The sequence below is a fragment of the Zalophus californianus genome, chromosome 17, assembly GCF_009762305.2.
Source record: "Zalophus californianus isolate mZalCal1 chromosome 17, mZalCal1.pri.v2, whole genome shotgun sequence".
Lineage (NCBI taxonomy): Eukaryota > Metazoa > Chordata > Mammalia > Carnivora > Otariidae > Zalophus > Zalophus californianus.
The window spans coordinates 34,506,579-34,650,757 of NC_045611.1; positions in this window are offsets into that span (position 1 = coordinate 34,506,579).

Sequence of the window (144,179 nt, forward strand, 5' to 3'; positions counted from 1 at the left end):
ATGTTGGACATTGATGAGTGCTATGAAGAAAATAAAACAGTGATATCACACAGAGTGACTAGGTAGAGGGGATTAGGAATGCAGAGTCTTCCTGGGGAAGCATTATTTGAGTGGAATTCTGAGTCAAGAGGGTGAGCCAAACAAGGCTCTAGGGAAATAGCATTTCAGTAGGGAGAACAGTGGCTCTCCGTCTCCTCTGTTGTGGACGCCACCAATCAAGCTGGTCAAGTTTCTGCCATTATAGATTGTGTGACAGGAAGACTAGCTCTTCCCATGGCCAGAGAAGAGAGGAAAGATCTACAAAAGAAGATCCTGGGGTGTGGGCTCTGTTGTCTCTGCAGTAAGCATCAAGGGTACTAACAACAGGGAACACTCTGCCTTGTTTACTATTACATTCCTGGAACTTGGTATATGGCACAAAGTAGCTACAAAGTATAGTTGGTTGAATAAGAAAATGAATGGTAAATGGGAGGAAAGGGGCTTAGAAGAAAACAACTAGCTAACCAAAAGGTCATAATTAATGATCCTTAGTATGCAGGGCAGAGGGACATCTTGTTATACCTTGCTTCTTGATAATAATTATTAACTATCATTCATTAAGCACTTATGATACTCAATGCATTCATTGAGCACTATGATAAGCAATTTATATGTTTTAACTCTTTTAATCCTCCCCAGACTCTTTGCGAAACGTATTGTTTCCTTGTTACACACAAAGACATTGAATCACACTGATCCACCACAAATCCACTTCACTTGTAAGTAGATATGGGAAATGATAGAGGATGAAAGCTGGGAAATCTCATGACAATCCTGTATCCCACTTGTACGTGACTCCATCATACCAGTAGAGAACACTTAGGAGAACTTGCTTCCAATGGCTTCTGATATTTATAGCCCTGGGTGATGATTCCGTGACTTTTTCAGGTTCTTCACCCTTCCTTTATTTATCCATTCATTCAAATATGTTTTTTGAGTGTCTACTATGGGCCAAGCACTGTACTGGAGATATATATCAGTAAACAAAGCAGATAAAAGACTCTAGAACTGTTGGCCTCCCACCAAGAGGTCGTCCTTGGCATGTGGGACAAGAAGAATATAGCAGAGAGACTAGCAAAACAATAATTCATGTCTGTTTTCTGCTCACTCCCTACTTCCACAGTCTAGCCATTTCTAGAACATATGGCAATCTGCCAACTAGTAGAACATGGCACAGAGACAAGTGGGTAAGAAGAAATAGCAGTGAGGAGCACTGAAGACAAATATAATACAAAAAGCAAAGTCTTAGCACCAGGGCTGGCCCCCCTTTGTCCATTGGAAGTAGGATGCTAGAGCAGTCAATCTCTGTGGCCAAACTTCATGGCTAGACTCTACAGCTGGTTTTCAGAACAGTTCAGATTCAAAGCACCCCTACCGCCTTCGCAACAATGCCAACCCAAAGCATTCTTTTGTTCCATCCTTCCAGTACTTTCCATCACTTTTGGTTCCAGCGCACTTCCTGGACCACCCATCAGCCTTTCCTCTCCCAACTTGTGTCATCTCCATGTTGCCATCAGATGCCTATCTTTTGGATCATAATAGCAGGAAAAGGAGGGCTTCTTGCCTATAGGGCAGAGGAAGAAAAGTGTTACCTGACAAAGATCAGCTCTTGGAAATAGAGGCAGAGCACACGGGGCTGGAACAAAGTGGCCAGTAGCTTTCTCTTTAGGCATTTCTCCAATTCTTGGGTAAGCTTTTCTTCTTGGAAACCAGGTAAAATTCCTTGCTTTATGCTGAGCCAAAGGCACAGTGTTTATGCTCATTGTGCTAGGTGTGTGCCCTTTCACAGAGGACCTCACACCTACCTCTGGGAAAGAAAAACACTGCCACTTACCAGTTTTTCCCATCAGGTTTTATGCTGTCTCAACTCCCCTGGTCTTTAATCCTCAAACTATTCAAACACCCTGTGTCTAAATACACCCTGCACTTTAGAGTATCTAATCCTATTAACCTGTCAGCACCACCTGTTAGCTGGTTGATCTTGGATAAGTTTCTGAACCCTTCTGGGCATCATTTCTCTGTCTATAAAATGGGAATAATAGAACTTCAAGTTCTTATGAATATGTGCAAATCTCTACATAGAGAGATTTGGAGGCATGCCAGCATGATTCTCAACCCTGGGTGCTCGTTAGAATTACCCAGGGAACATTTAAAAATATTGATGTCTGACCCCCAACTCAGACCCATGAGATTGGAACCTCTCAGGGTGGGAGCCTGGGTATCAGTACTTTTTAAGACTCCCTAGGTGATTCTAATTTGCAGCTAGAAAGACAGCCACTTCACTAGATAAATGGTAGCTATTATGGTTGTTGCTGCTGCTGTTTTTAATTCACATTGTCCAAATGCAAACCTAAAGCTACAAGACCTCTAAGGAAAAAAGCACTCACTTGTATCTGAAAATGGTAGAGTGCTTGTGGTCCTCAGCCAAGCCCCTGTCATCTTTCAGCGGGAACTAGATGAACCTCAGAAGTCCATAGCCCATGGCACAGTGTCTCAGGTAAAAGGCACCTAATCAAAAATTTCAGGGATAATTGGCAAATTGGCTCTTCATAAGAGGGAAGTAATCTGAATTAAGCACCATGAGTTAGCAGGGAGAGGTGCCTGTGGCTCTGTGCTCTGGGCATATGCCACATCTGCATAAATGAGTCAGTGTCAGGGACACAGGCTCCCTCCCCCGTGACCCTGCAGCACTGCTCCACATCTGAGATCAGTGATTGAAGCATTTCAGAGAGGGGAGCCCATTTGGCAAATTTGAATTCCAAAGCCATAGCTGTTTGACCTGGAGTAAGAACCTTGGCACCCACACAAACCCAAGCAGGCAAATGTGAGCGTGAATCCTGGGAAACAAAACAGGCTCATGTTCCATTTGTGGTCAGACTGGAACAAGCTGCCCATTTTGTAACATTGCTGCCTTGTGGTAGAATTTATGACATCAATGTGTTCAAAGGCAATTTTTTTTAAAAAAAAAGGAAAGAAATTTTAAAAAGAAACAATTTCCTTTCCCTGTGTCCCTTTACCTGAATTGGAGTCACAGCTCTCATTATTTCATTAGCGGTCTCATTCCCTCGATGGCAACTGGGTTCATGAGCATTTGATTTAAGCTGCAGTTAAAAGCCCCAATCATAGAAATACATTTTCAGAAGATAATTGGGTGCATCATGCCAGCTTGTTGGCCTGTTAGCCAGCTCTAATTGTTGGCCAGTAAATTAAAAGCAAGTACAAGTAAATAGTTCATCCAAAGACACATCAAAGAGAAGGAAGTCATGTTCCCATTGATCAAGGACTCTGCCCTCTGCCCTGACCAGGACTTTTTCCTTTGCTCAGAACTACAAATCCATCACTCTGGTCTAAGAGATGTGTGGGGGTGGCAGGACATTTTCGCTGCTTTGCATTATATTATAATGGAGAGCTCTTAAGAGAATGATTTCCTGTCTTGCCTTTTTCCTTCAACACCCTGCTTCTTCTTCCTTGCCCCCCAAATGAGTTATAAGTCTTTACTTTTTCATCTTGTTCTCCGCCCTCCTCTTGTATAAGCTCATAGAAGTAGCTTGAGCTGAATAAAGGCTTTTTATTTTTATTTTTTTTCCTGAAGGAATGGCAGAATGTTCAAAATATAGACTAGGTTGCCTCTGCAGGTTAAGAGTTCCCCTTTATTGGGGAGTGGTACCTTGGGTAGTACCTTGGGCAGTAGAGAAATTTTAAGCATTGGATGGGGGTATTATAATATATCAAAGGAAGGTAACTGATCTTTACCATTCTTCTAGAAAATTTGCAACCTGGTTTTCCTTTGGGAAAGCTCCTATTCCCCTCAGCCTATAGAGGGTGGGAGTTATGGTAGATAATACTATTTGCAAGTACTCACTCACCCCTTTCTCCATGGGAAGAGCATACGTCCCAGCCCCTATGATACTATCTTAGCCATGTGACTGACTTTGGCCAATAGAATATAAATGGTCATGACATATCACATCTGAGTGGAAGCTTCAAATTGATCATATGGGTTGGCTTGGTTTCCTGCTCTTCCCCTCTGCCTCAAAAATGATCTTATATACATAGAGGCTGTTCCTGCAGCCTGAGTGAGAAGACGCATTGTGAGGATCCCAGAAGAGCTAAGAAGAATCACAGAGCAGCTGTGGCAAACCCACAGTCACCAACATTTAACAAGAGAGGGAAATACTTAGCAAAGTCAGTGAGGTGTGGTGTATCTTCCGGAGGTCTAGGAGAGAAAGAGGCAAACTTCCCCACAGGGCATGAAGCTGGTTTGGGGAAGATGGAATTGCTGCTCCTTTCTTGTCACAACAAAGCTAGAAAATAAGGCCCAGATGTGTAGGAAAACCAGCCTGAGCTACAGAGAAGCCAGACATTATGGCAGCACTTGAGCTTGGACCAAACCATATTGACAGCGGATCCTCCCCTGAACATTTTAGTTATGAGAGCCAGATCCCTCTTTGCTCAGGTCTGTTTGCATTGGGTTTTCTGTCACTTGCAACAGAAAGAATTCTCACTGAAACAGATTCCAAATCTGAGTTTCTTATTCTCTCCCTATTGCCCCCTCAAGGGATGAAGGAGCCCACACATCGGGAGCAAAGGTGTTTTTTAGACGGAAAAACTCCTGAAGACCTGGAAACTTAAAAGCCTTAGAATAAGTTCTGCCTTGTAGTTGTCTATTAACCAGAATGGATTCCAGAAGACTGAACTGGAGAAAAGACTTTATAAAAGCCCAAGGGGGGCTTGATATTTCATCTGTAGCCTTGGAACTGCAAGCTGAAGCCTTCTCCTCAGACCACATCATAAATCATCATAGCAACCAACATTAGCGAGTAAGAGACTCAGCCAGGCCTATGCTAGACTTTTATTTCTAAAAGCATCGATGACAATTTGATTTAGATGATTAATTTCTTCACCAATAACCATATCTTCCTGATTTAAGTCAGAAACTAAATAATACAAACTGACTAAAATATCATTGCAGAATCAATAAAACATCCTCAACAGATAATTATAGCATTAATGCACTTATTCTCTGGTTGGTGCATCAATCATAGTTAATGGGGATAAGCTGAAATGATTTTAATTAAAGGCATTTGAGTTCTGTTGCCCTGAGTCATAGAATGCTGAAGCATAGGGTCCTAAGAACTAAGAGACCAAGAGTTTGCAGACCCAGGGTTTGCTGAAACTCTGGGATCTTTAGAAGAGCTTCTCAGACCACTATAGAAAGTAGTGGGGGGACAGAGAGCTGAATGTCAGGAACTCCAAGACCTCCAATCTCATTTCAAACAGAATGTCACTGAATATGAATCTATTTGAAAATGGGTTAGGCTACAATAGGAATAAGAAGATAAAGAGAGGAACAAATAAAAGTAAAGAGAAAGAAGATAAGTTAAAAAAAAAACAACACTGATCTAATCCAATCTCCTCATTCTTCCAAAGGGGAAACTGAGACTCAGAAAGTGGGAGAGATTTGCCCCATGTCACACAGATGCCCTACAATAGAGACTGTCCAAACACTCTGACTCCCAAGCTAATGTTTTTTCATTGCATCAGCTTTACATATTTTAGATATCAGAAATAAGGATTTGTTTCACAGTGACAAGGAGAGTTTGGGGCAATCTGTCCCAAAACGTCTTCAGGAAGGACTCCTACTCTTGGTCTCTACTTCTAATGAGCAACACATGCCATTCCTTAACCATGGCCCAGGATTTCAGGCAAAATGTTCCATTCAAGATCTTTCCCATGTGATCTAGAGTCCATACCCAACAATTCTTGGTGGGGGAATTCTGGTCTGAATCGGTGACTGATTTTGCTTTTAGCCATGTTTCATTTGTTGATATACCAATTACTCTCATGAAACACTATGATGTACACACAAAAATTTCAGAAGAATATAGGACAGTGGCCATGCCTTCATAGTATAGAAAATGAGGTAAAATCAATAGACCAATCATCACAACATAGGGTTCAACTTGTATTTCTTACCTGTTAGAATGTAAGCACTACAAGGCAGGGGCGGCACATGTCATTCGCTATGTATCTTCATTGTCTTATCTGATACAAGACACATAGCAGATGCTCAATACTATTTGTTGGGTACTTTAAAATAACAATAGTAAAACATAACATTTACCATGTACCAGAAGCTACTGGAAGTCAACATGTAATGAAGTATTTAATCCTTGCCATAACCTATGAAGTAATTGTATTATTATATCCCATTTTCTAGCTAAGGCACAGAGAGATTAAGAATATTGTCCAAGGTCACACAGCAACTAAGTGATGGAACTGGTGCTTAATTCTAAGCCATTTCCAAAGGCTTGCCCCTTAACTATATTCTTAATACCCCTAAAATGTCTTAGGAGCTCAGAGGAGGAAGTGATCACTTCTAGAAAGAGATCAAGGAAAAGTTCATGGAAGAAGTGGAAACTAACCTATGCTTTAACAAATGAATAGAATATGGACTTAAGGAAATGGAAAGGAAAAGCAGGATAGAGGATAAGGAAGGGAGATAGAATGAGTGAAAGCATGGTGGAGAGAGACCATGGGCACACATGAAAGGCAAGTTTGACTAGGCTGGAGCATGTCATATATAAAGAAAGGATGAGGAAATGTAGCCAGAGAGAAAGATCAGGGCCAGGTATATGGAGGCAACTGAGAGCTGTTGAAATGACATGATTAGAGCTCAGTTGTGGACAAGCTCTCTACAGGCCCAGCTTAGAAGTCAGAAAGTAGGGGTGGTGTGACAGAGGAAGACTAAAAGCTTAAAGACCTAGTGTAGGCCTCCATGACAAATGGACCAGAGTTGGATGCTGGATTCAGATCCTGGACAAAATACCATAGGTGATGCCATTGTTCAGGCAAGTAACTTCATCAGTTTCACTCCTTATTGACCGAGCCTGACTCTCTTGGCTTAAGAATGACCTTAGATTCAGCTCTAATAACAATACATCAGCGTCTGGATTTCCATCATTATGCAGAAAATACCTTCTACTTGCTTAGCCATGAATCCAGATGATGATTCTATTGATAATATCTGTGGCCCCAAAGGATTCACATTTTTCAGGTCTACATATTAACATGTATTCAGACCCCTGGATCTTTTGGAAATCTCCTCAATTGAAAACCCACAAATTCTTTAAATTCCTAGGATCCTACTGGAAAATGCACACAGCCTAAATTTTAACAAATACATTGAGGCTACATATACTGTAAAAACAAAAAAAAACTTTTGACTCTGTGCAAAAGTGTCATTGCCAGTTAATTTTTTTCTTTTTTTTTTTATTTTTTATTGTTATGTTAATCACCATATATTACATCATTTGTTTTGGTGTAGTGTTCCATGATTCATTGTTTGTTCATAACACCCAGTGCTCCATGCAGAATGTGCCCTCTTTAATACCCATCACCAGGCTAACCCATCCCCCTACCCTCCTCCCCTCTAGAAACCTCAGTTTGTTTTTCAGAGTCCATCATCTCTCCTGGTTCGTCTCCCCCTCTGACTTACTCCCCTTCATTCTTCCTCTCCTGCTATCTTCTTCTTTTTCTTTTTTCTTAAAATATGTTGCATTATTTGTTTCAGAAGTACAGATCTGTGATTCAACAGTCTTACACAATTCACAGTGCTCACCGAAGCACATACCCTCCCCAATGACTATCACCCAGCCACCCCATCCCTCCCACCCCCCACCACTCCAGCAACACTCAGTTTGTTACCTAAGATTAAGAATTCCTCATATCAGTGAGGTCATAGGATACATGTCTTTCTCTGATTGACATATTTCAGGCAACATAACACCCTCCAGTTCCATCCACGTTGTTGCAAATGGCAAGATCTCATTCCTTTTGATGGCTGCATAATATTCCATTGTGTATATATACCACCTCTTCTTTATCCACTCATCTGTCGATGGACATCTTGGCTCTTTCCACAGTTTGGCTATGGTGGACATTGCTGCTATAAACTTTGGGGTGCACATACCCCTTCGGATCCCTACGTTTGTATCTTTGGGGTAAATACCCAGTAGTGCAATTGCTGGATCGAACGGTAGCTCTATTTTCAACTGTTTGAGGAACCTCCATACTGTTTTCCAGAGGGGTTGCACCAGCTTGCATTCCCACCAACAGTGTAGGAGGGTTCCCCTTTCTCCGCATTCCCGCCAACATCTGTCGTTTCCTGACTTGTTAATTTTAGCCATTCTGACGGGTGTGAGGAGGTAACTCATTGAGGTTTTGATTTGGATTTCCCTGATGCTGAGCGATGTTGAGCACTTTTTCATGTGTCTGTTGGCCATTTGGATGTCTTCTTTGGAAAAATGTCTGTTCATGTGTTCTGCCCATTTCTTGATTGGATTATTTGTTCTTTGGGTGTTGAGTTTGATAAGTTCTTTATAGATTTTGGATACTAGCCCTTTATCTGATATGTCATTTGCAAATATTTTCTCCCATTCTGTCGGTTATCTTTCGGTTTTGTGGACTGTTTCTTTTGCTGTGCAAAAGTTTTTATCTTGATGAAATCCCAATAGTTCATTTTTGTCCTTGCTTCCTTTGCCTTTGGCGATGTTTCTAGGAAGAAGTTGCTGCGGCTGAGATCGAAGAGGTTGCTGCCTGTGTTCTCCTTTAGGATTTTGATGGACTCCTGTCTCACGTTTAGGTCTTTCAACCATTTGGAGTCTATTTTTGTGTGTGGTGTAAGGAAATGGTCCAGTTTCCTTCTTCTGCATGTGGCTGTCCAATTTTCCCAACACCATTTGTTGAAGAGACTGTCTTTTTTCCATTGGACATTCTTTCCTGCTTTGTCAAAGATGAGTTGACCATAGAGTTGAGGGTCCATTTCTGGGCTCTCGATTCTGTTCCATTGATCGATGTGTCTGTTTTTGTGCCAGTACCATACTGTCTTGATGATGACAGCTTTGTAATAGAGCTGGAAGTCCGGAATTGTGATGCCGCCAGCTTTGCTTTTCTTTTTCAAGATTCCTCTGGCTATTCGGGGTTTCTTCTGGTTCCATACAAATTTTAGGATTATTTGTTCCATTTCTTTGAAAAAGGTGGATGGCATTTTGATGGGGATTGCATTGAATGTGTAGATTGCTCTAGGTAGCATGGACATCTTCACAATGTTTGTTCTTCCAATCCATGAGCACGGAATGTTTTTCCATTTCTTTGTGTCTTCTTCAATTTCTTTCATGAGGATTTTATAGTTTTCTGAGCACAGATCCTTTGCCTCTTTGGTTAAATTTATTCCTAGGTATCTTATGGTTTTGGGTGCAAATGTAAATGGGATCGACTCCTTGATTTGTCTCTCTTCTGTCTTGTTGTTGGTGTATAGGAATGCCACTGATTTCTGTGCTTTGATTTTATAGCCTGCTACTTGACTGAATTCCTGTATGAGTTCTAGCAGTTTTGGGGTGGAGTCTTTCGGGTTTTCCACATACAGTATCATATCATCTGCAAAGAGTGAGAGTTTGACTTCCTCTTTGCTGATTTGGGTGCTTTGATTTCTTTTTGTTGTCTGATTGCTGTGGCTAGGACTTCTAATACTATGTTGAATAGCAGTGGTGATAGTGGACATCCCTGCCGCGTTCCTGACCTTAGGGGAAAAGCTCTCAGCTGTTCCCCATCGTTTTTCAATGATATTGAGGTATGTACCCTCTATCCCTATACTCTGAAGAGTTTTGATCAAGAAAGGATGCTGTACTTTGTCAAATGCTTTTTCTGCATCTATTGAGAGGATCATATGATTCTTGTTTTTTCTTTTATTAATGTATTGTATCACGTTGAATGATTTGCGGATGTTGAACCAAACTTGAAGCCCAAGAATAAATCCCACTTGGTCGTGGTGAATAATCCTTTTAATGTACTGTTGGATCCTATTGGCTAGTATTTTGGTGAGAATTTTTGCATCCATGTTCATCACGATATTGGTCTGTAATTCTCCTTTTTGATGGGGTCTTTGTCTGGTGTGGGGATCAAGGTAATGCTGGCCTCATAAAATGAGTTTGGAAGTTTTCCTTCCATTTCTATTTTTTGGAACAGTTTCAGGAGAATAGGTATTAATTCTTCTTTAAATGTCTGATAGAATTCCCCTGGGAAGCCATCTGGCCCTGGGCTTTTGTTTGTTGGGAGATTTTTGATGACTGCTTCAATTTCCTTAGTGGTTATAGGTCTGTTCAGGTTTTCTGTTTCTTCCTGGTTCAATTTTGGTATTTGATCCATCTCTAGGAATGCACCCATTTCTTCCAGGTTATCTAAGTTGCTGGCATAGAGTTGCTCATAATATGTTCTTATAATTGTTTGTATTTCTTTGGTGTTGGTTGTGATCTCTCCTCTTTCATTCATGATTTTGTTGATTTGGGTCATTTCTCTTTTCTTTTCTTTTTTTTTAAGATTTATATATTTGACAGAGAGAGAGACACAGTGAGAGAGGGAACACAAGCAGGGGTAGTGGGAGAGGGAGAAGCAGGCTCCCCGCTGAGCAGGGAGCCCAATGCGGGGCTCGATCCCAGGACCCCGGGATCATGACCTGAGCCAAAGGCAGATGCTTAATGACTGAGTCACCCAGTCACCCCTTCTCTCTTCTTTTTGATAAGTCTGGCCAGGGGTTTTTCAATCTTGTTAATTCTTTCAAAGAACCAGCTCCTAGTTTCGTTGATCTGTTCTACTGTTCTTTTGATTTCTAGTTCATTGATTTCTGCTCTGATCTTTATTCTTTCTCTTCTCCTGCTGGGTTTAGGCTTTATTTGCTGTTCTTTCCCCAGCTCCTATACGTGTAGGGTTAGGTTGTGTATTTGAGACCTTTCTTGTTTTTGAGAAAGGCTTGTATTGCTATATACTTTCCTCTCAGGACTGCCTTTGCTGTATCCCAAAGATTTTGAACAGTTGTGTTTTCATTTTCATTGGTTTCCATGAAACTAATTCTATCTCTGGCACCCGACCCCGTGTGGAGTCTCCAAACCCAGCAGATCCCTGCCGTGCGCTCCTGCGCTGCTCCTCCCCGGGGAGGAAGGGGAGTCTCCCCAGCTCTGCCGCTTGTTGGGTCCCTGCTGGAGGAGCAGTGGCCCGACTGGGCCGCAGATCACAGTTTATGGCAACCCCGAGCTGAGAGCCCGCGCCTCGGCTCCGTCTCTGTAGCCGGCTTCCCTGCTCCGATACCTGGGAGCTCTGCCACACTCAGGCACCCCCAGTCTTTCTGTGACCCCGAGGGTCCTGAGACCACACTGTCCCGCGAGGGTTCCACCCCCCGCTTAGCCACTGGATCGACGTCCCTCCGCGGAGCCGACTTCTAAAAGTTCCGATTTTGTGCTCCGCGGCTCTATCACTCGCCAGAAGCGGCCGACGGAGGCCCCCTCCCCTGCCGTCTAACCTCCCGAATATCGCCTCCTATTCACTTCTCCACACGTCCTACCTTCCAGTAAGTGGTCACTTCTCTGTTCAGAGAGTTGTTGCTACTCTCCTCTTCGATCTCCTGTTGAGTTCGTAGGTGTTCAGAATTGTTTGATCCCTATTCAGCTGAATTCCTGAGACCAGACGAAATCCAGGTCTCCTACTCCTCCGCCATCTTGCTCTGCCCCCCGGGACAAAAGTCTCTTTGAAAGGACTTTGAGATAAAGGACTATCAGGTTGATGGAAGAAAATCATGAAGTGAAGGGATCTAAACTTTAGTTGGAGTTTATAAAAAACTTATAAACTTTGTTTATAAAAAGTATAAGCAAGCGCAGTTGAGATCAGCTTGGCCCAGCCCAGCTCAGCACAGCTGCCAACAAACTGAAGATCTAGGTTCAACCTGACTATGGAAGGGTCTGAAATATCCTTCTGTCGATTGATTGCATTGAAGGCCTTGCTTCTCTCCTCTCCTTGTATTGATAACCTTTGCAATGTGACTTTACAATTCTTCTCATTAAGAGGTGAAATCTGTTTCTTCAACCCTTAAATCCGGTCTGCCTTGTGACAAAGGGTGAGTCCAGCAAGGTGTCTGAGACTCCAAATTTAAGGAGACACTCCCTATCAGGGTCATTCAAATGTAGGGGTAACACTTAGAGTGAGTGCCTCCTTAAAAGTTATACCCTAGGGGCCTCACTTCCCTCACCCTGGTCCCAGACCTATTTGAGACTTGCTTTGGCCAACAACATGTGGCAGAAGTGACATCATACCATTTCTGAGCCTTGGCCTCAACTTGGAAGCTGCCATTACCACAAAAGTGAGTCTGGGCTAGCCTGCTGGAGGATGAGAGGCCATGTGAAGGAGAGACACACTGTCCCAGCTGAGGTTATCCTGGCCTGGCCAGCCCCTAACTGTCCCACCAGCTGAACATAATGCATAAGCAAGCCCAGTTGAGATCAACTCAGACAAGCCCAGCTTAGCAGAACTGCCAATGAACCTAGACTCATGTAAAATAATAAATCGTCATTGTTTCAAGATATTTTAGGGTGGTTTACTATTCAGTGGTAGATAACTAATATACCTTGTTACCTTTCCATTCATTGCACCATATGTGTTTTCTTCTCCTAAGAAGCTTGTGAAATGTTAATAAGTAAATGACTCAGGATTCAGTGGTATTTTTCAAGACAGATTTAGAAGAGACCGAAATTCCCAGAATGTAAAGTAAGAGAGCTCTTCTGACTCTAACTGCCAGTAATGACAAAGAAAATCTCTTTCCATCTTTGGGACTTGAAACTCTCCTCTTTAAAATGAGCGTTTAGGGGCACCTGGGTGGCTCAGTCGTTAAGCGTCTGCCTTCGGCTCAGGTCATGATCCCAGGGTCCTGGGATCGAGCCCCGCATCGGGCTCCCTGCTCGGCAGGAAGCCTGCTTCTCCCTCTCCCACTCCCCCTGCTTGTGTTCCCTCTCTTGCTCTTTCTCTCTCTCTGTCAAAAAATAAATAAAATCTTTAAAAAAATAAAATAAAATAAAATGAGCGTTTACTCCAGAGCAATGGCAGCTGGGTTTCGTTACTCAAGACACATCCAGTTTCTTGGAGATGGCTGTCCAGCATGCAAAATTGAAGGGGTCTGAGGCTCAACAACAAAGAATACTGTTATTGATTAGTGATGTCTGCCATGTTCAAGGATGGAGAGCAAGAGGGGGGTGAGATGGATGAGCAGCACACACGCCCCACTGTTGTCCAACTAGTCTAGATCCACTCTAAGAATCCCTCAATGCTAGAAGTCCCTCATGCTCCTTGTTTAGAGGGGTTAATCCTGCCAGACCAATCAAGCTCTGAAGACTGCTGAAGACCTTTGAAGACCACAGACAGTCTTCCTTGATTTCCTGCCCTCTACCCTTGAACTTAAATCTAGCAGTTTCTTTAAGTTGTAAAAACAAGGACACAAAGCCTTGTACAGGTATCTTGTTGCTGTCCTGTGACAGTGGACGATATATAAGTTCTGCACAATCTCCACCCAGTTTGAACTTGTCCCACCCAGTGGGCCTGGTTGTGTTATCGGTAGAACTGGAAGGTGTAGTGCTAGGCAGAAAAACAATTCTGATTGCCATGCATTTGAATTTGGGGGGCTTATTTCTACTATCATGATAGAAATTTACTTTCAAGAATACCTCTTCTGTGAAGCACAGAACAGTCACATTAACAAGGTCATAGGAAGAGCTCTTGGAATGAGGGTCCTCTCCAGAATGGACATCTTCACACCAGCTTGGACCACTTCCCTTGCCATCCCCCACCCGATAACATACACATCCACTTGCTTAGCTGGACAGTTAATCTCTGCTTATATAAAGACTCAAGGCTTTAGGTCTTAAGTTCTGGCTGTCCTCATTCACTAGAGAAGCTTAAAAATAGTTCTTTGCTTATGGAAGTCACTTCACAGCTTACAAATTGTGTTCACAACCTTAATTTCATTTGAGCCTCAAAACAGCCCTGTGATGGGAAAGCTGAGGTCCAGACAGGTTAGGTGATAAGCCTAAGGGCAAACAGAGGAAGAGCTAGGACAAGAATGCAGGTCTTCTCATTAAGATCCTATCTCCTGCACAGCACAGAACTGCCTTTACTTATCTATCACCACTCACCATGGACAGATGACCATGGCCAACTACACTGCCATGTTTCTACCTGCTCCACTAACAACCAGAAGAACAAACTTGTCAGCAACCCATAACTTTAGTTCACCCATCTCTACCGCTCGCCAAGCCCCTAAGTTCCCCAAATCTACCAACGGAGCAAGTCTAGCTAAATGTCTTTCCACACAGGGGAGACAATGCAGGGTTGTGGTGTTAAGTATAGGCTTTTGAGCCAGGCAGACTTGAGCACATACCTTGGCTCTGTCACTTCCTGATGGGTAATGTGGGCAAGTCACCTAACTTCTCTGACTCAGTGTTCTTCTCTATAAAATGGGAATACTAATCCCCAAATCATAAGGTTTCTGCAAGAAATAAATAATACATCCATGAATAAAATAATAAGCTTAAAGGGGTCAAACACAGTTACCCGATTCGTAGTGAATTCAACAAATGGTACTAGTAGTTACTAAATAATAACAATAATGACAATAATGCCTGGAAGTTACACCAGAGAAGCCGGGGCAAACCTGTTACCTCAGGAGGCCTGAGCAGCTCTTCCCTGGTGTGTGACCACTATACGAAGGTCTTTCCAATTGTGGGAGGACCAGAGCACACACCCAACAAACATCCCCTGGCACCATTCATCAGGCCTAACAAGAGCTACATCAATGCTGGATTTATTGGGTGTAGGATGCAGAAAATACACTGGGGGAGGAGGGGTGGGTTGTATAATCAGGTGTGTGATTAGTCATGCTAATGGCATTTATTATACTACGAGTAAAACTAATTTACAATAATTTAATCATGAACAAACAACTGTGCAGGAAGAAGAAGCCGAATTGTCAGATTTTCAAATATGGGCTCTTAGCTAACAGTTCCAGTGTGACCCTGACCTTGTGTAATTCTGGAGGGGAATAACTGGGGCCAAGTCTCAGAGTGTGTCCGCAAGAAAGATGACCAGCATTTGCATAGCAGCTCTAGAGTTTACAAAGTACCTACATGAATCTCATTTGACTCCTGAGATAACCTTCCACAGTAATGCATTTTTTTCATTCTATTTAAGATGACAAACTCAGGTTGAGAGGTGAGAAGGGGCACTAGATAACTCAACACCAGGACTTCTGATTCCAAATCTTGTGTCCTTCTTTCTAAACCAGTGGAGATCATTCAGAGGTGTGCATCTGGAGCTCCTGTGAGGTCTTAAAGAAATAGACACAAAGCTGAGCCCCAGAGTATTGTTATTATGATTCAGGACTGCTGGGATGAAGGACAGGAATCTGAATCAGACACATGCTCCAAGATGAAGAGAGAGGGGACAGCCCAGGATGGTGGAGGGCACAGGTTAGATTCTTCTCTGCATGTATTTAAAACTTGACTCCATCCTCTTAACAACTGTGTGACCTGGTAAAGTCACTTATCTTTCTGGGCCTTGGTTTTCTCATCTGCAAATGGGGATGATAATACCTACATCCTGAAAAAATATAACTTATGAGACAATGTAAATGAAAGCAAATGAGAAAACATGACTTAAGCTCTAATAGCGGAGTGCATAAATGTCAGTTACCCTCCGTTCCCTTGGATAGCAGATATTTGAAACAAGGCGAGGATGTGATAGATATTTCTTTTGCTACCAAGAGCTATTGTTTTCCTGAATGAAAACCTATTGTAAAATGTTTTTAATTTAATGCTTAAAAAGAAAAAAATAACTAGAAAACAACCTGCTCCCCAAGAACTGAGCACTCAGGTTTTCCTGCCAAAGGATCAGCCACAGAGCCCAGGTGGTTCTCTTAACACCCAATTACTGCAGCAGCTGCCCCCGCAGCTTGGACAATCCTTCCGGGCACAGACTCCTCCCCAACCAGGAGGAGAGCTCCAGTACTGTTTGCATTTTTGCTATTTGAGAAAAACAAAAGGGTCAAATAAAAAGCATTCTCCTGCTAGGGAGTCCCCAGGAAAAGAGAATCAGTGAGTCCCTTGTAGCTGGAGTAAATGCATTACAGATATTCTGAATCTCTGGTTCTTTGGGGCTCAGGAAAAAGCCCTTGTAATGTTTCCTCAACCTTGATCTAACTTGCTGGCCCTACCCATTTGGTCACACGGCGGAGACTTGCCACCAGAAGGCCTTGGCTGTTCTAACACAGGTGTGGAGCTTTCTCCCCCTTTCTAAGCAAAGCTGATCTGACCTCTTAGCTCAAGTCTCTGTTGTCCTTACCCCTGGTCAGACCAGTTCTCTGGATGGAAGGAGATGCTCTGAGAGAATCAGTCCAGAAACCCCAGAAGCCCATGACTCAGCCCTCTCCTGCCTCCCAGTGCAGGTCAGAGAACCTCGTTACCAAATCTTAGATGTTCTCACTGGGCTCTAGAGGAAAAAAAACTGGCTTCGGCCAGCCTTTGGAATGCTTCAGCTGTCAAAGAAGAAGCTTAATGAGCTGGTGATGGAGAAAAAAGTGCCCCATCTTTTTAAACCTGGGCTTAATCCTGGCTGCCTAATTGTACACAGCTGTTCCATGACTCCATCCCAGCCCAGTCTCAAGTGTCCGGTGAGAGGGCCTGACCGGCTGGCCACACAAACAAAGGGCAGGGAAGGCCTATTACTAACCAAATTAGATCCCAAACTCAACACAGAGAAATCCATGTCAGCTGACTAGGTGGCCCACAGATGCTGGCCCATAATCCAGAAGTCCCACACAGGAAGTACGCCAGCTATGTTGGGTTGGTAGAAATGCATCGCATGAGGGAAAAAAAGAAAATTCTACAGTTGTACCTAACTGTGTAATTCCAGGTAGTTAAAAACATTTCTTTTTTTTTAATTTAATTTTATCATGTTAGTCACCATACAGTACATCATTAGTTTAAAAACATTTCTTTCTGAAGATTTCACCTAAAAAATATTAGATTTCTGGTTTCTTTTACAAAATCTAACTATATTAGACCCCTATTCTATGAGTGTGGCTGGTCAGCTAGAAGTCAGTAGCAGATGCCCCTATGACTGGGGTGTATGAGCACTAGCTCACCACTGTCCCCACCACTCCCTATTGCCCCTTGATATTGCCCCTTGAAAGCCTTTGTGTTTGTCACTCTTGATGACTATTTCCTGACCTGGGCTTGGGTTTCTTCATCTGTACAATGACAGGGTTAGCCAGAATGCACTCTATAGTATTTCAGGAGCACTAGCTGATCCCACAACCCCCCAGAAGGCTGTGAGCTGGGGTCAGAGATGCTGGAGCAGTTAAATAAATCACCAGGTTATTCACTCCAGAGGTGCCTGGGGAGAAGTTCATGCCCTCCTCTCTGGGGCACAAAGCCATCCTCAGAGCCCACCCATCACTGCCCACTGGTGTCCCTCACCCTCCAGCAAGACAGTCGTTGCCATGAACAGCTCCAGCCTGAAGAGCCTGACACATTCAGAGGGGCTGTTACTTCTCCACGTTCTACTCTCTCCAGCAGTACTGCCACTCCAACCCCTTCCCATGGCCAGATTTAATAAAGGACAGGCAAGAAGAAATATGGCAGGACTCCAAAGGGAAAGCGTTTGAGGATGGGCCAGTGGGGTGCTTGCCGGGAGCTCATTAGGGCAAGAATGCCCAGCCAAGACAAGGTGCGTCCCTGCCTGCCTCTAATTGCACACCCCATTTTGCCCCCTCCATTCAGCCAACCCGCAGAGCATCCCGACGTTTAAAGATTACCAAGGCTAGTTTGTAACGAAGCCTCTCCCTCTTTGTCTGTCCTTGCACCAACAGCAGCAGAAGGGATACTAATTAGAGGGTGAATTATTAGCTTCCCATGGTGCACTGCAGGGACATTAAAAATGAGGGGGCTTTGCTGCTTGCCTTTTAGATGGTTAGTCTTGGTTTAATATATTCGTGTTTCTAGGTGAGCAGCAGGGGACAGTTTTTATGATTATAATTGTTGCATAATTACTGGCCTAAGGTTGCCTATTGTTAAATAAAAATGCTGAGATACTAATGTTTTATTGAACAGTACAAGGAGATAAAATTGTAATATCTTTTCCTGAGCAATTGAAGCTGCTCATTTGCAGCCTAGTGACAACTCTTAGTTTTCTTCTGGAAGAGGTGGATGGGTTCTGCCTAGCCTAGAAGTCAAATGTGAAATATTTGCTTGGGGGAAAAAAAGGAGCAGAGAAAGAAAAGAGAAGCCAGGGAGCTCCTGCATGCACCCTCACAATCTCTGCATGTTGCAGGGGGCAAGGGTTTAAGACCTGGGTCAACACACATGCACTGAACATGAGGGCTGACCCTCAGCCAGCTGGTTCTTGGGCAACAAAATGCCACAGTCTTTCCCATGAAGGACATCCCTTCCTGCAAGACAAACACTGAGGCAAAGGGACACTGAGGCAGAAACAGCAAAGGTTGTCTTTGCTTGCCAAGTCAAGGATGTGGCCACCATCAGGTGGACAAATGGGGTCCAACATTCTTCCCTTGGGCAACTCTTAAACTTTCAATCCTTCCAGTCACTAAGAAGTTACCTGGAATCAGCCAGGCAACACATCTCTAATATTTCCCAATTCTACCTCTTTCTCCTCACCCCCTCATTTCACCCTAAGCAGCCAACCCCAAGCCCTTGTATGGTCTCCCTGACTCCGGGTCTCCTAACTGCAACCCATCTTTCCCATTTTGCAGGGATTTCTGCCCCCAGGCAAGGCACAATTCCTACCAGGAACTGACCAGATTGAAAAAAGAAAAAGAGAGAGAGAGAGAGAGAGAATGCATCTGAGTCAGGTCTGCTGCAGAAAGAAAAATATTGACCAGAACAAAGTTAGCAACACTACCTGGACTAGGATCTACCATCCTGGAATAATCACTCCTTAGTCAGTATCCTGGGAAAGATCACACATCTATCTTTTAATAGCTGCTTGGGAAATCACTCCAGAAATGTATAAAATCACTCCAGAAATATATGAAATGTTATTACTGGCTCTCCAAGAAGAAATAACCCAGGGCCCACACATAGAAAAATGAAATTATTTAAATCTCTCAAAGGATGTTATTCTTAGGACACACCTGCCTGTAGGTACTTGAGTTCTGGGTCCCATCAACATAGAAACAAGCAGGCATGAGTGCTGCAAGGTGGGATTCCCCAAGAAGCAGACTCTGATATGGAGTTTGGTATGTAGCATGTTTATGAAGGAACACCCTTGGGACCAGCACCAGTTGAAAGGAGAGGAAGGAAACAGGAGTGGGCAGAGGGAGAAATTGAGCTGTCGTGTAGACCCAACAACAGTATTGGCCAAAACTACGTATCCAGAAGCTTTGGAGCTGAAATGATCTTCAGAGTTATCCTGATTTGGAGCAAGATGATGATGGCTTTACACTCCCACATCAACTAAGTCATTGGATGTAAGTCAACCAGAAAGAGGTGTGACTTTGGGCAGGCAGCTGAGATAGTCCCTGAAAAAGCTGAACTCTGGAGGCCATCTGCTGACTGCATTCCCAGCAGCTAGGCAACAAGTCCTTCCTTGAAGGGGCGTCTGGGCCATGCATCACACTTTCCATTGTTTCAGAAGAATACATTCTCTGTCATCGCTGAACCCTGAGGCATCATAATAGAGAGATCTCGGGATACATAAAACTTCCAGAGTGGAATGTGGGTGGCTACAAAGTATCATGTTTGTTTTTTTATTGAGTGTTTTGTTTATTTGACTGTTACTCATTTAAGATGTTTTCAAGAAACTTGCCATCTTAATTCAGTTTCTTTAAAAAGAAACATCACAAGGAACAAGATAAAAATGTTCACTCTCACCACTTCTATTCCCTGTTACGCTGAAGGGTCTAGCCAAGGCAATTTGGTTACAAAATGGAATAAAATGAATATGGATTAGGAAGAAAGAAGTAAAACTATTTCTATTTCCAGATGACATGATCTTATATAGAGAAAATCTCAAGGAATCCACTTAAAAAACTATTAGAATTAGTAAGTTTGCAGGATACAAGATCAATATACAAAAATCAACTATATTTCCCTATACTTGCAAAGGACAATCTGAAAATGAAATTAGGAAAACAATTTCATTTATGATAGCATTAAAAATAAAATATTTCAGAATAAATTTAATAAAAGCAATACAAAATTTATATGCTGAAAACTACAAAACATTGTTGAAAAAATGTAAAGAAAACCCAAATAAATGGAAAGACATCCTATGCTCATGGATCAGAAGACAATATTAAGATGTTAATATTGTCCAAAGTAATCTACAGATTCAATACAATCTCTATCAAAACTCCAAGGACCTTTTTGGTAGAAATGGAAAAGCTCATTCTCAAATTCATATGGAATTACAAGGGGCTCCAAATAGCCAAAACAGGGTGCCTGGGTGGCTCAGTTGGTTAAGCGACTGCCTTCGGCTCGGGTCATGATCCTGGAGTCCCGGGATCGAGTCCCACATCAGGCTCCCTGCTCGGCGGGGAGTCTGCTTCTCCCTCTGACCCTCTTCCCTCTCGTGCTCTCTATCTCTCATTCTCTCTCTCTCAAATAAATAAATAAAATCTTTAAAAAAAAAATAGCCAAAACAATCTTGAAAAAGAATAAAGTTGGAGGACTCACACTCCTGATTTTAAAACTTACTACAAGGCTACAGTAATCAGAACAGTCTGGTACTAACATAAGGAGAGACATATAGACCAATGGAATAGAATTGAGAGTCCATAATCCCATAGGTCTATGGCCAATTGATTTTTGACAAGGGGGCCAAGACAATTCAATGAGGAAAGAAGAGTCTCTTCAATAGATGATGCCAGGATAACTGGATATCCACATGCAAAAGAATGAGGTTAAACCCTTGGATCACTCCTAATTCAAAAATTAACTTGAAATGGATCAAGACCTAAATAACTAACTATAAAAGTCTTAGAAGAAAGCATAGGTAGGGGCACCTGGGTGACTCAGTCAGTTAAGCGTCTGCCTTCAGCTCAGGTCATGATCTCAGGGTCCAGGATCGAGCCCCACATAGGCTCTCTGCTCAGCAGGGAGCCTGCTTCTCCCTCTCCCTCTGCTGCTCCCCCTGTTTGTGCACTCTCTCTCTTTCTCTCTCTCTCTGCCAAATAAATAAAATCTTTAAAAAAAGAGAGAGAGGAAGAAAGCATAGCTATAAATCGTAGTGACCTCAGAATAGGCATAGGCAATAGGCAATAGGTTTCTTATATGACAATAAAAGTATAAGCAACAGTAACAACAAAATAGATCAGTTGAATTTCTTCAACTTAAAACAAAAGTTAAAAACCTTTGTGCTTTCTAAGAATATGACTAAGAAAGTGGAAGGAACCCACAGAATGAGAAAAAAATATTTCAAAATAATACAGATGATAAGGAATTTGTGCCTAGAATATATAAATAACTATTACAACTTCATAAAAGGACAAACAACCCACTTAAAAATGGACAAACAGGGGCACCTGGGTGGCTCAGTCAGTTAAGCATCCAACACTTGATTTCAGCTCAAGTCTTGATCTCAGGGTCATGAGTTCAAGCCCCGTGTTGGGCCATGCTGGGTGTGGATCCTACTTTAAAAAATGGACAAAGAATCTGAATAGACATTTCTCCAGAGAAAATATGTAAATGACCAAAAGGCACATGACAATATGCTTAACATCGTTAGCCATCGGAGAAATGCAAATCAAAATCACAGTGAGATCCTTCACATTCACTGGAAAAGCCATAATCAAAAAGATAGAAAGTAGCAGGCACCGGTGAGGACGTGGAGAAATTGGAACTCTCACACCCCACTGGTAGAAATGAAAAATGGCAGGGGCCTGGGTGGCTCAGTCGTTAAGCGTCTGCCTTCAGCTCAGGTCATGATCCTAGGGTCCTGGGATCGAGCCCCGCATTGGGCTTCCTGCTCCGCGGGAAGCCTGCTTCTCCCTCTCCCACTTCCCCTGCTTGTGTTCCTGCTCTCACTGTGTCTCTCTCTGTCAAATAAATAAATAAAATCTTAAAAAAAAAAAAAAGAAATGAAAAATGGTGCAGCCACTCTGGAAAATAGTCTGACAATTCCTCAAAAGTTTAAACACAGAGTTACCACAGGACCTCACAGTCCCACCTCTATGTATATATCCAACAGAAATTAAAAAAAAAAGTATGTCCATAAAGAAATGCATATGTGAGTATTCATAGCAACATTGTTTCTAATAGCCAAAAAATAAAACCAACACAAAAGTCCCTCAACTGATGAATGGATAAACTGTAGTCTAGATACACAATGGGCAATTATTTGGCAAAAAGGAAGGAAATATTAATATATGTTACAATGTGGATAAATCTTGAAAACATTATGCTAACTGAAAGCTAGACAGAAAAAGCCACATACTTGGGATTCCATTTATATGAAATATCTAGGATAGGCAAATCTGTAAAGATAGAAAATAAATGAGTGGTTGCCTAGGGCTGTGGGAGGTAGCAGAGAAATGGAAATGACTGCTAATAGATATGGGGTTTCTTTTTGGGGTGATAAAAATGTTCTAAAATTGATCCTGGTGATTGTGTAAATCTGTGAATGTACCAAAAACCATTGAATTATACACTGTGAATGGGTGAATTGAATGGTATATGAATTATATCTTATTTAAGCTGTTACTAAAAAAAAACATTTATTAAGTACCTATACTATTCTAAATCAATTATTCTCTAGACCGGGAGCCACTGAGGTTGTTGAACACCTGGTGGAATGTGATGTACACACACAAGCAAAAAGGCCTGGACAAACCCATATCTTTCATCTCCTATATCTGACCAAACAAATATTTCTCAAATCTGTCCACTTCCACACATAGTCCAAAGCACAATCACTCCAGCCTGGATTCTTGGATTGGTCTCCTACACACTCTGCTGTCTTGTCCCTCCTTTCCTCTCTCCCACTGCAACTAGAGTGATCTTTGTAAAAATGCATCACGTTGGACGCCTGGGTGGCTCAGTCAGTTAAGCATCTGCCTCTGGCTCAGGTCATGATCTCAGGCTCCTGGGATTAAGCCCCGGGTCGGGTTCCCTGTTCAGCGGGGAGTCTGCTTCTCGCTCTCCCTCTGCTCCTCCACCCTGCTCCTGCTCTCTCTCACTCACTCATGCGTGCTGTCTCTCTCTCAGATAAATAAATAAAATTTAAAAAATCCATCATGTCAAAACTTTTCAATGACTTCCTGTTGCCCCAACATAAACCCCACAATCTTTCCAATGGCCTACTCAACCAACTTCTGCAGTCCTGAGCTCTCATCACGCATCAGCCACACGGACCTTCTGTCAGTTCCTCACCCTTCCCACCCCGGGGCTTTGGCCTGCCCTGTTCTCTCTGCCTGCAGAACTCTTGCTACCTCCTACTCCTACTTTCTACTTACCTTTCACTCTCAGTTGGGAAAAAAAAACAAAAAACAAAAACACACTTCTTGGGCAAGTCATCTTTGATCCCCTACCCTCTGGAAGCAATCATATCACCTCATTACATGTTCTTATAATGCCTATAAGTCTCCTTCCAGCACTGATCCCATTGTCCCTACATCCTTCCTACTATAGTTATTTCCTACTGTCCCATAATCCCATAAGCTCCATGGCAGTAGGAGTGATGTCCGTCTTGTTCATCTTTTTTATCCACAAAACCTAACAATGTACCCCTCATAGAGAAAGTAGAGAATAAATATTTGGTGAATGAATGAATAAATAAATGGAGGGTCTGACAGGTGCTGTGTGAGTGGGTCATACAGGAAATACTACCATCATACAGATGAGGAAAGCAGCTATTGGGTTAGACAACTGGGAAGGCTTCCTGGAAGAGAGGGACTTAAAAAACAAGCTTAGGGTCAGGGAGGTAGATGGAACTTTCAAAATCATCTTGTCCACATTCCTACATTTTTGAACTGGATTCTGACAGTCAGCTTGAAAAATTCTATTACCCACCTAACCCCTATTGCTTCAAACAGGATCTGTGGGATAAAACTCCAAATTTCTTGGCATGGCATACAAGATAAATGGCATACCAGATAAATAATCTGGCCACAGCCGGAGTCACCTACCATAATTACCACCACCAAGCACAGCAAATGACATGCCATTTCCCAAATAAGTCAATATATTTCTGTCTCAGGCCTTTGCACACAGCAGGCCCTCTGCCTGGGATGTCTCTCTCCTGCATTCTCACTTCCATGCCTACAAGTCTGACAAACTTCTACTTAGACCCTACAGAAATTTTACATCCTCTGTACAGCTTTCCCCAATGGTTCCTAAAAAGGAAAAGACAGCGTCTGCCTTATCTCAGCACCCCCAGCACAGACACTGCACCTAGCCCAGAGTAGACACTCAGGAAACGATCATCACATGAAGGTCAAAGCAAAAGCTATGGAAATTTCTCTCATATAAATGAAACTGTCTGTGTGTTGTCTTTCCCCTTCCTTTTCTACAGACTTTCTCAATAATTCTCCCCAGGTCCAGGCCGAGGCTGGGACGAGGGTCTGGGAGCAGTTGGAAAGAAGTGTCACAGACTAGGGCGAGGGTACGAGACAACCCTGGATGCAGCTTCCAGCCTGAAGCTCAGTGATGGTGACCCCAGCCAAGCCACTGTGTCCTTCCTTTGACCAGGCTGGCTCAGCAGCCAGATGGTAATGACTTCCCATCCACTCAGCCCAGGCAGGCTGTGAACAGGCACCGTCAAGTATGGTCCTCATCGGCCTGGCCCCAGGGTCCGAAGCTGCCTTGTTCCAACACATGATGACTTTTTAATTTCGAGCCTTTCGGTCCCTGGTGAGAGAGGTGGAGATGGGGCGGAGATGACATCTGGATCCTACAGATTCAGAGAGACCTTGGGCAGGGAGCAACCTTGAGAGGTCATCCACCCTGTGCCCGGCCAGGTTCTCTCCTTTGCCCAGGCCCCAGGCCAGGCCCACTCCTTCAAGAAGCCTGCCTGGACTACCCCTGTCTGAGTGTCTCTCCCTACCCTCCAAACACCTCCAACACCATGTATCATTTACGAAATATCCAGGGGAAGGGGAAGTGCTGATCCTTGGAGGCAGGCACTGGTTGAACTTGGAGCCGGACAAATACATTTGAGTCTTGGCTTCAATTCTCACAGTTGAGTAGGTGACCTTGGAAAGATCAGTTTGGCCTCTCTGACCTTCAGTTCCCTAAAATGGGGATCAATTCCTCCCCTGATGACTCACAGAATTATTGAAAGGTTGAATGAGGTAATGAGGAAAATATACCCTTCGTAAAGTTGGCATAAAAGAAAGGATGTTATCCTACTTTCCTGCTTCCGAACTGCTCCTCCTTTACAGAGTTAGCTCCCAAGAGCAGCCCCCCCCCCACTCCTGACTCCCCAGGAATCTGTGGAACTGGGAGCTCCTTCAAGGCAAAGGTTCCTTTGTCTTAACAACAAGCTGAGGACTCACCCTACAGAAGGTGCCTAGTGGGAGTTGTCTGGGTGAATGCAGGAGTCCAGGGCTGTGACTCAGGCATTGATCCCAGAGCCCATAGGAATCCCATAGACCAGCCTGTGTCTGGGTGAAAAGATCCTGACATCTTAGGGAGTTTCAAATGTGTGGCCACTTCCGTTTGCTCTCTTTTGCTCCATTTTTGCAAAATAAGTATTTGAGGTGAGCGCTCCAGAAGCAAAGATGCTGAGTAGGGGCAGCTAGAAGAAGGCAGGGTGGGCCCCTGGGTTTGAGAGCAAGTTTGGAAGCCCTGAACTCTGCATTCAACACGGCAAAATAAATTGCTAGGTCTCTGGATGTAAGCCAGGAGGAGAAGGGACTGTGTTGCCTAATGAAAAGTCCTGGCTTGACAGGGGCCTTGGCTGGTACCTCAGGAGCTGCTTGGAGCAGCAGATGCAAGCAAAGGCCACAGTAATTGTTCAAAATACATTCCTGGCATCTTTCCAGGGCAGCTTTGGAACCAGCCTCTGGTCTCCAGGATCCTGGCCACTGCTCTACTTGTTCAGTTGAAGTTGATCGCTGCCCTGACCAGGAGGCAGTTTGAGGCCAGGCTCTGATGGCTGAGCCAACCTTTAAGAAGCCCACCTGCCCCCTGGCCCATGACAAGATCCAGGTGTCAGGGAACATCTGCACAGTGCTTGCCAGCCAGGCACCAAGGATCTCATGCCCCTCCTCCACAGTAGGTCCACAATGGGACACAGCCCATGAGCTTTGAATGCAGGCAGTAGGAAGGTCTGAAGGCAGACTGGACAGCGGAAACATAATTTCTGTTCCTGGGGCAGGGGGAGAGGAGAAAAGGAGTCAAGTTTTGAAAGCAGAATCACCATTTTTTTATGCAGTGGATGAGAAGATAAGTTTTAGAGAAGGAAGATTTCAACCATCCACCACTCCTTCTTCAGTCCTGGATTTGGACAAACCCCAGCCTTGGTTGGTGCTCCAGGTCATGATTATGGTGGCCAGCAGTCCCTGGGCTACTAGGAAGATGTTGGGAATATTCTAAATGCCTCAGTAATGTTCCTCACACTGTCAACATTCCTTTGTTACCGGTTTGTCCATGTGTTATCCGGTTTATTTTTCATAATCACCTGGTGAGGGAGGCAGGACCCAGAACATTATACCCATTTCACAGATGAGGGTACTGAGGCCTAGAGAGGGAAGGAGTTAACCAAAACAACTCTGATTCCAGTTTGCTAACAGGAAACAGGGTTTAAATAATCTAAAGAGCACTAGAAGTCAGTTACACTTAGGATCAAACTTCAGCTCAGCCATTTTCTGCACTGCAGACCCTGGGTCCACACTACTGACCATTTCAGAGCCTCATCTGACAAGTAGGGACCATAGTGCCTCTTTCATCGGTCTGTCCATGAGTATCAAATAGATGAAATAATTATGGAAGTGTCGGGCACATTTCTTGGCACACACTGTAAGTACTCGATATTTTTTCTGTGCTAGGTTTATAAATTGTTCACTCCCAACAGAATATGAGGTGATGTATGAAACTTAGCACAAAGAAATCAGAACAGTGCATGTGTCAGGGATGGAGAGAGGGGAAGTCAATTGGTATCAGTTATGTTTTCAGTGCTTTTTTATTAAATTATTTCACATCTTCATTCATATTTTTAAACAAAAGAAAATCACATAAAATGTAAGACAGGGATACAAAAACAATTTAAGGGGAATAGAAAAACGAACATGACCAGACATCGCAGAACAGAAAGCATTTCTGAGTGTGGCACTTAGCTTTGAGTTTACCTGGCAGGGGGCTGAGTTTTAACTTACCAGTAACAGGCAGCAGGCACATTTGTCCACAAAGTCTCCCCATTCCAGTTGCAAGGAGTCACTCTTGCAAGGACCCTTACATAAGCCACACCAGGTCACAAAGTGAACAGTGATTTTGCAAAAGGCAGAACTCTTGTTTAGGAATGTTTCTCATTACAGAGGTCACCCAGGACTCTGGCTGCTTGTCCCCAGGGCATGCTGGCTGAGAGAGCTCCCTCCACCTAGGGAGCAAAGCCAAGCTGTCAGCCCCCTGAGTGTCCCTCCCCCACTGCCTACACCTGGATTCCCACATGGGCTGCTTCCTCCGCAGACCTCACCCCCCCCAGCCCCAGCTCTAGGTCTCTAATTGCTGTGGCATTTAGGAGTCTCTGGGAGGGTCTGGGACTCTCTACCCACCCTATTCTTCCCTTCTTGCCTTGCTTTAGCATCTCCTGCCTCACTAATGATGACATTTTCACCAAGTGGCAATGACAGGAGAAATTAGTTCACAGCCTTTGGCAACTGAACATTGAGCATTCAGATTAAACTTTCAAAGGGAAAATATAATCTGCGCATGCAGAGAAATCATTTGGTATTTGGGAAAGATTTTAGGGTGGAACAGTCAGCACAAGCCACAGACCCTCCAGGGGGGCAGAAGGGGAGGACAGCAGGGGAGCTGGGAGAAACAGGCAGACCTGCACACGCGGAAGCACGCAACTGGACGCATATGTAAGGCGGAGGGTCCGTGTCTGCTCTTGACTACAACCAAAAACTGACAAGGAGCTCTGTGGTTTAATGAGCCCATCAGGCTGGGGCTGCACTGACTGCAACATTTCAGCTAATTGGCCACAGCATTTCTCTTCTACCAGTTCCCCTCTGGCTTCCCCACTCACCATCCCCCTCTTCCCAATCACCGAAAATTATTAAGAAAGCTTGGCATTCAGCAGGACATGAGATTGCTTCTCCTTATGTGCCCCTGGCACTCTTATCATTGTTTTTAAAGTCAGGGAATTAGAACTTATGAAGGTCTCTCCCTGCAAGTGGACTGTACAGACAGATGCCCATGTGATAGAGAAAACTCCTACAGGGCATGGCGTGCTCTCACTTTCTTCTGTATCCCCATACAAGGAGCTGAAAACATTCAGAAATAACTATTTATTGGGCCCCCCCCCAGAGCTGCCATATTGTTGTGCACTGCACAACAGGGTGTCTATTGATCTTCTAGCATTGGGCAGTGTACAACCTGCACAACCCTTTCCAGCAGTTCAGGAATTCCTATACCTGAGTCTGTTTTTGCCCTCACAAGGCCTAGCACAGTGCCTGGCTCCATATGAATGTAAGAGCTACTCAAAATAATAATAATAATAATAATAATAATAATAATAACAACAACACCAGTAAGTTTAGTTTAATTTAAAATCTGAATTTCCACAGTCTGGTTTTTCTCCACCATGGCCATCAGGCTAGACTTCCTGTGCACAAAGGAATTCTCAGGCTGGCTCTGACTCTTTCCAGTTTCCTGGTCTCTAGGCCTTGGTTTCCCCTTTTGTAAAATGACACTTCTAAACTCCCTTCCTGCACTCTCATTCAGGCTAGAAGGAGAATTCTCCAGCTTAAATCCACATCAGGAATGACTGATACTTCTCCCTCTCCATCCCTTGGTCTTCTGTGTTGGATCTATTCTCAGCCTGGCTTTCACTTCATGGTAGCAAAATGGCTGCCAGGAACCCGAGGCCTTCACAGCTCCCAGGGGAGAAGGACACAGAGGAGAGTCTTTCTTAGCAATCTAAAACAAAGCTCTGAAATTCTATCTCAGTGGGAAAATTCAGTCACATGCCCTCCCAAGGGCATTCTGGTTGGCCAACTAGTCCAGACCCACCCCAGCCAGAACTTCCTGGGCTAAGATTTGGGAAAAGGTGGCTTTCCAGCCAAAATACTGGGGGAAGAGGGGAGCTGGGCTTCTCCAAAATAAGGAATGGCTCCCAGGACCCCGGAGAGGCCAGAATAGGTCAGGTTAAGTCCATTTGTGAGAGTTCTGCTATATTGAGCTAAAAGAATAAATGCCAAAAGACAGTTATAAAAATGATGAGATATTCTTCATGTATACTTTCAACAAGCAAATGTTTTCACACAAAGAAACTAATACAGTATAACAATGTTAATCACAAGATAAATACAGTTGATTCAAAACATTAATTCCCAGAGCACTGCCAGCAGTGTGTCCCATTAACGGCGCACACGTTTCGTCCTGAGGGATGAGTGTGCTTTCCCAGTGCGGTGGGTGGGCCCCTGACTGGGAGCCGGGCCACCGAGGACACCATTCTCCTCACAGCCACTGTCGGTTTGTATGGTTTTTGTGACAATTTTCTAACAGCTGAGAGTGAAGTGTCGTGTGGAAGAGAGGCCTTTCTGCAATTCACACTAAGTTGCCACATGAATTTACAGCAGCCTCTATCAGTAGATGATATCAAAAGTCTAAATTTGAGGCTCTTTTGTAAAAGTGAGGCAGAGTCCTTTTTGGCTCACAGCTCCTATCCTCACAGGAACTCCTGAAGCTATAACTAGGGGAGGACATTGGGGAGAGGAAAAGGGTGATGGCCGGGAAGTTCACCTACTGCAGTTCTTACTTGTCACTACGTTTGCTAACCACTAATATTGTGGTTCTGGGGCGCCCGGGTGGCTCAGTCGGTTAAGCTCAGGTCATGATCCCGGGTTCCTGGGATCCAGCCCCACATCAGGCTCCCTGCTCAGCAGGGAAGTCTATTTCTCCCCTTCCCCCTGCTCATGCTCTCTCTCTCACTCTCTCTCTTTCAAATGAATAAAATCGTAAAAAAAATATTGTGGTTCTTTCCCTTTTTCGGCTAATTTTCAACAAAGTCAGAAACAACCTCGAGCAGGGTGAGAATGCTGTGGGCACGGGTGGGCAGAACCCAGGAGAAGACCCTGCAGGTTAATCTGAATCATCCTTCCTACTTATTTGAATCTGAAAGATTTGAAGGTAATGGAGCAGATTGCTGTAAGGCTGGAAGGGTCTGCAGCCACTCCTCTCCTGGAGTAAGAGAAAGGCAGCTTTAGCTTAAAGCTTTCAGTGGACATATTAGGAGCTGGGGACTTAACTTTCTGAATTAATGCAAGGAGAAAACCCCATTGTAACAGACACTTATTTTTCTGATGGGAGCAGACAGAACCCTCCGGAAGATGATAATGCTTAGAAGCTGGTGTGGCTTCTCAGGTGGGAGAGCGAGTAGGCCTATTCTGGTACCCATTCTGCACCTTGGAAGACCTTATTCTATAAGCTTATGAAGAAAGAGAATTGGGGAGTGGGGTAAGACAGCTATGGGGTAATTTGTCAAAGGTTTGGGGGCTCTAAAAACAAACAAACAAACAAAAACAAAAACCTGTCTCCTGTCCTTTGGTTCTTTGCGTTTCTCAGGCTGCCTGCAGAAGGGTGTTGCTGATTTTCTCTGACAAAGACTCATTCAACATGAGCTCAAATGAAACCATTAATAGTGAGCCGAGGGGGTAATTAGAGGGCCTGAGTTTAATTCTGCTGACATTATCCTGATTCTACTTGAAGGGTTGAGAGGGCCTTCCCACCCTCTAGTAAGCAATTACGCAGTGCCTGGGACCTGCACCTGCCTGGGGGGCTGGCTACAGCCTTGGAATCAATCAGGCACTGTTAAAATGAGATGGGGGCGGGGAGGAGATGGGGACCGGCAGAGTAAAGCTCAGAAATGTATTTGCAGGAGAGCCAGCCGATTGTGACAGAGAAACTAGGGGACAGAAGGGAGAGGCCTCCCTGGGTTGTGGAAGGGACAACAACAAGCAAACAGAAAGCAGAGAAAGGAAGGGGAAGGGGCGGGGAAGAGAGTGCGGGCAGGTGGCGGAGAAAAAAAAACAAGGGGAGGGGCTATAAGAGGGATAAGAAGAGGGGAGCGTGCATAAAGAGGAGGAGGGAGAGGTGACATGAAATGTAGGGAAGAGAAAGACGAAGAGAAGTGAGGGACAGAAGTGGCCGGGCCCCGGAGGCGCGAAGAGTAGGGAAAGGAGGGGACGGAGCAGAGACCGTGCGGGCAGCTCCCGGCTGTCGAAGCCCCGTCCTCTGGCCCACCCCTCAGCCCCGCTGCGCGAGGGCTGCTGCAGAGCCCGGCAGAGCTGGCCTGGGAGGAGGGGCACCGCTCGGCCTCTGCCCGACGGGCGCCCCCAGGGAGGCTGCGGGGACCCGCGAGGGCCCGGGTCCCGGCACTGGACACGCATTGACGGTTTGTTGTTTGTTGGGCGCAGCGGCCGCTAGGCGGCAGTGGGATGGGGGAGGGGAGGCGGCCGATTGATCGCGGGCTGGAGCCGGGGGCGGGGGCTCCATCGATCCCGCAGTCACCGCTCCGCTGGATGACGGAGGCCCTTCCTGGCGGCGCGCTCCCCACCGGGCCGGCGATGCCAGGATAAGTGGGAGCAATTGGGCCGGGCGACGCTGAGGCACATCTGCCCCGCGCGGGTGCCGGGGCCGGAGCTCGCGCAATTAGGGCTGAGTGTCTAAATCGGTCAAGTTCACCGCGGAGCATGTCCCGCGCCTTGTTTACCGCAGAGACGTGCTCTACCGGTTTCCCGCAGCCGCCCGCGGGCCCTGTGTCGGCGGGCGCGGACCTCGGGTGTGTACTGGGGACCTCGCGGCGCCGGGCGCTCTCCCCCGCCCAGGTCGGCAGGGAGGAGAGGCGGCAGCACAGCCCGCGCCAGGCCTTCCTGGGCCCGAGCACCTGAACTCTTCAAGGATCTTTCCCCTGGCTCTATGACCCCGAGTGGGAGCTGCGCCAGCGCGAGCCTGTTTCTCTGCACCTCTGGGGGACGATGATGCCGCTAGCCCATCGGTTTTGAAGGACTGAATGGGATCTTGTATGGAGAGGCTTAACGCCCAGGTCACCGGCACTGAGCCCTCCCTGAAGGCAGGACTGGAGTCGAGAAGTTCACCGCTGTATGTCCAGTGTCAAGTAGACCCTCGGACAGCTGGTAGATGCTCCACAAATATGCGTTAAATAATTGAAGAAATAAGAACCACTAATACTAATACAAGATAGCTCTCATTAGTGGGGCAATCCTGTGTGCGAGCACATGGTAGTGTCACGCACCATTTAATACACACTTGGGGACAGGTGGTGTTATGCCCGCTTCACAGTGGAGAAGATTGAGGTCTGGACAGTTAAAGACCTTGCTCCAAGGTCCCCAACTAGTAAGTGAAGAATCAGGGCTTGAACACAGGCCCTCTGGTTTCACTCCCAGTTCCCCCACCCCAACCATAAGGTTCACAGCTGCGTTTACACACCCAACTGCAAGTTACAGTTTAGCCTCTCAAGTGTCTTGGCTAAAGGCTGATTATTTCTTTGTATATTTTACCAAAATCAGTCTTCAGACTGTATTTTCTTTCATTTGTTCAACAATAATCTACAGGGAGGAGTATGTGTGGTGTGCATATATGCATGCATGCACCTGGGAACACCCTAAATGGACTGAATGCGGTCCCTGCTTTCCAGAAGTGGGCGGACTGGGAAAGCAGGTATAGTCTGCTCTGGCTGTCATGACAGAATCCCATAGACTTGGAGGCTTAAACAATAAACATTTATTTTGTCACAGTTCTGGAGAGTGCAAAGGGCCATGCAAGGTTGGTTTCTGGTGAGAGCCCTTTCCTTAGGTTCCGGAGAGAGAGAGCTTTCTCTGCTGTCTCTTCCTCTTTTTATAAAAAGCACCAATCTGGAATTAGTATGGCTATGACCATTTAACTTTAATTACCTCCCTAAAGTCCCTGTCTCTAAATACAGTCACATAGGGAGCTAGGGCATCAACATATGAATTTGTGGGGACACAATTCAGTCTCTAACAGTAGGGCAGGGAGAGACAGAGGGACAATTATTGCTCATGCCCTTAATAAATGTTAGCACAGATGACCAGCAAAGCACTATGGAATCCAGAGAAGGGAGGAGCTGACTTCCTGCAGGGAGGGCTTGGGAGCCAAATCCTAGAATCATAGCAGAGCAGGGTAAAGTCAGAAAAGACAATATAATCCCACCATCTCATTTGTCAGATGGGGAAACTGAGGCCCAGGGAAGGGAAATCATGATTGCAGTATTGAACAGGAAGACAGATGGCCACCATCTTCTTGTACCCTTGGGCATCAGCTGCTATTTCCCTGGGGGGGAGGGGGGCAGGTAGAGCCAAGAGTTGAGGCTCATCCATCCACTGTGTTGGGCTTCTCCAGGGAAGATGACTGAGGAAGGAGGGTTGGTGGGCTGGGCCCTGAGTATGGAGCCTGCTGCAAGCAGGGAGGGGAGGGAATCTGGCCCTGAGGGAAAAGACCGAATTTGCCCCCCACCCTCCCGGGGGCCTCCCTCTCCTTCCTCTTCCACCTTCGCCTGGAAGCAGCAGGCCAGACTGGCTGTGGAAGCCAGAGATGACCATGGAACCCACAAATAGCTTCTCTACCCCATGATAGCCTGTAAAGTAAGATGCCTGGAAGGATTTTAAACAGAGGGAGAGGAGTACAGTTAGAAAGTCATCCTTAGGAGCGCCTGGGTTGCTCAGTCGTTAAGCGGCTGCCTTCGGCTCACGTCATGATCCCGGGGTCCTGGGATCAAGCCCCTGCTCAGAGGGGAGCCTGCTTCTCCCTCTCCCTCTGCCTGATGCTTCCCCTATTTGTGCTCTCTGTCTCTGTCAAATAAATAAATAAATTATTTTAAAAAAATCATTTTTTACCGGGATGCCTGAGCAGCTCAGTTGGTTAAGCATCCAGCTCTTGATTTTGGCTCGGGTCATGATCTCAGGGTCATGAGACTGAGCCCCACATCGGGCTCCATGATTAGCAGAGTCTGCTTCTCTCCCTCTCCCTCTGCCCCTCCGCACACAGTCTCCCCCCACAAATAAATAAATCTTCTAAAAAGTCATCTTTACTTACTAATTCATCAAATTATGATTTATTGATTGCCTACTATGTGCCAGTCAATATATAGTAGCAAGAAAGACTTATGTATTTTGAGTATTACTATATTGTGTTTTATGTGGATTTTCTTATTTCCGCATTTAACAGAAGAGGGAAATGAGGCTCCAGCCAGTGTTAACTTGCCCAAGGTTGCACAGGTATTAAGTGGGCAAACCAGAATTCCAGGTGAGTCTGGCTGCAGGCTCTGCACTCTTCACCATTAACCTGTCCAGCCTCCCAAAGCTCCTGACAGCAACTTCCTCAATGGGGACAAATACAGATGAACTGCAGAGGTGTGAATATATGCGCCTCTTGGTTCAGCACATAAATTAATTCAAGGTGTCATTATTCTGCCCGCTGGTGACAAGCTGGAATGGCTCACTAACCACCCACAATGTAGACTATTTCTGACAGAGTCAGACCAAGTGGGAGCTGATGTCAGCAACCAGCGTCATGTTTATTCTGGATTCTGAGGCCCCTTCTCTCTATCCCCTGCATGTGCTGTGGGTGAATGTTTACATCATTCACTTAGTGGCTTCTGAAGGCATAAATTGCTCTTGGAACTGAGCGGTCTTGATATCACTGGGAGAGAGAAGTGGAAAACTTGCAAATGGACTTGGGGCCTATCTCCCAGTAGCATATGATTCCTGACCATCTCCCAAGGGCCACAATTTATGTGAGGTGGACCTAGTACATAGGCTTAGAGGGAAGAAGGATGAAGGAGCCAGTTCTTGCCTTCAAGTGGCTCCTGGGCCAATGATGGAATTCAGAGCTGTATACAGACATAGTTGTTTATTAAACCAGAGGAGTTGAAAGTGTATGAGCAGAAAGCAACATCATTTCATCTCCCTCAGTCACTTCAGGATCTCTCTATGTACTCTGATTCATTCTCTTACACATCATGATAAAATCTCTAACAGGCCCCATCATTTTCCAGGCTTTTTCAATCACAACATCATTTTGTTTCCATAATTTTAAACCACCATCTAGTACACCTCTTCTGTTGCCAGATAAAATTTTGGGCCTTCCAGAAATATGTCTAAGGGGTTAGGAGGTTATGGAAAAGGGGTACTTTGTATGTCTTACTGTTGTCACTTGAGTTCCGTGCCCTCAGAATGACCAAAGTACAGTTATCAGCCAGTGCTGTCCCCCTCCCCCACCCTTTCTTTCTTTTTCTTTTTTTTTTTTTTAGATTTTATTTATTTATTAGAGAGAGAGAGTGAGAGAGGGGGAGCCCAAGAGGGGGTAGGGTCAGAGGGAGAAGCAGACTCCCTGCTGAGCAGGGAGGCCAATGTGGGACTTGATCCCGGGACTCCGGGACCATGACCTGAGCCGAAGGCAGTCGCTTAACCAACTGAGCCACCCAGGCGCCCCCCCCACCCTTTCTTTCTGGGGCACTTCTGTGGATTCTTCCTTTGGCTTAGTCAGTGCCTCTCCTCCAGATTGAACCTCAACCCTGGACTGGTTTCCAATAGTCCTCATGTAGCAGGCTGACTAATAGCTCCCCAAAGATGTCCACATCCAAATCCTGCCTGCAACCTGTGACCATGTTCCCTTACATAGGGTGATTAAGGTAAGGATTAAGGTAAAGATCTTGAGATGGAGAGATTACCCCAGACAATTTGAGTGGGCCCAGTATTGTCACAAGAGTCTTTACAAGAGGGATACGAGTGGGTCACAGTCAGAGAGAAGATGTGGGAACAAAAGCAGAGGTCAGAGAGGAGAAAAGATGTTATGTTGTTGACTTTGAAGGCAGAGAAAAGGGCTCATGAGCCACAGATGAAGGTGGCCCCCTAGAACCTGGAACAAACAAGAAAATGAATTCTCCCCCGGAGCCTCTAGAAAGAAGTTAGTCCTATGGACCTATTTTAGACTTCTGACCTCTGGAACTATAAGAAAAAAAAAGTTGTGTTGTTTTAAGCCACTAAGTTTGCGGTTATTTGTTACAGCAGCAATAGAAAACTAATACACCACCCTTCTGCTAGGGTCCCTGAACCCTTCCAGGACGGCCCCTGGACAGAATTAGTTTAAGATGACATCAGGCTAGCTGTCTTCCAAAGGGTCTACCTCTGGTTCCCAGAAAACCTATTCCTTGACCCCAAACTGCTGAAAACTTTCAACCATTGTGGGCCCCCTCTGCTGTCCACCACAAGGGGGCAGCACCAGCCACAGCTGCTCACATTTTTTTTTTTTTTTTTTTAATTTTCTTTCTCCTCTGCCCACACCCCTTGGTAGATGGCAAGTTTAATAAGAAAACTTACATATGAGCTTGCCTTGAGCAGTCACAAGAACAAGTAAATTCCCACCCACCAGAGTCTTAAAAGTTTATAAAATCACATTTTTAGTTCAGAAGACCTCAGCATCTTACTTTCTCAAGGCTATGTCCTTGGAACAGCTCCTAGTATGGGAATGGTGGGTGGAATGTAAATGCCAAGAACAGGAGAGGGGGTGAGGAGCCTCCAGTTGCCTGGGTCCAGCCCAAAGATCAACTGGCAGTCACACCCTTGCCCTCTCAATGACTTCCTCCAACAGAATCTCATTGTCCTGAATGGGGTTACATGGTCACTTTTCCTGCAAGGGATGAAGGACAACTGAGTATTTGCCAAAAGAGAACAAGATTATCCTGATTAGATTCAATCAATCTCTGTTCGGCAGGTGGGAATAGGCCCTCTCTGTGTAGAACACCAAAATGGAAATTTGGGGAGCATCCAGAGATCTCATGCCAGGCCAGACACCTGATTTATTAACATTGGCTTTCATGGGGCTCCTGCTAGTGGCTTACAGGCATCAGACATTGCCCAGGTCCCCAGGGGGAAACAGAGCAAAGTCAACATGGCAGGCAATGAGTGGTGACTGTGGCCACAGGTAGGTTTATGAGTCTCCTCTTCAGGAACTTCCAGGTATTAGTTAGAGCAAGAAGATTTTTACAGAATGGATAACAGATGTTGCGTAAGTAAATGAAGGAAAGAATTACAGTGGTAGGCCAACATGAAGGTCCCTTCGCAGGCTGCTGAGATCTGGTGATATCTGGGTCATGATGAGTAGGATCTGTGGACTCTGAAGTTATGTAGCCATAGAGCTGATGGATGAAGGTGGGAGGCTCCAGAGAATTTTAAAGACTGGCAGTTCCCTCTGATGGATGGCCCAATGAGTAGCAGGTTGATGGATAAGAGGATCTCACCATGATAAATTTCCAACTCTGAAATTGAAGCAAAAAAAAAAAAAAAATCTCATTTCCTCCTATAGATAGAGAATAACTGCTAATCTCAATTTTGCTCTACTTGATTTCACTTAAGCAAGACCAGATTTTTTTCTGATTTTTCCCAGGAAAGCTTCGTTCATTTATCATCGTTGAACAAGTCTTTTTATTATTATTCAAGTATAATTAACACACAGTGTTATAATAGTTTCAGGCATACAATATGATTCAATAATTCTATAAATTTCTCAGTGCTCATCAAGATAAATGTACTCTTAATTTCCTTTATTTTACCCATCGTCCCACCCACCTCCCCTCTGGCAACCACCAGTTTGTTCTCTGTATTTAAGAGTCTGTATTTTTGCTTGTCTCTTTTCCCTTTGTTCATTTGTTTCTTAAATTCCACATATGAGTGAAATCATATAGTATCTGTCTTTCTCTGACTGACTTATTTGACTTAGCATTATTCCCTCTAGGTCCATCTATGTTGCAAATGGCAAAATTTCATTCTTTTTTATGGATGAGTAATATTCCTGTGTGTGTGTGTATGTGTGTGTGTATGTGTGTGTTTATCACATCTTCTTTATCCATTCCTCTATGGGTGGACACTTGTGTTGCCATTGCAAGTAACACTGCAATAAACATAGGGATACCTATATCTTTTCAAATGAGTGTTTTCATTTTCTTTGGGTAAATACCCAGCAGTGGAATTACTGAATCATATGGTAGTTCTATTTTTAACTTTTTGAGAAACCTCCATACTGTTTTCCACAGGCTGTACCAGTTTGCATTCCCACCAACAGTGCACAAGGTTTCCTTTTTCTCCACAACCTCATCAACACTTGTTATTTCTTGTGTTTTTTATTTTAGCCATTCTGACATTGTAAGGTGATATCTCATTGTAGTTTTAATTTGCATTTTTGCAAATTAAATTTGATAATTAATGATGTTGAGCAACTTTTCATGTGTCTTTTGGCAATCTGTATGTCTTCTTTGGAAAAATGTCTATTCAGGTCCTCTGTTCATTCCTTTTTCTTTTTTTTTTATTAGCACATAATGCATTATTTGTTTCAGGGGTACAGGTCTGTGATTCATCAGTCTTACACAATTCATAGTGCTCACCATAGCACATACCCTCCCCACGGTCCATCACCCAGCCACCCCATCCCTCCCACCCCCCACCACTCCAGCAACCCTCAGTTTGTTTCCTGAGATTGAGTCTCTTGTGGTTTGCCTCCCTCTCTGGTTTCATCCCATTTCATTTTTTTCTCTCTTCCCCCATGATCCTCTGCCTTGTTTCTCAAATTCCACATGTCAGCAAGATCATAATTCTTTCTCTGATTGACTTATTTTACTTAGTATAATACCCTCTAGTTCCATCCACATCGTTGCAAATGGCAAGATTTCATTTTTGATGGCTGCATAATATTCCTCTGTGTGTGTGTGTGTGTGTGTGTGTGTGTGTGTGTGTGTGTGTGTGTGTGTGTGTATACCACATCTTCTTTATCCATTCATCTGTTGATGGACATCTAGGTTTCTTCCATAGTTTGGCTCTTGTGGACATTGCTGCTATAAACATTGGGGTGCACATGCTGCTTCTGATCCCTACATTTGTATTTTGGGGGTAAATACCTAGTAGTGCAATTGCTGGGTCATAGGGTAGCTCTATTTTCAACTTTTTGAGGAACCTCCATACTGTTTTCCAGAGTGTCTGTACCAGCTTGCATTCCCACCATGTAGGAGGGTTCCCCTTTCTCTGCACCCTTGCCAACACCTGTCATTTCCTGACCTGTTAATTTTAGTCATTCTGCTCTGTCCATTTTTAAATTGGATTATTCGGAGAGGTATTTTTTTTTTTGGTGGGGGGTTGCATTGCATAAGCTCTGTATATATTTTGGATATTAACCCCTTATCAGATATATCATTTGCAAATATCTTCTCCCATTCAGTAGGTTGCCTTTTGTTTTGTTGGTGGTTTCTTTCACTGTGTAAAAGCTTTTATTTTGGTATAATCCCAGTAGTTTAATTTTGCTTTTGTTTCCCTTACCTAAGGAGACATAGAAAAATGTTTCTACAGCTGTGTCAAAGAAATTATCGTCTATATTCTCTTCTCGGAATTTTATGGTTTCAGGTCTCACATTTAGGTCTTTCATCCATTTTGAATTTATTTTTGCATATGGTATAAGAAAGTGGTCCAGTTTCATTGTTTTGCATGTAGCTGTACAGTTTTCCCTACACCATTTGTTGAAGAGACTGTATTTTCCCCATTGTATATTCTTGCCTTTTTTGTTATAGATTAATTGGCCATGTAAGCATGGGTTTATTTCTGGGCTCTCTATTCTGTTGCATTGATCTATGTGTCTGTTTTTGTGCCAGTACCATACCACTTTGATTACTACAGCTTTTTACTATCTCTTGAAATCTGGGACTGTGATAGCTCCAGCTTTGTTCTTTTTCAAGTTTGCTTTGGCTATTCAGGGTCTTTTGCGGTTCCATATAAATTTTAGGATTATTTGTTCTAGTTCTGTGAAATATGTTGTTAGCATTTTGATATGGATTGCATTAAATGTGTAAATTGCTTTGGGTAGTATGGACATCAATATTGGTTCTTGCAACCTATGACACAGCCTCTCGCTTTTAAACTCTTTAAACACAAGTCAAAGTCTAGATCCTATTTCCCTAGTTCTAGGAGACACATGCCATGCTACTAAATGACTTAACTTGACCTTCTCTTACATGGTCTGAGGGGAGGAAGAAGCATCTCATTCCCAACTCTGAGTGGGTAGGAGAAACGTCTCAGCTGAGGTACATTCTCCAAGCATTCCCTCTCACACCTCTCCTACATCCCAACGTCTCCTTACGTAGCCCAGTAGTAGTGGGGTAGTAGGGTAGTAGGGAGCTGTGCTGACAAAACCAGCTTCACAATCTGTGATCCTATCTTACACAAGTGGTTTGGTTCCCCCACTTAGATTATAAGACTCTTGGCACGAGTTGTTCAGTTCTTAACCTTTGGAATCTCTGCTGGGACTCAGAGACAAAAAAAAAAAAAAAAAAAAAAGTGGTCACATAAGAAGGATTGGCTCTGGTGGCCTAAGAGAGGAAAGAATGAAGCTCTGTAAAGGCTGATGTTTATAAATGCTTGCTGTATGGAAACCATTACTAAGCACTTTGTGTGACTTAACTTCACTTAATCCTTACACCTAGATCCCATCATCCCCATTTTACAGAGGAAGAAATTGAGACTGAGAGAGATTAAGTAATTTGCTCAGGGTCACATAGTAAATGGCAGAGTTTTGATTCAAATGAAGGCAGTCCACCCAGTAGTTAGAGTTTGGGGTCATGGTGCCAGGCTGAATTGTTCTGTATATTAGAAGGGAGAGAAATACGAAGTGAGGAGGGAAGGAGGAGGGAGTGCCAATGCAGCCAAGAACTGTGGTGAAGAGAAATATCTAAGAAGGGGGTTTAGCTGGTTTGCCTTGGGATGTGCAGTGTAAAGCCCCTCCTCTCTTGCCCCTATGAAGACTTCAGCAAAGTGCAGATTGCTTTCTGAGGGCAAGTGCTGAGTCTGCACTTGGACTGCTGCAGGGTAAGAAAGAGAGGTAGCCTCAGGCAAGGAGTCAGAGAAGGAAGGGGCTGCTGGCACCCATCTTTTGTTTTAGCTTAAAGTCATAGTTTTCTGATATGCAACACTATTTTAGTCATATGGACTTGGAGTTTTCAAAATTTTGTATTCATTCTTTTTTAACGTGCTTTTTAAAGTTATCACTCAACAGTAACAGTTCATCAGAGAAAACATGGGCAAGCCAAAAGAGCCAAAAGAATAAAACAAAAATGGTCTTTGATCACACTACCCAGAGATAATCATGCCAAGCTTGTGATCTGCATCGTCTCACACTTTATCTACACAAATATATCTTTCTTCAGTTTTGTTTAAAAATGGAATCACACCGTCATATGGTTTTTTAATCTACTTTTTAAACTTAAGCAACTTTATGGGCATCACTTTAATAATACTCTCCTTCAACATTTCACTATCTGCATTACAGACATTTCATGAAAGAACAAAGAAATATAGTTAATGAAACTCCTATGCTTATTTACGTGTAGTTTCCAATATTTTGCCCTTTCAAACAATGCTCTAATGAGCATTGTCATGGCTAATACTCTGTATATGGCCTGAATTGTTTTGTTAGGGTGCATTCCTAAATTGGGATTTCCAAATCAAAGGACGTGAACACTTTTGAGCTTTTTGATACAAATTTCTTTGGCTAATTCTTGACTCTCCTTGCTAATAATTTTCTATCTAAAAAGGGAGATAGAGAAGAAATATTTTTCTTATTCTAATTCTGAACAGTAAGGAAATACTAGTTAGTGATGCAGAAGTAATAGAATCTTAGGAGAAAGGGCTAGATCATGTTAGCAATAGGACAACTTAGAGGAAGGGTCATACATGTAGTCAGTAGTCTGCATTAGATTTCAAAAAGGCAGCAGGGAAAGAGGGGGTGGAAAAATTACAGTCCCTTGAATGGAGATGTGAGAAAGTGTAGATTTTATAGAATGATTTATAATTATAGTCCCTCGGATAAAGACTGTGAGAGGCTATATATTTTATTAAATGATTTTTTTAATGTAACTGTCTCCTTACAAATAATCCCAAGAAGAGAATGGGGTGGTAGTAGAAGACAGAGGGTAAACCTGTCCAGGAAACTTCTTATGAGGACTTTTAAGAGGAATGTTTAAGGAACTTTTATAGTTCTTTGTGATTATTTCACTCTGGGAGATGGGGGAAAGAGAAAGTTTATTCATGGAGTACAGTAGAAAAACATGAGTAACAATTTTTTATTAGTCATTGCCTAAAGAATGTTTTAGTCTTGATGTTGTACTAGGTTAAATAACGTCCCCCCCTTAAAATTCATCTCCTCCTGAAACCTCAGAACAGACAATGATGTTGTGATATAATAAGAAGTATATGTTTGGTCTTTGTTCCATGTTCTTGAGGCTCCTAAAACCCTTGGAGTTTTCTGAGTGAGGGGGTGACAGAGTGTCTCTTGTTATTCACAGTAAGCACCTTTCCACCATACCGGAGCTTATGCTGATGAGGTGACTCAACGGGTCCCTAGCTTCAAAATGGGGGCTGCTTGCCAGAGGAACCAACCATGTGATTAGAGGGCTGGAACTTTCAAGCCTATCTGCCCCCAAGACCTCCAGAAAGAGGAGAGGGGCTGAGACTGAGTTCAATTGCCAATGGCCAATAATTTACTCAATTATGCCTGTGTAATGGAACCTCCTTAAAAACCATAGACAAAGGAGTTTGGAGAGTTTCTGAGTTGGTGAACACCTAGAGGTGCTGGGAGTAGAGTGTGAGGAGACAGCATGGCAGCTCTGCACCCTTTCCCCATACCTTACCCCTGCATCTCTTTCATTTAGCTGTTCCTGAGTTGTAGCCTTTATAATAAACCAGTAATAGTAAATAAAATGTTTTTCTGAGTTCTGAGAGCCATTCCAGCAAATTATTATTGCTAGTTAGCAAACTAGCCCTGCTGCCTGGAGGGCAGGGAAAGACTAAAGAAAGAGGCAGACCACTCCAGATTGGTAGGTATTTTTAATAAGCAAGGGAACTTACTTAAAGGTTTGTCTTGGGCATCCACAAGAGGAGTAGATCTCCACACCTACCTATCAGAATCTTAAATGTTTATACAGAGGCCTTAATTGGGTTCAGTCATGTACTCAGTCCAGAGGGTCTCAACAACACCTTGCTCTCTCAAGGTTATGTCCTTGGAACGGCTTCCACTGTGGGAATAGTAGGTAGAGTGTACACTCCAAGGACAGGGAAGGGGGTAAGGAACCTTTGATTACACAAGTCCAGCCTGAGGGTCGACCAGTGGTCACATCCTCTTAATTGTGTCCTCCAACAATTGAATCCAAGGAGGATGTTTTGGGAACCCCTGATGTATAGCCAGTCGGTCAGATATAGGAGGCACAGACTTACAAATGGCTTCTGAAGTAGGGAAGAGGGGAATCTTATGGGACTGAGCCCTTAACCTGTAGGCTCTGCACTAACTCCAGGTCGTTAATGTTAAAAGGAACTAAACTGTAGGACACTCAGTGTCCACAGAGAATTAGAAAATTGCTTGGTGTGGAAACATTTGGTGTCAGTGTTGTGAGAAGAGAAAGTCTTTCCTTTAGTGACCTTATTTGAAATAAGGTCTTCACAGATATAATTAGTTAAGATGAGGTCATACTGGATCACAATGGGTCCTAAGTCCAGTGACCAGTGTCCTTATAAGAAGGCTTTATGAAAACACAGAGCTATAGAGGAAAGAGGATCATGAGACAGTGATGGCAGAGACTGCAGTGATGTGTCTATAAGCCAAGGAACACCAAGGAATGCCAGCAACCCCAAGCAGTGAGGAGAAGGCATGGAAGAGATTCTCCCTCAGAGACTCCAGAAGGAGCCGACCCTGCTGACACTTTAGTTTTGGACTTTTAGCTGCTAAAACAGTGAGAATAAATTTCTGTTGTTTTAAGCCACCCAGTTTGTGGTTATTTGCTGCAGCAGCTGTAGGAACTAATACAGATGTTAATGAATTCCTCCCCCAAGCAAGATAAAAATGTCAAGTCAATAACTATTTGGTCCCCACAAATGATGAGTACATTTTTAAAGCAAATAAGCTATGAGAACCAAGCTCTTACCTCTGATGGGAGAGATAGGCCAACAAAGAGCTGGCCCTGTTTCTGATGGATGGGGGCAATTCCATAAGAAGACCAGCCCACAGGATTAGCTGTGGATTCCTTGACACCATCCCCCTGCTTGTGCAGATGATTCTGGAAGACCAAATGACCTCCTGACTCTTTGAAACAAACACCCCTAGCAGGGACCCAGCTCAAGGCAAGCCATAGACCAAGAAAAATCACTAACACTGCTAGCATCTCAAAGTCATCCACCCCCAGGAAGAGCATCTGGACCTCAGGACATCCTAATAAGAACAGGACATATGTGGCATGGATGATGGATGCCTCTCCCACCTTCTCTTTTACTGGGGGAAGAGAGGACAGTTAAGCACATGGGAGGCTGCCTGAATTTGAATCTTGGCCATGTCACTCTAAAACTCTGTGACATCTCACAAATTATTTAGACTCTTTGTGCCTCAGTTTCCCGTCTATAGAAGGAAGTTAATACTGCTTAGTTGTTGAAAGTTTAAAAGAAATAGTACACATAAAGCATTTACCATGGTGCCTGGTGTAAGCACTCAAAGAATATTAACTATGATGTGAATCAAGTATCCTCTGCATTCAGTAAGTCCCTGCTTTCTTTTAATGCTTTGTGTTGAGTGCCTACTAGCTAATGGGGGTGGACTGGGGAGAGCTGCGAAAGCTGCTATCCTCCTCCATCAATTCATCCAGCTACTCAGGAGGCAAAAAACAAACAAATAAACAAACAAACAAACAAACAAACAAAAAACCTGTAAGAGGTTCACACACACAATGTAAGGGGAAGAACATATAATCAAGAACAAATACAAAAGAGTGGGAAAACCAGTATCGGGAAGAGTCCTTCTCATGAAGAAAACTTGTGCATGAAGAATTAGGGAATAAAAGATTTTGAAAACCATGTTTGAAGCAAGATGAACCTGTAAGGAACAAACAGGGCACTGACGACACAATATTAACATGAAACAGAAGGAAAAGGGACACACTCAAGCTTAATTTTATAGGACCCAGGTTTGCTTGCACATGGTTCCACTTAGAACAGGCAGAACACCCACTCACTGTCTGGAGGGAAATAAAGCCTAAATAGCTAAGGAAGTTGTAAGCAAGCACTAGGCCCCGAGCAAGGACATCTCAGGGTCACAAGGGAATTTCAGGTCTGGCTGCAAAACTTGACAGTAGATTGAGGATTCATGACATTTTGAGGTACTAATAAATAAGACAGAGAAAAGTGTCCTGATCTTTGAAATGAGTATGGCTGTGAAAGATTCTACAGCCTGGGGAACTGAAAGACAAGCCTGCACATTTTAGAAGGTGTACATGAAGGAGAAAAATGTGCAGTTGGAGCATGTGTTCACCTGTGAATAAGTGATACTTTCAGCCCTGGAAACCCTGTTTGGTTAAGCCCATTTTAACCTTCACATCCTCTCTTCTGTATCTCTGCAACCTGAAGGATACTAACTCAGGCCCTATTGTTATCTATTAATGTGATAGGCAGAATAATGGCCCCACAAAGATGTCCACATCCTGATCCCCGGAATCTGTGAGTATGTATGTGACATGGCAAGAGGGAATTAAGGTTGTAGATAGAATTGAGACACTAGAAATGTGGCTGGTCAACCTTCAGATGACCTTGAGATGGGAAGATTATCCTAGATTATCTGGGTGGACCCAATGTAATCCCAAGTGTCCTTATAAGTGGAAGGCATGAACTTCAGAGAAAGAAAACGTAACGGCAGAAGCAGAGGTGGGAGAGATGCATTTGAAGGTGGAGGAAGGGACCACAAGTCAGGAAATGCACGCGGCCTCTAGAAGCTAGAAAAGGCGAGGAAATGGATTCTACCCTGGAGCCTCCAAAAGGAACGCAGTTCTGTCAACCCCTTGATTTTAGCATAAGACCCACCTCAGACTTCTGATCTTCAGAACTATAAGAAAATAAATTTGTGTTGCTTTAGGCCACTAAATTGTCTGAATTTGTTACAGCAGCAGTAGGGAACTAATACTGCTGGTTTCTGCATTGTCACATAATTATTTTCTAATCAATGACCATGGCCTCTCTTTCTGTCTCTGATCCCTCTACTTGTTTCTCCACATGGCTTTCTCTGTCAGACTAGAACAAAAGCTGAGGTTAGCCCTGAGCTCACATCTCCCCAGTGTAGCTGCCAGAAAGGTAATGATGTTCTTCTCTTACTTCCAATTCAAATTCTCCCACAGAAGCGTTCTGCTGGGCATGTCTGGGAAGGGGACCTGTAATGTGCAGTTCCACCAGAACCTCTTGGCTAGAAGTGGGAGGCAGGGAAGTAAAGCAGTTGCCTGAAAGAGATGAGGTACTAGCACCACAAGAAAATAGGGGTGCAGACGGCCACTTCCCTCCCCGAGCATCAGGGCTGCATGGAAAGCTCTTTCAAGGAACTTTTCCATCCTCTCTGGCTCAGGACCCTACACCAAATTCGACTCCCAGTGGAGGCTCACCTGCAGCTACTAATCCACAGGCTCGCGTCTTGGTGGGCTGTGCCAAGCAGTAAGGTTTGCTCCCAGAGAGAAGGGAAAGCATTGTCTGCAGTGGGGGCTGGGGTGAGGGAGTTGGCAAAGTCACTGTTCCCGCTCCTGGGGGCCAGTCTCAATTCTGAACTGTCAGGAGTTCGTAACTGGTTCAAGCAGGGGATCAGTTTAATCTTAGCCATTATGTCATTCGCCACTTTGAAATCAATTAATTAGGGACATTCCTTGAACCTGCTAAGCCTGCTAGTTGAAACTGCCACACATGTGTTTTAAAGGGAAAAGAATTAAAGATTGAAAAGTGGTAGGGATTGCTGTCTGGAGTGGAACTATTCTCTCCCATGTCTTCGTGGCCCCTTTCCATGGACACACTCACTGAAGGCTGTCTAGCTACTCTCTCAGATGGCCCCTCTCTCAGGAAGGTTCTCTCATCAAAAATGAGCTGTTGAGCCTGTGGACCATTGAGTGAAGTCTGGCTGGTGTTCAGTGTAGCATAGCGCATGAGGCGTGGGTAAATCAACACGAGGGAGCATCCTGTGGAGGAAGTCAACCTGGGGAAGGACTTGGGCCCCCCTGCCAGGCACGTGTGAAGCCACAGTGGGGAGAGCAGCCACCAAGTTCCAGAGTCCCAGAGCAGTTTCCTAAGCATAAGCCTCTAAGACAGTAAGGTCAGAGGTCAGACAGGTTAACAGCAGTGAAAGGCAAAGGGCAGAGCCAAACTTGGGTTTGGGGTTGAGCCACCATAAAAGGAAGTTGGGGAATGTGGATCTGCAAAGGAAGGTCCAGATTAGTTCTGCAGAGGCTCTATAGAGATGAGTGGTGGCTTTCGGTGTTGATCCTAGGAACACTTGCATGATCATAACATTTTCTTTTTAAGATTTTTTTTAATTTATTTGAGAGAGAGCGTGCATGTGCACACATGTGAGTGGGGGGAGGGGCAGAGACAGAGATTCTCAAGCAGACTCCATGCTGAGCAAAGAGCCAGATGCAGGGCTCGATCCCACAACCCATGAGATCATGACCTGAGCCAAAACCAAGAGTCAGACGCTTAACCAACTGAGCCACCCAGGTGCCCTATGTAATATTTTCTTTTAAGAGGAATAGATATTGTGTAGTTTCCACTGTGCAATTTAATAATTTTTATTTTCCCCTTTGTTTCTTTCTTTATTCTTTCTTTTCCTCCATCCCTTCCCCTCTGCATCCCCCTTCCCACAAGCATTTACTGAGGGTCTCTTTCATGCCTGTGTTACAAGATTATGGTATTGCGAGCTTGGATTCTTCTTTGAATAGATGCCCAATAGTGTCAGTTATTTAAAATTCAATACCTGTAAACAGCTTGTGAACATACCATATTTTAGTGCCTGTCTGTATTTAGTCAAATACTGAGAACATATGTCTCTTTGTAAATCTACGCCCAGGACTGTTAAAGAGTGATTGAGAAAACACTCTGAAATGTGCCAGTTTCCACATCTCCCTTCTAGTGGAAAGGATTTACTCAGTAAGTACTCACTTAATCCAGCACAGACCTGCCCCCACCTTTCCATCCTCCCTCACCAGCCTCCGGTCCCAAAGAAGGAAACACCCACAGCTCAGTATCCTCAGCAAAGTGAACAGAAGTGTGCACTCATGGCAACTATCCATCTCTGGCATTTAATAACAATGCTTCCAAGAATGAAGTAAAAAGTGCCATATGACACTGCAGAAAAACAAAGGCACCAAAATTTAAGAGGGGAATAAAATTTGTTTATGGACCTCACTAAAAAAAAAAAGTCGCTGAGTATCAAGTCTAGAGACCCATCTGCTGCTGTTGTTTGGGACTTTTTGAGGGTTGGGGGAATGCGTGTGCTATAGTTTCTGGGTTGAATAGTAACTTCTTGTTGTTTTAAGGAGTTTTGCTCAAATCAAAATTTTTTTCAGTGTATATAATTTAACCAGGCGTTTATCAACAACCCAGGAAATCCTAAAGACATAGAATGCTTGCTTGAACAGGGCATTCTTGAGGCTTTAAGCATGAACGCTCTAGCGAGTTTTATGAAATAATAATTATTACTTATTGAGTGGCTACACCATTGCAAGCATTTTTCATATATTATTTCCTTTAAGTCTTAGAGCAACTCTCAATGTAGTTCTCATTTTCCGCACTTCACAGATAAGGGAGTTGAGGTTCAGAGACAATAAGGAACTCTAATAAGTGGTGGAGCCAGGACTCAAATGTAGGTCTGTGTAACTTCAGAGCCTGCACTCCCTCTGTTTACTGCTTTCCAAGTGCACTGTTCTGACTAGGCTCCCTGGAATGTCTTAATAGAGCATTGTGGGAGGGCCCAGACAGACTGAAGTGCAGTGCTGTGGCAAGTGGCCCCCATAGATGGATTCTAACTTACTGCAACACTCATTACCCACAGAAGGTTTGCAGAGCTGCCCACTCTTGGACCAAAAGAGATGAATTGCATTGCTCTAAAGTGTAGGTATCTACCCAATGACAAGAGCTCCCCGAATATCAACAAGGAGACATGTACAAATACCTAGTTTATCCAATTTGGATCAAGGTATTTTTCTCACCAAAATTTTACCATTTATCTTGTCTCAAAATGCTTGGGCTTTTTTGTTTTGTTTTGTTTTGTTTTTTTGGATTTTTGTTTTGTTTTGTTTTAGAGGGGGAGGCAGAGAGAGAGGGAGAGAGAAAATCTTAAGCAGGCTCCATGCCCAGCTCAGAACCTGATGTGGGGCTCAAGCTCAAAACCCTGAAATCATGACCTGAACCAAAATCAAGAGTTGGGTGCTTAACTGACTGAGCCACCCGAGCACCCCTCAAAAATGCTTGCTAATCTTTATTCTTCACTTTGGAAAATACAGGATCACCTAACCAATATGAAACTATTTTTCTGCCCTTTCTCTTCTTTTCACATAATTAATATCTACTGAGTGCCAACTGTGTCAAGTACTCAAAAAGAGTTTCTCACTTTTTTCATTCATGTCTTTCATTTAACAATCTTGCACAGTAGATATTAGCATATTCTCAGAATAGCAAATAAGTTTTACCTTGTGTATCAACTGCGTATTTATTCAAAGCATTAACTATATAACAAAAAATGTTGTAGGCACTATTCTAATTTCTCAGAATAAAATAATAGACAAAGCAGATGTTTATGGTTATTTACTTCTATATAACAAATCTCCCAAAACTTATCAGCTTGATAAGGAAAAATTAAAGAAAACCTAAATAAATGGAAATATGTGCCCATGGACTGAAAGACTTAATTAAGCTATTATTAAGATGTCGGTTCTCCCAAATTGATCTATAGATTAAATGCAATCCCAATTAGAATCCCAAAAGCTGTTTTTGTAGAAATTACGGGCTGATTCTAAATTTAGTGGAAAAGCAAAGACTCTAAGATAACCAAAACAATCTTGAAAATGAAGAACAAAGGTGAAGACTCACACTACCTGATTTTGAGACTTACTATAAAGTTACCGTAATCAAGACAGTGTGGCACAGGTGTTAGGACAGACATATAGATCAGTAGAACAGAGTAGAGATTCCAGAAATAGGCCCTCATTATATGGTTAATTGACAAATGTGACAAAGTAATTGAATACAGAAAAGATAGTCTTTACAACAAATAGTGCTGGAATAACCCAAATTCAAAATCATAAACCTCAATTCATACGTGTATGATATTTAAAAAAAAAAAAAACCTGAAATGGATCATAGATCCAAATATAAAACCTAAAACTCTAAAATTTCTAAAAGAAAATATAAGAGAAAATCTTCTGGTCTTGACCTAGGCAAAGATTTCATAGGTATATAACACAGTAATCCATAACCAATTGGAAAATTCAAACATCAAAATTAAAACATCTGCCCTTCAAAAGGCAGATAAAAAAATGAAAAGACAAGCCACACACAAGGAGAAAATATTTGCAAAACACAAATCAGATAAAGGACTTCTATCCAAAATATAAAAAAGAATATTTACAATAGAAGTTTTTACAAATGGCAAAGAATTTGAACAGACACTTCAATAAACAAGATATACAAATAGAAAATAAGCATATGAAAAGATGTGTAACATCATTAGTCATTAGGAGAATGCAAATTAAAACCATCGTGTGATTAAAATCAAACTACATACTCTTTAGAATGGCTAAAATATGAACTGAGTGCAAAGTGTAGGCAAGGATGAGGAGCAACTGGAACTCCCACACATTGCTGGTGGGAGATGACATGGTCACTTTGGAAAATACTTTTCTGCTTCCTATAAGTTTTTTTCTTTAAATTTTTTTATTGTTATGTTAATCACCATACATTACCTCATTAGTTTTTGATGTAGTGTTCCATGATTCATTGTTCGTGTATAACACCCAGTGCTCCACGCAGAACATGCCCTCTTTAATACCCATCACCAGGCTAATCCATCTCCCCACCCCCCTCCCCTCTAGAACCCTCTGTTTGTTTTTTAGAGTCCATCATCTCTCATGGTTCGTCTCCCCCTCCGATTTCACCCCCATTCATTCTTCCCCTCCTGCTATCTTCTTTATTGTTTTTTTTCTTAACATATATTGCATTATTTGTTTCAGAGGTACAGACCTGTGATTCAACAATCTTGCACAATTCACAGCACTCACCATAGCACATACCCTCCCCAATGTCTATCACCCAGCCACCCCATCCCTCCCACCCCCCACCACTCCAGCAACCCTCAGTTTGTTTCCTGAGATTAAGAATTCCTCATCTCAGTGAGGTCATAGGATACATGTCTTTCTTTGATTGACTTATTTCACTCAGTGTAACACCCTCCAGTTCCATCCCCGTGGCAAGATCTCATTCCTTTTGATGGCTGCATAATATTCCATTGTGTATATATATATATATATATATATATATATATATATATATATATATATACCACCTCTTCTTTATCCATTCATCTGTCGATGGACATCTTGGCTCTTTCCACAGTTTGGCGATTGTGGACATTGCTGCTATAAACATCAGGGTGCACGTAACCCTTCAGATCCCTACATTTGTATCTTTGGGGTAAATACCCAGTAGTGCAATTGCTGGATCGTAGGGTAGCTCTATTTTCAACTGTTTGAGGAACCTCCATACTGTTTTCCAGAGTGGCTGCACCAACTTGCATTCCTACCAACAGTGTAGGAGGGTTCCCCTTTCTCCGCATCCCCGCCAACATCTGTCGTTTCCTGACTTGTTAATTTTAGCCATTCTGACTGGTGTGAGGTGGTATCTCATTGAGGTTTTGATTTGGATTTCCCTGATGCCGAGCGATGTTGAGCACTTTTTCATGTGTCTGTTGGCCATTTGGATGTCTTTTTTGGAAAAATGTCTATTCATGCCTTCTGCCCATTTCTTGATTGGATTATTTGTTCTTTGGGTGTTGAGTTTCAAAAGTTCTTGATAGATTTTGGCTACCAGCCCTTTATCTGATATGTCATTTGCAAATACCTTCTCCCATTCTGTCAGTTGTCTTTTGGTTTTGTTGACTGTTTCTTTGGCTGTGCAAAAGCTTTTTATCTTGATGAAATCCCAATAGTTCATTTTTGCCCTTGCTTCCCTTGCCTTTGGCGATGTTTCTAGGAAGAAGTTGCTGCGGCTGAGGTCAAAGAGGTTGCTGCCTGTGTTCTCCTTTAGGATTTTGATGGACTCCTGTCTCACATTGAAGTCTTTCAACCATTTGGAGTTTATTTTTGTGTGTGGTGTAAGGAAATGGTCCAGTTTCATTCTTCTGCACGTGGCTGTCCAATTTTCCCAGCACCATTTGTTGAAGAGACTGTCTTTATTCCATTGGACATCCTTTCCTATTTTGTCGAAGATTAGTTGACCATAGAGTTGAGGGTCCATTTCTGGGCTCTCGATTCTGTTCCATTGATCTATGTGTCTTTTTTTGTGCCGGTACCATGCTGTCTTGATGATGACAACTTTGTAATAGAGCTGGAAGTCTGGAATTGAGATGCCGCCAGCTTTGCTTTGCTTTTTCAACATTCTTCTGGCTATTCGGCATCTTTTCTGGGTTCCATACAAATTTTAGGATTATTTGTTCCATTTCTTTGAAAAAAGTGGTTGGTATTTTGATAGGGATTGCATTGAATGTGTAGATTGCTCTAGGTAGCATTGACATCTTTACAATATTTGTTCTTCCAATCCATGTCTGCGTCTTATAAATTTAAACATACATATATTCCCACAAATCCCCACCCTTAGATATTTACCCAAAAGAAATCAATCATGTTCACACAAATACCTGTACACAAATCTTTATAGCAGCTTTATTAATAACAACCACAACTAAATATCCATCAACTGGTAATTGGATAAAAATCCAGGGTTCATACATACAGAGGAATTATACCCAGAAATAAAAAGTAACAAACAACTGGGGTGCCTGGGTAACTCAGTCGGTTAAGCATGGGACTCTTGATTTCAGCTGAGGTCATGATCTCAAAGTTGTGAGATCGAGCCCTGCATCAGGCTCTGTGCTGAGCGTGGAGCCTGCTTAAGATTCTCTCTTTCCCTCTCCTTCTGCCCCGCCCCTGCTCTCTCTCTCTCTCTCTCTCTAAAAAACAGGCAAAAAAAAAAAAAAAGGAACAGCTAATATATGCAAAAATGTGTATACAAAATAAAAAAAAATCACATAACAGAGACTGTAAATTATATGACTCCATTTACTTCAATTTCTGAGGAAGGCAAAAAAAAAAAAAGCTATGGGGTGTCTGAGTGGCTCACTTGGTTAAGCATCTGTCTTCCACTCAGGTCATGATCCCAGGGTCCTGGGATCAAGCCCGACATCAGGCTCCCTGCTCAATGGGGAGCCTGCTTTTCCCTCTCCCTCTGCTGCTCCCCATGCTTGTGCTCTCTTTCTGTCAAATAAATAAATAAAATCTTTAAAAAAAAAAAGAACTATAGAGATAGAAATCACATCAGTGGTGTTAGAGACTGGGGGTGAAGGTAGGAGATTAAGAAGATTACAAGAGAAATTTGGGGGGTGATGGCTGTTACACAATTTTATGCATTTGTCACAATGGTATCTTTTTAAAAATATACATTTCTAATTTTTGCTATACCTAGAAATATAATTGATTTTTATATATTTGTCTTAGATCCAGCAAACTTGCCGAACTTTTCTATTAGTGTTAATGGTTTTAGTCTAGATGCTCTTGAAGTTCCTATGCAGACAATTATATAACTTGTGAATTATAAGAATTGTGTTACTTCCTTTTAATTCCTCATATTTTTTACTTGTTCTTTTTAAATTATGGGGCTAAGCCCTCCAATAAAATGTTATCTCTGAACTAAATAGGAATGTTTCTAACATTTTTACCATTAACTATGATACTTTCCATAAGTTTTTTAGAATACACTATCAAATTCAGGGTGTTTTCTTGTATTCCTGGTTTGCTATGAATTTATATTATAAATGGGTGTTGAATTTTTATTAAATCTTTTTTCTCCATTTATTTTGGTGATCATGAGATTTGTTTCTTTTACTATGTTAGTGTGATAAACTGCATGAAAGATTTTCTGACATTAAATTCCTGAAATAAAGTCTTCTTGGTCATAATTTATCATTTAACTTAGTCATTATTGATTCACAAATTCAAAAAGACCATGCATCTTTTCTGACCACAATGTTCTAAAACTACAAATCAACCACAAGAAAAAATCTGAGAGCACAAATACATGGAGGTTAAATAACATGCTAGTAAACAATGAATATGCCAACCAAGAAATCAGACAGGAAATCAAAAGATACATAGTTATTGTTGACTCAAATTGCTTTGCTATTAATTTACTTAGAATTTTTGCAGTTATGTTTATAGTTGCTATCAAGCCATAATTTTTTGTATTCTTTTCAAGTATTTTATCAAAATTGTAACAAGTTAGAGAGCTTTTCATCCTTACTATTATGTGGGACAATTTATATAAAATTGAAATCATCCGTTCCTTAAAATTGGTCAAAACTCACTTACAAACTTAACTTGGAGAATTTTTTAAATAAACAGGTTTATATTACTATTTCAATTTCTTTAATGATTACAAGTCTGTTCAAGTTTTCTATTTTATCTTGAGTCAGTTTCTAAAAAGATATGCATTTCTTGTATAAGTTTTCAGAGGCATTGGCATAAATTTGCTAATAGTATTCTCATTTGATTTTTTTTTTCATCTCTACTGAATCAGTAATTACGCCTCCTTTTTCAGGCCAAATATTTTTTTGTAAACTCTATTTTTTATCTTCATTGAATTGACCAGAGATTTTTCTGTTTTATTAAGCTTTTAGGGACGCCTGGGGGCTGTCGGTTAAGCATCTGCCTTCAGCTCAGGTCATGATCTCATGGGTCATGGTATTGAGCCTTGCCTGCTCAGTGTGGAGTCTGCTTCTCCCTCTCCCCCCACCCCAATCATACACACTCTCTCTCTCTCAAATAAATAAATATATATATTTTAAAAAAGACTTTCAGTTTTAGTTCATTCTCTTATACTGTTTCTTTATATATTGTTTAATGAATTTTTGCTCTAACCTTTACCATTTACTTCCATTACTTTATTGGACGCACTCTGTGTTCTCTAGTTTCTTTTCTGGGTAAATATCAATCATTCAATATTTTTCTCCTATGATTATAATGATGATTATTTACCTCATGCTTGAAAAATGTATAAAGAACAATTTAACAAGCACTCAGTTTCTACTACTACTGTAGTAAGAAAAAAGACAGTATAGAGACAATTCTACTTCACCCTTCTCCCTTCCTAGTCAGAAGTAACCAATACCCTAGCTTTAGAGGTTATCATGCTTGTGTATGTTTTTATATTTCCATTATATATGTAAACATCCATAAACAAAACTTAGTATTACTATGCATAGTTTTTAACTAACTATAAATGGAATCACACTATATGTATCCTTCTAAAATGTGCTTTTTAAAACTGTAACTGAGCCTTAAAAACGAACAAGATCTTGCTATTCATGATAACATGACTAGACCAAGAGGGTATTATGCTAAGTGAAATAAGCCAGACAGAGAAAGACAAGTACCATATGATTTCACTCACATGTGGAATCTAAAAACAAAACAAATGAAGAAACAAACAAAAACCCAGAAACAGACACATAAATATAGAGAACGAACTGGTGATTTCCAGAGGAGAGGCAGTAGGAAGATGAGCAATATAAGTAAAGATGTTTAAGAGGTACAAACATCCCGTTATAAAATAAATAAGTCACAGGGATGTAAAGTACAGCAGAGGGAATATGGTCAACAATACTGTAATAACTTTGTATGGTGACTACACTTATTGTGGTTAGTACTGAGTACTTTGTAGAATTGTCCAATCACTGTGTTGCACACTTGAAACTAGTTTAATATAGTATGCCAACTATACTTCAATTAAAATTTTTTAAATAATAAAATAAAATTTTCCCTTTTTTGCTCAACATTATGTGGTTCAGATTTAACTAAATAAACTCGATTTTAGTTTGTTCATTTAATTGATATATAGTATTTTCATCCATTTGTTATTCAAATGCACACAATTTGTCCATTTTCCCAATGAGGAATATTTAGATTGAATTACAATTTTTTTTGCAATAATAAATGATGCTATGAATATTCTTCTAAATTCTTTGTGCCTATGTGTGTGAGTTTCTTTTACATCTTTAGTAATTTTAAGTATACCTACTTTAAAATATTTTATGAATTTCTCTGATAACCAAAGCTCTTGGTGTTGTAATCCTCGTTTTATTTATTTATCTATCTACCCATTTATCTATCTATCTAAACATTTATATAGCACTTACTATGCTCAAACGTTTACAAATATTAAATTATTTAATATTGTTTTGTCTGTTGGATTTCTAATGAATGTTGTTTTGGTTCGGTGTGTGTTTTGTAATTGTGGATTGTGAGTTCATTTTCTGTCTCATTTACTCTGTTGAACTCCTGTGGGAAGTGTTCCTCTGTGGGTGTTTTGTGTTTACATGCTAGTAAACAATGAATATGTTTATTCATTGTTTGACCAAGGAGTAACATTGGCTTAGAATCAATTTATATGTTAATTTCCAGTTTGAATTTCATGGAGAACATGTAAAGAGTAGATTTGGGTCTTAAATTTGCATAAAGCACAAAATAGAGACTTTAACTTCTCAAAGATCATATTTTTCACTCAGAGCCAAAGCACAGACATGCTTCCTTATCTCTTTATACTGATAGGTAGAATTTTTTTCCCAGAGAATCTTATCTCTACAGATCAACCCTTCAAGCATTCTGGCTCATGTGGTTTTCCATTCCAGTTCTCTGCCTCACTCAGACCCAAGACTGTACCAATATGCCTGAATTTGACCAAAAACTTAATTACTGTACCTAAAAACATATTCAATCCCTCATTCACCTTCCTCCTCCTAGGGTAGCTATGCCACGAGTTCACATGCTTTTCCTTCTTCTTCACAGTTTCTTTTATGTTCCTGGCACCAGGTGATTTTTCTTTCTTCTCTACAGGATCAACCATGCTATAGTTTAGCTAGAGTTTCTGAAAAGATATATAGCCATGGGTTTATTTTATGATCTTAGTTTTTCATCAGGTTGAAACCAGTTCTTTGGAAGGTTTTAGGCAGGAGAGAGATATAATTTAATTTATGTTCTCAAAGCTCATTCTGATCAATTAGTAGGGGCTGCTCAGAGTACTAGATTAAGAATAATCAGCCCATGTCAGGGCTCAGCGGGAGAGTCATGAACTACTAGGAAAGGCAGTCAGTATACAGGAAGCAGAGTGACAGCATGCACACCATATATCTCCTAGCCCTATTTGGTGTCTCATTTTTCACTTAAATAAGCCAAGGCACCAAGAGGTTTAGTGACTTGCCCAAAGTCACCCAGATGGGAGATATGTTTAGTCTTTTACCCTACAGGCAGTTTTCATCATTTGAATTCCATTATCAATGTCATGATTTATATAGACTAAAGTCATATTCTAATTAATTCCAAATATCTAGACACCAGAGACTTTGTTCAGTGCTAACAACAGAAAGACAAACAAGAAATGGTCCCTGCCCTTGAGGAGCTCACATTCTAGTAAGCTTTAAATAACTAAAAGGTAGAATAAGGGCTATAGCAGCTGACTATACAGAGTGGTCTGGAAAAAAACAGAGAAGCAGCAGCTGAACTCATTTGGGGAGGCCAGGAAGGTGACATTTAATCTATGCAAAATCTATTCAGGTTTGTTTGGTTGTACATCTAGTCCAGGAGTAGAATAAGAAAATGTTCTATTTTTAACTTTGTATTCATTTATGTCATTCCATAAATATTTACTTAAATATTTGCTTGAGTTCTCTCCTTGCATCAAGATTCTCATGGCAAAAGCCAAGGGAGAAGAATGACTGGGGGAAAAAAGCTACCCTTGGCAAGGAAGGGTGGTACAGAACTGCTTCTCCCAAGGTTATACACACCAGGCAAAACAAAGCTGATAATGGAAAAAATATAAGGTCTGGAAAATTTGACTAACAACTACATCAGACTCCCAGGATACTTGTGGCACATCCTTCTTCCCTATGAACGCATGATTTTGGATAAAATGCATATCATATTAGGGTTCTCCAGAGAAATAGAGCTAATAGAATATTAGATACATAGATGGGTGATAGATGATAAAGATAGCTAGATAGATAGGCAGATAGATAGATAACCAATAAGATATATCTATAGCTACAGGTATTTAAGATCTATATATAGATCTTATCTTAGTAGATCTATAGATCTTACTGTTTATAACCTTGGGGGGAATATATATTTAAAAAGAATTATTATAAGGACTTGGCTCATGGGATTATGGAAGCAGAGAAGTCTCAAGATCTGCAACTGGCAAGCTGGGGACTCAGAAAAGCTGATGGTATAAGTTCTAGTCTGAGTACAGAGACAGGACAAGACCAGTGTTCCAGTTCAAAGACAATCAGAAAGAAAGAGAGAGAGAATTCTTCCTTATTCCACCCTTTTGTTCTACTGAGACTTCCAAGGGTTTAGAGGAGGCCTACCCACATTGGGGAGGGCAATCTGCTTTACTCAGCCTATCAATTCAAATGTTACTCTAATCCAGAAACAACCTCACAGATACACCTGGAAATAATGTTTAACCAATATCTGGGCACCCCTAAGACCCAGTCAAGTTGATACATAAAATTAATCATCACACATATATTATAGCTATCATTTATGTCTCAGTGTGAACTTACATTTGAACATACAACTCTTTTAGAAGTAACTACAGTTTAAATTTTATGATAAACAAATTTATTTATAGGGACACCTGGGTGGCTTAGTCAGTTAAGCCTTCCACTCAGGTCATGATCCCAAGGTCCTGGGATCCAGTCTTGCATTGGGTTCCTTGCTCATCAGGGAACCTGCTTCTCCCTCTGCCTGCTGCTCCCCCTGCTTGTGTGCTCCCTCCCTCCTTCCCTCCCTCCCTCTCTCTCTCTCTCTCTCTCTCTTTGACAAATAAATAAAGTCCTTAAAAAAAACAAATATATTTATATACCTAAGATATTTTTATATTAAGGGAAAGTATGGATATTTTGGGAAGAGTAAGAAGTAAAGTCTTTATCATGTCACTGTTCAACTTATTCTACCTGGATTATCCCTGCACCTGAGATCCAGAACAGAGTCAATGCATGCTCATTGTTTGGTAGAAGTTTTGGATACCTCTTGTGCCCATCTTCAGAACCCTCTCATCCCCACCTCCGTCTCCAGTCACTGCTGCAGAGACTGGTTCTATCTAGGCTGTGATCAACTCTGTGCTGGTATAATCAGAAGACCATCATTTCAATTCCTGCTTGGAGCACCCACTTTAAACCTACTCTATGCTTAATACATAGGACATGGAAATGAAGGCAGCTAATCCCCATGGAACATTCTTTGATCAATAGGGACCTGGAACCATGGATAAACACTTACCCCTTTGGTCCTCTGGGCAGATAATTCCTCAGCTGCTTTCCATAAACCTCCTCAGAAAGTCCTAGCAGAATCAAGCCCACTGTGGTAACCAACTCAATAATCCATCTTGTGTTGGCTTTCCCTTCTTCCCTGTTGATGCCCGTGCCCTGTACTCCTGTTCCCAAGGATCACATTTCCAAATAAGTTACCCTAGAAGGTAGGCCTTTGTCCCAGGCTCTGATTTCTGGAGAACTCAGACTAAGATTTTGGGCTTTGTTATTTTATTCTGTCCTTAAAAAGGCTTCTAATAATCCAGAAGTTGCAGTTGTATTCAGTGACTAACCTAAAAATTCAACAGGAGTCCTAAAATGTCACCATGACTTCTTTCAAGATGCAGCTATTTAAAAGTAGCTGGTCAAAGAATCAGAACTGACCTCAAAGATAAACCTGCACTTGCTCTGCAGAAACATTAAAGTTTCTTTCAAGCTATTTTCAAGTTTAATTTCTCAAGTTTTCTAATTGCAGATCTGTATGACAGCAAGATTGCCTGTGTCATTAGTGTTTTATTTTTTTGTTCACAACGCATAAAAGTAAGTTCAGTGATACCACTCATCATGACTGCCAAAAGCCAGTATGAATAAAGTCATGCATGCTACTCATAAAAGACCATACTAGGGCCAAGCATCACCCATCATATAGGCAGGTCTGTGTTAATGAGACTGTAAAGAGAGCAACTTTGAGTTCTCAGCAACCTCCTTCATGGAGGCATCCAACCAAGCCATGTAATAATGGCCATTGAGCAGAGTAGAGGTGTGTTGCTTTCACTCACACTCCTTTTACTTAATCCAAGAGTCCAGGGCCAACCCCCTGCACATCACTGGTACCCAAAATCTAGTTAACATACATCCGAAGGAGGATTCACCATATCACATCCAGATATTTCAAGGCACTGTTAGGCTTATGCACCTGAGTTTGGTTTGCACTATTTCAGATTCCTTGGAATCAAGAGTGAGCTTCTCGTGTAATTCTTCTATAAAAGACACTATAAAATGGTAAAAGATAGGCAATCCAAAAAGTCTGCGTGCCTGGGCTGGCCTGCCAGTAGTCAATTTAGCACCACCATCACTCCCTTCTGAGCTGCAGGCTACATTTTCCGGAATCCCCTTTGCAATATGGTTCCAACTAAGTTTGCCAATGGAAGGAACACATGTGGATCTTACATTCACAGCCCACGGAGTTCTGACTGACACATCAACCTCTCACTCAAAATTCTTAGAACGGAATATACACCAAGAGAGGGATGGGGGCACTATATGAATGATACCATCTTGGGTTACTAAAAAATATTTTTTGTTGAGCCAAGATGTCCATCAACAGATGAATGGATAAAGAAGATGTGGTATATATATACAATGGCATATTATGTGGCCATCAAAACGAATGAAATCTTGCCATTTGCAATGACGTGGATGGAACTAGAGGGTATCATGATGAAAGAAATAGCTCAATCAGAGAAAGACATGTATCATATGATCTCACTGACATGAGAAATTCTTAATCTCAGGAAACAAACTGAGAGTTGCTGGAGTGGTGGGGGGTGGGAGGGATGGGGTGGCTTGGTGATAGACATTGGGAAGTGTATGTGCCATGGTGAGCGCTGTGAATTGTGTAAGACTGTTGAATCACAGACCTGTAGCTCTGAAACAAATAATACATTATATGTTAAAAAAAAAAAGATAGCAGGAAGGGAAAAATGAAGGGGGGGAATCGGAGGGGCAGATGAACCATGAGAGACTATGGACTCTGAGAAACAAACTGAAGGTTCTAGAGGGGAGGGGTGTGGACAGATGGGTTAGCTTGGTGATGGGTATTAAAGAGGGCACGTACTGCATGGAGCACTGGGTGTTATATGCAAACAATGAACCATGGAACACTACATCAAAAACTAATGATGTAATGTATGGTGATTAACATAACATAATAAAATAAAAAAATATTTCTTGTTAATAACTATCAATTTCCCCCACATGGCCTGGTTAATTCACTCAGAGTTGGTTTCCTCATTTTTGGAGGCTCCCACCAGAGCTTTTGACCCTCTTGCTAGTTCAAGAGTCTCCTTGTTATGGTTCCCGTGCTCTTACCATCAGTCCCAAAAACCTGTTCACCACTTCCTCCAGGAGACCTTCACATCATCACATCAACAAACTTTCTGATGGTTCACCTGCCCAGCTCAGAATTCCTGAAGTGACGTGCAGATCAGAGCATAAAATTGATATGACATGATGCTTGAGGAATGTCCCTAAGGAGTTCTAGCCCTTGAAAACTTAAACAGTGAAACACAAGACATCACCACCAGGTAGTGTGGAAGCCATTATCAGATTCATGGTGGAAGTGGCCAGGGCTTTGACAGTTTGGGAGTAGAGTGGGGAAGGGGGATGATTATAGGCCAGGGTGACTGGGGTGTGTCCAAGAGCAGGAAGAAGGGCTGCTTCAGGGCTTGTCCCCCAGGCCTTCCATTTGGGACTGGTCCCAAAGAAGTTCCTCAGTAATGCTCAGTGATTGTATCAGTTAGAATCTGCATTTCTCTGCTGCTAACAGAGACTGGAAAAAAGAGTGATTTGCACAAGCCTGATGAGGTGGGCAATCTAGGGCAAAGTCATCAGAGACCCAGGTTCTTGATGACTTCCTTCTCCACACTTCTTTATATGTGGTGCCCATTTTCAAAGTTATCTTGTCATCTGAGGTGGCTGCTAGAGTTCTAACCATCACATCTGTGATCCAGGGAAGAAGCAACCGGAAAAGTAGCAAAGGGCACAAGAGGCATATACTACCTGTAAGCTTGTTTTTTAAGGACTTTTATGGAAATCACACCTAAATCTTATATCTCAATGGCCACCCCTAGCTGCAAAAGAAGCTGAAAAATGTGGTTGTGTACCAGACACATTGACAGCTGAAATAAAACCAAAGTTCTGTGACTAAGAAAGAAGTTGGAAATGGACAGTAGACAGGCAACCAGGAGTCTCTGCCACAGTGGTGAAGACCATGGGCTCTGGAGGGAAACTGACTCTGCCACCAAGTAGCTAAGTGGTTCTAAGCAAGTCACTCAACCTCCCAGAGCCCAGCCCATCTGTCTGTGAGTCAGGGGTAATAGCAAAGTGGCTTCATGAGGTCACTGTGTGGATTAAAAGAGACAAGTCCTTAGAGTGGCCCTCACAGTGCCAGGCATGCACCTATTGCCAGAGTCAGAACCTTTCACAGGTGACCTGAAATAGCTGTACTCTTCTCCTTGGCTCATAGTCTCTGAAATCTCCCTTGTCTGTCCCTTATCTACCTACCTGCTGATCCCACAGCTTCCCAAAACAATCAGTCTTGCTCAGCCCAGTGTAATCAGGCTCAAGACTTTAATCTCAAATCCTATGTGAGCCTCCTCCCTTGTGGCAAAGGCCATCAGTGCCCACTTGGGACTCATCATTCTAGCACATGCCAAGGGGCCTCCCACAAGCACATGTGCCCTGAGGACCTTCTCACCACACACATGAAGCCAGTAGATGTAAGGGGGGAAGGGTGGCACCCCCAGGAGCAGCATTCCTCAGTGACAGAGGGAATGGCTCTGAGGTAGGACTGAGCCATGTGGTAACCTGCTAAATTTGGCACCTTTCATTGGCTTCTTTCCCTTGACTGGCTTGGCTCCCCCTCCCTTACCAGTGCATCCTGGTAGCACCTGCAAAGAAACTACTCACACTGAAATCTCATCTGGAGTCAGCACCTCTGCCTGGTCTTAGCCTCCACAGTGGCAGATATACCAGCATGGAATGAGAACAGCCAACTCTCATGTCTCCAACATCCTTGTTCCACACTCCTGCTCCACCTATGGATGAACGGGGAAAGGGAGGCAGAGTCCTTTCCCTTCATCAAGACTGCTGAAGTCTTCCTGTCGCTTTCAAACTCCAATGGGAGCATCTAAGTATTGCAGGGTTTCGTAGGAAGGATGTTGGGAAGGAAGTCGCTGCATTATCCCCCTGACATGGGTGATCCTCCCCAGCTCACCTCTTCCAGCACCCCCACAGAGTCCCACCCCTGCGCTCCCTCTGTACAAGCCTCTTGCTGCCAAGGTCCCTCACTGGTAGGCAGTCCCTTTGGATGAGAACCGCTGAGGAAACCTAAGCCCGCCTACCTTCCCCAGCATTCTCTGGGCCCAAAGGAAGCACAGGCATCTTTGTCATACCAATGGTGCAAAGCACCTATAACACTCCTGTCCTCTTGCCCTGCACCCTGTTAGTGCAGGCTACTCCCATGGGCCTCTCACCTTAAGGATCTCTAGACAAGGATCTGGCTCTAGTCTCCCCAGTGCTGGATACTCCCAGTCTCCCAAGGATGCTTGTCAGGCTGCCCAGGAACTCCCCTTCCATAGGCAGCCCTAGAAGTGCCCAGAGGTTTCATCAACTCAGACGGCGTCCTGCAAGGAGTGAGATGCTTGCCTCCCTTTATTTATACAGAGTTTGCTTGGCATCGCCTCACTTAGCTTGGGGCTGAAGTCCCCCCACTGAAGAAGGAAAAGAAAATGACCCATCACCAACACCAGACTGATGACTCATGACCCCTACAAATTTTTCAGGTCTATTCCTCCACCCAAGGAGGAAAGTGCACTGATGAAGGTGGCAGGAGAATTTCTGTCACCTCTTAGTAAATCGTGGGGAAGGAGAGGTCCACTGGCTCCTTTGCTGCTCTGGGGCTATGAAGTTCTTAGTGCTCACTGTCCTGACCTTAGAGCTCTAACCAGAGTTCTGAGGTAACAGGATACACCCCAACCAGTGTCCCTCAATTCCATTATTATTGTTGTTATTGTAACTTTCCCAGCCACACTGACCATATTTAACCAAGTGCTCCTCTTCCAGGCAGTCCTCCCAGCGAGGCATTTGCAGAAGCATGGTCACTTCCTCCTTTTTTTAGTGGCCCCTCACTCTAATTTCTTGATGTTCCCCAGAGTCTTTCTTAGCTTCCAAACTTGAGGTTCAACCCTGACTGGCATGAGAAATGCCCTGCAGGCCAGCCAGAGTTGGGGCCTGGAATCGAGAAGTTGCTCAAGTGATATCCCCTTGGCGTGTGTGGAGGGGTGTGTGTGTGTATGTATTTACATACACTTATATCCATGTTTGTATGTGATCTCTAGAATCTGCAGTGTGAAGGGAACCGGGTGGTTGGAGGATGGGGTGCAAGATTTATATTACTAATAATAGCTAACACATGTTTTGTACTTCCTATGAGCCAGCACTGTGCTAGGCACTTAATATATAGTAATTCATTTAATTATCATAACAACTGTCTGTGGTAGATGTTATTATTATGCTTATTTTACAGATGAGGAAACTTTGTTTCAATTTTTTACCTTAGGCTTGCATTCCCTATTTAAATAGAGATGACAGATGGAGGGATGGACAGTTGGACAGATTTAAGCTCTCCGGGTAAACCCTTTTCACATGCCCAGTTGAAACCCTGTGTTCTAAAGTTACTGTTCCAACCTCAATAAGTGCCAAGAGTTTCTAGAATACCCCAGAGGGGGGAACAGGAGGTAAGAGAACCTCTTGGCCACAGCCTCTACCTATTGTGATCACAGCTGCCCTTCAAAGACCTGGTGTTAATGAGGCTTGGACCAGCTGCTGGAGTGCGCGCGGTATGGAATCCGTCTCAATAAATCCCTGTCTCCCTCAAAAATGGCTCAGGATGAGATCTGTAAGTCACTGTACATAGTGCATGAAGAGTAGACAGGCCCACCAAACAGGGCTCAATGGAGTCAGATGAGCTCATGTACATCTTAAGGTGCTGTGGGAGGGGTGGAAGGAGGCTCGGGCCATAACTTGGTTTCCTAATGGGAATGAGGGAAGCGCTTCTGCATCAAGGTGACTTCACCTGATTACAGTTGAAAACAAATGAGATCATGTCTGTAAACTCCTGTGAAGATCTTTGAGATCTTCAAAGAGAGTGCAACACCCTCCCAGTTCACGATTAATTCTAAGCTTGCAGGGGGGTACAAGTTCTTTTCCTTCCAACCTAAGCCATCCTTCAGAGCCACTCACAGAACTAAATGTATGAAGTGGCAAGGTGACTGCCTGAAGCACCAGGTCTACATCCTAACCCCCTAGTACTCTCTGTCATTTTAACAAATGTCATTGGATGGCTTCTCACTGGCTGGGTTAGGTCATGCCCCCACACCAGAACCAACCAAAAGGAATGGAAAGATTTCATTAGACCTAGGAAACCAATCATATTCCCAGCCCTAGAGTCCAGGAAGTGTGTATCTGTCCCACTAAATTGCAGAGGCTAAGCAGGGTAGGGGAAGAATCCATTGATGGAATGCAGTGTAGAGGAAAGGCAGACAACAGAAAGAGCTGTCCAAAATGGAGCCTCTTTGAGTCCATAGCCTCAGAGTGAGATAAAATTTAGCTAATAAAAATACGTGGGCAGGTTGTCCCCAGGGGCTATCATGAGCTATGTGTAAAATCATCAAATGGTAGAAATAGAAGAAACCTTGGAGACCTTCTTATCCTACCCCCTCATTTTACTGGTGAGGAAGCTGAGTCCCAGGGAGGCCACCCAGGAGCTGCCAACAGAGCTGGGTCAGACTCCTACCTGGTCTCCTGACTCCAGGGCCGTAAGAACAGTGCTGGCAGAGCCTGAAGGTGGGGGACATGTGCCCTGCCCCTTCAACCTCTCTGAGAGCAAATTTTTAAAAACTTCTCTTAGAAACTGTGAGAGAATCAGTATTCTGGTTGTGATATTATACTATAATTTTGCAAATGCTTACATTGGGAGAAACTAGATGAAGGGTGCAGAGAATCTCTCTGTATTATGTCTTACAATTACCTGAAAGTCTGCAATTATCTCAATAAAATTTTCAATTAAAAAACTGTGAGAGGATTTTCAAAATGGCAAAAAATTTTATACCCAGCCAAGACAGTGGTATATTTGACTCATCAAATCACCGTCTGAACCAAATAGAGAAATATAGAACAAAAATAGAAAAAGTATTAAAATATATACCTGTGTGTATGTGTGTACCATAGCTTCACTCAAGACCAAAGCAAACATCTCCCAAACAAGATCAGAAGTGGAACAGAAACACTCAGCCATAAGGGGATGAGGTAGAGGCTTTGTTGAAGCTATGGGTCTATTGTACTCTGGGACTAGGGTCAGGCAGAGTGACTGGGAATCAATCCCCATATAGGAACAGGGACCAAGTTCCTCATGTTAGGGCAGGGTACAGAAGGCTAGGGCAGGCTTCTCTCATCCATGATGGGTCATAATTCAACATCCACAGTGCAAGTATAGATAACAAAATCTTGACAGGGTAGATGGAGAAGCAGAGACAACCCACAGTCACTGGTTGCAAATGGCATCTGCAATATCCATGCAGGATGAGAGGTCAAAGTGACCAATATAAGAATTGGTTCTGAACCACCCAACCTGGAGAGATGAACACAGGGGAGGGAAAAACCACACACACACACACACACACACACACACACACACACACACACACACACACACACTTTACTGTCTTCCCTCTCCTTCTTCTTCTTGTTTTGGTCCTTGTTTTCGCTCTTCACTGAGTAGACAAAATTCAGTCCATCCAAGAGAGCCAGCATTGCTGCCCCCAGAGGCTAAAGACAATGTAAGGTTGTTTTGTCACTGCCTTGGACACCTCTATGCCTCTTACTCTGAAAAATCCATTTTAAAAAGGTGTGTTAAAAGATCCTCAGAATTTTCAAACTGTTATTTCTCTCTAGAAATTATTGGCATAGCCCTCCTGCCCCTGTGTGCTCGAAGGCCTGGGAATATTTGTTAGGAGGGAAGGGCACAAGAAACCATCCTCCAAAGCCTCTTGGATTCAGTGCCTCCCTAGAAGTTTCATCTCTAAGAATGTGCTTCATTTGGATTGTGTGACCCAAATTCATTTGCCCATAAAGCACCCTTCTAAAGAACCAAAGAAGTTTATTCTCATCCAAAAAAAAAAAAAATGAGCAAGTATAAGAATAGAGAGTCAAAAGCTTTCCCTGAGGTCACAAAGCAAATCAGAATCAAAGTTTGGGCTTGACTCCAGAGTCCTCTACCCAGCTTGCTTTCCCCTATACCTCAAGACCTCCTTTGCACAATTTGAATATAGAATATCAAACAGAAAGCTACAACTGTTTTCCTTAAATTCCAGCTAAAGTCAAGGAAATCTTAACTTTTCAGGATGACATAATTAGAGGATAGTTTGGTTTCACATTGTTTAGCACAACTACAAGATTGAAATAAATGTTTGGTTAAAAAAAAATTTATAGACTATGAATTGGAGTGACATGGGACATATACTCTAATTCCTCCATTTCTCAGATAGCAAAATAGAAGTAGAGCTAGGAGAAGGGATTTGTTCTAGTCAGAGGAAAAGCTCTGGGCTCACAATTCAACATTTACTGAGCACTCAATTGCTGGAACTGAGCTAGCTTTGTCCATCCACTACCTGACCTAAATTCCACACAGCCTCATGCACTGGATACCATTAATTCTATCCCCATCTTATAGACCAGAACTTGGAGGCTAAGAGAGGTCAGGTAAATGGCTCAAGGTGACACTGTTGGTGAGTGGCACTATCTAGAATCGAGGCCAAGTAGGGCAGACTTCAAAGCCCACCTCAAGACCACACTATGCCATCCTTTCCTTGCCCATTAACCATGTGGCTCCAGGAAATTTCTTGCATGAGTCAGATTTTGTTTTGTGCCTTGGCTCTATCACTCTCTACCCAGACAGAGTTTAGCAACTTACCCTCTTTGAAACTCAGTTTCTGGGCGCCTGGGTGGCTCAGTCGGTTAAGCATCTACCTTTGGCTCAGGTCATGATCCCAGAGTCCTGGGATCCAGCTCTGCATCAGCCTCCCTGCTCAGTGGGGAGCCTGCTTCCTTCTCTCCCTCTTCTGCTTCCCCTGCTTGTGCTCTCACCCTCTCCCTCTCTCTCTCAAATGATAAATCTTAAAAAAAAAAGAAACTCAGTTTCTTCATCTGTGAAGTGGTCATTATAATAACACCCACCTTGCAGGCCTATTATGGGATTGAGATAATCTATGTAAATCACCTAGCCCTGTTCTTGGCCATAGTAGTCAGTTTGTTCTCTTGTTTACCCTCTTGTAGTGACCAGCCTCCAAAATAACCCCAGTGATTTCCCACCTCCTGATGTCATATCCTTGTATATTTTCCCAAACTGTACCAGAGTCAGTCTGTATGACCAAGAGAGTATAGCAGAAGTGATATACATCATTTCAAAAAAACAGGGTATAAAAGATTATGACTTCCCTCTCAGTCTAACTATCGTCTATTTATCTATCATCTGTGGGATCACTTGGGAACACCAATAGCCATGTCATGAATGGCTCTATAGAGAGGAGCACCATGGAACTAAGGCCTCTAGCTAAGAGCTAGCAAGAAACTGAGGCCCTCCAACAACCATGTGAGGGATCTTGGAAAGGGATCTTTCAGCCCCAGTCCAGCATTCAGGTGACAGCAGCCCCAGCAGACAGCTTGAATGCAACTTCATGAGAGATTCTGAGCCAGAACAACCCAAATAAGCCACTTCTAGATTTCTGACCCTCAAAAGCTGTGTGAAACACTAAATGTTTGTTGACTCAAACTGCTAAGTTTTGGAGTTACTCGTTACACAGAAATAGACAACTAATACACCCTTACTTGATTTCCATGGGGGGGTCCATAGAGTTATGATGATAGACTTTTGGAGCCTGGGGCTTGGCTTAGAGTTTTCAGGCCTGGCCAAGTTTCTTCAGAGACCCATAACTGCCTGATTAAGATTTGTCCCACTTAACACTCTATGTACATCTTCCCCTTGGCCTGCTTCACTGGGTCTGCATTTAGAAGCTGCCTTTAATAGTCTTGAAACAGAATACCGTTCCAAGCCATCAAGCAACAGAAACAAAGGTGTTTGTTGGGGGTGGGGGGGGCGAATGAAAGCATTCTTTTCATTTACATGTCAGCCATGGAGAACAACATGAAAGCATTTTGCAAGTTTTCTTGAATTTGGGCTTCTGTTTTGATTTTTTAAAAGTGCAAATCAGCATCCAAGACCAAACCTTGGGGTAGCAGAGAAATTTAATTAGAACGTAGGATGTTTCACATAAATTTGTTTCTTTCTGTTGTTTTCTTAAGGCTGACAGGATCACCCATCTGCTTAAAATATAACTGAGTGGGGAAGTGAGAAGATTATAAAAGATCTATTCAGAAAGTTTAATTCCAAACCAGAAGCCTGGATATGACTGCTGATACTGGCCTTGAATTGGGGTTGGGGGGGGGAGCGGTTCTCTGTAAGCCAAAGATATATAGTAGGCAGAATCATCAGCCCCTAGCCTATGATAGTCATAAGGAATATTCAGAAATATTCTGGCCCTCTCCTTTTGGACACACAGTAAGATTGCAATTGCCATTCTCTCTTTCCTTTAAAGTTATGCAGAGGTGTGTGACTTGCTCTAGCCAATAAACTATGAGCAGAGATGATATGTACCACTCTCTAGTGGAAACTTTAAGAACTAGCACACCAATCCCTTCCCTCTGCCATAGAGATCATAGTAGTACCTGTTGAGATGGCACCATGGTCAGCCTGGCTCTCTGACCCCAATGAGCAGACCATCCCAGGCAGTTTACAGTGAACATATAACAAGAACCATAAATACATTTTTGTTAAGTTAAGCTACTGAGATTGGTAGGAGTGGAGTGGAGGAGTATTAGTTACACAGTTTAAACCAGCATACCTAACTAATGCATTGACTTAGAAAATTAGTCCATGATTTGTTCAATCTTTATTCACTTGGTGAACATTTAGCAAGCCCTAACTCCATGTCAAACATCATTCTAGATCCTGGAGGCACCACCTAAGACAATATCAGGCACCCAATACTTGTGGAATAAATATTTGTTGAATAAATAAATAATCATAATAATTACTAATATCAACATAATGCTTAGTTTATAAGAAGGGCCCAATAAATGACATATGCCATGAATTTTTTTCAACAACCCTAGGAGGTAAATACTACCACTACATCCATACATACATGTAAGAAACATAGGGTTTAAAGTGGTTAAGTCATTCACTGTAAATTATATAATCAATAAGTTGTATAGCTAGCCTGAAACCCATGTTATCTTTGGATCTATAGTTTGTGCTGTTAACCATTATATTATGCTATCGCTAAACAGGTGAGTGAATAAATGAGAATAAAGAGGAAGCATTTGTCTTTGAAGGTTTTACAATATAGCAGGGACACTGATGTGCACAAACAATTCCAATTCCAAGAAATCTGAACCTGGTGGAACTGGAAAGGTTTTATAGAGAAAGCAACATTTGAGCTGGGTATGGAAGAAGCTCAGACAAGTTAACAGAGAAGGGGGGAGGGCATTCCAGGCTAAGAGAATAGCATTTTCAAGGGCATGATGGATAGTGCCACTACCAGGAAACAGGCCTCATTACAGGAATGAGAAATCCCCCTTTGTCTTCCCAATACCCTGTAACTGGTCTAAGAAAGTCCTTAGCTGTGACAAAGTAGCCAGTAGTGAAAGAAGGAAAGTAAGCACCGTGCTAGCTACATGATTTTCAGGGCCACCATTCACTCTATGAATGTTTCTTGAGCCTCTCCATCAAGCCTGGCAATATGCTGGCTCTGGGGTTGTAACAATGAGTGGTTGAGCATTGCAGACCTGAGCAGTAGGCTTCAGAGGCCAGTTTGCATCAAGATAATCTACACAAGCCAGGCAAGGCTCAAGCAGAAATCCTAGCCAGATGAATGAACTTTGGGAGGATTTTGAACAAGTCGCCCAATCCCTGGGACAGAAGCACACACCATCTTCTTAGCCATCCTTTGTCCTAGTGGGCCGCCATCCATGTCAAGTACATTAACTGGACCTCAGAGTGTCCAAGATATGTTCGGTTCGTAGATACTTTATCCAAAGACATCCTCACTTCCCTTGTCTTTCCTGGCCTCTAGCTACTTTTGTTGTAACTGCAATAGTATGGGAAGTTTTATAAAAATCCCTGCAGCCTAATACAGGAGCAGTGGTGTTTGAGGACTGGCTGAAAGGGCTTTGGAGGTTTACAAAAGGATCCAGTTTCCCAGAAGCTTATGTCTGTGTGGCTCTGCTTCAAAGGCCACTAAATTCCCACCAGAATTAAGAAGAAAAATTCCTCAAAATCCTTTTCACTCAGGGTGTGCAAGGCAAGGATTAGATCCATCATGCACAACCTATCTTACTATCCATGATTCTCTTTTGTGGGGATTGAGCTGGCTCAAGGATGTTCTGCCTGCCTGCAGAGGGACAGACTCTGTGGGCTTAAAATCTGCAATCGGCAGCAACAAAAGCTCAAAGCTTCCGACCTCTGTATGACTGGAATCACCCCTCAAAACCAGACCAACTTGCCAAAAATAAGTTAGTCAAAAGCTAACTTGCAAAATAATCAATTTTCCAAAAGTCTAATAAACAGTAAAAACTCACCAAATTAGGATTTTTTTCCCTAGGTGCCCCTGCCTCTCACCTTGCCTTGGCCCTTGGAATACTTACCTTAAAAATTGTTTTCAATCAACAAATTGGACATTCAGTGAACTGCTTATTCAGTGAATTAATTCATTACGAATTTTCACAAATTGACCTATAACAGCCCCTCACCTGGATGCATACAAGGACTTCTGCTCAGCTCCTCCCTCCCCCAGTCAGAGTCATGAGAGCACTTGTCAGAAAAGTTTCCATGACCTTAATGACCTCAATTGTTCTGGCCAGAAGGCCTTTGCATCTGAATATGGAAGAATTGTCACCATCCCCCACAGAGATGCACCATCCCTCCCCAGTGTGGGAAGGAGACTTCATTGTTGAAAACTTGCCCGCTGTTTGTTTACTTAAATTTGGGCACTTTCTCTGACCTCGCTGGAAAGTCATTATGAAAGAGCGAACTCTTGGCGGGTGTGTACGTTACAAGTGACATGCTTTAAAAACACCTCGTGTAAATCAGATATTGCCATAAAATGGAAATTGCAGCCACAAGTTGCATACTTATTACAGCAGTGTCTGATATATGAGGTGACGTTGACACTATATAACAGGTAGCCTGAGAAATAGAAAGTTACATGTGGAAAATAAAAGATAATTATTTTTCAATCCATAATAATACAATCTCTCTTATTTTTGACATCACAGAATCCTGAATCAAAGCTGGAAAGATACTTAAGGCTGGTATCCAAGCTCTTCATTTTACAGATAAGAAAGCTGAGGCCAGCAAGAGCAAGAAGGAGAGAGCCTAGCAGAGCTGCTGCCTTGACACCAGGCAAGAAGATTCCATGGCTCTGTCCACATTCTTCCCTGAATTTATGAAGATAGGAAGTCTACTTGAGTCTACTCCACAGCAGAGTCAAGGGAGCACTCTGGAGGCAAGAGACACATGGTCCCGGCCATCAAAACATTCACAGTTGGGCACAATGGAAAGACCAAGCTTAAGCCTTACCTCTTTGACCTTGGACAAGTCATTTAGTCTCACTGAGTTTCGGTTTCTTAGTACAAAAGATGAAGCTGATTTCATGTTCCTATCTCACAAAGATATCATAAAGAATTAAATGAGACATTCAGGGTAAGATAAACAAGGCATTTGACCTATCAAGAACCAAATTCATGTCATTTTGTACCAATCTCTACAAAAGGGCCACCATTGCCAAAAGTGAATGCCATCACTTGCGAATGCCAGTTCAGGGTGAAACTGATGGGGTTGTTGTACTCAACATCTGTATCCTCCAGCCATTGCCCCAGATATGTCTCCCCAGAACCTGTACAAATATGCACCTCCCAGACACCCATAATGGCATCATTCTGTCCCCCAATTTAGAGTTACTTCCAATTTCAAAGGACTTCTGATTCCAGAAATTGAAATTCTAAGTGAATTCAGTGGTCCATGCATATATTTCTGAAACTCTGCCACCACTAATCCCATCTCCCAGAATATAAACTGCCCAAGGGCTGGGATGTTTTGGCCCTTCATTCCACAGACATTTATGGAGAGCCTCCTTTACACCAGACTCTGAACAAAACACTGCCAATGCTGTAATGCACAAGGAACAAAGCAAACTCCTGCTTTAATGGATTGAGATATGCAATTAAGAAGGAGAAAAGTAGAAAAACAATTCTTTAAGTAGAAGAGAAAACCAAAATATTGTCAGAATGACAGATACTTGGAAGGAAATACAAATGGCTGATATATTGACTGGGAATATGGCACACAATCAGGGTGGCATTCAGCCGGTGTGCACAGATGTGGCCGTCCTGGTTGTGCATGGCTAGTATCTGTTGGATTAACCAGTGATTGTGCTATCCCTGATGTTAGAAATGTTTAATGCCACCATTGGTGTGTGGCGCATCTTTAGATTGTTGAGGAGGGCATCTTCAAGAGCACAGTATTGAGCAAGATCTGAATGATGAGAAGTTGACCATGAGTAGATCTAAGGGAGGAGTGTCCCAGAAGACAGCACCAGCATGTGCAAAAGACCTGTGGCAGGAAGAGAAGCTGGGAATAGGAGAGAACCAGCCAGGGTGACTGATGCACAGTAATCACCAGGTTGGCAAGGTGAGCAGGAGCCATGTACCAAATTTGGGGGTTATTCTGAGTGTGGTGAGGAGGAGAAGTTTCAAGCTAGGGAGTGAAAGGTTTTGGATTTTCAATTGTAAAAGAGCACCCTGGTTGCTTCTGTGGAGAAGTAAGTGTGTATCAGTGCCTAGAATTGTGCCTACTAGGTAGCAGGAGCTGAATAACCTACTACTAAATCAAAGAATGAACATGCCTGTACCTTCTCAGGTGCTAAATGAGGCCATTCCTGATCTGAGTTGAATATTTTTTAAGTCCTCTCTCTATGGCCACTACTGAGCAAAGGTGAAATGTTCTCATGCATTTTAGCTGCTGATGGTGCTTGAACTATTCCAATGAGTCCCAGCTTAGATGGTGGTCCCTGAGGCAGGCTCCGGACTTCACACAGTGGGGATCCTTGAGGAACATCTTGCGCAGTTTCCAGGCAGAAATGGACATCTCACACCTTTCTCACTCACAAACCTTAGCACCTAGAAGCCCAAGCTGATGAGCTCCTATTTTTTCGGTAGGTCTCTCCACTATAATGGGAAAATTAGACTGTCATTGAGGAAAAGTCCTATTTGGGATTGCCATTAGCACCTCTGATTTTGCAATCTGGGTTTGTACATGATTTTCTCACTTTGCTTGTCAATGAAAGGAAAGGAGAAGCTTAGGAGAGAATTTTGTTTATTTATTCACAAATATTTATTTGTTATTAACCTAGTATATCGCAGATATTGCTGTAGGTGCTGGGAGTACAGAACTCATTAAAAAATTTTTTTTATTTTATTATGTTAGTCACCATACAATACATCATTAGTTTTTGATGTAGTGATCCACGATTCATTGTTTTCGTATAACACCCAGTGCTCCATGCAGTACGTGCCCTCCTTAATACCCATCACCAGGCTAACCCATCCTCCCACCCCCCTTCCCTCTAAAACCTTCAGATTGCTTCTCATAGTCCATAGTCTCTCATGGTTCATCTCTCCCTCCGATTTCCCCCCTCCTTCATTTTTCCCTTCCTTCTCCTCATGTCCTCCATGCTATTCCTTATGTTCCACAAATAAGTGAAATCATATGATAATCGACTTTCTCTGCTTGACTTATTTCACTTAGCATAATCTCTTCCAGTCCCATCCATGTTGATGTAAAAGTTGGGTATTCATCCTTTCTGATGGCTGAGTAATATTTCATTGTATATATGGACCACATCTTCTTTATCCATTCATCTGTTGAAGGGCATTTCGGCTCTTTTCACAGTTTGGCTATTGTGGACATTGCTGCTATGAACATTGCGGTGCATGTGGCCCTTCTTTTCACTACATCTGTGTCCTTGGGGTAAATACCCAGTAGTGCAATTGCTGGGTCATAGGGTAACTCTATTTTTAATTTTTTGAGGCACCTCCACACTATTTTCCAAAGTGGCTGTACCAACTTGCATTCCCACCAACAGTGTAAGAGGGTTCCCCTTTCTCCACAGCCTCTCCAACATTTGTTGTTTCTTGCCTTGTCCATTTTTGCCATTCTAACTGGTGTAAGGTGGTATCTCAATGTGGTTTTGATTTGAATTTCCCTGATGGCTAATGACGATGAACATTTTTTCATGTGTCTGTTAGCCATTTGTATGTCTTCTTTGGAGAAGTGTCTGTTCATGTCTTCTGCCTCATTTTTGACTTATTTGTCTTTTGGGTGTTGAGTTTGAGAAGTTCTTTATAGATATTGAATACCAGCCCTTTATCTGTAGTGTCATTTGCAAATATCTTCTCTTATTCCGTGGGTTGCCTCTTTGTTTTGTTGACTGTTTCCTTTGCTGTGCAGATGAGGAACTCATGAAATTTAAAAAACAAATCATTGCCTTTGTGAGGAGAAACAGACAATACACAAAACAAAGCAAATCATTATATATAATTTTATATGTGTAATACTTGAGATATATATTGCACAAGAAACAGAAGAGGGAGAGTCCAGGGGCTGCATTTTTAAATAAGGTCCTCGGGGAAGGTCACTTGAAGGAGGTGAGGGATTAGTCCTAATGAAGTCTGCAGGGAGAGTGCTGCAGGCAAATTGTCCAGAGGCATAGGGCTTAGGGCGTTTAAGGAGCCACAAGGACACCAGTATGGCTACAGTAGAGTAGAAAAGGGGGAGAAGAGTGTGAAAGAAAGGCAAAGAGGTGAAGCTGGGGCAGATGCTGTTGGGCTCTGTGGGTCTGGTTAAGACTGGCTCTTATACAGAATGAAATGGAAAACACCAGAGGATTTTGAGCAGAAATATATTTACAGGATCACTTTGTTGATGTTTGGGGAACAGACTGAAAGAAAGCCAGGACAAGAGCTGAAAGAGTCCTTCCTCCATCTGCTGAAAGAGCTTCCTGAAGCTCCCTCTCTTGTCCTTTGGTGTCATTAGGAGTAAGCGTTAAGGGTAACTGCTGCAGCATCTCCATACCCACCTGAATATGAAGCTACTCCATGGAAGAGACAGAACCAAGGGAACTGCAGCAAAATGCAGACAGAATTATAGAATTTGGTCACCTGTGAAGCCTTCCTTGCACCTGAACTTCCAGTTTTGTGAGTCAATCAACACCATGATTGTTCTAAACCAAAAAGAATTGGGTTTTCTGTTTCTTGCACCCAAAATGTTTCTGATTCATCATCCAATCTCACTATCCATCAATCACTGTTTGCTCCCAACATTCATGCTGTGGCTTCCCAGACAATCTCTACTTAGTTGTGTATAAGGTCTCAATTCAGGAAATGGTGTCACCTTTTTCTCTATGAGATGTCCTTCCATGGAATCCTCCAACATTGGAGTCTTCAAACAGTCAGATTCATCAACCATTCCTCATAATTTGTGTACTAATTCACTCAACATTTATTGAGTCCTGGACTGGTCCTTGCTCTGTCCTATATGAGCAAAATCAATCCCAGCTCTTAAGGAGTCAAGAGTGTATATGAGAGACTATGGACTCTGAGAAACAAACTGAGGGTTCTAAAGGGGAGGGGCGTGGGGGGATGGGTTAGCCTGGTGATGGGTATTAAAGAGGGCATGTATTGAATGGAGCACTGGGTGTTATACACAAACAATGACTCATGGAACACTACATCAAAAACTATTGATGTAATGTATGGTGATTAACGTAACATAATTAAATTTAAAGAAAACAGAGAGTATGCAAGAAAGAGAGATCTGCTGGTTACCTGACATTGTATCAAGTGTTATAAATGGCTTTCTTTAGTGTAGCCCATGCATTAGCAAATACTTGACCCTCTTTGGGCCTCAGTTTGACCTTCCATAAATAACCCTTTCCAACTTTGGAAGTTTATGGATCTATGATTGATGGTAACTTTCCTTTGGGTTTGATCTCTAGAGTGAGATTTCTGTACTAGACAGTGAACCACAGATCACAAAGACCTCTCATATTTTTTCAAAACCAGAGTAAAAATCACAGTGACATGGCTCATGACTAAGTAAGATTTGGCAGTACCATGAGCCAAGTCACATACTTCCAAATATATACAATAAAAACTTTTTAAAATGTAGTTATCTCATAACAAAGATATTAGTCATCTCCCCACTATCAACCATCAATTTCCAATTTCTCCCTTCTTAACTTCTTGCTTGAGTGATATAGCACTATGGTTAATACAATTAGCTTGGAATTAGTCTGCTTAGTGTCCTCATTCCTTTTGACGCCTACATATCGATCAATTGATCCTTCTGATTCCCTCTTCCTTAAAATTCTCCTCTGATACCAGTGAGATTACATTTGAGTGATTCTCCCACATGTCTGGAAGCTAGTATTATATAAGTCATCTTGACTGATGCCTCTTTATCCATCACCAATTATCTGAAAATGTCCCCAGGTCCCGTCCTTATCTTCTTCTCCCTCTAAATTTCTTCTCCTTGAGCATCTTTCATCTTATGACTAAGTCTCAGACCTGTATTTTTTGTGTACCCCTTTGATCTGTGCACCAACACATGTTTCACACATCTCTTCCCCTTCCCTCTTCTTCCCTTTATCAGTTAGGATTCATCCAGTAAAACAGAAACCATTCTAGGTGTTTTAAACGGAGAGAATCTTTTATTACTATTATGTTATGTTAATCACCATACATTATATCATTAGTTTTTGATGTAGTGTTCCATGATTCATTGTTTGCATATAACACTCAGTGCTCCACGCAGAACGTGCCCTCTTTAATACCCATCACCGGGCTAACCCATCTCCCCACCCCCCTCCCCCCTAGAACCCTCAGTTTGTTTCTCAGTCCATCATCTCTCATGGTTCATCTCCCCCTCTGATTTCCCCCTTCGTTCTTCCCTTCCTGCTATCTTCTTCTTCTTTTTTTTTTGTTTTTAACATATAATGTATTATTTGTTTCAGAAGTACAGGTCTGTGATTCAACAGTCTTGCACAATTCACAGTGCTCACCATAACACATACCCTCCCCAATGTCTATCACCCAGCCACCCCATCCCTCCCACCCCCCACCACTCCAGCAACCCTCAGTTTGTTTCCTGAGATTAAGAATTTCTCCTAACAGTGAGGTCATAGGATACAAGTCTTTCTCTGATTGACTTATTTCTCTCAGCATGACACCCTCCAGTTCATCCACATCATTGCAAATGGCAAGATTTCATTCCTTTTGATGGCTGCATAATATTCCATTGTATTATATACCACATCTTCTTTATCCATTTATCTGTTGATGGACATCTTGGCTCTTTCCATATAAACAGAGAGAACTTAATAGCAACTGGTTACTCAGGTGATGGAAAAGCCAAGAAGTCAAAACATGGGACACTAAGACAACCCAGAGATTAAACACAGCAGGAACATTCTACCAACCCTAGAATTAGAGGAACAGTAGGAGGAGGTGGTATCAAAAAGAGTCTAGAAGCTGGAGCTTCCCAGAGGCCCTACAGTCATGGTAGGAGCTGTTTGTTGAAGCTAAGTCCATGAAAAGAGAGGCTGTCTAACTTCAACTGGAATCAGGGATGAGATGTAGACTACCAGATATGCTACTAGAAACAGGGAAAGAAGAAGAAAAACTCTCCTCCCATTCTCCAATCTTCCATCAATAGCTCTGTGAACTAGAGGTCAAAGGAGCCTGGGAACTGTAGCTCCCTGTGACAGAGAGCTTAAAAAAACAAAACAAAACAAAACAAAACAGGCCAATAGTACACCCACCCAGCAAGCTTTGCCTCTCAATATCAACATTCAGTCAGATGGCTTCATTTCTTTTCACTAGGACCCTCAGTGTTATATCCAACCTCTTCTACACACTTCTTCTTGCCTTTACTGCAAAATGTACCCATGGCCTGTTATTTCATCTCTGAAATAAATTCCTATTGACTCTTCTTTCACCAGTTCTGCAGCCAATCATGGTAACCAAGGGATTTAGTGCTTTACATTGGTAGAGATTCTGTCACATGCCCATCCTTGGAATCAAGGGTAGAGTTATCTCAACCAAATCTCATGGACAGAAAATGAGTAAAGGGTTGTTGCCCAAAGGAAAACCAGGGTTTTGTTATAAAAAATAGAAACAATGAATGCTGGAGGTAGAGACAAACATAGGGGTCTGCTACACCCACTTTTCATTATATGTCTCCTATAAAACCAACCAAAGAATCTCTATTTCTTAGTCTATTTCAAGACCACATTATGATGAAAAAAGGAGAAACAACCGAAATGTCTATCAATGGAGAAATGGTTGAAACGAAATATAGTGATTTGGAATGTTCTCAAGCTTTATTATTTAATGCAAGGAGCAAAGTAAAGAACATACCACCATTTTTTGAAAGCAAAAGGGAGGAGGAGAGCATGCTTCTTGCATCTTGTGTTGTATTTACTATCTCTGGAAGAATACATAAGAGCCAGATAATTGGGGCCACCTCCTGGAAAGAACAGGGGAACTGGTAGATCAAAATTGGAAAAAAGAAACTGACTTTTCACTATATCCTCCTTTTTTGTACCATTTGAACTTTACTTCATGTTACTTCTCCAAATAAATTAAGTTTTAAAAAAGACAGTAGATAAAACTTTTCTAAATAACACAAAGATCAAAGAAGAAATCTCATGAGAAATTTTAAAATATTTTGAACTAACTGAAAATGAAAGTACAACTTACCAAAACTTGTAAGATGCAGAAAAAACAGTGCTTAGAGGAAAATTGATAGCATTGAATGCATACATTAGAAAAGAAGAAAGATAGGATCCAACAGTATATTAAAAGGATTATTCACCATGACCAGGTGGGATATATTCCTGGGCTGCAAGGTTGGTTCAACATCTGCAAATCAAGCAGTGTGATACAATACATTAATAAAAGAAGGAACAAGAACCATACGATCCTCTCAATAGATGCAGAAAAAGCATTTGACAAAGTACAACACCCTTTCTGGATTAAAACTCTTCACAGTATAGGGATAGAGGATACATACCTCAATATCATAAAAGTCATCTATGAAAAACCCACAGCGAATATCATTCTCAATGGGGAAAAACTGAGAGCTTTTCACCTAAGGTCAGGAACACAGCAGAGATGTCCACTATCAACACTGATGTTCAACATAGTACTAGAAGTCCTAGCCACAGCAATCAGACAACAAAAAGAAATAAAAGGCATCCGAATTGGCAAAGAAGTCAAACTCTCACTGTTTGCAGATAATATGATACTTTATGTGGAAAACCCAAAAGACTCCACCCCAAAACTGCTAGAACTCATACAGGAATTCAGTAAAGTGGCAGGATATAAAATCAATGCACAGAAATCAGTTGCATTTCTATACACCAACAACAAGACAGAAGAAAGGGAAATTAAGGAGTTGATCCCATTTACAATTGCACCCAAAACATTAGATACTTAGGAATAAATCCAACCAAAGAGGCAAAGGATCTGTACTCAGAAAACTATAGAATACTCATGGAAGAAATTGAGGAAGACACAAAGAAATGGAAAAACGTTCCATGCTCATGGATTGGAAGAACAAATATTGTGAAAATGTCTATGTTACCTAGAGCAATCTACACATTCAATGCAATCCCCATTGAAATACCATCTACTTTTTTCCAAGAAATGGAACAAATAATCCTAAAATTTGTATGGAACCAGAAAAGACCCCAAATAGCCAGAAGAATGTTGAAAAAGAAAAGCAAAGCTGGTGGCATCACAATTCTGGACTTCAAGCTCTATTACAAAGCTGTCATCATCAAGACAGTATGGTACTGGCACAAAAACAGACACATAGATCAATGGAACAGAATCGAGAGCCCAGAAATGGATCCTCAACTCTATGGTCAACTAATCTTCGACAAAGCAGGAAAGAATGTCCAATGGAAAAGACAGTCTCTTCAACAAATGGTGTTGGGAAAATTGGACAGCCACATGCAGAAGAATGAAACTGGACCATTTCCTTACACCCACACACAAAATAGACTCCAATGGTTGAAAGACCTCAATGTGAGGCAGGAGTCCATCAAAATCCTAAAGGAGAACACAGGCAGCAACCTCATCGACCTCAGCTACAGCTACTTCTCCCTAGAAACATCGCCAAAGGCAAGAGAAGCAAGGGCAAAAATGAACTATTGGGATTTCATCAAGATAAAAAGCTTTTGCAGAGCAAAAGAAACAGTCAACAAAACCAAAAGACAACCGACAGAATGGGAGAAAATATTTGCAAATGACATATCAGATAAAGGGCTAGTATCCAAAATCTATCAAGAACTTATGAAACTCAACACCCAAAGAACAAATAATCCCATCAAGAAATGGGCAGAAGACATGAACAGACATTTCTGCAAAGACATCCAAATGGCCAACAGACACATGAAAAAGTGCTCAACATCGCTCGGCATCAGGGAAATCCAAATCAAAACCTCCATGAGATACCACCTCACACCCGTCAGAATGGCTAAAATTAACAAGTCAGGAAATGACAGATGTTGGCAGGGATGTGGAGAAAGGGGAACCCTCCTACACTGTAGGTGGGAATGCAAGCTGGTGCAACCACTCTGGAAAACAGTATGGAGGTTCCTCAAAAAGTTGAAATTAGAGCTACCCTACAACCCAGCAATTGTCCTACTGGGTATTTACCCCAAAGATACAAATGTAGTGATCCGAAGGGGCACCTGCACCCCAATGTTTATAGCAGCAATGTCCACAATAGGCAAACTATGGAGAGAGCTTAGATGTCCATTAACAGATGAATGGATAAAGAAGATGTGGTATATATATACAACGGAATATTATGCAGCCATCAAAAAATGAAATCTTGCCATTTGCAACAACGTGGATGGAACTAGAGGGTATTATGCTAAGCAAAATAAGTCAATCAGAGAAGGACAAGCATCATATGATCTCACTGATATGAGGAATGAGAAAAAAGACAGAGGATCATAGGGGAAGGGAGGGAAAAATGAAACAAGACAAAACCAGAGAGGGATACAAACCATAAGAGACTCTTAATCTCAGGAAACAAACTGAGGATTGCTGGAGTGGAGGGTGGTGGGAGGGATGGGGTGGCAGGGTGATGGACACTGGGGAGTGCTATCATAAGCGCTGTGAATTGTATGACTGTTGAATCACAGACCTGTACCCCTGAAAGAAATAATATGTTATATGTTAATAAAAAAGAAAAGAAAAGAAGAAACATCTAAAATCAATAATCTAGGTTTTCACATTGTGACCTTAGGGGGAAAAGAGCAAATTAAATCCAAAGTAAGCAGAAGAAAATAAAAAATAAAAATCAGAGCAGAAATCAATGAAATTACAATGTTTATAGCAGCAATGTCCACAATAACCAATATATGGAAATAGCCCAGATGTCCATCGACAAATGGATGGATAAAGATGTGGTATATATATATATATATATACAATGGAGTATTATGCGGCCATCAAAACGAATGAAATCTTGCCATTTGCAATGACATGGATGGAACTGGAGGGTATTATGCTGAGAGAAATAAGTCAATCAGAGAAAGACATGTATCCTATGACCTCACTGATATGAGAAATTCTTAATCTCAGTAAACAAACTGAGGGTTGCTGGAGTGGTGGGGGTGGGAGGGATGGGGTGGCTGGGTGATAGACATTGGGGAGGGTATGTGCTATGGTGAGCGCTGTGAATTGTGTAAGACTATTGAATCATAGACCTGTATCTCTGAAACAAATAATACATTATATGTTAAAAACAAAAAAAAAGAAGAAGAAGATAACAGGAGGGGAAGAATGAACTGGGGGAATCGGAGGGGGAGATGAACCATGAGAGACTATGGACTCTGAGAAACAAACTGAGGGTTCTAGAGGGGAGGGGGGGTGGGGGGATGGGTTAGCCTGGTGATGGGTATTAAAGAGGGTACGTTCTGCTTGGAGCACTGGGGTGTTATATGCAAACAATGAATCATGGAACACTACATCAAAAACTAATGATGTAATGTATGGTGATTAACATAACATAACTTAAAAAATTGAAGGATACAAAACAAAACAAAACAAGAGGGGCGGAGCAAGATGGCGGAGGAGTAGGAGACCTAGATTTCGTCTGGTCTCAGGAATTCAGCTGAATAGGGATCAAACCATTCTGAACACCTACGAACTCAACAGGAGATCGAACAGGAGAGTAGCAACAACTCTCTGAACAGAGAAGCGACCACTTACTGGAAGGTAGGACGTGCGGAGAAGTGAATCCGAGGCGATATTCGGGAGGATAGACGGCGGGGGGAGGGGCCTCCGCCAGCCGCTTCTGGCAAGTGATAGAGCCGCGGAGCACAAAATCGGACCTTTTAGAAGTTGGCTTGGCGGAGGGACGTCGCTGCAGTGGCTAAGCGGGGGGTGGAATCCTCCCGGGATAGTGTGGTCTCAGGACCCTTGGGGTCACAGAGAGACCAGGGGTGCCTGAGTGCCAGAGCTCCCAGGTATCAGAGCGGGGAAGCCGGCTGCAGAGACGGAGCAGAGTCGCGGGCTCTCAGCTCGGGGTTGCCATAAACTGTGATCCGCGGCCCAGTTGGGGCACGGCTCCTCCAGCAGGGATCCAACAAGCAGCAGATCAGGGGAGACTCCCCTTCCTTCCCGGGGAGGAGCGGTGCGGGAACGCACTGCAGGGATCTGCTGGGTTTGGAGACTCCGCGCGGGGTCGGGTGCCAGAGATAGCAACGCTCGATCACAGGCCGGGTGAGCACGGAGTGCGGCCGGAGACCCGGGGACACGGAAGTGACTGCTTTTCTCTGGGGGCACACTGAGGAGCGGGGCCCCGAGTTCTCAGCTCCTCCGGGTGGAGATTGGGAGACCACCATTTCTGCCCTGGTCCTCCAAAGCTGTACCGAGAGCTTGCAGGGAACAAAAGCTACTGAGGGCAAACCGGAGCAGCTTCCTTAGCCCGGACCGACCAGGGCGGGGCAATTCCGCCTCCGGCAAAGACATTTGGAAACCACAGCAACAGGCCCCTCCCCCAGAGATCAGCACAAACAGCCAGCAAGCCAAGACCAAGTTGATCGATCAAGGAGAATGGGAGAACTCCAGCGCTAGGGGAATACTGCACATAGATTCATGGCTTTTTTTTTTTTTTTTACCATGATTCATTATTTCATCAAAGTTAATTTTTGTTGATTGTTTTTTTTTATTTTTCTTTTTCCCTTTTTCAACCAACATCTTATCAATCCCTTTTAAAAAAAAAAAAAACAATTTTTATTTTTCATTTTTAGAGTCATATTTTATCCCTTCATAGTAGTTACCCTTATTTTTGGCATATATATATAAGTTGTTCTCTCTTTAAAATTTTGAGATACAGTTTCTTCTAACAGATCAAAATATACCCTAAATCACTAGTGTATGGCTTTGTTCTAGTCTCCTGCCTGATCACATTCTCTCCCTTTTTCCTTTTTTTTTTTTCTTAAATCTTCTTTCTTTTTTCAAACAACTTATCAAGTCCTTTTATAAAATCTTTTATAATTTTCATCTTTACAGTCATCTTCCATCCCTTCATTGTATCAACCCTTATTGTGTACATATATGTCTTTCTTCCCTTAAAATTTTAGGAGGCACTTTTTTCTAACAGACCAAAATACGCCCAAAATCTAGTGTGTGGCACTGATCTATGCACTAGCCTGATCATATTTGATCATATTCTGCTTTTTTTGTATTGTTTTGTTTTTGTTTTTATCTTTTTTTTTCTTTTTTTTTTCTCTTTCTTTTTTCTTTCTTTCCCTTTCTTTTCCCCTGGTCTCAGGTCTTTTCTGATTTGTATACAGTATATTTGCTGGGGACATTGTAAACCTGTTAGCATTTTGTTCTCTCATTCATCTATTCTCCTCTGGACAAAATGACAAGACGAAAGAAATCACCTCAGCAAAAAGAACAAGAGGTAGTACCGTCAGCCAGGGACCTACTCAATACGGACATTAGTACGATGTCGGACCTAGAGTTCAGAATCATGACTTTAAAGATACTAGCTGGGCTTGAAAAAAGCGTGGAAGTTATTAGAGAAACCCTTTCTGGAGAAATAAAAGAACTAAAATCTAACCAAATCGAAATCAAAAAGGCTATTGATGAGGTGCAATCAAAAATGGGGGCACTAAATGCTAGGATAAATGAGGCAGAAGAGAGAATCAGCGATATAGAAGACCAAATGATGGAAAATAAAGAGGCTGAGAAAAAGAGAGAGAAACAACTACAGGATCACGAGGGCAGAATTCGAGAGATAAGTGATACAATAAGACGAAACAACATTAGAATAATTGGGATCCCAGAAGAAGAAGAGAGAGAGAGAGGGGCAGAAGGTATATTGGAGCAAATTATAGCAGAGAACTTCCCTAATGTGAGGAAGGAAACAGGCATTAAAATCCAAGAGGCACAGAGAACCCCTCTCAAAATCAGTAATAATAGGTCAACACCCTGACATCTAATAGTAAAACTTACGAGTCTCAGAGACAAAGAGAAAATCCTGAAAGCAGCTCAGCTCGGGAGAAGAGATATGTAACCTACAATGGTAGAAACATTAGATTGGCAACAGACCTATCCACAGAGACCTGGCAGGCCAGAAAGGACTGGCAAGATATCTTCAGAGCACTAAACGAGAAAAATATGCAGCCAAGAATACTATATCCAGCTAGGCTATCATTGAAAATAGAAGGAGAGATAAAAAGCTTCCAGAACAAACAAAAACTAAAGGAATTTGCAAACACGAAACCAGCCCTCCAAGAAATATTGAGAGGGGTCCTCTAAGCAAAGAGAGAACCTAAAAGCAGCAAAGAGCAGAAACGAACACAGACAACAGACAGTTAACAGTCACCTTACAGGTAATACAATGGCACTAAATTCATACCTTTCAATAGTTACCCTGAATGTAAATGGGCTCAATGTCCCAATCAAAAGACACAGGCTATCAGATTGGATTAAAAAACAAGACCCATCAATATGCTGTCTGCAAGAGACTCATTTTAGACCCAAAGACACCCCCAGATTGAAAGTGAGGGGGTGCAAAACAATTTACCATGCTAATGGACACCAAAAGAAAGCTGGGGTGGCAATCCTTATATCAGACAAACTAGATTTTAAAACAAAGACTGTAATAAGAGATGAGGAAGGACACTATATCCTACTTAAAGGGTCTATCCAACAAGAAGATCTAACAATTGTAAATATCTATGCCCCGAACATGGGAGCAGGCAATTATATAAGGCGATTAATAACAAAAGCAAAGAAACACATTGACAACAATACAATAATAGTGGGGGACTTTAACACCCCCCTGACTGAAATGGACAGATCATCTAAGCAAAAGATCAACAAGGAAATAAAGACTTTAAATGACACACTGGACCAAATGGACTTCACAGACATATTCAGAACATTCCATCCCAAAGCAACGGAATACACATTCTTCTCTAGTGCCCATGGAACATTCTCCAGAATTGATCACATCCTAGGTCACAAATCAGGTCTCAATCGGTACCAAAAGATTGGGATCATTCCCTGCATATTTTCAGACCACAATGCTTTGAAACTAGAGCTGAACCACAAGATGAAAGTCGGAAAGAACTCAAATACATGGAGGCTAAAGAGCATCCTACTAAAGAATGAATGGGTCAACCAGGAAATTAAAGAAGAATTAAAAAAATTCATGGAAACCAATGAAAATGAAAACACAACTGTTCAAAATCTTTGGGATGCAGCAAAGGCAGTCCTGAGAGGAAAGTATATAGCAATACAAGCCTTTCTCAAGAAACAAGAAAGGTCTCAAATACACAACCTAACCCTACACCTAAAGGAGCTGGAGAAAGAACAGCAAACAAAGCCTAAACCCAGCAGGAGAAGAGAAATCATAAAGATCAGAGCAGAAATCAATGAACTAGAAACCAAAAGAACAGTAGAACAGATCAACGAAACTAGGAGCTGGTTCTTTGAAAGAATTAACAAGATTGATAAACCCCTGGCCAGACTGATCAAAAAGAAAAGAGAAATGACCCAAATCAACAAAATCATGAATGAAAGAGGAGAGATCACAACCAACACCAAAGAAATACAAACAATTACAAGAACATATTATGAGCAACTCTATGCCAGCAAATTAGATAACCTGGAAGAAATGGGTGCATTCCTAGAGATGTATCAACTACCAAAATTGAACCAGGAAGAAATAGAAAACCTGAACAGACCTATAACCACTAAGGAAATTGAAACAGTCATAAAAAATCTCCCAAGAAACAAAAGCCCAGGGCCAGATGGCTTCCCAGGGGGATTCTATCAGACATTTCAAGAAGAATTAATACCTATTCTCCTGAAACTGTTCCAAAAAATAGAAATGGAAGGGAAACTTCCAAATTTATTTTATGAGGCCAGCATTACCTTGATCCCAAAACCAGACAAAGACCCCATCAAAAAAGAGAATTACAGACCAATATCCTTGATGAACATGGATGCAAAAATTCTCACCAAAATACTAGCCAATAGGATCCAACAGTACATTAAAAGGATTATTCACCATGACCAGGTGGGATTTATTCCTGGGCTGCAAGGCTGGTTCAACATCCGCAAATCAATCAACGTGATACAATACATTAACAAAAGAAAGAACAAGAATCATATGATCCTCTCAATAGATGCAGAAAAAGCATTTGACAAAGTACAACATCCTTTCTTGATCAAAACTCTTCAGAGTATAGGGATAGAGGGTACATACCTCAATATCATAAAAGCCATCTATGAAAAACTTACAGCGAATATCATTCTCAATGGGGAAAGGCTGAGAGCTTTTCCCCTAAGGTCAGGAACGCGGCAGGGATGTCCACTCTCACCACTGCTATTCAACATAGTATTAGAAGTCCTAGCCACAGCAATCAGACAACAAAAAGAAATCAAAGGCATCCAAATCGGCAAAGAGGAAGTCAAACTCTCACTCTTTGCAGATGATATGATACTGTATGTGGAAAACCCAAAAGACTCCACCCCAAAACTGCTAGAACTCATACAGGAATTCAGTAAAGTAGCAGGATATAAAATCAATGCACAGAAATCAGTGGCATTCCTATACACCAACAACAAGACAGAAGAGAGACAAATCAAGGAGTCGATCCCATTTACAATTGCACCCAAAACCATTAGATACCTAGGAATAAATCTAACCAAAGAGGCAAAGGATCTGTACTCAGAAAACTATAAAATACTCCTGAAAGAAATTGAGGAAGACACAAAGAATTGGAAAAACGTTCCATGCTCATGGATTGGGAGAATCAACATTGTGAAGATGTCAAAGCTACCTAGAGCAATCTACACATTCAATGCAATCCCCATCAAAATACCATCCACTTTTTTCAAAGAAATGGAACAAAGAATCCTAAAATTTGTATGGAACCAGAAGAGACCCAGAATAGCCAGAGGAATACTGAAAAAGAAAAGCAAAGCTGGCGGCATCAGAATTCCGGACTTCCAGCTCTCTTACAAAGCTGTCATCATCAAGACAGTATGGTACTGGCACAAAAACAGACACATAGATCAATGGAACAGAATCGAGAGCCCAGAAATGGACCCTCAACTCTATGGTCAACTTATTTTTGACAAAGTAGGAAAGAATGTCCAATGGCAAAAAGACAGTCTCTTCAACAAATGGTGTTGGGAAAATTGGACAGCCACATGCAGAAGAATGAAACTGGACCATTTCCTTACACCACACACAAAAATAGACTCCAAATGGTTGAAAGACCTAAACGTGAGACAGGAGTCCATCCAAATCCTAAAGGAGAACACAGGTAGCAACCTTTTCGACCTTAGCCGCAGCTACTTCTTCCTAGAAACATCGCCAAAGGCACGGGAAGCCAGGACAAAAATGAACTATTGGGATTTCATCAAGATAAAAAGCTTTTGCACAGCAAAAGAAACAGTCCACAAAACCAAAAGACAACCGACAGAATGGGAGAAAATATTTGCAAATGACATATCAGATAAAGGGCTAGTATCCAAAATCTATAAAGAACTTATCAAACTCAACACCCAAAGAACAAATAATCCAATCAAGAAATGGGCAGAAGACATGAACAGACATTTCTCCAAAGAAGACATCCAAATGGCCAACAGGCACATGAAAAAGTGCTCAACATCGCTCGGCATCAGGGAAATCCAAATCAAAACCTCAATGAGATACCACCTCACACCTGTCAGAATGGCTAAAATTAACAAGTCAGTGAATGACAGATGTTGGCGGGGATGTGGAGAAAGGGGAACCCTCCTACACTGTTGGTGGGAATGCAAGCTGGTGCAACCACTCTGGAAAACAGTATGGAGGTTCCTCAAACAGTTGAAATTAGAGCTACCGTTCGATCCAGCAATTGCACTACTGGGTATTTACCAAAAAGATACAAATGTAGGGACCCGAAGGGGTACGTGTACCCCAATGTTTATAGCAGCAATGTCCACCATAGCCAAACTGTGGAAAGAGCCAAGATGCCCATCGACAGATGAATGGATAAAGAAGAAGTGGTATATATACACAATGGAATATTATGCAGCCATCAAAAGGAATGAGATCTTGCCATTTGCAACGACGTGGATGGAACTGGAGGGTGTTATGCTGAGTGAAATAAGTCAATCAGAGAAAGACATGTATCACATGACCTCACTGATATGAGGAATTCTTAATCTCAGGAAAGAAACTGAGTGTTACTGGAGTGGTTGGGGGTGGGAGGGATGGGGTGGCTGGGTGATAGACATTGGGGAGGGTATGTGCTACAGTGAGCGCTGTGAATTGTGCAAGACTGTTGAATCACAGATCTGTACTTCTGAAACAAATAACGCAACATATTTTAAGAAAAAAGAAAAAGAAGAAGATAACAGGAGAGGAAGAAAAGGGTAGTATGTCAGAGGGGGAGACGAACCATGAGAGATGATGGACTCTGAAAAACAAACTGAGGGTTCTAGAGGGGAGGGGGGCAGGGGGATGGGTTAGCCTGGTGATGGGTATTAAAGAGGGCACGTTCTGCATGGAGCACTGGGTGTTATGAACAAACAGTGAATCATGGAACACTGCATCAAAAACTAATGATGTAATATATGGTGATTAACATAACAATAAAAAAATTAAAAACAAAACAAAACAAAACAAAAAAAGAATGAAATATTGCCATTTGCAATGACATGGATAGAACTAGAGGGTACTATGCCAAGCAAAATAAATCAGTCAGAGAAAGACAAATACCATATGATTTCACTCATATGTGGAATTTAAGAAACAAAACAGATGAGCATAGGGGAGGAAAAATAAAACAAGATAAAAACAGAAAGGGAGACAAATCATAAGAGACTTAACTATAGGAAACAAACTGAGGGTCTCTGGAGGGGAGATAGGTATGAGGATGGGGTAATTGGGTGATGGGCATTAAGGAGGTCACAGAAATAATGAGCACTGGGTGTTATATCCAACTGATGAATCACTAATTCTACCTTCGGAACTAATAATACACTATGTGTTAATTAAATTGAATTTAAAAATTTTAAAAAGAAAATGTTAGTCAAAAGATCCTGTAAAAAAGAAATCAATGATATTGAAAACAGGAAGTCAGTAGAGAAAATCAACAAAATTAAAAGCTGTTTCTTTGAAGAAATCAATAAAATCAACAAGCCTCTAGCCAGACTGACTAATTTAAAAGAGAGAAAGGATGCAACTTACTAATATCAGAAACGAAGGAGGGAACATCACTACAGATCTCATGGACATTAAAGGGTAATAAAAGAGTATTACTAATAACTCTATGTCCACTAATTTGGTAGCCTAGATGAAATGGGTCAATTCCTTGAAAGACACAATCTGCTAAAACTCATGCATAAGGAAATAAATTACCTGAATAGGCCTATATCTGTTAAAGAAACTGAATTAATAATTAATAACCTTTAAGGGTGCCTGGGTGGCTCAGTCAGTGAACGTCTGACTCTTGCTTCAGCTCAGGTCATGATCTCAGTGTTGTGAGATCAAGCCCCATATCAGGCTCTGTGCTCAGTGGGGAATCTGTTTGTCTCCCTGTTCTTCTGCCCCTCCCCCTGCTCATGCTCTCTCTCTCTCTCTCTAAAATAAATAAATCTTTTTAAAAATTAATAACCTTTAATTAATTAAAGCACAGATCCAAATGGGTTCACTGGTTAATTCGACCAAAGATTTAGAAAGAAATTATACCAATTCTCTACATAGCTTCCAGAAAACAGAAGCAGAGGGAATACTTTCCAATTCATTCTACAAGGCTAGGATTACCTTAATTCCAAAACCAGACAATGATATGAGAAAAGAAAACCACAGACCAGTATCTCTCATGAACATAGATGAAAAACCCTCAATGAAATAATAGCAAATCAAATCCAACAATATATAAAAATAAGTATACACCACAATCAAGTGGGCTTTATCTCAGACATGCAAGAATGGTTCAACATCAGAAAATCAATTAATGTAATCTATTACATCAATAGATTAAAAAAGAAAAATCACATGATTGTATCGATAGATACAGAAAATCATCTGACAAAATTCAATATCTATTTATGGTAAACACTCTCATAAAATTAGGAATAAAGTGAAAATTCTTCAACTTGATAAAGAATATTTACCAAAAAGCTACAGCTAACATCATACTTAATGGTGAGAAACTTGGAAGTGCCTGGCTGGCTCAGTCAGTAGAGCATGCAACTCTTGATCTCAGTGTCATGAGTTCAAGCCCCACATTGAGTGTAGAGCTGACTTTAAAAAAAAAAATAGTGAGAGGGGCTCCTGGGTGGTTCAGATGGTTAAGCATCTGCCTTCGGCTCAGGTCATGATCCCAGAGTCCTGGGATCAAGTCCTGCATCGGGCTCCCTGCTCCTTGGGAGCGTGCTTCTCCCTCTGCTTCTCTCTCTCTCTCTCTCCTTCTGTCTCTCATGAATAAATAAATAAAAAATCTCTTAAAAAAATAGTGAGAAACCTGAAATTTCCTTAGTGATATAAGGAGTGAGGCAAAGATGTCCCCTCTCATAACTGCTTTTCAACATTGCACTAGAATTCTTAGCTAATGCAATAAGACAAGAAAAAGGAAATAGAAGGTATACAGAATGGGAAGGAAGAACTATAACTGTCTTTGTTCACAGATGACACATCATCTATGTAGAATATCCAAAAGAACTGACAAAAAAACCACCTGGAACTAATAAGTAATTATAACAAGGTTGCAGGACACAAAGTTAACATACAAAAGTCAATCATTTTCCTATCAGTGATAAACAAGTGGACTTTGAAATAAAAAAAACAAATTGTCATTTACATTAGCACCCCCCAAAATAAAATACTTAGGTATAAACCTAACAAAATATTCATGCATCTATATGAAGAAAACTACAAAATTCATAAATAAAATCAAGGAAGTCCTAAATAAATGGTGAAATATTCCATGTTCATAAAGAGACTCAATATTGTCAATATGTCAGTTCTTCCTACATTCATCTATGTATTTAATGCAATCCCAATCAAAACCCCAGCAGCTTACTTTGTGTATATTGACAAACTGATTCTAAAGTTTATATAGAAGAGCAACTCAGTATTGAAGGAGAAAACATAGTCAAATGACTGACACTATCTGATTTCATGACTTAGTATAAAGCTACAGTAATCAAGACAGGAGGTCCTGGTAAAAGAATAGACAAATAGGTCGATGGAACAGAATTGATATCCCAGAAATAGACCCACTTAAATATAGTCAATTGGTCTTTGACAAAGGAGCAAAGGCAATACATTGGAGTAAATATAGTCTTTCCAACAAATAGTGCTGGAACAATTGGACATGCCCAGACATAAAAATTAATTCAGACACAGACCTTAAACCATTCAAAAAAAATTAACTCAAAATGGCTCATAGACCTCAATATATGGAAACAGACCAAAACTCCTAAAAGATGACATAAGAGAAAACCTAAATGACCTTGAGTATGGCAATGACATTGTAGATACAAAACCAAAGGCAAGATCCATGAAAGAAACAATTGAAAAGCCAAACCTTATTAAAATTAAAAACTTCTTCTCTGTGAAAGACAAGTCAGGAAAATGAAAGAAGACAAGGTATAGTCTAGGAGAAAATATTTGCAAAGACAAATCTGAAAAAGGACAGTTATCCACAATATATAAAGAACTCTTAAAACCCAATAATAAGAAAATTAACAACCCAATAAAAAATGAGCCAAAGACCTTAGCAGACATCTTACCAAGAAAGATATACAGATAGAAATTAAGCATTTGAAGAGATGTTCAACATCACATGTCATTAGGGAATTGAAAATTTCAAAAACAATGAGATACTGTTGCACACCTATTAGAATGATGAAAATCCAAAACACTGACAACACCAGATGAATGTAAAGCAACAGGAACTCTTATTGTTGGTGGGAATTCAAGATGGTACATCTACTTTAGAAGACAGTTTAATAGTTTTCCACAAAACTAAATATACTCCTACCATAAGACCCACCAATCATGCTCTTTGGCATTTGCCTAAATAAATTGAAAATGCATGTCTACACAAAAACTTGCACATGGAAGTTTCTAGCAGCTATATTTACAATTGCCAAACCTTGGAAGCAGCCAAGATGTCCTTCAGTGGGCGAATGGTTAGGTAAGCTATGGTACATCCAGACAATGGAATATTATTCAATGCTGAAAAAGAAATGAGCCATTAAGCCATGAAAAGACACAGAGGAAACTTAAATGAAGTTTAAGTTAAAGAAGTGAAGTGAAAGAAGCCAGTCTGAAAAGGCTACAGGCTGTATGATTCCAACTACATGATGTCCTTGGAAGGGCAAAACTATGGAAAACATTTGCCAAAGCTTAAAGGAAGGGAGGAAGAAATGCATAAGCAGAGTACAAAAGTTTTTTAGGGCAGGGAAACTATTCTGTATAATATTATAATGGTGGATACACATTATTATACATATTGCCAATCCATAGAATGTGCAACACCAAGAGTGAACCCTCATATAAACTGTGAACTCTGGGTGATAATGTTGTGTCAATTCTAACAAGGTACCACTCTGGCACAAGTGTAATACATGTGTAGGGACATGAGGTATATGGAAACTCTTAGTACTTTGTACTCAATTTTGCTATAAACTTGAAAGCTCTAAAAAATAAAACTCATTAATTTCTAAAAAACCTAATAGGGATACAAAGAGAACACTTTTGGTAACACTAAGGATCCTGAATGCCACTCTTTACCATGATTCCCACACACCCAGACCCTTGTGCAGAGACCCAGGTCCAGAGGGGTCAGTCTGCTTTGGCCAGGGATGCAATGACTGCAGAGCTGTTTCCTCATGTAGAATCAGTCCCTTGTTCTGATTTCTTACTCTAGCACAATTTCAGACTATTTTGCTTGTGTCTAAGTCCATAAAACACAAGCATTAAGATAATGGGACTACGCTAGGAAAATATAACAGATCCTTAAAAATGAGGTAGTCTCTCAGCAACGGTCTTAACAGCACGATTTTTTTTTAATTAAAATTGACTTCAGTGCTCCAAAACATCAGAGTTTATCTGGACTTTACATCAACTGACTTGCCATCTTCTCTTGCATAGAAAAGGCTCAATAAAAGAACCTCAAGTTATTCAATCGCCATCATAATTGTCATTGTCATCAGCATCATTGTTATTCCTAATATTTTGGAGCACTTATTATATGCCAGGTGCAGTGTCAAGCACTTTGCATGTATTATCTCATTTAACTCTCCTAAAAGCTCTATGATCTAGCTGCTAATATTTTAAGTAACTTGCCTAAAGTCACACCCCTTGTGGGAAAGTAAAGTAGATGAAGCTAGAATCAGAACCCAGTCAACCTAATTCCAAAACCAATATTCTTAACCATGGAATCCTACAGCCTTTAAATAAGTAAGAGATAGTTTATGGTTTACGAACACAGGCCAGACTGAAAGGTGCAATGTCTGCCTTCCCAGGGCCTGGGGAAGGTCCCCTCATCTGGGATCCTTCAGTACGAGCACCCCTTTACATTACCACAAAAGTCCTCAAATATTTGGGAACACACAGGTTGAATCACTGCACATGACCTCGAGCTCATTGATGCCTGTTGGGGGTGAGACCCGTGTGTGTCAGGCTAACAAAGAGAAGATGGAAGACTTATCTGTTTATTTTGATAAATGTAAATGAATTCTATTCCTTGTCAAAATGTTATCAAGACCCCAATGAAATGAGCTCCGCTTTTTTTTTCCTTTTCAGGGTGAAGGGAGTGAAGGGGGAGTGAAATGAATGCTCAAGACAGATTGCTTTGATTTGAAATGAAAACAAACAACTTTAGGGGAAAAAAAGGCTTTCATTATTTTGGAGACCTTGGCATTCTTGCAGATACATTCATGAATTAATCATTAAAATTCTGAAATGTGGAATAAATCATGTGATTTTCAATGCCAGCCCACGATAAAGGGGGCCTCAAACAGTTATTAAGACACAGCACTCTAAGCTGCTGCAGCCTAGAATGACTTTTCTCCAGGAATAAAGTGGATGAGGTGTGTGTGTGTGTGTGTGTGTGTGTGTGTGTGTGTGTGTGTGTATAGGCGTGTGTGCACGCATGTGTCTAAGTCAGCCCTGAGGTCCCAGCCTGGAACGGTGTGCAAGCCAGTCCCAACCATGTGTCACCACATATTAGCACTATTTAATACCTGCTAATGGAATGGCTCTGTCTGCCGTCGACAGCAGGATCAAAAGAGGGCCATGCAACTTTTAAATTATTAGCACTAATTAGGCAAATCAGAGAGGAGGAGGGCAACGAGACCAGAGAATGCATTAGAAGGAAAGCAAGGGGATCACTACCTACCTTGCACTGTCAAGATCCAGCTACCAAACAGCCAATTAGTGCCAAAGACCCTTCCGGAGCGATGAGACAATGGACGGGCCTGCCCCCATAGAAGCAGGATGGCTTCATTACAGTGGCTCCCTAATTAAAATGTAAAGGTTGCTGATTATTGCATAATTAAATAAGGTGGCAGGCGGTAGGAACCAGCTATCCAGGAGTTTCTAGGCCTCATGTTATTAAAGCCACCTCCATGGCCCCGCCTGTGGCCCTCCCACAAGGCAGGCCTGGAGCTGTCCATAGTTCTGACAAACATTCTGACTTCTAAAAGCCCGGAGAAGGCAAAAGTGTTTCAACCACCCCCTTACCCCATTGACCAGTCCTGAGAATCACTGATTTTCTTTGGAACCCATTCTCAAACTAATTAGTCAGGAGAAAGAGGATGGAGCGGTGGAGAGTGGAAAAACCACCAAGTCTAATTAACTCCCAGCCACTGCAGTCTAGAGCTCTGAAGCCAAGGTTGTCTCCTGTTGATGTAACCTTTATCCCTCTTCTCTTTCACATGCCAGGAGGAAATTCTGTGTCCTTAAGAGCTTGATTGGGAGCTAATCCCAGGTTTGACAGAGAACCGAAGGTTGCTGAGCACAATACCACATCTATTCACAGTATGTGCCCATGTGAGGGCGTGACAGGGCAATGGACAAGATATACAGTCCCAGACCAGGAAAGAAGCATCATTTAAGATGCTTCTTAAGCACACACCAAGATTGAGTGTGATGAGGTCCTGGAGAAGTCATGCCAGGAAAGCCTTATCTTCTTAGAACTTTTAATCCTGCCCCCTCAGACTTTTTTATTTACTCTTTTCTTCTCTGTATCCTCTCCTATTGCCCTCCCCCTTTATTCTCCTTTCTTCCCTATTTTCTCTCTCATAGCTCTATTCTCTCTTTTCTTTCTTCCTCCAGATCTCTTCCTTCTCTGACTTTATGTCTCCTTTCTTCCATGACCTTTCTCCTGCGATGTGTTACCACTATAACCAGAACAAATACAAAGCTTTCATTCACTCACTCCTTGATTTTGATCATAGACTCCTTGGGACTTAGCTCATTTTTATTAGAATGGTCCAAATTATCATTGGCTCTACCAGAAACCTTGAACAAAGTCTGGAATGATGTTTGAGAGGAGATTTGGATCCTCAGGAGTCATGACAGAATGTAGGTGTATGAGCTAGTGTGAGCCTGGCTAAATAAATAAATAGATTCAATCATGTAATGATTCAGTGCAATAGAATTATATTTATACTAAATAAAAGAAATAAGCACTATATTCTATTTCTGAGAAATAAAACATCACAGTCCATATAACAGCCCAAGGAAGATTCAGGTCAAGGATTGAGCTCTTCTCCTCAGTTATTCAAAGACACAGGCTGAGAGTGGCCCTGACATTTTCAGCAGCGGCTTCTATGACATCCAAAAAAAGAAACAAGTGGAGACTGTGCATGAGAGATTTGGGGCCAGACATGGAAGTAGCACACACCATTTCCACTCATGCTCCATTGGCTAGAATTCAGTCATATGACCACATGTAACTATAAAGGATGCTGGAAATCCTTAAACCATGTGCCATAAAGAAGAGAAAACTGATTGATAGTGTGACCATTTAGCAATCTGTCCTGAATGACAGATGGGACAGTGGTAAAGATAGAGTCATACGCAGAGAAGTAAAGACTGAACCCAGAGCCATGTCCACACAACAGCAGACAAGAAGTCTTGCCACAGAATTTGTCCTGGGAAAGAGGGACAAGGTTAAACAGCCAGAGGGCCACTTCTGCCCAACCAAGATGCCCTTAGAGCCATGAAATTCAGTTTTAGAATCAGGCAGACATGGAATTAAATCCAGATCCAACTCCTTCAAGGTATGTGTCCTTAAACAAGATATTTCCATGAGCCTCAGTTTTATCACCTATAAAATGAAAGAGAAATAACATTTATTTTTATGGTGTCCCTAAAGATTATACAATATAAAAAATGCAAAATTCTCTGGCATGCAGTAAGTACTCAATTGATGGTAACACTGACACTCTTACCATGCTCACCACTACTGCCATATTCCTGTTCTTACAATTTCTTCTCTCTGTCATGGATGCTCCCTTCTTATTTCCCCACTTAATCCAAGTCCCATCTTCTCCATGAAGTCTTTCCCTTTTATGTAGTTTCCAATGACTTGCCTAAAATCCATGCCATCCATTTGAGCACTTTATTAAAGTTTATCAGTATGAATACAAGCTCCATGAGGTCCAGACTATTATTTGTTTATTTGTTGTATCCCAGATCCTAGTACAGTGTTTGGCATATGATAGATCCTTAACTATTATTATTATTAAACGAATAGTCAATGAACATGAGATATACTCATGTCAAAGAGTCTGATGCCTGCTCTTTATTGCCACAGAATCATATTGCTTTGAGGTTATTCTCTAATTTTCCGTGTCAGTTAGTCTTGTCTCCCTGATGAAATTGAATTCACGGTAGCCAGAGTGATCTTTTTAAAATGTAAATTGGATCCTTTCATTCCTCTGCTTGACCCCCTCCAATGACTTCTCATCACCCTTAGAATAAAACCCAAACTCTTCACTGCAGCCTATAAGACCCTGCAAGACCTGGTCTCGTCATCCTCTCTCCGTTTATTCTACTTTCCTTCCCCTTCACTACCCTTGAGCCTCACAGGCCCTTAATACACCAAGATTGTTCCCACCTCACAGACTTTATACTAATCATCCCTTATTCCTGAGATACTTTCCCCAGGTGTATTCTCACAGCTGGGTCCTCCCATCATTCAGAACTCAGCTTAAACATTACCCTTTCAGAGAGGTCTTCTCTTGACAACACTATATAAATTAATTCTCCTTCCATCAGTCATTCACTGTCTTGAGTTGAATTCTCCAGGAAAGAGACCTGTTGGCAGAAAGTTTACAGGACCAGCATTTTGCGGGGGAGGCACAAGAGAAGGGAGTGTGAAAGAAACGACAGTGAGCAGTGAAGGGTTAAGCTGACATACATTCACAACAAAAAAACTGAATTGATCCCACTGGGAGCACTGAGTGGAGGTGGCCCTTTAGATCTGCCCTCCTCTGACTCAAGGGGGCTGGGCCTTGTACCTCTACACCGGCCAGTCTCTGGGTGCAGGCTGCTCATGTGAAGGGGACATTGCCTTAGGAAAGGCGACCCTCTCATGGAAGACAGTTCTCAGAGAGTGATTCAGCTTAGAGCTGTCAGCCAACAACAGTCCCAGTAACAGGGAAAATAAGCACCAGTATCCTTTTTTTTTAAATATTTATTGTTACGTTAATCACCATACATTACATCATTAGTTTTTAATGTAGTGTTCCATGATTCATTGTTTGTGCATAACACCCAGTGCTCCATGCAGAACGTGCCCTCTTTAATACCCATCACCGGGCTAACTCATCCCCCACCCCCCTCCCCTCTAGAACCCTCAGTTTGTTTTTCAGAGTCCATCATCTCTCATGGTTTGTCTCCCCCTCCGATTTCCCCCCCTTCATTCTTCCCCTCCTGCTATCTTCTTCCTCTTTTTTTTCCTTAACATATATTGCATTATTTGTTTCAGAGGTACAGACCTGTGATTCAACAGTCTTGCACAATTCACAGCGCTCACCATAGCACATACCCTCCCCAATGTCTATCACCCAGCCGCTCCCTCCCTCCCACCCCCCACCACTCCAGCAACACTCAGTTTGTTTCCTGAGATTAAGAATTCCTCATATCAGTGAGGTCATATGATACATGTCTTTGATTGACTTATTTCACTCAGCATAACACCCTCCAGTTCCATCCATGTCATTGCAAATGGCAAGATCTCATTCCTTTTGATGGCTGCATAATATTCCATTGTGTGTGTGTGTGTATATATATATATATATACCACATCTTCTTTATCCATTCATCTGTCGATGGACATCTTGGCTCTTTCCACAGTTTGGCTATTGTGGACATTGCTGCTATAAACATAGGGGTGCACATACCCCTTCGGATCCCTACATTTGTATCTTTGGGGTAAATACCCAGTAGAAGCACCAGTATCCTAAAGGGGGATATTTTGCTGGACCATTATGTCATGTGCTATACTCCACCCCCTGTGCTACTGAGATCTGCTTCTTTGTTTGCTCCCTTCTGTGAACAACTCTTTGGAGATTCTTGAGCTCTTTTTCTAGGCAAACTCACAAGAAGAAAATTAGTGGAATAAATCCAGCCCCGACCACCATGGCTGCCCTCATGATTCTCCCCCACTCCTACTCATTCTGGATTCCCCACCCTTTAAAACAAGCATGCTGGTTCATGGCTTACCTGGTGATGGGCCTGAGCTATGTCACCATGGCCTTCTTGGGCCATGGCTGCTTCATTTACCCATTTACTAATAAATCAGGCAAGAAAGGCCACCATAGATCATTTGGGTGACAAATACATTCTTCCCTTCTCCCATTGTGCAGTAGCAGCCTACTTTTTGATGATAATCAGAGGCAATTGCCAGGAGCCTGAAGTGACCAGGTGGTGCCATAGCTTAAAGTATATGTGATTCTTGCTATGGCTCCTTGTTGGCAGCACCACCCCCCACACCCTGCCCTGGAACCACAGAGCCCAGAGGTGCTGGATGTTTATCCCTGAAAGGAATGATCTGAGTAGCATGCCACCCAACCTAGTCCACTCTCTGTCCTACAAAACCCTGCTTTATTTTCCCACGTGGCACACTTCTTATGTTCTGTGATTATCTCATTAGTATTTCTTGTGTTATTTGTTTCTAGTTCCAGAATATAAGGGCTTATTCAATTCCATATCCCAGTGCCTAATACAGTGCCTGCCTGAGAGGAGATGCTCACTCAGGATTTGCTGAGTGAATGAATGGTTGAGAGATTGGTCCGAACAACATAATTGTAGAGTCCTCAAGGGCAGGCTCTGCTCCCTGCTGTTCTCAGAGCACAGAGCAGTGACTCAGAGAATACTTGATTGACCTGCCTATCCCCTCTCACAGGTCACTTATGACTCTCCAAATGTGAGAGGACTCCCTAACACAATCGTGGGCTATTTTTAGTCTGTTTTTTTCTCTCTGGTCTATTATGGTGGTAAGAAGAGGCTGGCTACCTGGGGCTTGCAGTAGCTCTAAAGAAAACCAATCTTCCTCTCTCCGGAAAATCCTAGGAGGTGTCCTCTATACCAGGTTCCCGGGCGACAACCACCCAGGCTGTGCTAGCTGAGAGCTGTGTGATTACATTTTTTAGTTTTCTGGCTGGAGGTACCTGTGGAAGTGATTATTGAGGTACACACAGGAGCTGGAGTCTCTCCTCCCTCCCACAGACCCACAAACACAAGTTTCTCCCTCTCCTTCTATGGTTCCATCTTTTCTCATTAGATGACATTCTGGGGCCTTAGAAGATTTCTCTGATGCAAACTCTAACGGGCCTCTTCCAACTAATTAGATTGTGTGCTGGAAGGCTGACTGTAGACTGTGTTAATAATTTTCTATTCAGGGCTTAACATGCTCATCTAGTTTGACTATTGGAGAGGACATTCTTTTCTTCTTAGAGAGAGAGAGTGCAAGGAAGAGTGCATAAGGAAACAGGTTTTCTCCTTGAGATTCTTCCATAAGCACGAAGGAGAGATGTAATGATGCTCTTCCCACGGAGGTTTTAGAGGGGTTTGCATGTGGCTTGGAAAGATAACTCTAAATCACTGGTTCTAACCTTTCTCAATTATGAGTCACTGTCATGATTCCCTTGAGATGGAAGGAAGGAAAGAGGATCATCCTTTTTATAGGTGAGAAGTCTTGGAAAGACAAGCTTGTGCAATGGATCTGGAATCAAAGTGGCCACACCCCTTACTAGCTGTGTGATCTGTCTTGCCAATATATGGAGCAGGATTTTGGAACATCCTGGAGTTGAACCCTAGCTCTACTACTTACAGCTCTGTGGCCTTGAACAAGTTCCCTCTTCTATAAACCTCAGTGCTCTCATCTATAAAATGGGATGATAATAATACTATCTGGGTGTGTTCAGAGCATTGAGTTAGAAAATCAATGTCAAGTGTTAAGCACAGTGCCAGGAATATAATAAATGCTCAAAAATGGGCATTGTATTTCTAATCTGTAAAATGGGATATTAATAGAATCTGCCTCCTGGGATTTGTTGTAAGATTTCAATGAGATGATGTACATGGTGATTTGAACAGTACCTATAGTATGTGTCTTAGTCAGCTCAAGCCACCATAACAAAATACCATATATTGGACAGAAATTTATTTCTCACAGTTCTAGAGGCTGGGAAGTCCAAGACAGTTTCCAGAAGGACTTAATTCCTAGTGAGAGCTCTCTTCTGGCTTGCAGATGACTGCCTTCTTGCTATGTGCTTGCATGGTGAAGAGAGAGGGATCGAGATCTCTGATGTCTCTTCTTATAAGGACATTAACCTGGAAGGATCAAAGACCCATCCTCATGACTTCAGTTAACCTTAATTACCTCCTAAAGACCCTTGTCCAGATACAGTCACAACAAGGGTTAGGGTTTCAACATATAAACATGAGCAGAAGGGGAGGACACATTTCAGTCCATAGCAGGATGAACTCAATAAACATTAGTTACTGTAATAACAATTTGTGTTATTATTGCCCAAGGAATTTCCCTGGTGCTCAGATCAAACTGACATCTTAAGTCTGTCTTCTCTCCACAAAATTTTCTGAATCACTGATTTTCAGCAAACACCCTTACTGTTCAGAATCATGCTTGTGCTCTTCAACTGAGTCTGACTCTATTGGATGTCCAAATCCCCTCGGATCCACCAAGTCATTTCTGCGTACTCCTCCCCCACTTTGGGTATGTTTCTGCCTCTAATGGCCCTCACCTGCACCTTTTCTTTGAAGGCCTGTCCCTGGGCTACTGGAGATGTTTTGTCTGCTCAGGCAGGCAGCTGTGAGTTTCTGGGAACTTACTCCCCCTGTGGTCAAGACAACTTTGAGATATAACTTATATTCCAGGGCTCCCTTATGGCATCAGGCTGAAGCCACCCTCTATGAGACTTTGTCTAGAATTGAACTCTTGCTTGGCAACTTCTCCTTCCTAGACCTACCTCCCCAAATCCTTAACCATTCTTGGGTGCCCTTCCTTGATAAACCTCTTGTACAGAGGTCCTCATTTCAGAGTCTGTTCTGGGGCACCCCACCAAAACATCAGCTCAACTCTCAGGCCCTCTGTGACATTGTCCCTGGCCCTCTAAGCACTTTTACATATATTAACCTAGCAATGCTTCATAATAACCCCATAGGTAGATGCATCAATTATCCCCATTTTGCAGATAAGAAAAAAAATGATATAAAGAAATGTCAAGGGGGGGCGGAGCAAGATGGCGGAGGAGTAGGAGACCTAGATTTTGTCTGGTCTCAGGAATTCAGCTGAATAGGGATCAAACCATTCTGAACATCTACGAACTCAACAGGAGATCGAACAGGAGAGTAGCAACAACTCTCTGAACAGAGAAGCGACCACTTACTGGAAGGTAGGGCGTGCGGAGAAGTGAATCCGAGGCGATATTCGGGAGGATAGACGGCGGGGGAGGGGCCTCCGCCGGCCACTTCTGGCAAGTGCTAGAGCCGCGGAGCACAAAATCGGACCTTTTAAAAGTTGGCTCGGCGGAGGGACGTCGCTGCAGTGGCTAAGCGGGGGGTGGAATCCTCCCGGGACAGTGTGGTCTCAGGACCCTTGGGGTCACAGAGAGACCGGGGGTGCCTGAGTGCGGCAGAGCTCCCAGGTATCAGAGCAGGGAAGCCGGCTGCAGAGACGGAGCAGAGTCGCGGGCTCTCAGCTCTGGGTTGCCACAAACTGTGATCTGCGGCCCAGTCGGGGCACGGCTCCCCCAGCAGGGACCCAACAAGCAGCAGATCCGGGGAGACTCCCCTTCCTTCCCGGGGAGGAGCGGTGCGGGAACGCACTGCAGGGATCTGCTGGGTTTGGAGACTCCGAGCGGGGTCGGGTGCCAGAGATAGCAACGCTTGATCACAGGCCGGGTGAGCACGGAGTGCGGCCAGAGACCGGGGACACGGGAGTGACTGCTTTTCTCTGGGGGCGCACTGAGGAGTGGGGCCCCGAGTTCTCGGCTCCTCCGGGCGGAGACTGGGAGGCCGCCATTTTCGCCCTGGTCCTCCAAAGCTGTACCGAGAGCTTGCAGGGAACAAAAGCTCCTGAGAGCAAACTGGAGCAGCTTCCTTAGCCCGGACCGACAAGGGCGGGGCAATTCCGCCTCCGGCAAAGACATTTGGAAACCACAGCAACAGGCCCCTCCCCCAGAAGATCAGCACAAACAGCCAGCAAGCCAAGACCAAGTTGATCGATCAAGGAGAATAGGAGAACTCCAGCGCTAGGGGAATACTGCACATAGATTCATGGCTTCTTTTTTTTTTTTTTTTTTTTTACCATGATTCATTATTTCATCAAAGTTAATTTTTGTTGACTTTTTTTATTTTTCTTTTTCCCTTTTTCAACCAACATCTTATAAATCCCTTTTTTTTAAAAAAAAAATTTTTTATTTTTTTTTCATTTTTAGAGTCATATTTTATCCCTTCATAGTAGTTATCCTTGTTTTTGGCATATATATATAAGTTGTTCTCTCTTTAAAATTTTGAGGTACAGTTTCTTCTAACAGATCAAAATATACCCTAAACCACTAGTGTATGGCTTTGTTCTAGTCTCCTGCCTGATCACATTCTCTCCCTTTTTCCTTTTTTTTTTTTTTCCTTAAATCTTCTTTCTTTTTTCAAACAACTTATCTTACCAAGTCCTTTTATAAAATCTTTTATAATTTTCATCTTTACAGTCATCTTCCATCCCTTCATTGTATCAACCCTTATTTTGTACATATATGTCTTTCTTCCATTAAAATTTTAGGAGGCACTTTTTTCTAACAGACCAAAATACGCCCAAAATCTAGTGTGTGGCACTGATCTATGCACTAGCCTGATCATATTTGATCATATTCTGCCTTTTTTGAATTGTTTTGTTTTTGTTTTTATCTTTTTTCTTTTTTTTTCTTTTTCTCTTTCTTTTTTCTTTCTTTCCCTTTCCTTTCCCCTGGTTTCAGGTCTTTTCTGATTTGTATACAGTATATTTGCTGGGGACGTTGTAAACCTGTTAGCCTTTTGTTCTCTCATTCATCTATTCTCCTCTGGACAAAATGACAAGACGAAAGAAATCACCTCAGCAAAAAGAACAAGAGGTAGTACCGTCTGCCAGGGACCTACTCAATACGGACATTAGTACGATGTCAGACCTAGAGTTCAGAATCATGACTTTAAAGATACTAGCTGGGCTTGAAAAAAGCATGGAAGTTATTAGAGAAACCCTTTCTGGAGAAATAAAAGAACTAAAATCTAACCAAATCGAAATCAAAAAGGCTATTGATGAGGTGCAATCAAAAATGGGGGCACTGAATGCTAGGATAAATGAGGCAGAAGAGAGAATCAGCGATATAGAAGACCAAATGATGGAAAATAAAGAGGCTGAGAAAAAGAGAGAGAAACAACTACAGGATCACGAGGGCAGAATTCGAGAGATAAGTGATACGATAAGACGAAACAACATTAGAATAATTGGGATCCCAGAAGAAGAAGAGAGAGAGAGAGGGGCAGAAGGTATATTGGAGCAAATTATAGCAGAGAACTTCCCTAATGTGAGGAAGGAAACAGGCATCAAAATCCAGGAGGCACAGAGAACCCCTCTCAAAATCAATAAAAATAGGTCAACACCCCGACATCTAATAGTAAAACTTACGAGTCTCAGAGACAAAGAGAAAATCCTGAAAGCAGCTCGGGAGAAGAGATATGTAACCTACAATGGTAGAAACATTAGATTGGCAACAGACCTATCCACAGAGACCTGGCAGGCCAGAAAGGACTGGCAAGATATCTTCAGAGCACTAGACGAGAAAAATATGCAGCCAAGAATACTATATCCAGCTAGGCTATCATTGAAAATAGAAGGAGAGATAAAAAGCTTCCAGAACAAACAAAAACTAAAGGAATTTGCAAACACGAAACCAGCCCTCCAAGAAATATTGAGAGGGGTCCTCTAAGCAAAGAGAGAACCTAAAAGCAGCAAAGAGCAGAAACGAACACAGACAACAGACAGTTAACAGTCACCTTACAGGTAATACAATGGCACTAAATTCATACCTTTCAATAGTTACCCTGAATGTAAATGGGCTCAATGCCCCAATCAAAAGACACAGGCTATCAGATTGGATTAAAAAACAAGACCCATCCATATGCTGTCTGCAAGAGACTCATTTTACACCCAAAGACACCCCCAGATTGAAAGTGAGGGGGTGGAAAACCATTTACCATGCTAATGGACACCAAAAGAAAGCTGGGGTGGCAATCCTTATATCAGACAAACTAGATTTTAAAACAAAGACTGTAATAAGAGATGAGGAAGGACACTATATCCTACTTAAAGGGTCTATCCAACAAGAAGATCTAACAATTGTAAATATCTATGCCCCTAACATGGGAGCAGCCAATTATATAAGGCAATTAATAACAAAAGCAAAGAAACACATTGACAACAATACAATAATAGTGGGGGACTTTAACACCCCCCTGACTGAAATGGACAGATCATCTAAGCAAAAGATCAACAAGGAAATAAAGACTTTAAATGACACACTGGACCAAATGGACTTCACAGACATATTCAGAACATTCCATCCCAAAGCAACGGAATACACATTCTTCTCTAGTGCCCATGGAACATTCTCCAGAATTGATCACATCCTAGGTCACAAATCAGGTCTCAATCGGTACCAAAAGATTGGGATCATTCCCTGCATATTTTCAGACCACAATGCTTTGAAACTAGAACTCAACCACAAGAGGAAAGTCGGAAAGAACTCAAATACATGGAGGCTAAAGAGCATCCTACTAAAGAATGAATGGGTCAACCAAGAAATTAAAGAAGAATTAAAAAAATTCATGGAAACCAATGAAAATGAAAACACAACTGTTCAAAATCTTTGGGATACAGCAAAGGCAGTCCTGAGAGGAAAGTATGTAGCAATACAAGCCTTTCTCAAGAAACAAGAAAGGTCTCAAATACACAACCTAACCCTACACCTAAAGGAGCTGGAGAAAGAACAACAAAGAAAGCCTAAACCCAGCAGGAGAAGAGAAATCATAAAGATCAGAGCAGAAATCAATGAACTAGAAACCAAAAGAACAGTAGAACAGATCAACGAAACTAGGAGCTGGTTCTTTGAAAGAATTAACAAGATTGATAAACCCCTGGCCAGACTGATCAAAAAGAAAAGAGAAATGACCCAAATCAACAAAATCATGAATGAAAGAGGAGAGATCACAAGCAACACCAAAGAAATACAAACAATTACAAGAACATATTATGAGCCACTCTATGCCAGCAAATTAGATAACCTGGAAGAAATGGGTGCATTCCTAGAGAAGTATCAACTACCAAAATTGAACCAGGAAGAAATAGAAAACCTGAACAGACCTATAACCACTAAGGAAATTGAAACAGTCATAAAAAATCTCCCAAGAAACAAAAGCCCAGGGCCAGATGGCTTCCCAGGGGAATTCTATCAGACATTTCAAGAAGAATTAATACCTATTCTCCTGAAACTGTTCCAAAAAATAGAAATGGAAGGGAAACTTCCAAACTCATTTTATGAGGCCAGCATTACCTTGATCCCAAAACCAGACAAAGACCCCATCAAAAAAGAGAATTACAGACCAATATCCTTGATGAACATGGATGCAAAAATTCTCACCAAAATACTAGCCAATAGGATCCAACAGTACATTAAAAGGATTATTCACCACGACCAAGTGGGATTTATCCCTGGGCTGCAAGGCTGGTTCAACATCCGCAAATCAATCAACGTGATACAATACATTAACAAAAGAAAGAACAAGAATCATATGATCCTCTCAATAGATGCAGAAAAAGCATTTGACAAAGTACAACATCCTTTCTTGATCAAAACTCTTCAGAGTATAGGGATAGAGGGTACATACCTCAATATCATAAAAGCCATCTACGAAAAACCTACAGCGAATATCATTCTCAATGGGGAAAGGCTGAGAGCTTTTCCCCTAAGGTCAGGAACGCGGCAGGGATGTCCACTCTCACCACTGCTATTCAACATAGTATTAGAAGTCCTAGCCACAGCAATCAGACAACAAAAAGAAATCAAAGGCATCCAAATCGGCAAAGAGGAAGTCAAACTCTCACTCTTTGCAGATGATATGATACTGTATGTGGAAAACCCAAAAGACTCCACCCCAAAACTGCTAGAACTCATACAGGAATTCAGTAAAGTAGCAGGATATAAAATCAATGCACAGAAATCAGTGGCATTCCTATACACCAACAACAAGACAGAAGAGAGACAAATCAAGGAGTCAATCCCATTTACAATTGCACCCAAAACCATTAGATACCTAGGAATAAATCTAACCAAAGAGGCAAAGGATCTGTACTCAGAAAACTATAAAATACTCAGGAAAGAAATTGAAGAAGACACAAAGAAATGGAAAAACGTTCCATGCTCATGGATTGGGAGAATCAACATTGTGAAGATGTCAATGCTACCTAGAGCAATCTACACATTCAATGCAATCCCCATCAAAATACCATCCACTTTTTTCAAAGAAATGGAACAAATAATCCTAAAATTTGTATGGAACCAGAAGAGACCCAGAATAGCCAGAGGAATACTGAAAAAGAAAAGCAAAGCTGGCGGCATCACAATTCCGGACTTCCAGCTCTATTACAAAGCTGTCATCATCAAGACAGTATGGTACTGGCACAAAAACAGACACATAGATCAATGGAACAGAATTGAGAGCCCAGAAATGGACCCTCAACTCTATGGTCAACTTATTTTTGACAAAGCAGGAAAGAATGTCCAATGGCAAAAAGACAGTCTCTTCAACAAATGGTGTTGGGAAAATTGGACAGCCACATGCAGAAGAATGAAACTGGACCATTTCCTTACACCACACACAAAAATAGACTCCAAATGGTTGAAAGACCTAAACGTGAGACAGGAGTCCATCCAAATCCTAAAGGAGAACACAGGTAGCAACCTTTTCGACCTTAGCCGCAGCAACTTCTTCCTAGAAACATCGCCAAAGGCACGGGAAGCCAGGGCAAAAATGAACTATTGGGATTTCATCAAGATAAAAAGCTTCTGCACAGCAAAAGAAACAGTCCACAAAACCAAAAGACAACCGACAGAATGGGAGAAAATATTTGCAAATGACATATCAGATAAAGGGCTAGTATCCAAAATCTATAAAGAACTTATCAAACTCAACACCCAAAGAACAAATAATCCAATCAAGAAATGGGCAGAAGACATGAACAGACATTTCTCCAAAGAAGACATCCAAATGGCCAACAGGCACATGAAAAAGTGCTCAACATCGCTCGGCATCAGGGAAATCCAAATCAAAACCTCCATGAGATACCACCTCACACCCGTCAGAATGGCTAAAATTAACAAGTCAGGGAACGACAGATGTTGGCGGGGATGTGGAGAAAGGGGAACCCTCCTACACTGTTGGTGGGAATGCAAGCTGGTGCAACCCCTCTGGAAAACAGTATGGAGGTTCCTCAAACAGTTGAAATTAGAGCTACCGTTCGATCCAGCAATAGCACTACTGGGTATTTACCACAAAGATACAAATGTAGGGACCCGAAGGGGTACGTGTACCCCAATGTTTATAGCAGCAATGTCCACCATAGCCAAACTGTGGAAAGAGCCAAGATGCCCATCGACAGATGAATGGATAAAGAAGATGTGGTATATATACACAATGGAATATTATGCAGCCATCAAAAGGAATGAGATCTTGCCATTTGCAACGACGTGGATGGAACTGGAGGGTGTTATGCTGAGTGAAATAAGTCAATCAGAGAAAGACATGTATCACATGACCTCACTGATATGAGGAATTCTTAATCTCAGGAAACAAACTGAGTGTTACTGGAGTGGTCGGGGGTGGGAGGGATGGGGTGGCTGGGTGATAGATATTGGGGAGGGTATGTGCTACGGTGAGCGCTGTGAATTGTGCAAGACTGTTGAATCACAGATCTGTACTTCTGAAACAAATAACGCAACATATTTTAAGAAAAAAGAAAAAGAAGAAGATAACAGAAGAGGAAGAAAAGGGGAGTATGTCAGAGGGGGAGACGAACCATGAGAGATGATGGACTCTGAAAAAGAAACTGAGGGTTCTAGAGGGGAGGGGGGTAGGGGGATGGGTTAGCCTGGTGATGGGTATTGAGGAGGGCACGTTCTGCATGGAGCACTGGGTGTTATGAACAAACAATGAATCATGGAACACTGCACCAAAAACTAATGATGTAATATATGGTGATTAACATAACAATAAAAATTAAAAAAAAAAAAAAAGAAATGTCAAGTACCTTGCCCAACATCACACAGCTAGTGAGTAGCTCAGATATATATTGACATTATCTCTTTTTGTGCCATTCTCTTCATGTACTCCTTGCCTACATGTGAACTCTTCAGGGCAGGAACTCCTTTTGGCACCCCAGCAGATTTCTTAGAAGGTAGTATCCATCAAGGGCTTGGGAAATACTGAATGAATGAATGAATGAATGAATGAATGAATGACCTGAACAGCTGTTCAGTAGCTGCCTGGATCTTCCAGATAAGGCAGGTCAATTATTCACCTGCCCAGGTGTCTCATCTCATGTTATTCTCTGTTGGTCTCAAAAATGGCCATAACATTCATCCTTACAGCAAAACCTTCAGAGGATTTCAAATCAACTCAATCATAATCACCAACTGCTATTCTCAGAGCTCCACATTACCAGTTCTATCCACAAATCCAGGCTCCAGGCTGACAGGTAGGAGGTAATCAGCAGCAGCAATGATAATGATATCCATTGCTTATTGATTGCTTGCTAAATATACCTTACTACAGTCCTATGTAGTATAATCTATCATTGTCCCCACTTATAAAGGAGGAAATTGAGGACTGGAGAGCTTAGATTACCTTCCTGATGTCACACAGTGGGTAAGAAAAGGAGCTGGGATTTGGACCTAGTTTCATCTGGCTCCAAGTCTCATTCTGTTAGCCCAAAGTCTTCAAATTGAGGCCACAGGCCTAAAAGACCACCAGCTATGCTTTGTTTGACCTGGAAAGCGGTTTTCTTTAATTTTTACTTAATTGGTGGGGCACCTGAGTGGGTCATGTCTGCCTGCAGCTCAGGTCATGATCTCAGGGTCCTGGGATTGAGTCCCACATGGGGCTCCTTGCTCAGCGGGGAGTCTGTTTCTCCCTCTGCCTGCAGCTCCCCCTGATTGTGCTCTCTCGCTCTCTCTCTCTGTCAAATAAATAAATAAAACCTTTAAAAATTTTACCTAATTGGCAACACTTTAAAATGTCTATTTCACCAAATAAAATCTGGATTTTTAGCTTCTCTTGAAAATAATCAGATCTGGTACCTCAGAACCCACATTCCAGCATAGACATAGTTGATAAAGCTGAATAAAGGCTGCTCCCTATTTATTAATGGGACATTATTTATCAAAGGGAAACCCAGAAACAACCTAAACATCCATCCATAGTGGATTGGTTAAGTAAATTGTGTCATGTCACTCAGCAGAAATACTAGGCAGCCTTTAAAAAGTGAAAAATGACTCATTTGCAATGTTATTCTTTTAGCATTATTTGAAAGATAATACTGAGAAAAACATTCAAATGTCCATCAATAGTGACTGGTTAAATAAATTGTGGCATATTTATATTCAGTAATTGATTACTGTAGAGTGGCAAAAAAGAAATGAAAAAGTTGTCTGTATACTTGATATAGAGAGTTCTCCCAGATACATTGTTAGGTTGAAAAAGCAAGGTGAGGAACAACATTTATAGTGTGCAACCTTTTGCAGAAAAATAAAAACATATATGCATATCTCCTTATATAATCATAAAGAGATTCTGGAGGAAGACGCAAGAAATGAATGACAGTTATTGGTGAGAGGAATAGTCAGATAGGGTACAAGAATGAAAGAAGGCTCTTCACTGTAAATCTTTTTGTATTCTTTTTAACCATGTGAATGTATTCCTTGGTAATAAAATTAAATATTTAAAATTTTGAATCATGTTGTAGAAGTATCTTTAACTACATGGGGAAATGCTTACAATACATCATTAAAGGGAAAAGGCAGTTTATGAAGCAATGTTTGAACTTGAGCAAGTCACATTTCTCTGAACCTCAATTTTCTTACCTATAAAATGACAAAAATGATTACCTGCCTCACAAGGTTGTGGTAAGGATGAGATGAGATCAGAGTAAGAAAAACATAGGTTAATAAAATGCATAGTTAATATTTAATAATTACAGCTACTAATGACCCCATAAAAACAATAGGAGGCTTACATACACTGTTGAGCATAATTATCTATAGGTGGTGGGATACAGGTGGTTTTATTTTCTTCTTTGTTCATTTTGAGATTTTGCAATTTTGCCATGAAGAATATACTTTCCTTTTGTAACCATCTCAAAAGAACAATGGAAATACTACTTATAAAGTGACAGAAAACAACATTTAAAGTATCTTTCAGGGCACCTGGGTGGCTCAGTCAGTTAAGTGGCTGCCTTCGGCTCAGATCATGACCCCAGGGTCCTGGGATCGAGCCCCGCATCAGGCTCACTGCTCATCGGAGAGCCTGCTTCTCCTTCTCCTTCTGCCTGCCACTCTGCCTACTTGTGCTCTCTATCTCTCTATCAAATAAATAAATAAAATCTTTAAAAAAATAATAAAAAATAAAGTATCTTTCAAAGCCCTCCCCATCTCTGTCCCAACTTTACCAGCAGGTGCCAAGAGGTCTGTGCATGCAGATCAGCAGAGTATAGATGACACTTACCTGGGAAATCACTGAGCTGTGGGGTCACAGTCCATCAAAAGGAGCATCTAGAAGGTTCATCTGGTGGGAACACCCAGAGGTGAGGATGCATACCCCTCCAGGTGGGGATCCTGCACTGGCTCAGACTCCACTGAGTCAGTCCTCAGGATATATCTCCAGACCCCAAACACAACAATCATAATCACAGACCCTTAACCAAGACCTGAATGCTGACCAGGTGCTACTCTAAGGCTTTAGGTATATTAATGCAGTTAATCTTCATAACAGTGCTGACATATTTCCCCTTTTACAGTAAGAAACTGAAGTACAGAGTAGCTAACTAACTTGCCCAAGACTGAACAGCAAGTAAAGAACAGAGCTGGGATTTGAACTCCATTAATCTAATTCTAGAGCATGAGTTCACAATCTCTATATTTTGCTTTGAACAATGTTCATTGGTGGTCAGGCTTTATGATGAAAATGATTTTGGTTTTGGTAAGAATCAAACATCACTAAAAAGATAGTTAATAGATGATAGATAGATAGATACATAGATGATAGATAGATAATAATGATGATAGATAGATGATAGATGATAGATAGATAGATGATAGATAGATAGATGATAGACATCAATTTGATGAACAAAGCAAGGTATAAATCCAGATATCATAATTGTGGTTAAATCCAAGTGCCATAGAATGTATGGAAACTGGTTGCTTTGTGAGTGTCATCAACTGGGAATATGAAAGCAGTTTGAATTTCAGGACTGGAATCAGACATTGCCATCAGAGCCCCTCTCAAAATGCTGCCAAATACTTATCCCATCCAGTGGCCAGATGCTCATTGCACCTTGGGGCAGCCCATGCTAACTTTGGACATCTCTGACTGTGGAAACCTATTACCTTAGGGTCTCCCAAGGAGACTACTTTCTAAAGAAACCCTCATTTGGGGCACATAAGTCTTGGTCTGTTTGTTGAAACAAGGGTACAGTTGGTTTGTATTTGTTCCAGATGTCCTGCCCAGCAGAGGTCACAGTCTGAATAGAATATGGTCCCAGGTCTCTACCACCTCCCACTGCAGTCAGATCTTGGAAAATGTATGTGTGCATTTCCAGGTGGCCTTGAGGATGGTGGTTTGGCAGCCCTGGCTATTGCAGCTCGGGGCCCTGTCCCAGGTGCCTTCTCTACCTCTCCTGTGTCTCCCATTTCACTCTGAGGGCACTCTCTCAGTGTGAGCTTGTCAGTAGCTGTTGCGGTCACTGGGCTGGTCTTGCACTTCATTTTTTAGCCTGTTAAGTTTAATGCTCCCGTGCTTGGTAAAATACAGGGAACAGCTTCTCCTTGAGGGTGTAATGGTGGTTTTAATCTTGTCTCAGAGATTCTACCCAGATACATACATTTTATATTTATTTACTGCATACTGTGGATTCCCAGATCAGCTAGCATGGCTTAGTTAAATTGGGGGAACTATCAAAGCAGAGAAGCTCTTTCTAATCATTGACTTCTTAAGAAGAGTGCCTTTTGTGGCAAAAATCCCCGCTCCCCACCCATGACTCCCTCAATCTACACTGGGAATCAAGTAATCAAGGTGTTATCTTTGACTCTCCTTTGCCCCCCTCATAGTTCATCTACCATCGAGTCCTATTGGTTTATCCTCCAAAATGGATCTCAAACTTATGCATGTGCCTCCATCTGTACCACCATCCCTTAGCTACCACCAGCTCCTCCCTGGACTGCTGCAAACAGCTTCCTAACTGGTCCCCTGCTTCTCCTCCTGCTCCTATCCAATCCATTAAACAAATTGCAACCTGAGGAGCTTTTTGAGTTATAAACAGATCATGTAATATCTCTCCCCTGCTTAAGCTCTTCAATAGCTCCCACAAGCTTAAAGTCCAAGTTCTTAGCACAGTCAACAAAGTCCTGCATGATCTGCCCTGCACAGCTATCTGACCTCCACTGCCATCATTTGCCCTTTGTGCATTATAGTTCAGCCATGCTCTCCATTAGGGTTTTCCCAGAAGCTGTCCTAGAGACAAGAGTTTTGGTTCACGTAGATAATTTGAGAGAAGATCCCAGGAAGCATGGTGAGGGAGAGGGAAAGTGTAAGGGCACATTAATGAGTAGATTACCTCTGTGAACAAATGGGGATCAGCTCTGCTGGGGACCCTCTGTGTGGACATGCCTCAGAGTCATCCTGCTCAGAGTGAGGAAAGTGGGGAGTTTATCCACCATGTCCCATCCCTCACTGTTGAGCATCATTCTAGGGACATAACTCCCCAGTGCTCTGTCAGGTGTCCATCCAGGGCTGAAGAATACTCTTGGGATGCCTGGGTGGCTCAGTCATTAAGCATCTGCCTTTGGCTCAGGTCATGGTCCCAGGGTCCTGGGATCGAGTCCCACATCAGGCTCCTTGCTCAGCGGGAAGCCTGCTTCTCCCTCTCCCACTTCTTCTGCTTGTGTTCCCTCTCTCACTCTCTCTCTCTGTCAAATAAATAAAGTCTTTAAAAAAAAAAACCCAGAATACTCTTAGACAGGAAGACACAGGAAGCCATGACTACCTGGATAGACGGAGGGGATCTGGTTGGAATACCACCAGCATCTGGTACTTCAGGACTAGTCAGAGTGTGATCCCCAAACCAGCTACCATCCACAAAAAGTAACCAGTCTGTGATGGGATGAGAAGCCTGGGCCAGAATGTCAAACAACTACATCATTAAAACACACTGCTAGAGTCTACTGACATTTTATCATAGTAAGACTTTCTCAATGAATGAAGCCATGCATTACTGCACACTCTGAGATAAGCTTCTTACCACATCTCTGGCATGGAGTCACAGACTGGCACTTCAAATAGTCCTGTATATTATCCTCTGTGTGTCGCTAGAACACATTGAGTTTATAACTACCACATGATCTCTATCCTTGCCATTCCCACTGCCTGTTATTTTCCTCTGGGTCCTTCTCAGCCTTCACATGGCCCCACCTCAGGAAGGCCTCCTTGACTCCCCATGTAAAATATCCACCAACCTGTTATCCTTTGTCACAGCACCTTGTTTATCCTCTTCAAAAGGTGCTAATCACAATGTACTTAATCTATTTGTTTATTGGTTGGAATGTTGTCCATCTCCTCACTTGAATATATGTGCAATGGGGACAGGAATCTGGCCTGTCTCCTTTGCCATCATATCACCAGCATCAAGCACAGGGTCAATGCTCAATAAACACAGAATGGATGAATGGATGAATGAATGAATGAATGAATGAATGAATGAATGAATGAATTTGCAGACAAATCCATTCAAACTTTCTTATGGGATGTCCTCCTCCTTTCAGAAGGTGCTTAGTGTTGATGTGCCCTCCCCTTGGTATCAAGCAGGAACACAGTTCCCCCACACTCAACATCATGCTCCCATGTGAGACCCCAAATTGCCGCTCACCCACTGTGATATCCACATCTTGATAGCAGTGCTCCAGTATCTGACTTCTCAGGCCTAAGCATCTCTCCATCCCTGAAATGTAGTGTACCAATACCTTTGGAGGATTCTACCTGTGTGGTTAAGAGCACTGGCTTAGCAATTAGACACATAGAGCTTCAAACTCCAGCCCCGCCCCTGACCAGTTGAGAACTTGGGTGGCTGAGTTCATTCCTGTGAGCCTCAATTTTCTCACCAGGGCTGTTATAGGGATTAAAATAAACAGCAGGGTTTTTCAACGTGGGCGCTACTGACATTGTAAACTGGGTAATTGTCAAGGGTAGGACTGGGGGTGCTGTCCTGTACATTGTAGGATGTTTAGCAGCATCCCTGGTTTCTATCCACTAGATGCCAGTAGCAACCCTCTCAACATCATGTGACAACCAAAATATATCCCCAGATATTGTCAAGTGTCCCCTGGGAGGAAGGGGGGCACAAAATCCCTAGCCACTGGTATGGAGTATTTAACAAAGTGCCTGGCAAGTTTATTGCACCTTGTACCTCAGTCTCCTTACCTGTATAATAGGCATAAGAATGGTGCCTGATTCATAGATTGGTGTGAGGAGTAAATGAGATAACCTAAAGGATGTAAATGGGTAATATAATATGAAGGAGTAAATAAGATAGTACAATGTAGGAGACTTAGCAGAATACCTTATACATACTAGAGCTTTTAAAACAAAAGGGAGGTGATGGGTTTGTTAATTAATTTGATTGTGGTAATCATTTCAGAATGTATACATGTATTAAATCACCACATTGTATTCCTTTTAAAAATCCCATTGTATAACCTAAATATGTACAATTTTTATTTGTCCATCATACCTTAATAATGCTGGGGAAACAAGAAAGAAAGCATGCTGTTTTCTGTAAAGAAAAATGAACAAATAAAACAAATAGCTATTTTTATCATTAAAGCTCGATTGGTTGCAGTTACTCCTATTTGTATGAAATCCTTCATTTAATTACTCTTCTGAGTTCAATCCAATCACCCACATAATTTTTGCAGAAGGCCTTGCTATTCACACTGTATCCCCAAGACCTGGAGCCCTTCTCTTAATCCACCAGCTACTCTGGGGCTTCCCAGATGTCAAGATACCAGATCACCTTCCAAACCCAGTAGGCCTAGCTGTGTAAGGAGCCTCAGGGTTGTATGTTCCACTCAACTTTGGAGCATTTGGTTATTTCATCTTGGCCACCTAGTCTGACAACTTCAATTGAGTCAGAATTTTAAAGATTGGTGGTTGAGTTTCCAGAATACCATGATTTTCCTGTCCACTTGAACCTTCTTCATTACTAAGGCCTATAATGGGCATCATATACAGGTCCAGTTAGAGTATTTTAAAAAAACATTGCAGTAAATCAGTTCAATAAAGCATTTGAGGGCACTGAGCTCTTCTTTATATTTTCCTAAGGGCCCAAAGAATGAGACATAGCCTCCTAATAAAGCAAAAGACTGTGGTCAGTGGTCAGTCATAAGAAAGAGTCACCAAGGAAATGTAACTTTTATAAAAAGGAAGGGAGAAAAGTGGTGGCTCCCTATCTTTGGAGACCTCAGGAATTGGGCAGTTTCAGATTTCCATGTGCTCGAAGGAAGGGCTGGTACCATGGATCTCTGCAGGACCCTCCCAGTTCTGAGGTTCTAAGCAGCTTCTCTCCAGGCACCCTGCTTCCCCTCAGGCTCTGTGCATGGGTAAGACCACACTTCTAGCCATCCAGCCCAGTCAGGCACCCAGCCCACCTCCTCTCTGGCCCCTGCCTCAGCTGATTCTTCTACAGAGTTGAACCCCACCCCAATTCCAACCATGAGTAGCTGCTGCCATGGCCATGGAAGGGATAGGAAAGACAGGCCTCCCAAATACAAAATTCCAAATTCATTCACTCATCCGAGCAACATCTCCTAAGTGCCTGTGCTGTGTCTGCTGCTCTACCGGTATCAGGGTTTCCAGGATGAAGCTTCCTTTAATCTTGCCCTCAAAGATTCAAAACCTAGCATACTTAGAGGTCTTATTATTCACATGCCAAAATGTGACTGTGAGTTTATATATGTACTTTTTAATCATTCCTGGCGGAAATCTTTTTAAGATTATGGATGTCACTGTGTCTTAAACAGAGTAGGTGGCTTAGCACAGTCCACCTTTTGCCTGGAGCTCTAAGGCTGTGACTGAGAGCCCCAGATGCTGTATGGCCCTGTATCACGGAGCGACCCTCCACAGTCCCTACTGTGATTTTTATCATGTTCTTATTGCTCCTTTCTCTGCCACCATCCTCTTTCACCCAACTGCAGCAAGAGTCTGCCTGCACTTTTTTTTTTTTAAGATTTTATTTATTTATTTGATAGAGAGAGAGGGAACACAAGCAGGGGGAGTGGGAGAGGGAGAAGCAGGCTTCCCACAGGGAAGCTTGATGCTGGGCTCGATCCCAAGACCCTGGGATCAGGACCTGAGCCGAAGGCAGATGCTTCACGACTGAGCCACCCTGGTGCCCCAAGATTCTGCCTGCTTTTAACAAACCACCATGTTCAATAAGCATATGTAATGGAGCAACAGCTTGACAGGAATTCTTCCTCACCTCTCCGGCTCTCCAGATGTGCCCTAGATATGCTCCTCCATCCATGAACTCCAAGCAGTGGGTACTATAATGACGCCCATTTTACAGATGAAGAATTGAGTCTCAGGTTAAGCAACTTGCCTAAAGTCACAGTAGTTGAGCCAGAACTCAAACCCAGACTGACCAGTTCCCAAGATCTAATCCTTATCCACTCCCAGAATATACTACTACTGGGGGGATGTAACCCTAGCTGGGATGATCAGAGAGCTGCTTGGCTCTATCCAAATTTAGATGGTTATGAGTTTAAAAGCAATTATGTCTGGATACCCCACAGTTATCTCTTTAGCATCTAATGCTGTCAGAGATATGAGAGAGCACATCAAGTCCTTGAGAAGCTCAGCGAACATGGGCAAGAATCAGTCAAGGGACATTACCAGACAGCCCATAAGGAAGGTGCAGGTGCCATAAGGCTTCAGAAGGAATGGTTCAGTGGAACTGAGCCACCTCAACTCAAGGTTCTGATTTCCACCATGGACGTGCATTCAGCCCTGAATCAGAACACCTGAAAGAGGGATGGGAGGTATGAGTTCCCTGTGACTGAGGCTGTTCTAGCATGGACAAGGGTCAGAGGTGCTGTGCTGTGCAGAGACAGGATATGTGTCTCCAAAGATTCTTGCATCCATTCAATAAATGGTGATGGAACACTTACAGCATGCGAGGCACAGTGCTAGGCCCATGGAACAGAACAGGCAAGGCCTCAGGGAGCTTGAATTCCAGTGGGGGAGGTAGTCAACAACTAGATAAGCCAGAAAATTAGAGATAACAAGAAGCAAATGGGAAAGGAGTTACTTCAGATGTGGGGGAAGACCTCTTCCCCCTTCAGGGACAGTCTTTCCGAAGAGGTGACATGTGAATTAGGACAGGAAAGGAGGAGCAGGAGCCATGTAAGAAGAGTGGCCAAGCACATGAAGGAGTATGTGAGAAGGCTCTGAGTTCCCCCGGGGCCCATGTGGTTGAAAGCTCTCTTCCAGCTTTGCAGACTTTGCAGGTAGAGCTGCCCACAGGAAAGAAGCACTACAAAGAGGGCTTGATAGCGAGTAGGCAGCTGTCTCCTCTGTGATTTTGGTGTTAAGAGCTGAGGGGAGAAGATGGAAGGAACAGAACCTCCAGACCACCTGCTACAACTGATGACCCTGAACATTTGATAATACATACTGATATAATAATTGAAAATAATAATGATAAAAATAAAGAGACCAGTAGTCAGGGGGCAATGTTGTTCATGGCAAAAGTATGTGGTCTTTTTCAGCTTCAAAAAAGGACAAGGAGAGAGCAGCATGATTCATTCTTTCTCCTTCCTGTGACATGCCTGAGAAGCCCAGGGATTTGCCTCACTACCCATAGCCAATCTGTCCCTCACCTGTGAGGGCATTCCTGCTGGTTCCAAGTCCCTCCTGGGACCCCAGGCATCATGGTGTTCACAGGCTTCCCCACCGCTGGAGACATATGCTGCCATCAAGCCCTCGTGGCAGGTGGATAGTGGGTTTGGGACACCCCTTGACTGTGAGCCCCATGAGGGCAGAACCAGGTCTTAACCATCCTTGGGTTCCCAGTGCCTCCCCTGGGGCCTGGTGCATAGCACATGCTCCATAAGTATCAGCTGGAAAGAGGAAGGGAAAGACAGAAGAATGGATGGATAGAGAAATAGGTCAATCATCCACCTCCAGTCAGGGCAAGCTGCTTATAGCTATTCAGTAAATAACTAACTGACATTGACAAGGAAATTGGTAGACCTCAATAAAATACTCATTGTTGTTGGTGGTAGTTGGGCTAGACTTTGAATAACAGTTTCTATAAAATACTGATTCAGAGTACCCCAGAATACCTCCTCTGACGTTCAGATCAAATAAAAGGACATTGTAGTATAGTGCACAAGGACCACAGTTGGGGCCCAGGTTCTGCCACTACCAGGTTTGTGATCCTATGCATATTTTCATAAGCTTCTGTTTTCTCCTATGGAAAGTGGGGGTGAGTATGCCCACCCCAAAGAGATGTGGTAGGAATAAAATGCTATTTTTGAGAACACTTTTGGGTTTTTGTTTGCTTTTTCAAATCAATATGCATTTATTGGGTACTTACTGTATATCCATCACTAAGAGAGTGCTGGAGAGAAAGATAAAAGATAGTGCCTACATTGGGGATTTCACAATCTAGCAATTAAGATAGACCCTGGAATGGGGATGTGTTGGCTAATTTCGTGGGTCAATGTGGCTGGGCCATGGTGCTCAGCTATTTGGTCAAATACTATTCTGGATGTTTCTGTGAAGATGTGTTCTTAGATGAGATTAACATTTAAATCAGTGGACTTGAGTAAAGCAGATTGCCCTCTATAATTAGGCAGGCCTCATCCCATCAGTTGAAGTCCTGAATAAAGACTGATCTCCCTTGATCAAAAGAGAATTCTGCCAGATTTAGGGGCACCTGGCTAACTCAGTCAATAGAGCATGCCACTCTCCATCTCAGGGTTGTGAGTTCAAGCCCCACATTGGGCATGAAGTCTACTTAAAAACAACAACAACAATAACAAAAAACAAACAAAAAACAGGAATTCAGCCAACAGAAAATCTTCAGACTTAAACCACAACTTTTCCCTAAGTCTGTAGCCCATCAGCCTACCCCACCAGATTTTGGACTTGACAAGGCTCCACACTCATGTAAACCAATTCCTTAACATAAATATATATATATTTCTCTAGAGAACCCTGGCTAATGCAGGGAACCATAGCACAGTAGTGATTTGGATACTCTAAGAATGATTTTTGTGGACTCAGTGCCATAACACTAACACCTAATAGTGATTGCTCCCCCTGGGGGCTATGAAGAAAGACTCTGGATATTGGAGTGGGGTCCTGGAGGCTAAGTTTCTATTCAGAGACAAGGAAAGATCTCCCAAGCATCATTCAATGGAATCATGCTCACACCCTCATTACGTTAGTGGATATATGGATTTTTACCTGATCCTCTCTCAAATCTTCTCTTTCCAAGGCCTTTTGAGCCTATTGTCTAGTTCAAGCACCCAGCTAGACCTAAGCAAATCCCCTAACTTCCTAGAACTAGACCTAAGCAAATCCCCTAACTTCTCTGAGCCTTAGTTTACCCCATGCTAAAAGCCTATTTCATGGGTTCCAGGAAGGCACCCTGTACCTTTGAGGACCTTATATTTTTCTATTGTTATTAAAGTATCAGGTAGATACATCCCCTAAGGAACTTCAGTGACTTTCCTCAGATTTCTAACCAAGGAAGCAATGGGAGATGGGCCAACATTATAGCATGAGCTATTTAAGTTAGCTATAAGGGAAGAGAAATATTTAACTCTTATATCTTGGAGTTTCATTAAAAATAGAGGAACTCCTGTGGCATCAGTGTGCAAGGGGCAGGAGGATAGAAGAGATGGCATCTTGCATCTTTCCAGGGGCATAGTTGGATACAAAACCTAGATTTATGTACCTAAAATTGGCATCAAAATGAGGACAGGAGTTAATGGACTAGTATCTGCCTGGCCAAAGACAGGATCATCCTGGGAAACCAGGGATGACCCTGCAGAAGGCCCTACACCAGTCATTAAATCTATAGACCCTGCCCACAGATTCTTCAGAATCAGGGTGGTCCAATGAAGGGCACTAACTGGGGACCCACCAGCCACCTGTTGCAGGCTGGTCATTCAGGGGATAAACTTCCTTACTTGGGGCTTTTTACTTACTCAGACCCTGCTGAGCCAAAGTCCTTTTTCAATAGCCAGTTTTATTGTTCAAAGATGAGGGGAGAATGCCCCATGGATAGAAGAAACCAAATCCCTACAGAATTCAATTGGCTGCTGCATTCATTTAGAAGATTAAAAATATACCAGCACATATTGTTTCCCTCTTATGAGGAGCAAGATACTAACTAGACTACCCCAGGGATGTTCCTTAAGTCTCAGGCCAAATTAAAGTCCAGACACACATTAGGGAATTGAAAAGTTCATACGTCCAGAGCCTCAAGCTGGAAACCAAGAAAAAAGGGGGGGGGGGATGGAAATATGGGAAGGCAAGACATTCCTGCAAGTATTCAGAGCCCAAAGTAGTATTGTGGTAAGACCAGAGGCCTTTTGAGCCCCTGAAACTTGGGTTCGAATCTTCATTCTACCCCCTTATTAATTTTGCTTTCCCTGTTTATCCTTTTTGCTTGTCTTTGTCTATCAAACCTAGTGAGACCTACTCCAGGTATCTGGATCGAATCTAATGATATCTACTTTCTACTCTTCAACACTGTGACCATTAGAGAGTAGAAGATGTCAGTAGCTTTGGGGTACCTGACACATAGGGGCTTTCAATAGACGGTCACTCTTACTGTTAATTCACCAGAAATGGTTCTTTATGTTTGCATGCAAAGACATTGGATAATTGTTTCACAATCCACACATACAGCGATGAGATTATAAGCAAAAGAATAACAACACAGCATGCACTGTGTAGAACCTCTAGTTCTGTGCTACCATTGGTTTAGAATTCAATGTTTTCATCTTTATTTTATGCCCAATGCAGAAATGCCTCAAGTTTATTTACCAACTAGACACTAATGTGCATTCTAAGGGAAATTACCCTCACCAGGATCCGACCGTGGTTGTAAAACGTTAAATAACAAATCACATAGTGAAAAAAAAATTTTTTTGTTGTTTTGTAACTGGAAGTTTGTACCTCTTTAAATAAAGATGAGAAGGATAGTGGAGTTCGTAAAACAAGTCAGTCAGATGTGTGCTTTTCTCTCTTCAACACATCACTGCAACCAAGGGTCCTCCTGTCTCCATTTATCTTAAACTCAACTGAGGCTCCCAGCTCTTGGAAAGGAGACCACAAATGATCAATTACTTCTTAGTGCACAAAGTCAAAGGTTAAACGTATTATTGCTCACCACAGGCCGACCCTAACCTCAGAATTAATGCCATAAACAAAAAAGGAAAAATACAGTTAGGCCTGTGAAGGTACCAGCTTCAGGCTCCGAAGAATTACAAAAGGGAAATGATGACCCCTACTGGTAGGAACTGGAACAGCCAGCCTGTCCTGGGCCCTCAGAGAGCTGAGGGCACTGGAGTTCCCACAGGGCCATGTTTTCACACTGAGGCCCACACTGAGCAGGAGGATCTCTGTGAGGAGCAAAAGGTCAGATTTTCTCATGTAGGGTTAGAGCTGCATTTGTGTTTGCAAAACAGAGACTGAGTGAGAGGGAATATTTTGGCCCAGAGTGTGAAGCCCCAGGGCAGGCTCCTTAGGGACAGAGATGGGCATCTCTGCCTGCAACTCTGTGGTCTTCCAAGGCTGGTGGGCAGCGGGTAGTGCTGACACTCCCCATCCCCTTCCCTTACTAGTTGGCCACTCCTGATCTCAAGCGCATAGCTCACTTTCCAGCTTAGAAGATTGAGGCCCCAGTTGCAGATCCAGTAAAATGAGTTTCTTCTTGGGCAATTGAGAGGGACACATCATCCCTTAAAACACCTTCTTACAGAAGGGGAAATCCATATTCCAGTGAGCCAGTGTCTGGACAACTGTGGAAGGGGCATCTGGAGCTCACAGAGTGGACAGAGCTGACCGTAATCATCGCCAGGGCCACTCAAAGAAACCATCTGTGGTAGTCCATAGTGCTGTTTGTGAAATAGTTGTGCTCTCTGCTGTCTAGGCACACAGTGGGATTACGATTTCTCCCTCCCTCCTTGTGATTGGGCAGGATCATGTGAATAGTTCCAGGCAATGCTTTTTGAGCAGAAGTTATGGATGTAAGAGACCTTCCAGGGTTCCTTTTTCTACAATAAACAGGGTTCCCCCAGCTCTAACAGGCTATATATATGATATATATATATATATGTGATATATATATATCACATATATATATATATTTGGAGTGAGTGTGTGTGTGTGTGTGTGTGTGTGTTATACATGCCATATAGAAAAATAAAACTTGAGATTTAGGGGTTGTTCATTAATGCAGCATGACATAGTTCATCATGACTGACTTATCACCCAAGCTCACAGGGAGGAGAACTTTCCACTCAGAAGAATGTTGAAATCCAAAGAGGATTTGTGAGCTACATCAGGTAAGTCAAGGCTTAGATGCTTCTTGAATTGAGAACCGTAGTCGGACTCGTGCTGATACCGGTCAAATGCTTGCCTTCGTCACATCATGGCACATGTAGAAAATGTTAATATGTGTATGGCATCTCAGGGGTAAACTGAAGAGAAATTGGGGATATCCACATAGGATTTGGTGAAAACTTCATTTTATTTTCCTCACATCATGTAATGATAATATGCTAAATAAAATGCAATGTTTTAGGGAACATATTAACTATTGAATTTGACAAACTCTCCCTTTAAGATCTTTGTAATATTTTCATTGCAAAACCTGGGCTTAATTTGGAAAATACAACTTTTTTGCATTACATTTTATGCTTGAAATGGTCACACATAATTCCTGATAAAGACCAAATTCTTGATAGTCACCATCAATGAGAAAACATGTATGCACGGGTAGTGAGGAAATTTTAAAATTATCTTTACACTACATCAAAAACTAATGATGTACTACTGTATGGTGACTAACATAATAAAATTTTTAAAATTAACAAAAATAAATCAAAAATACAATTCTAAAATTGTTGAAATTATACTTTAAAAATCTAATGGCTCTTTTGAATGTTGAAATTTCTGGAAATAATGTAAATGTTTTTTAATTCAAGACAACTTTTTCATACCAAGTATTTTAAAAGCGATGAAACTCTAATCTACAAAACATATAAATTGTTGGAGCGATCACTCTATGACTAGCTTGGACACCACTGAGAGAGTCATCAGCCACAAATGAACAGAAATACCATGATAGGTTGTATATGTGATCTGTTGATATCAGGGCTTCCTCCTGGAGCTGTGCTCTCATAGCAGCCCCTTCTGAAACTCCTCATTGCCACCCTATTCTTCTTCCCTGCCCAAATGACAAGGCCCTGCATTCCCCACCCTACCCCTGCCCTCAGCATCTAGTCTTCTCCATGCCCCACCCGCACTGGCCAACTTTGACCTGCTCTACCACCCCAAGCTCTCTCCTGCCCCAGGACCTTCACACCAGCTATTTGTTACCTCTGCCCACTACATTTTTACCTAGCTAACTTCTTTTTTTTTAAATAATTTTTTATTGTTATGTTAATCACCATACATTACATCATTAGATTTTGATGTAGTGTTCCATGATTCATTGTTTGTGCATAACACCCAGTGCTCCACGCAGAATGTGCCCTCTTTAATACCCATCATCAGGCTAACCCTTCCGCCCAACCCCCTCCCCTCTAGAACCCTCCGTTTGTTTTTCAGAGTCCATTGTCTCTAATGGTTCGTCTCCCCCTCCGACTTAATCCCCTTCATTCTTCCCCTCCTGCTATCTTCTTCTTCTTTTTATTTTCTTAACATATATTGCATTATTTGTTTCAGAAGTACAGATCCGTGATTCATCAGTCTTGTACAATTCACAGTGCTCATATAGCACATACCCTGGCCAATGTCTTTCACCCAGCCACCCAATCCCTCCCACCCCCCACCACTCCAGCAACACTCAGTTTGTTTCCTGAGATTAAGAATTCCTCATATCAGTGAGGTCATATGATACATGTCTTTCTCTGATTGACGTAATTCACTCAGCATAACACCCTCCAGTTCCATCCACGCCGTTGCACATGGCAAGATCTCATTCCTTTTGATGGCTGCATAATATTCCATTGTGTATATATACCACCTCTTCTTTATCCATTCATCTGTCGCTGGACATCTTGGCTCTTTCCACAGTTTGGCTATTGTGGACATTGCTGCTATAAACATTGGGGTGCACATACCCCTTCGGATCCCTACATTTGTATCTTTGGGGTAAATACCCAGTAGTGCAATTGCTGGATCGTATGGTAGCTCTATTTTCAACCGTTTGAGGAACCTCCATACTGTTTTCCAGAGGGGTTGCACCACCTTGCATTCCCACCAACAGTGTAGGAGGGTTCCCCTTTCTCCACATCCCCACCAACATCTGTCGTTTCCTGACTTGTTAATTTTAGCCATTCTGACGGGTGTGAGGTGGTATCTCATTGAGGTTTTGATTTGGATTTCCCTGATGCTGAGTGATGTTGAGCACTTTTTCATGTGTCTGTTGGCCATTTGGATGTCTTCTTTGGAAAAATGTCTGTTCATGTCTTCTGCCCATTTCTTGATTGGATTATTTGTTCTTCGGGTGTTGAGTTTGATAAATTCTTTATAGATTTTGGATACTAGCCCTTTATCTGATATGTCATTTGCAAATATTTTCTCCCATTCTGTCAGTTGTCTTTTGGTTTTGTGGACTGTTTCTTTTGCTGTGCAAAAGCTTTTTATCTTGATAAAATGCCAATAGTTCATTTTTGCCCTTGCTTCCCTTGCCTTTGGCGATGTTTCTAGGAAGAAGTTGCTGCGGCTGTGGTCGAAGAGGTTGCTACCTGTGTTCTCCTTTAGGATTTGGATGGACTCCTGTCTCACGTTTACGTCTTTCAACCATTTGGAGTCTATTTTTGTGTGTGGTGTAAGGAAATGGTCCAGTTTCATTCTTCTGCATGTGGCTGTCCAATTTTCCCAACACCATTTGTTGAAGAGACTGTCTTTTTTCCGTTGGACATTCTTTCCTGCTTTGTCGAAGATTAGTTGACCATAGAGTTGAGGGTCCATTTCTGGGCTCTCGATTCTGTTCCATTGATCGATGTGTCTGTGTTTGTGCCAGTACCATACTGTCTTGATGATGACAGCTTTGTAATAGAGCTGGAAGTCCGGAATTGTGATGCCGCCAGCTTTGCTTTTCTTATTCAATATTCCTCTGGCTATTTGGGGTCTCTTCTGGTTCCATACAAATTTTAGGATTATTTGTTCCATTTCTTTGAAAAAGGTGGATGGTATTTTGATGGGGATTGCATTGAATGTGTAGATTGCTCTAGGTAGCACTGACATCTTCACAATGTTTGTTCTTCCAATCCATGAGCATGGAACGTTTTTCCATTTCTTTGTGTCTTCCTCAATTTCTTTCATGAGTATTTTATAGGTTTCTGAATACAGATCCTTTGCTTCTTTGGTTAAATTAATTCCTAGGTATCTTATGGTTTTGGGTGCAATTGTAAATGGGATAGACTCCTTGATTTGTCTCTCTTCTGTCTTGTTGTTGGTGTATAGGAATGCCACTGATTTCTGTGCATTGATTTTATAGCCTGCTACTTGACTGAATTCCTGTATGAGTTCTAGCAGTTTTGGGGTGGAGTCTTTTGGGTTTTCCACATACAGTATCATATCATCTGCAAAGAGTGAGAGTTTGACTTCCTCTTTGCCAATTTGGATGCCTTTGATTTCTTTTTGGTGTCTGATTGCTGTGGCTAGGACTTCTAATACTATGTTGAATAGCAGTGGTGAGAGTGGACATCCCTGCCGTGTTCCTGACCTTAGGGGAAAAGCTGTCAGCTTTTCCCCATTGAGAATGATATTCGCTGTAGGTTTTTCATAGATGGCTTTTATGATATTGAGGTATGTACCCTCTATCCCTATACTCTGAAGAGTTTTGATCAAGAAAGGATGCTGTACTTTGTCAAATGCTTTTTCTGCATCTATTGAGAGGATCATATGGTTCTTGTTCTTTCTTTTATTAATGTATTGTATCACATTGATTTGCAGATGTTGAACAAAACTTGCAGCCCAGGGATAAATCCCACTTGGTCATGGTGAATAATCCTTTTATGTACTGTTGGATCCTATTGGCTAGTATTTTGGTGAGAATTTTTGCATCCATGTTCATCAAGGATATTGGTCTGTAATTCTCCTTTTTGATGGGGTCTTTGTCTGGTTTTGGGATCAAGGTAATGCTGCCCTCATAAAATGAGTTTGGAAGTTTTCTTTCCATTTCTATTTTTTTGAAAAGTTTCAGAATAGATATTAATTCTTCTTTAAATATCTGATAGAATTCCCCCGGGAAGCCATCTGGCCCTGGGCTTTTGTTTGTTGGGAGATTTTTGATGACTGCTTCAATTTCCTTAGTGGTTATAGGTCTGTTCAGGTTTTCTATTTCTTCCTGGTTCAATTTTGGTAGTTGATACATCTCTACGAATGCATCCATTTCTTCCAGGTTATCTAAGTTGCTGGCATAGAGTTGCTCATAATATGTTCTTATAATTGTTTGTATTTCTTTGGTGTTGGTTGTGATCTCTCCTCTTTCATTCGTGATTTTGTTGATTTGGGTCATTTCTCTTTTCTTTTAGATAAGTCTGGCCAGGGGTTTATCAATCTTGTTAATTCTTTCAAAGAATCAGCTCCTAGTTTCGTTCATCTGTTCTACTGTTCTTTTGGTTTCTAGTTCATTGATTTCTGCTCTGATCTTTATTATTTCTCTTCTCCTGCTGGGTTTAGGCTTTATTTCTTGTTCTTTCTCCAGCTCCCTTAGGTGTAGGGTTCAGTTGTATATTTGAGACCTTTCTTATTTCTTGAGAAAGGCTTGTATTCCTGTATACTTTCCTCTCAGGACTGCCTTTGCTGCATCCCAAAGATTTTGAACAGTTGTGTTTTCATTTTCATTGGTTTCCATGAATTTTCTTAATTCTTCTTTAATTTCCTGGTTGACCCATTCATTCTTTAGTAGGATGCTCTTTAGCCTTCATGTATTTGAGTTCTTTCCGACTTTCCTCTTGTAATTGAGTTCTAGTTTCAAAGCCTTGTGGTCTGAAAATATGCAGGGAATCATCCCAATCTTTTGGTACCGGTTGAGACCTGATTTGTGACCTAGGATGTGATCAATTCTGGAGAATGTTCCATGGGCACTAGAGAAGAATGTGTATTCTGTTGCTTTGGGATAGAATGTTCTGAATATGTCTATAAAGTCCATTTGGTGCAGTGTTTCATTTAGTCTTTATTTCCTTGTTGATCTTTTGCTTAAATGATCTGTCCATTTCAGTCAGGGGGGTGTTAAAATCCCCTACTACTATTGTATTGTTGTCAATGTGTTTCTTTGCTTTTGTTATTAATTGCCTTATATAATTGGCTACTCCCACGTTAGGGGCATAGATATTTACAGTTGTTAGACCTTCTGTTGGATACACCCTTTAAGTAGGATATAGTGTCCTTCTTCATCTCTTATTACAGTCTTTGGTTTAAAATCTAATTTGTCTGATCTAAGGATTGCCACCCCAGCTTTCTTTTGGTGTCCATTAACATGGTAAATGGTTTTCCACCTCCTCACTTTCCATGTGGGGGTGTCTTTGGGTCTAAAATGAGTCTCTTGCAGACAGCATATTGATGGGTCTTGTTTTTTAATCCAATCTGATAGCCTGTGTCTTTTGATTGGGGCATTTAGCCCATTTACATTCAGGGTAACTATTGAAAGGTATGAATTTAGGGCCATTGTATTGCCTGTAAGGTGACTGTTATTCTATATTGTCTGTGTTCCTTTCTGATCTATGCTGCTTTTAGTCTCTTTTTTTGCTTAGAGGACCTCTTTCAATATTTCTTGGAGGGCTGGTTTTGTGTTTGCAAATTCCTTTAGTTTTTGTTTGTCCTGGAAGCTTTTTATCTCTCCTTCTATTTTCAATGACAGCCTAGCTGGATATAGTATTCTTGGCTGCATATTTTTCTCGTTTAGTGCTCTGAAGATATCATGCCAGTCCTTTCTGGCCTGCCAGGTCTCCATGGATAGGTCTGTTGCCAAGCTAATGTTTCTACCATTGTAAGTTACATATCTCTTCTCCCGAGCTGCTTTCAGGATTTTCTCTTTGTCTCTGAGATTCATAAGTTTTACTATTAGATGTCGGGGTGTTGAGTTATTTTTATTGATTTTGAGAGGGGTTCTCTGTGCCTCCTGGATTTTAATGCCTGTTTCCTTCCCCACATTAGGGAAGTTCTCTGCTATTATTTGCTCCAATATACCTTCTGACCCTCTCTCTCTTTCTTCTTCTGGGATCCCAATTATTCTAATGTTGTTTCATCTTACGGTATCGCTTATCTCTCAAATTCTGCCCTCGTGATCCTGTAGTTGTTTATCTCTCTTTTTCTCAGCCTCTTTATTTTCCATCATTTGGTCTTCTATATCGCTGATTCTTTCTTCTGCCTCATTTATCCTAGCAGTTAGTGCCCCCATTTTTCATTGCACCTCATTAATAGCTTTTTGATTTCGACTTGGTTAGATTTTAGTTCTTTTATTTCTCCAGAAAGTGTTTCTCTAATAACTTCCACACTTTTTTCAAGCCCAGCTAGTATCTTTAAAATCATGATTCTGAACTCTAGATCCAACATCGTACTAATGTCAGTATTGAGTAGGTCCCTGGCTGACGGGACTACCTCTTTTTCTTTTTGCTGAGGTTATTTTTTCCATCTTGTCATTTTGTCCAGAGGAGAACAGATGAATGAGAGAACAGAATGCTAACAGGTTAACAATGTCTCCAGCAAATATACTGTATACAAATCAGAAAAGACCTGAAACCAGGGGACAAGAAAGGGAAAGAAAGAAGAGAGAAAGAGAAAAAAAGGAAAAAGAAGAAAACAAAAACAGAGCAAAACAAAACAAAAAAAACAGAATATGATCAGGCTAGTGCATAGATCAGTGCCACACACTAGCTTTTGGGCATATTTTGCTCTGTTAGAAGAAAGTGCCTGCTAAAATTTTAAAGGAAGAAAGACTTATATATGTACAAAATAAGGGTTGATACAATGAAGGGATGCCAGATGACTGTAAAGATGAAAATTATAAAAGATTTTATAAAAGGAATTGATAACATAAGAAGTTGTTTTTTAAAAAGAAAGAAGAAGATTTAAAAAGAAAAAGAAAAAAGAAAAAAAAGGAAAAAAAAGGGAGAGAATGTGATCAGGCAGGAGAATAGAACAAAGCCATACACTAGTGATTTAGGGTATATTTTGATCTGTTAGAAGAAATTGTATCTCAAAATTTTAAAGAGAGAACAACTTATATATATATGCCAAAAATAAGGGTAACTACTATGAAGGGATAAAAATATGACTCTAAAAATGAAAAATAAAAAATGTTTTTTTAAAAAAGGGATTGATAAGATGTTGGTTGAAAAAGGGAAAAAGAAAAATTCGAAAAAAAAAACAGTTAAAAAATTAACTTTGAAAAACTAATGAATCATGGTAAAAAAGCCATGAATTCTATGTGCAGTATTCCCCTAGCGCTGGAGTTCTCCCATTCTTCTTGATCGGTAAACTTGGTCTTGGCTTGCTGGCTGTTCGTGCTGATCTTCTGGGGGAGGGGCCTGTTGCCGTGGTTCCCAAATGTCTTTGCCAGAGGCGGAATTGCCCTGCCCTTGTGAGTCCAGGCTAAGCAAGCTGCTCCAGTTTGCTCTCAGGAGCCTTTGTTCCCTGCAAGCTCTTGGTACAGCTTTGGAGGACCAGGGTGAAAATGGTGGCCTCCCAATCTCCACCCGGAGGAACTGAGAACTCGGGGCCCTGCTCCTCAGTGCGCCCCCAGAGAAAAGCGGTCACTCCGGTCTCCCTGGTCTCTGGCCGCACTCCGTGCTCACCCGGCCTGTGACCAAGCATTTCTATGTCTGGCACCCAACCCCGTGTGGAGTCTCCAAAGCCAGCAGATCCCTGCGGCGCGCTCCCGCGCCGCTCCTCCCAGGGGAGGAAGGGGAGTCTCCCCAGCTCTGCCGCTTGTTGGGTCCCTGCTGGAGGAGCAGTGGCCCGATTGGGCCGCGGATCACGGTTTATGGCAACCCCGAGCTGAGAGCCCGCGCCTCGGCTCCGTCTCTGCAGCCGGCTTCCCTGCTCCGATACCTGGGAGCTCTGCCGCACTCAGGCACCCCCGGTCTTTCTGTGTCCCCGAAGGTCCTGAGACCACACTGTCCCACAAGGGTTCCACCCCCCGCTTAGCCACTGCAGCAACGTCCCTCAGCGGAGCCGACTTCTAAAAGTTCCGATTTTGTGCTCCACGGCTCTATCACTTGCCAGAAGCCTCCGACGGAGGCCCTCTCCCCCGCCATCTATCCTCCCGAATATCGCCTCGGATTCACTTCTCTGCACGTCCTACCTTCCAGAAAGTGGTTGCTTTTCTGTTCAGAGTGTTGTTACTATTCTTATCTTCGATCTCCTGTTGAGTTCGTAGGTGTTCAGAATGGTTTGATCCCTATTCAGCTGAATTTCTGAGACCAGACGAAATCCAGGTCTCCTACTCCTCCACCATCTTGCCACATCCCCCCCCCAGCTAACTTCTATACATGTGTGTGCCTTCTCTGACCTCCTAATCAAAATATAGTCTCCTCATACTTATTGTTTTGCATTTGTTTCCTGGTTTGTAAAAAATGGAAATAAAAATAAGCTGATTTTACATGAAGACTATAGCTGAGAAGATGGACATTAGCTGAACCTTTTAGAGTCATTTCTTATGTAAATCAAACCATCATGCTGCATGCATCAAACTTATACATTAATGTATGTCATTTATTTCTCAATAAAACTGGAAAAATAGTATAAGTAGTTGTTTAAATATAGGCTTGTTTTAAGGAGCAAATGAGATATAACACATGTAAGCACATGCCTGGCTTATAATAAGTGTTCAATAAATCATCACTGTAGCGTGTTTTGCAATTAAAAATAGGTATTTATGTATGTATATGTGTTTCCCACTAGGCTGTAAACTCCATAAGGCCAGGCAGCATGTCTTTTTCTGTCTACTGCTGTATCCCTGAGACTTGGCACAGTCCCTTTATCAATATATGTTTGTTGAATGAATAAATGAATTCATCCAATGAGAGTGCACTTGGTCGTGGAAGTTCTACACAGAAGAGAATCCACATGAAGCTCTATTGTATGATGAACCTGAAAAAGCTTAAAATGCTAATGTAAAAATACATTTGGCCTACTTCCTCTTGCTACCGAACCACCTCCCTAGTCCCACTCTGCCATTCTGCCTTCCCTTATTTACCTTTATCCCTTTCTATTCCTGAATCTGTCCCTCTGGCACTCTGTTTCTCTACTCTGTGTACCATTCATATATGGGATCCGGTACATAGTAAGCCCTCAATAAATATGTATCATATAAATGCTAGGAGGGTTGGATGAGTGGATGGACCAACGGACCAAGAGGTGGATCATTCAATTAGGTGAATGAGAAGATGGATGTGGTACTCCTTCCCTCTTGGCATGGAGGAAATTTTTTCTTGTGATTTCAGAAACTACCTCCCACACACACATTGCCCAAATATCCACCCTGATGCTCCCATCCTTAATCTGGTGGAAACACAAGTGGACACTCTCCTTGTAGTTAATTTAAAACCTAAACATGAATCCCATCTGATGGGTCTGTGACACTCGAGGCTCCGTCTGGGCAGCCTCTCCATTACTCCTAATGGCTAGTCTTGAAATGGAATTACTTCATTCTTCAGAGTAGAGTCGGGCAGTTTTTCCCTCTCTGAACAGCGAGCACATACTGCAAAGACATTCTGCTTCTATAAATATGCTTTTCTAAATGTTAAAGGGTTAGAGCAATTTCCAAAGGTCTCTGCCTCGAAGGAGCCCTCAGATGATATTTAATTGAACTACTTTTGCTTTCAGAAGTGAGGAAACTAAAATGTAAGAAGTGGAAATGCTTCTTGGTTTTATGTCAAAATATAAGCTTCTAGATAAAATAATGGAAAGAGAATTTTCTGTTATTAAACTCAGGAAAATGAACATAAACAGCTCAACCAAGGAGAGCAAAGTATAGGATTTTTTTAGGGCAGTCGGAGGAAAAACAATCTCCTTTTAAACTCTAGTTTCAAACCCTTAACAAATGTTGGAGGCACATTTACTGATACAATCACTAGAAATCTCTTTTCCCCCTTTGGCATTCAGAATTGAACATTAAATATAAGCATGTCTGCTGCAAGTTTAAATATTAACTTCTTTCATAATATCCATATGGTGTTTCCAGAGCAAATTCCTTTGAACAAAGGAAACTGAATTTTGTAAGGGTCTAAGAAAGATCACCTAAGTGAAGCAAACTCTCTGAAAATGGGCAAATGATCAATTTGTCATTTTGTATTTGTGAAAACATTTGAATGACAATGGGCATATTTTCCACCCAAGTCACATCAAGGAGCCAGCAATTAAATCCTTGCTCTTGTTCAATGTATTCAAAATGTTCATGTAATTCCGAATTTGATGTGATGTTCTCTGAAGACAAAGAGAATGGGGGGGCGGGTTGCTGGGTCAGCATTCACAGAATGCTAAAAAGAGAAGGTGAATATGAACTGGTTTTCATTACCGCACAAAGCTGCTGTGCCCTACAGAACCCCGGTGGGCACCATTCTTTGAAACCACAATGTGAATGGCGCCCCCTAGAGTTCTGCGGGGAACAACCTGCGTATCTGTACTTAGCACAGTTTCTAGTTGCATATTGTTTTTTGTTTGGCTACCTCACGTGGAAATGTCCCTCCAATTTGAGGGGAACCCAAACTACAGGAAGGCAGGACCCCAATTCCCATTATGGTCACCAAAGGAAATACATATTTCCCCTTCTCCACAGCTTGGATGTGGACAAGTTTCAGTCAAAGTAAGCCAACCAGTGCTCTTGTCTAGAACTTTACATCTAAACACAGTGACATGAAAATGTAGGCTAAGTGGAGATCATCAGAGGCAACATTAGTGGAGTTGAGGGTCCAGCAGTGGTGAGAGGGGACAGGGCTGCCATTGACCACTACTCTAGGGTGCATGGGTAAGGATATGTGGAGGGCTGAGTCCAGTCCATTCTGCCAAGCTGATCCTCCCAGTATGCATTGGCAAAAGCAGGACCCTTTCTCTAATCCACACAAATGAATAGCGGTGGTCCTAAGCAGGGATTCTGGTAATGGCACCAGCAGTCCATTCCAGGGTATAGTGCTGGCTATGTCCTCAGCTACCCAACCTCCCTTGGTCCCTGTTCTTCAGCCTTCCTGTAAATCCTATGGGCTCCCCTCTATCCTCTTCAAAGTGTCACTTTTGCTTAAGTTTGCAGGAGTCAGTTTCTGTTGTTTATATATCTGTTGTCTGTCCAGCAGGGCCCTGACCACATGCCCCTTTTTGCCAGCTTATCCTACCTTGCTTTGTCATGTAAGGGCTACTGGCGAAGGCCAAACTTAATAGGGTGTGCAGAATTGGAAAGGAAAAAAATGTGTTGGAAGACACTATTATTCCACTACCCAGATAATAGGAATCCATGTCCACACAGAGAATTTTTTAAATAGACTTGTGTGTTAGCATCTATCCCAAGCCCTTCGTTTGGGCAAGATGAAACCCAGAGGAGGCAGGTGAGTTGTTGAAGGTCACCTAGCTAGTTAAGAGCAATTTTTATAAGCCTCTCTATCTCAGCTGCTTAATTGAATTATTTATGTGGGCACCATGATGTGGCTGGAGTTAAACAAAGGATGGCATCAATTCTGCTCACCAAGCTGTGCCTGAACACTCACAAGATGCTTTGCTAAAATCAATTTTGCCTTCAAACTTTAATCCTGGCCGAGAAGCAGAACTCTGATTTATGAAATCTTAAGAACAATGTTGTGAGATGTTTTGAACATTAAAAAATTAAGATTTACAGTATAGAATGTATACTCCATTTGTGATTCCGGAATAAAACAATGAGGACCCTGAAGGTAGAATGGGAGGTGCCTGGGAGAAGCAATGAACTGCCCTTGGGACAGTCCTGTGTGTGCATCTTTTCTCCTAGGATAGAACAGAGTCTTTGTCCTGCAAATGCTACAAAAGGTGTGGGAGAGGAGCAGTAACGGCAAACACAGGGGCTGATTCAAGTAATATTTTGTTTCAGTGACTCATTTATCTTAATCTTGGTTCACAGGACATCAAGGAGAGAATAAAAAGATATCTTCCATTTTCTCCATTACTGAGTGTGTGCTTTTCAGTGAGAAAATACAAAAATTCATTGGGAAATTTTCCAACTGTTTATCTCACACAGCACTCTAAGACACAAAGGGTAGGAACCTTAGCCCTAATTTAGCCATTTGGAAACAGAGGCCTAGAAAGAAGACCACAGAAGTCACGGTCCCTCTTCCAGACTTTATCCAGCAGACCACAGAATCCCTATAATTCAGAGGTCAGCAAACTTTTTCTGTAAAAAGCCAGTTGGTAAATATTTTAGGCTACGCAGGCCATATAGTCACAACTATTCAGCTCTGCCAATATGGTGAAAACGGCCACAAATGTGAATGCACAGGAGTGGATATGTTCCAATAAAATTTTATTTAAAAAACAGTGGGCCAAGGAGGGAACGAATGAAGGGGGGGAATCGGAGGGGGAGACGAACCATGAGAGACGAGGGACTCTGAACAACAAACTGAGGGTTCTAGAGGGGAGGGGGGTGGGGGGATGGGTCAGCCCGGTGATGGGTATTAAGGAGGGCATGTACTGCATGGAGCACTGGGTGTTATACGCAAACAATGAATCATGGAACATACATCAAAAACTAATGATGTAATGTATGGTGATTAACATAACATAAAAAAAAAAACAGTGGGCCAAATTTGCCCCCTGGGCCATAATTTGCAGACCCCTGCTACAGTTGATCAAAGTGCATCCTCCAACACCCGCACACTATCATCACAGTCTCTTTAAACCCAACCTTGAACACCTTTCAAACAGTAGCATCATCTCTCAGATCCAGGGGTGGTAATTATTGCAGTAAGAGGCAATGTCTCCAGTTTTTCATAAAAAATAACAGGCAGAAAGTCATGTTTACAAAAGGGTAAACCTTTCCAACACATTCACATTGCCGAGACAATCCTTAGTTACTAAGAGGACAAAGGCCTCTCTTGCTACCCTGGTGGGCCCCCCTATATAACATGTATAGCATTGCAATTCAATCCACAGAATTAGTATGCAACATCTCATCTCCCCTTGCAAGCATTTTTGCCTGAAAAACCAGGCGGCAGCTTCATAGTGACAGCACGAGAATAACTTGTCATCCTGGTAATGGTCTAACTGCATATAAGTGTCTGTCATAATGAAAATTGGTGTCTTCCATTTCAATTTATTTTGTCAACAATCCAAATGGAGCCCGAATATATCTTCCAACACCAGTGCACGCAGACCAAATAGGGAAGAGAACTTTAAAATGAACCTCATCATCATACGACTAAATATTTACATTAAAAAAGATTCTCTCTTCTGGAAGACATCCCAGATCTACTGTTCTCCCCTGCCAGTACACCTGCAGCTTTTTGTAACTAATTAAGGAACTCCAGAAAACACATTCAAAAGGGCCTCAGCAAACAGATGCACACTCCATTAATTAAACAAGCCGGAGCAATCACCCAGGCTGTAATTGGAAAATGTGCTTCTTTCCTCCATTTTAAGGCAATCGTAGTTATTTGCAAATGTTTTTTGATAGTTTCTCAAAAGAGAAAGTCGACTAGCAGCAGGTTCTGGCTTCCTCTAGTGGGGAGGGGTAGGGGGCAGATGTTTGGGAAAGGTTGGAGGTATGAGGCAGTCACCCAGGTTCACTAATTAGCTCTTCTGCCCCTCCTCTCCCTCCAGAAGACTGTGCTAATGAGAAAAGAAAGTTTAAGTGCTAAAAAAAGAAAGGAAGTCTGTTCATACTACTCAAAAGCACAAAAATATTCCCCCGCAATATACTCTTCAGAGCTCTAATTGGGGTACACAGTGGTTGGAGTGTTTGCAGAGGTAACCACAGACGAGTGCCCCTACCCTTAAGTGAGCTCACACTGCCTGTTGGGCCAGGGCTGGGAGCAGGAGGAAGGTGGAGAAGGCCATTGGAGGGAGGAGGATGGAGGCAAAATAGCATGGAGTCCCTGCTATACTCTTGTCTTTGGGTTCCAGGACATATTTTAGGGGAGCCCTAGTCTTAAATAAAATTCCCTTAGTTGGGGGGTTATCCCAGGACATCAGCATCCCAATCAGGCCTTACAAATACCATAACCTCCAGGAGCCAGTATTCAGGTTATTAAGCTATTATTCTCAGCAACACACCCAAATCTATACTCTTCTCTGTGATGTGGGGCTGACTCTCCAACCTCTCCTCTCCTTTGCCAGTTGGCTTCCTGTTTGGTGCTGATGAGAAAGAGACTGAAAAGCTGGAGGAGGGAAAAGAGACTTACTCTTTCCTGTTTAGCTGTTTTCTGTTGGCATCACCCCAGCCACGGCCCTTCACCCCAAGAGCAACAGTTGGTCCCATTTTCCTGCTTCTAGCACTCCCAGGAATAACCTCATTGCATCCTCCCCACCCGCCCGTGTAGACCAGGACCAGGGGGCAGCACAACCTTCCCAGAGGTCTAAGTCCCAGGCCCAGAGGGCCCCTCCTCCAAGATCTAGGTTTCAATAACCACATCATCTCAATTTTGTTTCTCAAGCCCTAAGAGTAATTTCTGTTAAAGCAGTTACTATCTTTTGATACCTCAGTGTTCCCTTTTTGCTTTTTAAGTACATTTAAAGAGATAACTTAATGTAGAGAAAATTAGGGAGCTTTTTTTCCCCTGACTTGACTCTGACTGACCCAATATTTGATACCAGGACCGATCCTAGGAAATTCATCCTCCACAGTGGGATCCTGGAATTGGCTTGGTAATGGGCTTGGACTTGAATGCTGTGCTGATGTCTCACTGAGAAGTAGGATGTTAGTAATAATAACCTATAGTGGGCAGTGACATCATGGTAAGTCAAATTATCACCTGTAATTGATTGTGATGGGGCGCCTACTGAAGCAATTGTCCTGAGACTAAGTGGCTGCTACAGTTGACTCTTAGAGAAATGACAATCACTTCAAAGACCATATTGTGGGATGGTTGCTTCTAACTGCACTGAAGAGATTAAGAAAGAAAATGACTAACTAAGGACTTTAAATGCTGAGCTTAAATCGTGGTCAGAGAACCAGAGAGCTTTGATGGTAACCCTAAAAGAAATTCTTATTTCTTGCACATACAGGTCCCACCTCAAACAAAACAAAACAAAACAAAAAAACTTAATTAAATGAGTTGCAGAATTACAACTTAGGTTTAATTCTCAGTTTCACCAAGTACCATGTAAAAGTTAAGGCACTGATTGGGAGGGAGTGGGACTCGGGGCTTAAAATAGGGATATCTGGGTAGATCTAGATGAAGCAGAGGATCCTAAGCCTAAGGCATTTCTGAGACTCTTTTTCACAGAAAGGAGCAGTGCCTCCTCCTGTATCTAGACTATCTTCCCCTACTTGAAGACCTTGCAAAAAGTTCACCTGCTGTCTTGCAAGGGTATGCCTGTTTTCCTCAAGACTCACTCTGGATTAGTTAACTATTATAGCACAACAAATTCCTATGAAACTTATTGGCCTAAAGCAATAATAAACTTTTATCACATCTCACAGTATCTGTGAGTCAGAAATTCAGGAGCAGCTTAACTGAGCAATTCTTCTTATGATGTTGTGGTCAAGATGTCAACGAAGGATAAATCAACTAAAGGCTTGACTGTGGACTGGTGGACCTGCTTCTAAAAAGGAGCACCCTCATGGCTGGAAAATCATGGCTAGCTGTTACAGCAGATGAGGAAATCAGTTCCTCATCACATGGACCTCTCCACAAGGCTGCTTGAGTGTCCTCACAACGTGGTGGCTGGCTTTTCCAAGAGTGAGTGACCCAACACAGAGTACGATGAAGCCACAGTGCCATCCCCTCACTGTGCACAGGTGATTGGACAATGGGTGGACACTGACCCATGAGGTATCCTGGAAGGAAAAGCTCTGCTAAAAAAGAGAGAAAGAAAATAAAAGCAAGGTAGCCTGTCAGATTATATCCCTCAGGGATTTGATCTGGAATCTTTGGTGGCCAAAACCTAAGTTCTAAGGGTGCACACAGAGGGGTGCCCTGAAGCAGCAGGGGCTACAGATGATCTGAAGTTATGAGAAGCAGGAGCCATCAGTAAAGGAGACATGGGGGTGGGGAGTGGCACTGACGGAATACAGAGGGGAAGGATATCCGTAATAGCAGGAATGGTAAAGGCAAATATGAGGAGATGGTACATTACCTTAAGACAGCATATCTGCAAATTCCAACGTAAGGGCCAAAATAACCCTTCTAGTCCCTGAACTATGCCTCACTTTGATGGTCTGATAGCTCCTGGGACAAGTCTGAGTCTCATCTCCCTCTTAGAAAAACCTCACTGCTACAGTAATCATTATAGGTTCTGTTCCTTACCACTAAGGCAGTCAAATGAGCTAGGGCTTGTAACTTGCATTATTTGCAAGTAACTGTAAGGTGCAAATAATGTAACTTTGAGTTTACACAGATCTCTCACAGCCCACTGGCACCAAGTCCTACAGCAGCCTAGACAGAGAGGAGCAGTAGATATTGAAGAAACTAGTCAAGTTCACCCAACTAGCAAGGTAAGTCCAGGCAGACTTACCATATCCAGTTCTTCCTCCCAGTCAAGTGCTCTTTCCCTTGTCACCATATAACTACTACCATATGCATACACAGAAGAACTGCAGGGAAAGCTGAACCACTGAGTACCCTCCATGTGAAGAGCACCATGCTAGCAGTTCAGAAACAGCAGGGAATAAAAGAAAGATGCCTGCCTTCTACAGCTTTCATTCATGTGTGTAGTCATGTGAGGTAAACCACAGGTGTAAAGTGATATCTGGAAGCCCATAATGAAATGTGCCGTATTATTCTGCAATGCCACTTCAAGGTGTGTATAGGATTATTAAACACACATATGCACACATACACAGTTTTATTTATTTATGCACATAATTGCCATAATTGTGAGTATGACATCATCATTATACAGTCTGTACAATTCAAACCACGATCCACTTAATAAATATAATACTTCAAGCCTCAGTTGCTTCATCTGAAGAATAGGGATAATAATGGTGCCTCCCTCACAGTACTGTTATGAAGATTCAATGAAAGGAACATGTAGGGGGCGGAGCAAGATGGCGGAGGAGTAGGAGACCTGGATTTCATCTGGTCTCCGGAATTCAGCTGAATAGGGATCAAACCATTCTGAACACCTGCGAACTCAACAGGAGATAGAAGAAAAGAATAGCAACAACTCTCTGAACAGGAAAACGACCACTTTCTGGAAGGTAGGACATGCGGAGAAGTGAATCCGAGGTGATATTCGGGAGGATAGACGGCAGGGGAGGGGGTGTCCATTGGCCGCTTCTGGCAAGTGATAGAGCAGTGGAGCACAAAATCAGAACTTTTAGAAGTCGGCTCCGCTGAAGGACATCACTCCAGTGGCTAAGCTGGGGGTGGAACCCTCGCAGGACAGTGTGGTCTCAGGACCCTCGGGGTCACAGAAAGACTGGGGGTGCCTGAGTGAGGCAGAGCTCCCAGGAATCAGAGCAGGGAAGCCGGCTGCAGAGGCAGAGCCGAGGCGTGGGATATCAGCTCGGGGTTGCCATAAACTGTGACCGGTGAAACAGTTGGGCTACTGCTCCTCCAGCAGGGACCCAACAAGCGGCAGATCCGGGGAGACTCCCCTTCTTCCCCCTCGAGGAGCGGTGCAGGAGCTCACCTCAGGGATCTTCTGGGTTTGGAGACTCCACACGGAGTCGTGTGCCAGAGATAGAAGCGCTCAGTCACAGGCCAGGTGAGCATGGAGTGCGACCAGAGACTGGGGAGACGGGAGTGACTGACTGCTTTTCTCTAGGGGTGCACTGAGGAGCGGGGCCCCGAGTTCTTGGCTCCTCCAGGGCAGAGATTGAGAGGCTGCCATTTTCACTCTCGTCCTCCAAAGCTGTACCAAGAGCTTGCAGGGAAAAAAACTCCCGAGAGCAAACCCGAGCAGATTACTTAGCCTGGACCAACAAGGGTGGGGCAACTCCGCCTCCAGCAAAGACATTTGGGAACCACGGCAACAGGCCCCTCCCCCAGAAGATCAGCAAGAACAGCCAGCCAAGACCAAGTTTACTGATCAATGAGAATGGCAGAACTCCAGCTCTAGGGGAATACTGCACATAGAATTCATGGCTTTTTTAACATGATTCATTAGTCTTTCAAAGTTAATTTTTTTAATTCTTTTTTTTTAATTTTTCTTTTACCCTTTTTCAACCAACATCTTATCAATCCCTTTTTTTTAGAAAATATTTTTTCATTTTTAGAGTCATATTCTATCCCTTCATAGTAGTTACCCTTATTTTTGGCAGATATATATATATATATATATATGTATATATAAGTTGTTCTCTCTTTAAAATTTTGAGATACAGTTTCTATTAACATATCAAAATATACCCTAAATCTCTACTGTATGGCTTTGTTCTAGTCTCCTGCCTGATCACATTCTACACCCCCCCTTTTTTTTTCTTTCTCTCTATCCTTTTTTTAAATCCTCTTCTTTCTTTTTTCATACATTTTCTTATAAATTCCTTTTTTAAAATTTTGTATAATTTTCATCTTTACACTCATATTCCATCCCTTCATTGTATCTACCCTTATTTTGTACATATATAAGTCTTTCTTTCTTTAAAATTTTAGGAGGCACTTTCTTCTAACAGACTAAAATACGCCCAAAAGCTAGTGTGTGGCACTGATCTATGCACCAGCCTGATCATATTTGATCATATTCTGTTTTTTTGTTGTTGTTGTTTTGTTCTGTTTTTGTTTGTTTTTATCTTTTTCTTTCTTTTTTCTCTCTCTTTCTTTATTCTTTCTTTCCCTTTCTTTTCCCCTGGTTTCAGGTATTTCTGATTTGATTAGAGTATATTT